This window comes from Aulonocara stuartgranti (genome assembly GCF_965226115.1).
Source record: "Aulonocara stuartgranti genome assembly, chromosome: 7".
NCBI classification, from domain to species: Eukaryota; Metazoa; Chordata; class Actinopteri; order Cichliformes; family Cichlidae; genus Aulonocara; species Aulonocara stuartgranti.
Genome location: NC_138945.1, coordinates 25694933 through 25836192, shown reverse-complemented (window position 1 = coordinate 25836192; position 141260 = coordinate 25694933). Strand labels below are relative to the sequence as shown.

Here is a 141260-nt window from a genome sequence, read left to right as displayed (position 1 = left end):
AATGAATGAGTATCTGTTAATTTAGGGTTAAAAAAAACTCTTTGCCTTAACTATGATCATTCAAGTATGTAAGTTTGAGTTAAAGTTGCATGTCAAATGTAAGAAACTCTTGCATTTAAGTTGGCATAAAGTAAAAACTGTACAACATGAGAGAATGGGACCAGGTTTATAGTGTTGTTACTGTGTTGTTACTGCACTGACATTACAGTAAATCCAGATGGGCAAAATTAAACTTTGAATTGTAAAGGATAAGTCTATTCTGTTTTAAGTTTCACCATGACTGTACCTGAGTGCAGTCAGTAAAAACTGCTTACTTAATGTTTTTTAGAAAGTTCTCATGCAGACTGGTATTATTGTTCACTGTAGATGGCCAGGACGCAGAAGAACAAGGCCACAGCTCACCACTTGGGTCTGCTCAAAGCACGTCTTGCCAAACTCAGAAGGGAACTCATCACACCTAAAGGAGGCAGCGGTGGTGGGACAGGAGAAGGTGAGATCAGGATACTTGTGTCCTAATGATGTTACCAAAATTTTGTTTTAAATATTTCTTTATTTTTGCCCGGCAAAGAATGCTAATGCATATTTGATTTTTTTTCATGTGTTTCCTCCCACTTTTAGGTTTTGATGTAGCGAAAACCGGTGACGCTCGTGTCGGCTTTGTCGGCTTTCCTTCTGTAGGAAAGTCTACACTGCTAAGTAACCTTGCAGGTGTATACTCTGAGGTTGCTGCCTACGAGTTCACCACTCTAACAACAGTACCTGGAGTCATTCGGTATAAAGGTGCTAAAATTCAGGTACAAGAGTTTCTGCTTTCTTCAAAATCTGGAATATTGTTCATGCTGTGATAAGGTTTAAGTTATTTGCTTATATTTTTCTTTTTCTGACTTCGTCCTTTTTAGCTCCTGGATCTCCCAGGAATCATTGAGGGCGCCAAAGATGGAAAGGGCAGAGGCCGACAGGTCATCGCAGGTAATGATTTGATTACAGTGGAATCTGCTTGGAGGGAAATACAATGGCAGTTAGAGCAGGGCAATATGACCAAAAATATTTATCACGATATACATTTGAAAATTTGCGATAATGATATAACTGACGATATAATTGACACTAGACAAAATACTTTACAACTCCACAACTTTATTAGTGCAAAAAAACCCATCAATGTATTTTCACTTAAACAAGCAGCTGTTTTTTATGTGCATTAAAGTTCTATAAAAATTTAACAGTGCAAATGCAAATTCCTTGCTGACAGTTAAACCAAAAGGCATTTCCAGTGGAAATTGGCCGACATATCCTCAGCATAACCATGTATAATATCCACTAAACTTAAGAGGTTATACACACACAATACCGTAATATTATGCTGAAGCACAGTACGTATCACTCAGCGAGGCGCCTGCCTACGATAGCCGTAATGCTCCGACAATCCATCAAGCGCTGTGGGTTTGTAGCTTAGCAAAGTCATACTAAAACATTTGACAGATTTTCAAGCGCCGTGTACGACATAAAATCGTTTCGAGGTCAGTAAACACAACCATTGGCTTCATCGGGTGAGGGCCTCCAGCTCGCACTGGAACGGTTCGCAGCCGAGTGTGAAGCAGCGGGAATGAGGATCAGCACCTCCAGATCTGAGGCCATGGTTCTCAGCCGGAAAAGGGTGGAGTGCCCACTCCGGGTCGGGGATGAGTTCCTGCCCCAAGTGGAGGAGTTCAAGTATCTCGGGGTCTTGTTCGCGAGTGATGGGAGAAGGGAGCCGGAGATCGACAGACGGATTGGGGCTGCAGCTGCAGTAATGCGGACGCTGCACCGGTCCGTCGTGGTGAAGAGGGAGCTGAGTGTAAAAGCGAAGCTCTCAATTTACCGGTCGGTCTACGTCCCTACCCTCACCTATGGCCATGAGCTGTGGGTAGTGACCGAAAGAACGAGATCACGGATACAAGCGGCAGAAATGAGCTTCCTCCGAAGGGTGGCTGGCCTCTCCCTTAGAGATAGGGTGAGAAGTTCGGCCATCCGGGAGGGGCTCAGAGTAGAGCAGCTGCTGCTCCACATCGAAAGGAGCCAGCTGAGGTGGTTCGGGCATCTGACAAGGATGCCCCCTGGGCGCCTCCTGGGTGAGGTGTTCCAGGCATGTCCCACCGGGAGGAGGCCCCGGGGCAGACCCAGGACACGCTGGAGAGATTATATCTCTCGGCTGGCCTGGGAACGCCTTGGTATTCCCCCGGATAAGCTGGAGGAGGTGGCTGGGGAGAGGGAGGTCTGGGCCTCTTTGCTTAGGCTGCTGCCCCCGCGACCCGGCCCCGGACAAAGCGGATGAGAATGGATGGGTCAGTAAACACAACCAGAATTCATACATAAGGCACACAGGATTATAAGGGGCACTGTCGATTTTCAGAAAAATCAAAGGATTGATTTTAGGGGTGCCGCATTTTCCAAAAAACATGGTAATAACGACGGCCCACTAGCATGCTCTACCAAAAATAGTGCTTTGTTGTGTATCTGACAGATGAAAGCTAAACCAGTTCCACACCACTGAAGTTGCAGCATTTTTACAAACCAATTCTGGTTCATCCGTTTCATTCAACGATCCGCTTTCGCCCTTCTCATTCTCCGTCGCCGCCATGCTTTTTCCGCCATGTGCGTATGAAAACAAAGGCACTGCACATGCGCGTTTTACCCATATTCTATCGCGAGATTTCATTTTCTTATCGTTGCCCAACATTATACCGGTATTACTGTGAACGGTATGATATGGCCCAGCCCTAATGGCAGCACTACTAATAGTGCTACTAGAATTTAGCTTTCTCCTGTATATATTTATAGACAAATTAAATCATAAGATGTTGTATTTGTAGATGCGAGAACACTAAAATCAATGATTTTCAGTGAGACAATGTTTCACGTCTTTATCTAAAGTTTGCTTAAAACACAACTGCTGATGCTCTACAGATTGACTGTGGCCTTTGGCCTGGAGCTGATGTCATGCCCAGGCTTAACCTGGCGTTTCAACCCTTAACTGCAACACCCTCCATCTGGCGTGTCAGCAGCGATGGCCAAAAACTCCTTTGTCCCACACGCCATCAGACTGTTTAACTCCTCTCTGGAGGGGAGAGGGAGGGGAAACAGGAGGACAAAGGAGGGGGGAACAACTAAGCTGTAGTGCCTCTGCACCTCACTGTACAATACCTTGTGCAATACTTTTTGTAAATAGTCAACAGTGCAATAGACTCAATACTTGAAATGTGCAATTCACTTGTATTTTTATTTTTTATTCCTATTTATTCTATTTATCCCCTTTGTATATTTTATTTATATTTGTCTCTGTATTTATATATGTGTGTGTGTGTGTGTGTGTGTGTGTATATATATATATATATATATATAACAGTTCTGTAACTGTAACTTTGGTCGTTGCTGTGCTTTTTTTGGAAGTCGAATTTCCCAGAGGAACCCACCTGAGGGATTAATAAAGTTCTATCTTATCTTATCTTATCTTATCTTAAATCACTGCCCACCACCTCCACACTTCCAACCCTACACCTCCCTTTTACACCAGAGCCCATAAGAGGCTCTTTCTGCTGCTTCCACCATCCTGCATACAGCTGTCTTCCGCTCATTTTCTGAAACTCTGAGTGTAGTGAGTGCCATCTACAGTGACTGTACTGGGAACCTTCCACACCCCACTTCTAGAGGAAACAGACATACTTGCCACCCTTTCACTCTACACTCTTGAATAAAGTCTTGGTGTTTTAAGCTCTTCCTTTCATGAGCCTCTTCATTACTGTTACATTTTTCTCTGGCATCAAAAAGTGCAAGCCTGCTCAAAGATTTCTTTTGACCATTATGGCCAGGCAGTGAACCTCAGCTTTATCCACTCACTGGACAATTTATTAGTTACGCTTTCATTGTACCAGGTTGTGGTACTTCCATTAGAACTGCTTTCATTCTATGTGGCACAGATTCAACAAGGTGCTGGAAACATTCCTCAGATATTTACATGATAACGTGACACAGTTGCTGCAGATTTATCAGCTGCTGACAACTTAATGTCATGTTTACAAAATCTGTTTTAAGATGCTTTGTGACATGGTGTGCTATCCTGCTGCAACAATACCTAGGTAGGCTGTGACATTTTAAATAGTGCTCAGTGGTCTATGTAGATTTTACAGGTCATGGTAGTCTTAAGTGCTTGAAAAGAAGGTAACCAGATTTCTTTAGGTTTGTGAAAACATTTCTTGCACCTCATATGAGCTATCGAGGTCACCTGAGGCAAGGTGAGAGTGGGTGTGGAAATGCTCGGGAAAGTTTCTCAAATTTGCATTGTAGGTGGCTGATAACTCGTGTCACACCCACCACCTCTGTTTAGTGACAGACATTCACAGTGGATGTCGTCTCTCAAACCGTCTGTGTTCGTGGTCCAAAATGTGAACATTGGCATCCTCAAAAAATGTGCTTTCTCCTTTAAGTTCATTTGTTTTGTTCTGTTGAGCTTTCCCTCCTGTATTGTGCCATGTGTTTATGGAGTGGTCATTTGGTTTCCATAAAAAGCACTCCTCACAGCACTCTCTGGATATTTTCCCTTTTTCAGACAATTCTGTTGATCCTGAAAGCTTTTTCCGAAATGCAGACCAGCTCGTCCTGCATCAAAAACCAAAGTCACTTAAATCCCCATTCTGAAGCTCAAGTTAGAACTTCAGCAAGTCGTCTTGACCCATATGACCTACCTGGCTATATGTCTAAATATTGCCTTGTGATTGGTTGATTTCATATTTGCATTAACGAGCAGCTGAACAGGTGTACTTCAACTGGGATTTCTTTTTACACATTTCTGACTGATGTTATTGTTTCTTTTTCCGCTCTCTCACAGTGGCTCGAACCTGCAATCTGATTCTGATAGTGCTCGATGTGTTGAAGCCTCTTCTTCATAAGAAGCTAATAGAACATGAGCTGGAAGGCTTTGGCATTCGGCTTAACAAGCAACCACCAAACATTGGTTTCAAGAAAAAGGACAAAGGAGGCATCAACTTTACCGCTACGGTACGTCTCATATAATAAACACACTAAATGAAACTTCGCACTTACAGTTTTCACTTTAGAATTAAAAACTCAAGTGAACAATTACACTGATACTTAAAACATCATTTACTTGTCATTAAAGTTAAAGCCTCTACATTCAAGTGTAATGTGTTCTCCAAGCTAAGTTTTTAAAATCTCACAGTCCCAGACATTTTGATGTTTTGTCCTTTATTTGTGTTTATCCTCCTGTCCGGCATTTGTGTCTATCTGTACTTTCGAGAACAGTTTAACCCTCTTGCTACAGCTTACCTGCGCTAATGTTAGCCTAACAGTAGTTCTGTAGCTCATCATGAGGTAGCAGAATGTCAGCTATCCCATTTTCTCTAATCAAACAAACATGGGTGGTATTTAATTTTCCCTTTTTCGTTTATGTCCAGAGCTGAATGTTTTTCATATTTTGCAGTTTATTGTAACACCTTGGAGAGCAGCCACTTTTATTAATTCAGCAGAGCATTTAGATGCAGAAATGGGTAGTGATGCCACATGGATTAGAACATATGGATTTTTATTGTATTGCTGACTCTAATATGTAATAATTGATTAATACAGATCTTTAAATTGTGACTTTTTTAATGACTATTTTCTTGCTTTTTTGTGTTACTTTAAGTCATCCATCCACATGCACTCTCTCTTTCTCTCTCCAGTGTGCACAGAGTGAGCTTGACGCTGAAACAGTTAAGAGTATCTTGGCAGAGTACAAGATCCACAACGCCGACATCACTCTGCGCAGTGACTCCACAGCTGATGACCTCATCGATGTGGTGGAGGGAAATCGGTGAGCTGCTGAAGTGTCACAATGGGCCTTTCTTAGTCATTCTCAGTGGGTGTGGCCTGCCGGTCTGAAATCCTATTTAACACTCCCATCATTCCCACTACAGATGGATTTAAATATGCTGTTTATGTGCTAGGCAGCATCTGGGAGAACTCCTGTTTTAATCTTACTTAGATGACTCAAAGGTTTTTATCTTAATATAAGAAGTCAACAAATATGGGATCAGAGATATGTGGAGTTGAGCATGGTCCCTCCTCTGAAAAAAGCAACTAGGAGAAAGACCACAATACAATAAAATAAAAACTACAATTTCTGCACGGAAACAAATTTATCAAACACTATGTCTATAGAATATTTTTTAAATAATGTCTAAATCCTGTACACCCCCATGTGGATCTTAAGACTGGCCAATCAAAGTCTGAAGTCCGGACTTATTGTCAGCTTTATTGTAAGGGATTTGGCCAAAAAATGCATTACATGTTTAGGATTTACAGCATTTCTTAATGCTGTAAATCCTAAACAATCCTGAAAAGTAATTGGAAAAACATAATTTTAAATACAAGGACTTTTTTTTGTAATTCTTGCAGTGAGTGCTTGAAGTCACCCTTGGACATCACAAGATGTTGTTTCCTCCCATGAGATGCTCCACTAGGCTTTTACCACAGCTGCCTTCAGCTGCTGCTTGTTTGTGGGTCTCTCTGCCCTCACTTTTGTATTTAATAACTGAAAAGCTGCTCTACTGATTTGAGATCAGGTGACTTGGCCACTGAAGAATGTCTCATTTCTTTCCCTTGAGAAACTCGTCATTGCTTTTGCAGTATGCTTTGGGTCATCATCCATTTGCACTGCAAAGCTCTGTCTGATCAGTTTTGCAGCATTTGGCTGAACCTGAGCAGAGAAGGGTTTTTTGTGAAAATCCCTTGAATTAATGATGAAATTCTGGCTTTCATTCACATTTAATTGAGTTAAAATCCACTGTGATGTTTCATAAGGGCAAAATATTTTTAAAAATTCTCATAATTCAGAAGCCTATGGGCCTATTAACTGTAATTGCATAAAGCACTAGGTGGGGCCCCCTCCTTGCCTGTATACTTACAGTATTTATTTGAAGAGAGGTGTCTTAACAAAAGGAAATGTAGCACTACATATTTTAAACATGATTAAAATTACTTAATATACATCTAAAAAAAATAAAGTCAAACGTTCCTGTGAAAAGTAAACACTTTTTCCTTCAAAAAATTACTGAACTTTGGGAGGAAAATGGACACAGTGGAAACTGTAACCACCTGTTATACAATTGAATGAAATATACATTATTTATTCCATCCATCCAGCCATTCTCTTCCATTTATCCAATTCAGGGTAGCAGAGGGTTCGAGGCTATCACAGCTACCATAGAGAGGTGGGGTACACCCTGGATAAAACACCAGTCTGTGGCAGGACTAACGCGGAGAAACAGACAACGATTCACACCGACACAGACAGCCAATTTGCAATCACCAATTAACTTAAACCCACTAACTGCATGTCTTTGGACTGGAAGGAAGTACAGCGAGAACCCAGGCGTGTAAACTCCACATCAGGCAGTAGTGCTTAAACAGTATATAGATCGATAAAATAAGATATGTCAAAAGAAATAAGGCAGAAAGTAATTTGAAGTTAAAAAATAAATACAATAAATTAAGATAAGTTTACATTTAAATGAAAATATTAAGCTTTATATGAAAAACAAAATATCTCAAAATCAACAAGCAGAATAAAGGAATTAAATGTCTTACTAAATGTAGTAGAAACAGTAGAGCATGTCAGTGACTCAGAGTATACTAGAGTGTATAGTTGACAATGCAGTTCAGTTTTATTTATGTAGCACCAAATCATCACAATGGTCTCAAGACACTTAATATTTTAAGCTAAAGACAACATTATAGACGAACCCCAGTGATTCAGCGATTTCCTTATGAACACAAACTTGGCATCAGTGGGAAGAAAAACTCATTTTCAACAGGAAGAGGCTTCTGGCAGAACGCGGCTCAGGGTGGAGCAGCCATCTGCTGTGAGGGGAAAGGGAAAAGCACAGAGATGGCAAAGCACAAACTGTGACAGAGTGCAAAAAAAGGACTTACTCTAGTCGCATGTAAGTGCAAGAGGAGTGAAAGAGGCAAATGCAGTATGGGAGGTCGTGCATTATTCTGAGCCAACAGCAGCAACACCGAGGGATAGTTCAAGGTCACCTGATCTTACTTTTACTGCAAGCTCTATGAATTTATAATGATATTCATTAGGAGTTATTCTGCCAAAAGTAATTGATTTGTAAATCTTCTGTTTGAGACCGCGTGCACCCTGTGCTAGGCAAATGGCATTAGTTGTAATATCTAACATTTGCGTATCAGCTGACATGTTAGTTAACAAGTAAATGTAGTAGAAGGCTTCATGCTGCACCAAAATATAGACTCATTTATTCACCATTTTATTTCTTGGATTATTTAGTATAACTGAGTATGTAGTGGTTTCACTTACAGACTCTGTCCCTGTCCCAACAGCGTCTACATCCCATGCATTTATGTGCTCAACAAAATCGACCAGATCTCCATTGAAGAGCTCGACATCATCTACAAAGTGCCCCACACTGTGCCCATCTCAGCCCACCACCGCTGGAACTTTGATGACCTGCTGGAGAGGATGTGGGACTACTTAAGGCTTGTGCGCATGTAAGAATTTCCATCAATACAACCTGCAAAAGATTCTGTGAATGCGGCGAAAGTCAGTTATAGATTTAAAGCAAGTCTTTGGAAAATTGAAGTGTTTGTGTGTTCAAACTGGAAAAAGTTACTGAGATGATACGTTTACTTACAGCTACACCAAACCCAAAGGCCAGCTTCCTGATTACACGTCTCCTGTTGTGCTCCCCAATGACCGAACTTCAGTGGAGGATTTCTGCATGAAGATTCACAAAAACCTCATCAAAGAATTTAAGTAGTGAGTATAGTTGCCTTAGCTAAAATGCTAATATTTTAAAAATATTTTTGTCATCTGAGGTTATATGTAAGTGATTTTAGAGTGTGGTGTTGATCAGATTATTCTTAATGTGTTTTTATGCGTCAAAACCTTAAAACTAAAACTGGGTGGACATTCTTTTTCTCATGACTCTATCACCTCCCTTAATGGCAACATTTACCAGACTAAATGTTGCCATCACTGGAACGTTTGATTTTTAGACATGTGACCGCGTGTTGCACCACCATCTCTAAATGGCCCTGGCAAGATAACATCGTCAATCATTCATTATGTTAGTGCTGCTGAGCATTAGCCATCCTCAAGGGAAAGGACGGGTAAAACTGTGACACATGGAAGCTTTTGCTCCTTAAGGATGTCACATACCCAGTAGGTTCCTTTATAATAGAGCTGTAGCAAAGAATGATTTGTCGGGCTACTTTATAATGGCCTGATATCTTTTCTTTTCACACTCTTGAACGAATCATCAGTCAACCAGGATCAAACTCTTTTTTTTTTTTTCTTTTCTTAACTCTTTCTTTCAGTGCACTTGTTTGGGGCTCCTCTGTAAAGCACAACCCTCAAAAGGTGGGCAAGGACCATGTGATGGAGGATGAAGATGTTATCCAGCTGGTGAAGAAGTAAAAAAAAAAAAAGGATTCTTAATGCTCACTGCATGACCCATGTTATCACAAAGTGTTCTGTACAGCTGCTCAATAAACTACCGGACATGTCTGTCATTACAGCATCTGTTGTTTTTGCTTTCATTGATTTAAAACAATGGCAGGTTAAAGTGTCATATTTAAAGTAACACACAGTACTTAACACCATGAATAGTTCATATTGAATATTGGTTAAGGCTTCCATTGACTCCTAAAAGAACTGTACAATAAAATCACAGTGGAATCTCAATGTGTCTGTTATTTTATGCTTTTTATTATTCTGTGCTTTTATTCAGATAATAGATTTATTACTTTATCAAAAAGTGTAACCAGGAGTGTTCTGTGTTGTGCTAAATTTGGTTTTTTAGGAAAAATCCGACAGAAATGTTGCAGATGCGTACCCGCAGCCAGCATTATGGCTAACATTTAACTGTGGCTTAGAGGGGGGAGGGGGGGGAAAGAGATTTATATGACATTGATGATGGGGATAGTTATTCAAACTGGTGGCCCACCCACTCCCCCGCTCTCTGGTGGGGACGGCCACTCAGGTTAATAAGTTCATTCACTCAGATGCAGTCTGAGGGTTGTTGGGATGTTCACAAGTAGCCAAACTCCACAGAGCAAAATAAAGCTGCTTTTTATTGGCACTGGGTGCACTCTTGGAAGTTGGTGTTATTTAATGTCCGTATGTTACAACAAGACCACTCGGAGTGCGAGTACCAGAAGCTAATGAATGAATGCGATGGATGACACCAAGCATGTAAACTGTGGTATAATATGGCTGGATTAGAAATTTGAAGAGTGAAATCAAGCAGTCCAAACATGAAAGATACTCATGTTTTGTTTTTTAATTATCAAGCGTGTGTGCAAAACCCATGCAAAGATGTTGCCAAGCTAAATAGGAGACCCTTACAGTATATTTAATATGTATACATCAAATGCAGGCATTTTATCATATATTGGATATAGTATTGCAAAAAAATGCATGCTTTTATCTTCATTTACTAAATTAATATGATATGGAACCGCAAAGAAAAATGATTCCAGTTTGCCAGCGAGAGAAATCCACTGCATGTTTCCACAAAATCTTTCTCTGCTCATAGGTAAAAAGCCACTTATTTGTTAGAAGTGTCATCAACATTGTGCTTTTTTCTAAAATAAATTGGTTACAGTGTCTAATTCGGGATCATCCTTAACACTTTAGATTTGCAAAGATGTGTTTAGGAAAAAAAACAGATGTGAAAGTGAGACAGCATGACCGACAGTATAACGGTTCATGGAGTGTATTTGATATCTTTTGACTCCAGTTCTTTTAGCCCAAAAGCCACTTTTTAGTAAAAGCTGCAGTGGTTGAAGGTGAAGCCTGCCTGTCCAGCAGAAGCAGCAGCAGCAGGATCAACCCTTCCCAGACACCGCCTCTTCCCCACCCCCTTTTACCCTGTAAATTATAGCAGCACTTTAGCTAATGAAAGAGTTGAACACTGGGCACTAATAAAAGCCATTAAGTGAATAAAGCACTTCCCCCTCTAACAAAATTAAAGAATCTACCCATTTGGAGAGAGAGGACTCTGTATTAATATTTATGAAATGCGGAACCGGCGCCCCCCCATTCAGACTCCCCAACCTACATCCAATCCCAGCCTGACCAAGTCCTCCTTGCCAGTGCACCTATCCCAAGAGAACATCCCCAACCCCTCCTAGCTTGAAGGAGGGGCAGGAGTTGGGGACTTGAAGGGTGCTGAGGACGCAGTCAGGACAGTCTGTCTCCAGTAGAGCAAGCTGGAAGACCCCAAGACACAGCTCAGAGCACCCAGCGGTCTTCACCACCCCTCAACCACCTGCGCCTTACGCTTGCTTTGAGGCTAGCGAATGGAAAGGTGAGTTTCTTGGAAAGACAATGTGTAGAGGAGACTTTCCAACGAAAGCAGCTGGAAAGTTGTCCGTTAAACACAGAGTAGGTTGAGACCAACTGTTTTCAGTGATACTGTGCTGGTCAGGTTTGAAGAACAGTTGCTTTAGGTTTTGTTGCTTTAGCTCAGAAAGCACTTTTTTCAAATACTTCTCTTAGTATTTTAAGCCGTGTTGGTTTCCAGAAGAAGACAGGAAAATAGAAGGTAAGTAAGCGTAATCATGTATCACAATCATCATCTGTGCATAAAACCCATTAAACCATCCCATCAGCTGCGCTGCATCCCTTTCAAACATCCTCATTGTTCTGAAAAACAAAAGTCTGTTTCATCACCGCCGCCCACCATCTTCACCCAAAGTACTCCAATTTTCGTGCCATTTGGTCACTTCCAAAGGCAGCTTTTTTCCTGTTTGGTGCATTAATATGCATTATGGTGTAATTTCATCACACAAAGTGGTTTCACTTGCTGAGCCCTGTAAGTTGATTATTGTGCCGTGCCTTTTCATTGTAGTAAAATGTCCTCAGGGAGCTAGAAAGAGACACAAGGGAAGGTAACAAGATTGTCAAACCTTTTGGAAAAGAAGCTCTCTTAGCCTGATGGTATCACAACACAGGAACACTTAACATAGTTAAGACTAAAATGTTAGGAGTGGTTTTTCTTTGCTCTTAGTAGATGGCAGATGCACCCCAGATGGACTACAGAGAAGTAGCTATACCTCTAATTCTTAATTCAATAGTGTCCAGGGAGCATGGTTTGTTTTTAGTCAATAACTACTAAAATTTCAGGGACTTGGACTCTATGAGATCTTGCGACTCTAATAAGATCACAGATGAATTACCCAAACTCTGTTTCCATTGATCACTTTGGGAATGCCCAATGAGGAAACAAATTTAATCAAGCCAACATTTTTCAGGCCTGCTGCAGGTCCTTTCTTAAAAATGTTTGAGATTTGAGTTTTAAAAGAGTGAAAAGTGATCAAATGGTGACTTTTTTCCTCTGTTAGAGTTGGGCGTGAAGGGCGAGAGGGTGGGGTTTGACGCAGTTCGTGCGCAGGAAGGGTGTAGCCCTTTTTTCCCGCAGTGACCATGACCTGTGAGTAATCTTTCGCTTTTTTTAATTCTGCAGCTCTTCCTAGCTACAAGTCTCTTCATCTTTTTTTGATCGTAGACCAACCAGTAGCATTTCTTTTCTTTCTTTCTTTCTTTCTTTCTTTTTTTAAACATCCCCATGAGATCAGATCACTTCTCTCACACTTTTTGGATTTTTCTGAAATTTTGCATTGCCGACAGCTCCGACTGCAGGACCGTCCTTCAGCAAAACCCATAAAATATTCTAACAATGCTGTGTCTTTTTTCAGGAAAAAAATAAAACCTGCTACTTAACATTTGCACAAAAACCTGGTCGATACGGCACGTTGCTTGGTCAATTTGTGCAGAGTTGCATCTGTGAAATATCTGTTGGACTTTTTTTTTGTCGTTGCTCATGACTCCATTGTGCTTGATCTAACCATGCAGTGCATCTTCTGTCCATGGTTGTGCCAAGCACCTTGGAGTCTTGTGTGCACTGTCTGCCTCAGCTATCTGGATATCTATTTCAATGTCTCTGCATTTTTCCAAATATTCATGTATAAATGAAATGATCACAAAAAATAGGGCAGTAAATAAGACTGGACGACAGCGGTGGTGTGTGGTAGAAAAACACAAAGAAGATCAATAACCACAGGGTCAATTTTAATAATATTACAAGTGTTTAGTTTATATTTTAATAAAATCTCATGATGCAGTAAGATGTGGGGCTATGGCTCATTAATACCATCTAAATATTCTGTGTATTTTTACTGGTTATGTTGAATAAAGTGGAAAACTTAACAGTGAAAGCAAGCAATCGGGTTCATAGCATTCATATAAAAAAAAGTGTTTTGTTTTTTTTATCTATAAGTTGGATAGCAAAAAATATGGGAGGTTTGTGGAAATGATCAATTACAATAAGTGCTCAGTGATTTTGAGCATGTCCAGTGATTTCAGCCTGGTAGAGGTCATATATTAAAACAATGTGTCGTTTGTAAGGACTGCAGACTCATCACAGATCTGTAAATCAAATGACGAGACTCTTAGAAACGCCTGAAACTTACAAGCCAATATGTCTCAGCCCGAGTTTATGTTCTTGAAATGATCATCAAATATATTACTCCATTTTCTCCGCAGAGGTCGGCTATTTCTTTTAAAATTCAGTCTGTGTCGTCCAATCCCAACTAATGCATCAAACCAATAAATCTGAAATATGAAAACCAGACTCCTCCTTTCTTTACGACTCTTATTTTAATCAATCAACTCATTATGGATGTGGTGCCATGCCATTTGTTATTCCTCAGCTGTAGCTGCTATTTTAAATACAGTAATTGTGTAAGTGTTACTAATACATTCTACTCAAATGTCTCACAGAGAAAGTTTGCAGTGACAGAATCATCCATCCATCCACTTTGTTAACCACTTACCCAATGCGAGGGGGCTCAAGCCATTAAGAGAGAGGTCGGGTAAATTCTGGGTACGTGGTCAGTCTATAATAGAGTTAACAAATGCACAGGGACACAGAAACATACGCACTCACAGTCACGACAACTTCAGAATAAAGAATGAACATGCTCTGAGAAAACTGATGGAGGCAGCAGAAGAACATGAAATATCGACACAAAGACAGCCACAGTCAACAAGCAGCTTTGGACGTCTGTCAGGCGACCTCCTAAACACTACAGTCTGCAGTCAGCATGGCAGTGCAAAGTGAAAAATAATAAGACCTCACCATCTGCCGTTCAAAACAATGATTACGTAGCCCTAAATTCTGCTGTGAAGCATAAAAAACACTTTAAGGTATAATATTCGATAAACCTCTCAAACTAAAACTAGTTAGGACTGGATAAGCAGGTTCAGTAAGGTTAATTCACTAGATACACACATCACAGCAGACAGTTTTTATTTTTCAAACTAGACTTGACAAGAATATTGTTAAATGAGAACAACTATTCCCATTCCCATGTGAAACTACTCTTAGCTTGAGCTATTCAATCTTCAGATCTCTATCTATGAATTTAAACGGGCAGATTTGTGTTTGCAGGTCCTCAGTCTTCAGTGCTTGTGTTGAAGGCGGCTAGGCTTCTTTCTGGTCTGCGAGGATGTTTCACGTTTCTTTCAAGTGGCGGGTTCAGCTAATCGCATGTACCTGGTATTTAACCCTGGGAAGCTGTCATCTTGGAGGTAGTCCTGAGGGTTGTTTGCCAACTTAAAGTAAAGACTACACAATGTCCGGTGTGCAATACAATGAGGAGTTCTTGTACATATAAAAGACCAAACATCCACCCCAGAGATGCAAAGAAGAAACACCTCATCAGAATAAGAGCCAGTGGTACGTCTGCACTTAAAGGAGAGGGGACGCTCTTGTGAGAATCCGAATGTTCCCAAAGACAGATGGTTTGAGAAAGGAGTAAAGGACATCAACAGCCAAAGTGAAAGATCATCACTGAAGAGAACTGGTGTCCTGCAACGCCAGCAATCAGCCACCTATAATGCAATCCAGAGATCCCAAGTGTTTCAACCTCTGTAATCCTTCTTTGTGTGTCCCTCTTTCGCCTCTTTTCCCTCCCCTCATTGCATTCATAAGTGGTCACGGCAGACGGCTGCCCCTCCACGATTCTGGCGCTACTGGAGATTACTTCCTGTTGAAAAAAGGAGGTTATTTTTCCTTTCCACTGTTGCAAAGTCTTTATTCATAAGGGGTCCTCTGATTGTTGGAGTGTTCTCCCTATTATTGTAGGGTCTTTAATCTAAACTATAAAGGACATTGAGGCAACTGTTGTTGGGATCTGCCCCTACAAAGGGTTAAAGATTGTTTGACCTCTACCTGTCAAATCAGACTGCTATAGTGCAATGTGGGGAGCAGAATTACTTAATAAGTGACATAATAGCTTATTTGGAGTGCCAGTAGATCTTTCTCTGAGTAGACTGATCAGTCACCTATAAAAGCAGCAGCTGACCTGTGCTGCTGCTTTCTGTGGATTAAGTCAGTCGAATTAAAGGTTGCAAGATGTTTTGCAAAAACATCTGTTGTGCCCACTAAGGTCTCTCTCCCTGAGAAATACAGCAACTGGACATTAGCTAGCAGAGAACTTTTTTGCGACAAACTGTGCAGAAACTATGTTTGCTGTTATTTAGTAAGCAACTTTGAAAAGTTGCATTTCAAATTTCCTGCCACTTGAAAAAAAGACTACTCTGTTTAAGTTGACTCCTCTCTTCTTCCGTACAGCGACTGCACCTTTTATTTACATCTGCACCATGAACACATCACAAATATATATTTGGAAAAAAAAAGCATCCCAAATGCAGCTATGGTTTAAATTTGGAAATCATTGGTAATTTTCAGAAATTATCTAAGAAACCACTGACTTTTAGGTTAAGGTCACTGGGACTTTTAACGGATGGACCCAAGATATCAATTGGAAAATGCTACGTCACATTGTCCAATTATCACCTTCAAACTTCAGCCACATGAACTCATTCAATACTATTATACATAAACCTATCAGATTTAAGTGCTCATTAATTGCACCTGGGACTCATCAGTTTTAGTACTGAAGAAGCTTCTTGGATGAGAGGTAAAAGGTCTTCATGAATGGTAAATGGTAAATGGCCTGTATTTATATAGCGCCTTACTAGTCCCTAAGGACCCCAAAGCGCTTTACATATCCAGTCATCCACCCATTCACACACACACATTCACACACTGGTGATGGCAAGCTACATTGTAGCCACAGCCACCCTGGGGCGCACTGACAGAGGCGATGAACCTAAATGAACCTTCATGAACCTAAAAAGATGTGGAGGTAACTTCAAGTCAAGCACTTAAGACAAAACTGGCAGATATCTTTTATAAACGACATGCAGCTATTTTAACACGTATAAATATTTGATGGTAAAGTAGTACACTGTGCTGATTATCTGCAAAGAATCAATAGTCAGCATAGATATAGCAGTGAGTGTTATCCAGAGCAGACAAATTAAACAGTGTGTGTGCAGTAAAGCTTATATGTGCAGAGTGTCACAGACCGTCTGACCAGACAGCCTATTGGATTTACAGATTATCCCATTAGACTGGACGATGGTGGCCCTTCAGTACAAACACTATGCTAATCAATCATGGCCCCGAGCAGCACAAGTCAAAGCCAAATGCTTTCTGCATCAAAAGTTGAACCCACAATGATACACATAAAGGACTGTTTATTTCATCAGATTAATGTTTCTTCCATTTCAGAAATTAATTTTAAATCACGTGGATTACAAGTGCACCTGTTCATAAGCCACACTTTCCCCCTCTTTCTTTTCCTAAAAGTTTAACAATGGAGAGAGAGAAAAAAAGTTACCTGCAAAACAAAAATAAGATGTGAAAACTGGTTTTAAATACTGCAGGTGGCACAGAGGTGTCTTCAGTTATCAGATCATTCAAATGTCACACACACACACACACACACACACTAAACATTAGCAAGTATGACATACTGTTTAATTGGGTTATAATGAGAGTCAATTTGCACAGTCAACCCATGAAGAGTATCTCATCTTACACTGCCATTGTTAAAAACACAAACAGCAGGAAAACACTTCACAACAGAATATAATTACACACACTTTTGATACACTGGGAGCATACGCGTATCCACACATGGGACCTCCCTCACACAAGTGGAAACCACCATATAGAATTAGCCAATTCACTCAAATGTACCATTTGAGTGAATCACATCTCGCAGCACAAGCTTGCGCTACAAGATGTTAGGGTTTTTTTACAACATTATTTCACGATTCTTGTGCCAGTCTGTAAACAGTGAACTGTGTTAGGCGATGTTATATATTCTGTGGCATGTGCTGCTATTTGTACATTCATAGCACCCCCTGCATGCAAGGGTGACATGGAAAGATGAATTCAAAGGAGTTTCAGTAGGACACACGAGAACAAAACGGTAGCATCAAAATTTAGGAGAAAGACGTGAATCTCATTGCACCCATTGACAAAAAAACAAAAACAAAATAAAAATCCAGTCCTCCAGATGTGACTTTTTGAGTATACAAGATCTACAGCAACACAGAAATATCCAGACCTCCAGGAGTGCAAACTGTGTTGATGAACCCAACAGTAACAAAATAAATTCTGAACTGAAATTGGACCACCTCTTAAAAACACAAAAAACACCAAAAAAAAAAAAACTATCACATTAAATGCAAATGGCTTGGGATGTGGCACAAATACCTAAAACTTTACACCACTGTATCTGAGGATTTATATGGTTGTTATAAGACACTATGCCCCTAATGCTGAAGGACTGGTTCATCTTCAGAAGGCTGGATGCTTTAAACACTTGCAGGAACACAGTGAGACGGACCGTCTGATACCTCAACAGGGTGGATAGTAAACTAATGTCGATAGCAAACAAAAAGCTTTATTTTTTATTTTTAAATTCAGTAATTGTATCATTTTTTGGCCAAACTCATCTGTCATGCTTCAAACAAATCAAAATCACTTGCTTTAAATTCCCAGCAGGGGGCCTCAGTTCTTCTCTTAATCTATAATTTGACCAAGCGTTAACTTCTTAGTAAAAACAAGGCAGGTGTAGTTGCAGTTCTATGTCATACTCATTTCCGCCACAACTTGTTGAAATCACACTAAAGACGCTAATACAGTAGTGAGCAAGCTGGCGGTTTGAATAGAGTTTAAAGTCAAGCTTTGTCTAAAAACATAAGACAAGCCATTAAATACTAAAATGAGTAAAACTGTGTGTTTGGCAAAAACATGTCTATGGTTAGGAAATTTGGCTCAATTGTATAATTGCAGGAAAACATCAGGTGGCATTGACTGGCTGAAGAAGAAAAATGCCAAAACCAGCAGTCTGAACGACAACTTGCATTGCAACACTTTCTCCAGTGACAACAATGCCGTCACTAATGTAGTCCATCGTTCTTGTGACATCTCCTCTATAAACAGCATAAACATGTCTATGGATGGACACGTGCCGCTATTTTAGATCGCACCTTTCATTTTCAGTTCTTCTAATCTACCCCTAAGTTTGGGGTTGGAGGGTTATTGTTCCTGACTTGAGTGCAAGTGAAAACACACCAAGAAAACCTCTGCTCTCTACGAAATCTCCATCTCAAGCGTAGATCTGTCCAGAACCACCTGTATGGGCATTTTCTCCAGTGAGGCGCTCCTGGCTTGACGGCCTGTTTGTGTCACTGGATTTAATGACACTCGTGTAGTCTTGAATTCCCACTTCTAAGTTTTTGGCCCGCAGGGCAGCAGTGTGCAGTTTATCCAGAAATTCGGGCATACCTAGACAGGTTTTAAGAGGGAGAACATTCTCAAAATCAGGCTGGAAAAGGCATAACATGATGGAACACTCTCTCTGAAAACTAAATTTTACATTTTAGATTGCTACATTTCTGTCCAGACTTCTACAAAATGTAGTATTATTCATATATATTATTCAATTAAATATGAATACATGTGGTTAAATATGATGTAAAATATGGTCAAAATCTTGCCTTATGTCCGTTAGTTATGGTGTTGATTAACAACATCATGACAAATTGCACTGCCACAGTGTAGTCAACTTTTTAAATATTGTTTTAAACCGTGTTTGCCTCCAAACTTGTTAGAGCATCCCCCACCCCGTCTGCTCCTTCCACTGAGACTTTTAAAACTAGACTGAAAACTTATATTTATTCACTGGAATTTGAGTCAGTTTCCTTTATTCCATTCCTTTATCCTCTTTCTGTTTTGTGCTTTGTACAGCTCTTTGATCAACATTAGTCATTTTGAAATATTCTTTTTTGAATAAATTTCAGTTAATCCTTACGTGATTAGCGTATGACTTTTTCAGTACTCACCGCTCGACACCATCCAGCTCACACAATAGCGGGGGAAGACGGTCTGAGGGTCATCACTGTAGGTCAGCAGATAATCAAATCCATTCTGTGAGGAGATAAGAAAAACTATGCTGAGCAACTTCAAAAAAAGGACACAGTTGTTTAAAATTAAATAATCTGTGCAGCATGACATTCATCACTAACCTCATCAAAGGACTTGTGTGGGCGAATGACCATCTTTGACTGGTATGAATGAACTCTCACATATTCCTGTGTCTCTGGTACTCTGGGATGCTGTACGGCTCTGCACAGCCAGATTATCAATGCACAAGATAAGATACAGCATTTAGTCTGATTATATAAATACACCCCAAAATAAACAAATTAACAAACATCTCTTTAAGTCTGACCTGGAGACCAAGATCATCAGGTTGTTGTTGAAATCAACATCATAGCGGCGCACATATACATAGTCCCTCGAATACATGGGATACTGTGAAGGACATCAAACAAGATCAAATAACAACTGAGTGTGCGAAATGCAACCTAACCTTACTTGGTTGGCAGTTGCTCTTGATCAAAAGGTAAATTAAGGTTATTCATACTTTGACTGATAACAAAAAAAGTGTCACGGGTGAATGCAGGGTAGGCTGAACAAATAGCAATCTACAAACTCACAGGAAAGTGTGTAGCCCAATGCACAACTTCAGAGCCAGTATTGGCATGTCGGTCCACCACTTCAAGCTTGATAACGAGAGAATCCCACTTCTTCCTGTACTCTATGTCCAACTGGGGGGAAGGGAAAGGCAGAGTGTTATTGCTGTTAAAGCATTCCTGTGATGTGTAATGCGATTCCAAAAAAAATAAAATCCCATAACCCCGAAAAACCCACTCCAATTAATATTAATCTATAACCCAACTTGATGTGTCGATTTTAAAAGGTTGTCTGAGTAAACAGTGGTTCAGAAGGTCAGACTTCAAGAGTAAAGAGATTGCTGCACACCTAAATCCCCAATAATGGATTAGGAGTGTAGCCTAATCGTACGTCCTAATCATTTCCTCATGTATGTCAGCACTGAAATAGAATAGGTGATCAGCTTCACGCAGTTTCCTCAACGACTTAAACTTTTGAGGTAGTCAAAATTGCACATAATTAGACTGAACTTAAATATACCTGTACATTGAAGAATTGTCTTGGTGTGACATCATCATAAGAGCCCAATACTGCAAATAAAAGATAACAAATCAGACCAGCTCAAAGTACCTTCAATTAACTGCTTAAAATGCAAGAAAAATCTGCAGAATCCTTTAGAGCTACAAATATTTCTCCCTCTATGACAAAACTGGACAAATATGTGAGACCCTGTTAAACATGTGTGTGACTAGCTGACCTCGATATTCGTAGAGGTGACTGTTGGGAATAGGTCGCTTCCACACTCTGAAGTCCTTCTTTTCCACCACAATTTCCCAGCCAGATTCCTGTTGCCCAGTTGCAGTCTCCGAAGACACACTTAGTCGTTTTGCTGCCTCCAGCGCCTGCAGCTCCAGTCCACACCTTCACAAAGATGCAAATAACAAGCTTCGATTACTTACAGGTTATATTCAGGTCATAATGAAATGCTTAACTGTACATACAAATGTAAGAACAAATTTAACTGCACTGTTTACTCAAATTTTGAATCAAGACAGGAATATCAATGCTGCTTTGTTGAGAGTGTCAACAGAGTAAGAGGCATGTTTACATCTATTCCTTTTTTTTTTGCAAAAATATATGCCTTTATAAAATGTTGTCCCACCTCTGAATTTCCTCATCTTGGATTTTCTCATTCTCCCACATGAAGACACCAGCCAGGGCAGCCACAAATTTCCCAGTAGGGGCGTGCTTGCTCTGTAATCTGCGCCATATGTTGCCAACCAGGGTCCACTTGGTGCGCTCCGAGTACAGGTTGGAGTAAAGCTCTCCAACCTGGCATGCACGCCGGAGTCTCTGGCCGGTCACAAAGCCGCAATGGTCCGCAAATATGGACAGCAAACCCTTCCTCTTGGGACCAGAGGCCGCGGAGTCGCTAGCACCCACACCTGCCCTCTGCAGCCAGGACAGCAGCAGGCCCACGTTCCTGCCTAGCAACGGGAGCCTCTCAAGCTTTCCCCTTCCCTCCTCGACAGTGCGTCGAAATGACCAGCTGCTCTGAAGCCTCACTGTATTTATACCGATCTCACAGATCGGACGGCGGGGCACCGAGTGAAACATGACAGCTGTGTCCGTGACACAAGTTCACAAAGACAACGTGAATTCCAGAAGTAGCAGAGTGCAGCAGCAAGGGTTAGCTAGCAAACTTTGTTTCCAAAGCTAATGCGCTGCGAGCTACCACCGCGCATTCCCTCTCTACCTACGCAGATAATGATGCACAACTATAGAAAGAAAAATTCATAACTTACTCTAGTAGTGCCACTAGCTGCGGAGTTGTCTGCAAACACGCGACATGTAACGTTAGCCTTAGCTAACCTTATCTCTCTTCACTAGCTTCTAAATTAGCGGAAGTTACCAGCACAAACTAAAATGCACAGAAACCCCCCCCGCTCCTGCCTCTGAATATAATATCTAATAACTCCACTGTAAACTGAACTGTTATATTGTAGCTATCTGTCCTGAAACAGCCTCACGTTTTCACTCAATACATTTGACCTCCTCTTCCTACTCTCTACCTTATGCACGCGCTTTTTAAGCCCGCCCACAATTCGCTATACGCCCTGTGATTGGATGTTTCTTGCTTAATGTCACTTCTTATTGGACAGGGCCACACTCCGTTTGATTTTGAGTCGTTTAATCACCAGCATGTCTGGTTGTCCAGCTTCGTGTGTCTTACTAAAGCCCATCCACCTCAGTTGCAGCGCTTAAGCGATGATCTGGGTTAAAGGTGAAGAGAAGGTAAACTGCAGCTGGAGTCCAGGATAAGTGTTTACGGAAAGTAAAAATCATGCATAATAGAAAGGGGAATGCTGGTACTTCGTGCCATGGAGCGTCTGAAGAAGAGGAAGTCAAGTCGCCCTCCAGCGGCACAAAAGTCGTAGTAAGAGTGGTGACTCTAACCATGACCATAAATTACGCGCAAAACGCTATCGGAGCGGTGATACTTGATTGCTAAAATATGGTCCGTGGCCACATGGAGGTCCTGGAGATGCTTCAAGTGAGGAGTAAAGTCATTTTAACTTCAAACAGGGGAGTCAGATAAATCGAGGAACGTACTCCTCGTCATTAACTTTTAATAAATGTACACATTAATTTGCAAAAGTCTTAAGACACCCATCATTTCTTTATATTATGCTAGGAAAAAAATTGAATAGGTGAAAGAAATTAAAAATAATGTGCAGTCATACATGAAAATACAATATAGAAAGGGAAAAAAGTTTAATTCTAACGAGCTTGAAAGTCAATATTTGATACAACCACTTTTATTCTTTCTTTGCTTTTGTTTGCTATGTTGTCTGTTATCTACAGACACAGAAATGGTTCATCCTTTCAGTTAGATATTTTGAATGATTTCTAAGTGGCCTAAAATACAAACAAACTGTTAAGTATGGAAGCCCGTTTCCGCCACTAAAAAAAAAAAAAGTATCCATAACTCGAAATTTCGAGCTGTCTTTCTCGAAATTTTGACTTATTAGTAGTTCTAAAATGTTGACTTACTTTTCTCAAAATTTTGAGTTAATAACTCGAAATTTCGAGTTAGCGCTGCCAATCAGTAATCTAAGTGAATGATGTAATTTCCTTGTTATGTAGTTCTAAAAAGCTTGATAATATATTAAGTAATTCAAAGTATTCAGAATACGTTACTCTCATTGCGTAATGTAATGGAAAACATTACAAAATACATTTTGGGGCATGTATTATGTAATCTGTAGTGGAATACATTTTGAAAGTAACCTTCCCAACACTGCACAAAGCAGAAGATGAAGCATTGCCAAATATGTTTCCAAACAACTTCCTTCCAAGCCAAATACTAGAAAATGTGATGGAGCATAGCTTCCCTTTGGCTTCACCTGCACAAGTGCCAAGGTAGGTCTCCCTGACAGAATTTATCTTGTAAGGCAAAGGGGGGCCTAGCAAAAAAAGTTTAGGAACCCCTGTGCTAATGCATCCTGTTGTGTTCAATGTGTTCTACACATGTTCAACAGCCACCAAAATCTAACACTACTGCAAGGCATTTTAACATTTTCTGCATTCAATGCTCTGTCTAAAGGGTTGAAGTTCAAATGTAAAGTTCAAATTCAAAGATACGCTGCAGATACTCACCAAACATTGAGCTGAAATATCAAGCCATCAGTGCTCAGAGCCGTTGTACATGTCCACTCAATCGCTCACTTTGGCCCCAAGAAGCACAGACCCCAGGGTCTCAAACACCGTTGCTAGAATACATGCCTGACGCAAAGTGAGTCCACGGCTGTGCCAAATGAGTTAGTAACATCATTGGCAAAGAGGGAAAAGGCTAAGATGAAGGCAATGATGAAGCCAACAAGGAATAAATGTCTGACAAAATAGGTTTTTATATAAATTGTTTCAAAACAGCAGCTAGTAAAATAAAGAGGTACAGAGATGTAAATAAATAATTAGCTTTATTTTTAGGCCCATTTGTCTTTTTGTGGGATTCAGCAGTGCAAACTTCTGGAAGTTAGTTGCTGATTGTTAGTTGTTGTAGGTGAAACCTGCTGGGGGTAATAGGCTGGCCAAAGGAGGAGATAGAAGCCACTGACATAGGTAAGCTCCTTACCATGCATGGAGGGTTTCACCCCAAGTCCAGCACCCTGAGGCTGTACGCTAAGCGGAAGGAAGGGGGCCGGGGACTGGTGAGTGTCGGCACCACAGTCCAGGATGAGACAAGGAACATCCAAGAATACATTGGGAAGATGGCCCCAACTGACCGAGTGCTCAGTGAATACCTCAGGCAGCAGAAACCCAAGAAAGAGGAGGGAGACGAGGAACCATCATGGAAGGACAGGGCCCTGCACGGTATGTACCACCGGCAGATAGAGGAGGTGGCTGATATCCAGAAATCCTACCAGTGGCTGGACAAAGCTGGACTGAAAGACAGCACAGAGGCACTAATCATGGCAGCACAAGAACAAGCTCTGAGTACAAGATCCATAGAGGCTGGGGTCTATCACACCAGGCAAGACCCCAGGTGCAGGCTGTGTAAAGATGCCCCAGAGACAATCCAGCACATAACAGCAGGGTGCAAGATGCTAGCAGGCAAGGCATACATGGAACGCCATAACCAAGTGGCCGGCATAGTGTACAGGAACATCTGTGCCGAGTACAACCTGGAAGTCCCGAGGTCAAAATGGGAGATGCCCCCAAGGGTGGTGGAGAATGACCGAGCTAAGATCCTGTGGGACTTCCAGATACAGACGGACAAAATGGTGGTGGCTAACCAACCGGACATAGTGGTGGTAGACAAACAGAAGAAGACGGCCGTAGTGATCGATGTAGCGGTTCTGAATGACAGCAATATCAGGAAGAAGGAACACGAGAAGCTGGAGAAATACCAAGGGCTCAGAGAAGAGCTCGAGAGGATGTGGAGGGTGAAGGTAACAGTGGTCCCCGTGGTAATCGGAGCACTAGGTGCGGTGACTCCCAAGCTAGGCGAGTGGCTCCAGCAGATCCCGGGAACAACATCGGAGATCTCTGTCCAGAAGAGCGCAGTCCTGGGAACAGCTAAGATACTGCGCAGGACCCTCAAGCTCCCAGGCCTCTGGTAGAGGACCCGAGCTTGAAGGATAAACCGCCCGCAGGGGTGTGCTGGGTGTTTTATATATATGACAGTTGTTTATTGCAGGTACCGTCAACTTAAGTTCACGTTATTTTTCTGGACGAACTATTTCTCAGGCAAACTGCAAAAGAAATTTCCCTCGTAACTTCCCGGTACTGGTAATTTTTCTTATACGGATGAGGCCTTGTTTCTGTACCATTATTTAATTCCAGAGGTTTTTAAGATTGTTTGTTTTTTTTCACTTTTTGACTAAAAGCCTATATGACATTTTTTTATTTCACCATTCATTAACTGCAAGGTTTAAATATGTTAAAATTTTCTTCAAACAAACAGTATTTTTAAAGTTGTTGATGTCTGAGCCAATTGTCCTCTTTTTTGGAAATCAAAATATGATCACCCTAGGAGACGCACAAAGAGAAGGTTGGTTGTTGACTAGGGGTGGGTTTTTATAATCGATTCATGGATTAAAATCGATTCATTAAAATCCTGAATCGATTTTTTAATATAAATTTATTTTGCCCAAAATGCCAGAATCTCAGGTGACATCTCACAAAATTTCAAGAACCACCAAACAGTTAAGACAGTAAATGAGAGCAGGAACACGGATTCTGCACATATACTTAAACACACAGCGCGACCCGCGGATCAGAATCAGTTAGATGTCACCTTTCTCACGGTCGGGGCTGAAAGCCGACAGCTCGCTGATTCTGATCTGTCGGCGGGTCCGCGCTTTGTGTTCACGCCCTTTATGAGCCGATTCTAAAGCTGTTAGTTTGATCTCTCTCCAAACAATATTGACCGAACCAGCAGCAAAAGAAGATCCAAACGCCTCACATAAACATCGTCATGAATTCACTCTGACTTTTACTGTTTTGCTTCCACCGCGATGCACAGCTCTCTCTCTCTCTCTCTCTGTACTTCAAGAACAGTTTCCCTTTCTTCATTATTTGCTTGCTTGTTACGCACAAGTCTACTGTTGCTTACAGCGCTGTTGGCCGCTGTTTTTTTCCCTTTTACATTCTTCCGAAAAGAAAACCTCATTTCTGCTGTTCAATACTGAACAAATTTAAACTTTTTAAAATTATTCAAAATGCAAAACGCTTAGCCGTGTCTCTAATAAAACCGCTGTAACGTCAGAGGTGATGTTCATATGTTGATTAATGGTTTTCTTTCGTTTTTGATGTACTGCAGAATATTTTTACAAAATCCCAGGCCAGGAAAATCACCTTCATGTTTTTCTGTGTTTTATCTTCAGCTACTTTGACACAAAAGCATCTGCTGACTGTCAAAATTTCCCAGATTTAAATTGAATCGAATCGAATTAAATCGAATCGTGGATCGAATCGATTCGGGACCTTGTGAATCGGAATTGAATCGATTCTAGAAATCAGTGACGATACCCAGCCCTATTGTTGACATAGGACATTTTGTGTTGCAGTACCAGTGATGCCAGCAGAGGGAGTATTGAGGCTGTGCTAGAAGGGAACATCACGTAACATCATGTAAGACTGTAGAAGAAGAGTAGATGGTTTGTTGTTTTTGTTTTTTTTTTCAAACATTTTTTTTTCCAAACTTTATTTGAAATTATAAAACGAACAGTCAGTCATTCCAGTTCAGTTTGTACAGTAGACATACAGGGCAAATAAGAGTAACAATATACAGTACAATGAAATAAGAAGGATAAATAAATAAAGGGGGAAAAAAAGGGGGAATGTGACAGACTTCATAACAACTTTGTACTTGAAAGTTGTGACAGCTCATTCGTTAAACATTTCTGAATGAATTTCAATCAATGATAAACTTTTTTTATTGGAAGTTAATTTAAGAGAGTTTAAGTAATATTCAATTTCAATCAAAAACAAATTAAATGATGGGGTTGAGTTTTGAAATTTACATTTATGTATATGGAATTTCCCTAATAAGATATAAAGATTGACAATGGCACTTTTTTTTCCTTTAGTTTCAAAATAAGTGATAATGTTCTTCCCTTCAATTTTGATTTCGTATGTTGTTTTGCACAGTATATAATTTTCAAGCTCTCTCCAAAATGTAGCACTATGTGAACAGCCATAAAACAAATGAGTAACACTTTCAAGTTGAGTTTTACAGAAGAAGAGTAGCTGTACAAAGCTGTGCCTGTAACGTGTGACACAAGGTTCAATAAAAAGGAAGTGACTATATTCCTCATGTGTGAAGCTACAAAAATAACTATAATTAGGATATGTTTCAATGAACAGGTAAAAAAACAAAACTTGTATATGTGGATGGAGTTTTCGATAGTTTTCCCAATTTGTCTTCTCGTTATAATCTCGCTATTACCCATTTGTTTCGCTATTTTCAAATTCGACATTTTGTTGCCAAGTGTTTCCCAAATTTACCCTCTTTACCTCCAGAACAGCAGTGGGAAACTACGTTATCATTTATTCCTCATCACAGAGGAACCATTTCGAAACTCTATGATGCTATTCTATCTTTTAGTAACCACTCTAATGTTAAGCTTAAGTGTACATGGGAAAGGGAACTAGGAATTCGAATACATGAGGAGTCTTGGGAACAGGCTATAGCGAGGATACGATCTTCCACCTCCTGTGCTCGTCTTGGACTTATTCAATTTAAGGTCATACACAGGGTGCATTTCTCTAAGTCTAGACTTCCTGAATTGTATCCAGAAGTGGAAAATAAATGTGATAAATGCCATCGTTCTCCTTGTCACCTTAGCCACATGTTTTTTCTGTGTCCTGAGCTACAAGGTTTCTGGACAGGGTATTTTGCTATTATGTCAACTGTTCTTGGGGTAACTCTTCATCCTTGTCCTCTGATTGCTGTATTTGGGATTCCTGTTCGCTCACTTACACTTGATTCCACACAAAAGGATATTATAGCCTTCACATCCCTATTAGCGAGACGTCTAATATTGTTGCATTGGAAGTCTGTTAAGTATCCTACTATTTCCCGGTGGCTTAAAGATGTCATGTTTTTTTTTTTTAACTTGAAAAAAGTAAATATATGTTGAGAGGTTGCACAGCCAAATTTTTTCACAAGTGGCAACCCTTTATCTCTTATTTTGGTAGTCTAGAGGAATTGCCTGTTTAAATGTACTTCTGTTACTGTTATATTCCTCTAACATGTTTGATGGTTGTGTTGATCTGGGGGGGGGGTCTTTGTTTTAGAATGCGTTTTTTGTTCTTTTTTAGTTGGTTTTTATATACTTTATATATATATATATATATATATATAAGTATATTTACTTAGGAAAATGAAGAAAGGTTAATTGTATTTCGGTAGCTGCAAGTACTGTTGTTTTCTTTTTTCAATAAAAATATTTTCAAAAAAAGAAAAAAAAACATGTATCACTCCAAATATAAATGGACCTAACGGTATGTAAAATACGAATTGGTAGAACAGTAATGGCCATTACGGCCACTGTATTCAGGATGCTAGGGTAACATGGCAACTTCTACAAACCTCTGCCTCATGGTATATACCATGGCGGGCCCATTTCTCAAGCTCTTTTTAAATAACCATAACTCCATTGTGCTAAAGACAAAATTAGAAGGGTTTCAGAAAAAAGCCAAGACAAGCTTTACAGAAATATTCAATATATTATGGTTGCACAAGACATTCACAAGGTACTGCAGAAACTGCGCCATCAAGTGGACACAGAGCAGAGCACAAATTAGTCAAATTACAAAACAGCAGATTTTAAAGTAAACATACATCTTTGTATCACTGGAAAAAAATCATATGACTTCATTTGTGATGCAACTGCTTTGAATTGTTTTATTGATATGATTTAATTTAGTGTCTAGGCAGAAGTGAGGCAGTCGATCAGAGAGCTGAATTTCCCCTTATTTATATCAAATAGATAAAATATACCAATAAAAATATCACAATGGTAAATAAATGCAAGGCATACTATCAGCATGGAAATGAGAAACTACCTGTGCACGTCTGTGTTTTTAAACATTTTGTGAGCTAAAGTATGTTTCCAGTTTAGTTAGACATCTATAACTTCACCATGTCTAAACAGTACATTTATCAGGTCTGCTATCATCTGCTTCTGGATCTTTTAGGACCACAGATCATTCATTCTTCTCCTAAAACTGCTAAAATGATTGTTTACAAATTGACCAACTTAACTGGACCTAGGGTTTTTTGATTCACCTAACTGTGGTGAGACAAGTTAAATCTATAATGGAACCTCTTTATGCACTGATAATAAAAAATCTCTTATAAAAAATGATACCAGTCACAGTAAATTCTGGCCCATTAAAGGATACAGTAAGCATTGCTTTGTGTTTCCACACACCACTAAAATCATATTTTATCAGTACCTGTGCACAAGTAAGACAAAAAAAACCCATACCAGAGTCAAAGTTTTTGGTATATGTGTACCAAGAAGGGGAAACTCTCCTATTCCAATTTCACAGATTTACTGAAGTGAATAAGCAAATGAGCACATGGATACCAGTATCATCAGGCAGTGCATGACAGCGCTGGTATGCACTTTCCAGTTTTTCACCTTAGAAATATTTTGGGGTTTTTTGTTTTTGTCTTTGTTTGGTTTTTTTGCCAGGATTTACTCCCAACTTTCAGGGGATTTTTTTTTTTTTTTTTTTTTTTTTAGAAAATCTCATTTCCACGAGGAGCTACTCTTCATACTGGTACTGAATACCAGAATGGGATTTTATTTAAAATAATGGTAATAATAATGTGCAGCAGGTGGCACTGTTAGTTTTCACTTATAATAATAATAATAATAACAACAAGTATACATTTTATTTATAGGCACCTTTTAAGGCACTTACAAGCAATTAAAAGCCAAAATCACAGTGTGCATAAAATAACAGAATTAAACTTGAACAATGCATAATCAAATAAAAGGTATTAATAACGTTTCTATGGAAGGATTTAGACTGTTTTCATGAGTTACTCTTAGCACTAGGGAGCTGTGCAAATTCGTGCAGAACAAATAGAATAATAATAATATACATCAGGTGGCGCTGTTGCACCACGCATATCTGTTCGTGCAGACATGGTTTATGTGAATTATTTTTTTATAGTTAAAGATCAAGCTGTAAATTGGGTGCACCACACAATTCTGGTAGTCTGAATTTTACAGACTCTGTAGTATCTCAGTATCCCAGAGAAAGGTTAATATCGTGTCTCCCTTCGTGGAGCCCACCATCAGTGACAGCAAAACAGGTCAGGGTACTAAAATAAAAGACTTTACCACAGCATGTCTTTTTCCTCAAAAAATGCTGATGAAGAGGGTGAGGCAGATTAAATATACCGCATGCTCAGTTCATCACATTCTTTAAAATCTTGTGTGTTTGTGTTTGTTGCTCATTAAAGCTGTGAAGGACTTTTGTGTCTTAACCCTTATGGCAGTGGTTACCATACCTTTTTTTGCTAGGCCCCCCTTTGTTCTACAAGAAAATCCCCCCCCCCCCCCCCCCCCACACACACACACAAAGACATTCTCCAACCACACACCCATATTTTGTTTTCAAACTCCATTGCTGTTTATTTCACACACATTTAATAAACAATTACACAATTAAAAGTAAACTGCAATAAATTACAGGCAGCAGTAAAATAAACTACGGTAGCAATTTTTTTATGCCTTGTCCACACCTATTTTAGAAAATGCAGGTTCCACACCTACGTCCACACCTTCACACCTTTCGTCCACACATAAACGGCGTTTCCAATCACAGAAAATGGAGATTTTTTAAAACTCCTGTCAGGTTGGAGATTTTCGAAAACTCCATTTTTATGTTTACTTGTGGACGAGGAATACGGAGTTCGTCACGCAACGTCAAAGGTATGCGCCTTTCATGTCACGCTGTGTGCCTATTTGTTGTTTACATGGGATGAATTTCTACAATGGCGGATAGAGACAAAATAATGGTACTGTTAGTCTTGCTAGCTTCAGGTTTTACACGCTTACATACACACACAGTTACTGTTCCTCCATTTAGAAAGGCAGAGGCGTCATGGTGTAATTATTTTACGTGTAGTTGTTTTTTTCCTGTGTAATAATCAGTGTTGGTCAAGTTACTTGAAAAAAGTAATCAGTAACTAATTATTGATTACTTCCCCAAAAAAGTAATCCGGTTACTTTACTGATTACCTATTTTCAAAAGTAATTAATTACTTAGTTACTTAGTTAGTTTTTAAAAACACGATTTACAACCTGAGTAGGTGATAAAGCGATAGATCTTTCAGCCCAATTCTACTTTTTCTGCATAATCCATCATACAAAATGTAATCAAATGGAAAAGTATTTTTTTTAACTTGTTTTATCAGTTTTAATCTTTTAACTTTATGCATCAAGCAAACATTTAATTATATGCACCAGTCTCTGACTTGAAGAAATTAGTTTAACATTTAAACCTATTTTCTGCACATTCCAGCACATAAAATAAAATATTTTTTGTGTTTACACTCAGTCTTTCAAATAGATGCAAGTAAAACACAGCAGAAAATAAATAAAGTCAAAGACTAGCAGTCCTGTTGCTCTATTTTCACCTGTAAAGCAGGAGTGGGGTAGGCGGAGGTTTACCCTGGTGCAGGTGTGCCGCAGCGGTCAGTGGAAGAATCCGTCGTTGCGCACTCGGTGCTTGTTTAGGGGTTTTTTTCGCTGTAAAAAGAAGTTTTCTTCCCACGCACAACGGACACTAATGTTTTTGTCACTTTTTATGGAATCAAACTCAAAGGTCAGTACTTCCACGCTTTAAACGCTGCACGCTCATACTCTTTCCGCACTCGCACATATCCATTGTTGATCTGCACACAGCTGTTGTCACGAACGTCGCACTGGCTTACGTCACTGTCATGAGACATTCTCGCAAAAAAAAATCACGGTTTTAGTAACGCAGTAACGCAGCGTTCCTACGGGAAAGTAACGGTAATCTAATTACGGTTTTTGCAATAGTAATCCCTTACTTTACTCGTTACTTGAAAAAAGTAATCAGATTACAGTAACGCGTTACTGCCCATCTCTGGTAATAATATTCAATATTGCTATCAATCCATTTTTCAAAAAATGCCTCTCTGTGCAAAATGGGCTAAAAAACATAAACAACTGTGGGATACTGTTTGTCCGTGATTTGGACAGGGGGAACAAATTGTGGCAGGATCAGCCTGATGTTATTTGTATCCCACTGTAACTTTACTGTATAAAGAGCTAACATCTTCAAAATGTCAGGAGTATTTAGTCATTAGAAGAAGTGTTTGTAAACTAAAATCAAGAAAGTTGGATACTGTTGGTTTGTGATTTGGACAGGCCAGGGGAAGCTAATTCTGCCGGGAATACCTACCTTGCCACTTTTGCAGGTGAAGCCAAAGGGAAGATTTGCTTCATCATATTTTCTAGTATTTGGCTTGGAGGGAAGTCGGTTTGGAAACATAGTTGACGGTGCTTCAGCTTCTGCTTTGCGTTTGTGTGGAAGCACAGTCATAAACCTTTCAATTATGCAAGCAGTGTCCAAGCATTTTTTTTTTGTTTTTTTTTAATTCATACAAATGAAATATGTACTCCCAAGTATTGCTAATCGTAATGGGTTAGGGTTACTTATCATTACTGATGGTGATTTAGACCTCACAAATTAACTGTAACCAGAAACAGTCATTCTGAACTCATTCTGACTCCCTTGAGTCAAAGCAATAAACAAACTCTAAATATTCTGACACTGACAGTTCTGACATTTTTGTGTCTGCAGCCTTTGGCTAATGGAGGAAACGATGAACATTTTCTGAGTTTTGAAATTATTTCTCCCATATTGCTGCAATGATGCCGTCAGGTGCACTAACAAAACAAAGATCCAACAACAGAAGACTTTTATTTTGGAATGTCCAAGTTTGGATGTGCTGACCAGGAGCACAGTGGTGTTAGTGGTGCCATAAAATAATCACATTTAAAAAGAAAACAGAACTAATAAAGGAAGAAAGACAGGATGAGTTGCACACTTCATTCTTCACTCCAACCAATTTAATGATCCAAAGTTCATTTACTTCTTATGTTTATTGCTAATTTTGTCATATACTGGCTGTTTTATGTGTTCATTCAGCTCTTAACATTAACACTACCAAACAATGAAATTGTGAAAGTGAAACTTTTGAACCACATGGTCTGAACAGATTGTGAAAACAAGAATCTAAAGGAGGTTATGCAAGCATGGTCCCTTTATTATTTACATGCTGACTGATGATGCTGGTATTCATTTGTAGTTTATCACCTCCTTTCATCTGTGACACTAAACACAGAAGAATTCCTGTTACTAGCTTTAAGTATGAAACCTCCACAATCCCTGATATGAATTATGTTCAGGTTTTTATGATCGATTTGGGTACTGAGACAAAAGGTGACTGCACTGGTGCATGAAAGAACAAAGCAAGGCCTTCTCTATCCCGTAAAAGATCAGAGTTTACTACAAGTACAAGTGCATAAAGAGATTCCTGTGCTGAATTTAACTTTTTGGGTTTGTTTTTTTTACACAGTTAAATATCACATTTATCAGTGCATCAACAGCCTTAGCCCTAAAAAACTGGATCAACTTGAAAACAACCCTTTCAGTGCATTTTTAGCCCAGGGAAAAGGCATGCCTGGTCCTAAAATATTCAAGCAAGGCAATAGAAGAAGATAACAGTAGACTCTATCAATTTTGAGTTTATATATGCTGCATTTTTGAATAACATCTTAATAAACTCGAAAACATCCTTTAGCTTATAAAATGACAGATCTAAATCATCACTGCTAAACTGTTCAAATACATTATTAAGGCCCTGCATGCTCTTTTCATCACAATCATGAAAGCTGCCCAGAGGCTTTAGTATCATAAGACCAGCCAAGATGTTTTTGAAGAACCTCGTGCTCCACAAAATAAAAATTAAAAAAATCTCATAATCACACAATTATTTTTCTTACTGCTTTATGTAGAAGACTAATATTTAAATTCATAACACAAAACATGTGGAAGTGGTTATGTTGTTCCTACATCATCATAATAGTGTTGGTCCAGGATCCCTATTCCATTAGCATTATCCAAGCTAAAGCTTTTAAAAACTAGCAAACCAATATGAGCAACCTAAAGTCTAATAGCAAAATCCTAACTTGGAAATGTATTTAATGTGTAATGTATAAATTAATAAAGAAAACACTGAAAATCCTTCAAGGCCATCCGCATTGATCGAAGATTGTTGACTTTTGCTTAACCGGGTGAAGAGACACTTTCTCTCAGTTGAACATGGAACACACGCACACATACGCATGTACACTGACACAGACCTGCACTCACACCCCCACCCCCTCCAAACACTTTCGAAGCTATGTCTTCTATGTTGTGAGATGTGATGATTCATGTGCTATGTGCTGAAGTGGTTTTTTTTCTGTTCTCAAACTGATCTCCCTGTTGGAGCTCAGTCTTTTAAATTGGCTCTTTGCTAGGTTGTCTGGTATGTGTAGAAACAGCACTGGCTTATCCCTTGATTTAGGTGCTTTTTTAAATCCTTGAATGGTTCATAGATTATTGTTAATTTGCTTAAAAAACACAACAGTCATGCCAAACCATATGCAAAGAAGAAAGGTTGAAAGACCTTCAGAAAACCTGGTGACCCAAGACCACTTTAAAAACTCTATGAATGTCTTGTGAGGTAAATGTGGGGTAAAGTTAAACTTTTGCACAGTACTGCATACCTATTAAAATTTGCAACACATCAGTAGCACTTTCAGGATGACTGGGCATAGAAAGAGGTGATGTTGAGTCTTTCTCCAGATCCAAAGAGTTATCCACTCTGTGAAAGACTGGCAAATAGATCAACATTTTATGCAAACACTTTGTTAACATCCTCATCTTTGGCACATTGTTGTTATAAGTTTCAGCAAATCAAAAGCCACTGCCTGTGTGGTTATCTGAATAGCATTACTCGTAAGTAGTTGTGAAATCTTTTCTGAGTACAAAGGTTAGGAAACCAAAGGACACACGCAGGCAATACAGACAGCTTGTCCCTGTTTTAAGGTGTGGCTCACTGCACAATGGTGCTAGTTTCCATGTTTTGTTTTATCACTCCAGTACATCTTTGATTCTGGGAAAGACAGAAGTATGCTTCAAAGCTCCACTATCATGTCTCTAAAGATCTGTATTACATACTTGGGTACAGGTGGTAATGCTGGTTGAATTTCTCTCTTTATAACAGGGGTGAAAGCACCCTTTATTGAATTTAAAATTGGCCCTTCTTTCCTTGTGAACGTGCGCATTATCTTCCCCGGTATCCTATTGTTACTATTCTTATATTCATTTCCCTTCAAAGAGAGCCAAATACACGACAATGAAACCCAGGATCAAAACGCTCAAGCAAGGATAAAGAAACAAGCAAAAACAATAACAAGGAGTGTGGTGATTTATGTTGTGAGCACACCCCCACTCCCATCGGTCACCTGAATCACCAGAATCCAAATTCACAACCCAGGGAGGTATTAGGAATCCACATGAGCCTAGAAAACCCAAGTGACTACAACTGACAGTGAAGACCAAGCCACAGTGGGCACCAGCACCACCACTCCACAACAGACCACCCCATCCCAGAGGGCTGGGTGCGGGGACCAGGCACCCGTCCTGCAGAAGGACTCCAAGTTTGCATCACGCGGCCCAACATCTAGGACCACACCCACCAAGAGAAGACAACATAGCAGACGTAAATATGCAGCTCCTACATAAATTCCACAGCAGCAACCCCACCACAGCAAGCCTCCGCCCTGCCAGGTGCAGCATGCTGAGATATGCAACATTTTCAGCAAATAGGTCTTTGGTAATAAAATAAGATATAATATTGTGTTTGTAAACTGTGTTATGTTCCTTTTTATCTTTTCTTTTTATCGCTCCCCAAGTGGTGGTGATCTAGATCGCATTAACCTACTTAAAAGCATATATTTTTTAGAAATGTTATTACAAAACAAAGAGACACACAGGTAGTACAGACAGGTTGTCCCTGTTTTAAGGTGTGGTTCACGGCGAAATGATAGTGGTTTCCATGTTTAGTTTGTTTTATCACTTCATTGCATCTGCAATTCTTGGGAAGATAGAAGTATTGCCACTACAAGCTTCAAATCCCGACAGTTCTAGGCACGTGTCATGTCTCTAAGGTTATATATGATTTGCATGGGTACAGGTAGTGATAAAAACAACATGTGAGACTTTATCCCCTAAAGGGTCAGAATTTACTAATGCTGGTTGGTTCTTTCTTTACATCAGAGCCTGAAGAATTTCCTCTATTGAATTTGACCTGTCTATTGATGCTTTCACAAACACAAACCATAAATATTAATAGATTAGTTTTGAAATACAGATTTGACCATAGTTTTAGGGCAGGAACAATAAGTCTTTGGTTCTGAAACAACCAGAAGCCGATAATAGTAGATTTCATTAATTTACGGTTTAGATATGGTATTGTTATAAATAATGTGTAAATTATTTTAAAAACATCCGCAGGCTGATGAAATGTTTGGAAAAACAGGCCTAAATGTGCTGTTTCTTGTTTGATTTAATTTGTCGATAGTTATATTTACTGCTAATATTTGTGTCTTTGAAATTAACAGAGAAAATATTCAGCTTTTATCAGTAACACTAAGCGCACTGTTAATTAGCTCACTGTTATTCATCCTTTGTTTCTCCCTCCTCTTTGTAGGTTACTGAAGCCCACAGATGACTCTTCTGCATGATCAAAATGTGTGATGCTTCAGTAAATGCAGAAATTCCTCCAGTTGCCATAAGACACTGTATAAATGGTGAGGCCTGCCTTCTATCTTTACAGCAGACTCTTTCTTGCAAGCTTGTAGCATGTCCATTCAGATTGTTTGGTTTTTTGTTTGGCTTTTTTGTGCATCACACTGATGGTGTTCCCTGTCAAACTTAAAATAATTAATTAACCTGCATGTCAATGGGTTTTACGACTGTATTTTTTCTAAAGGTTTTAATACTCTTAAAGGTCTTCTTCCCCTCGCCTAACAAGTTTTCTGCTGAGGAGCTATGGGCTCATGTGCTTTGTGAACAGTTCTAACTTAAAGGTGAAAACATTTCTAAGAATTTGATCACTGGGAGCTACTCTTGCTACAAGGAAGCCTTGTAAATATACGGGCCCGGGGTTATTTATATATAATAATGTACTCCAGATGGCGCTGTTTAACCAAGCAGAGTGTAAGGTTTCAGTACAGGTTAATCTGAATTACCTGCCATTCATTAGATTTTCATTCAGTTATTCTATGTAGCCTAAGACCTTTGCAAGCAATAAACAAGGGTGATAAACGACTGTACTAATACAGCAGGTCTCTTTTTTTAGGCTCAGCTCGCTCACTTCTTTAAGGTCATGTGCTTGTTGCTCATGAAAGCAGTGGAGTTCAGTGTTATCAAAAGGCCAGGCTAAGTGTTTTTTTTTTTCAGAACCTGTTGTTTAGCTTAACTTATCTCTAAGACAAAAAAAGAAGAATTCAACACAACCATTTGTTTCTATGCTGCTTTAGATATCAGACTTGCTACAATTTGCATATGTAGTCAAATAAAAGTGGTTATTTTATCCCATCGGGTGCTCCTCTGTGACTCTGAGTTTTGAGCAGTGAACAGAAAGTAGCCTGAAAATCTAACCCTAACCCTGTGTTATCATAATAATTTTTGAAAATTGTTCTCCCCAAGTCCTGCCAAAGAGGGTGGGGTTATAATTACTTGTCAGTACTAATAGTGGTTTAGACCACAGAAGTTTAACTATAACCTCAGGATGAGCAATTTTTAATCTGGTTTGTATACCATATTGATTTCCTTGAGTTGAAGCAATTAAACAAACTCTAAATATTCTGACATTGGCAGTTCCTCTATACGGCCACGGTCAGGTCACATTTCTGTGTCTGCAGCCTCTGGGAGTAAACAAGGCTTTCTGGGCTGATGTGGGAGTTAGAGAAGGCGCAAATTATGTCGTTAGAGGTTATGGTAGGAATTCTTGAAACTTGTGTTTTGACGTCGCCTCTCCTATACCTTGCAGTAATGCTGCCTTCAAGCTCACCGACAGCAATCATAATTACTGGAGTCGTCGAAAATTTCCATGCGCCTCAAAGAAGTGACGTCACAGAGCCAGAGACAATAACGACGTTAACAAGGCCATCGTTTAATAAAATAATGCAATAATGTATATTTTATAAAATTACGCTATTTACTACATTGTTTACTGTAACGTGTGTAATCCAATCCCTACTCGTTGTCATACTAGTAGGCTATAGATTATTTGCCTATATTACTATAAACCTATCGCATCTCAGCGCACAATGTGTTTTGTCATGCTTTTTGAAAACAACTTCTGTCCAGGATATCACGTCTCTCTTGATAAACATAATAAAAGAAGAGCGACCAGAGAAAACTACTTTTGTTGACTGTGAATGTTGTTATTTCCGGACAATGCACTTCAATGAGCGGCAGGTCTTCTGTTATGCGGTTAACGTAAACACTGACTGTTTTCATGCACTGTTTCCAGGTGACAGCTTCTCTGAAATAGACGATTATGGTTTGTGTCTATGTATGCTATATGTGAGCATCTAAATGTGCAACATTTTTTGTGACGGAATCTAACAGTTTTTTTTTTATGTGTTTGTCGGTAGTCAGCTCACCAGACAGTAAGACAATGGCGCGAACTGCAAATTTATTAAATAAGATTTTACAATGAGGGGAGACGCTCCCAGTGGGCACACTCGAGCAAGCACGACCACGCACCCTTCACGTGAAAACAGGAAGTTACTCCCGCCCAGTTGGCGGGTGGGGCTTGTACAACAGATGCCACCCCCAGCTCTGTTCGCCGGTATAAGCGAGTTCCTCTGGAGTCTGTCAGGCATTCATTTAAACTGAGAAGTTTCTCGATTCCATAAGGCGGTTTTCTTCTCTCCATATTGACTCACTTTGTCGCAATTATCATTTTTCTTTAGTCGCGTTATTTAAAAAAATTTTTAAGGGCAGATTTTTTGAACGGGTTACATTTCATAATCCGTTTAAGTTTTTCTTTATCCCGCCCGCGCTGTCTTAACGTCTGTGTGCGCGCGCTAATTAGCTTAACGGCTAGTGAGCACTACTCTACGGGACTGATAACTGCAGTGTGTGGTAAGTTTTATATTTAACATTTTATACCTTTTTAATGAAAAGCTCAGTCGTTCATTTTACGAATTTTGTAATTAAGGCGTACGTCAAAGTGCGCGCTGATGCTAACCCCAGCCTTTGTATTATACATTCGATCCAGATGGTGGCTAGCGTATTTACTCGTTAGAAAAAAATACATTTAATATGGATTAAATACTTTACTTGACTTTGAATTGATTAAGACTGTTATGTGTGGGAGTCAGTTAGCCCATACAATGTTAAATTTGTATCAGTGTATAACGCCGATGTAATTGCTATTCTTAATGTTAATCCTAAGCGAATATAGGCAGCAAGAATTATATCTGGTTTGCACTTTTTATAAACCTTTAAACCGGGTCGACACACGCGACACAACGAACCGGTGCCGCATTGAGTTGTGTTCCCTAAACTGAGTCATATCCGGTTGCGTCCCCCTGTTACGGAAAATAAACACGTCAGACACTAGTAAAACGCTGTTTATGGACGCAGCCACTATTATGGTGGATTAAAACGCCAAATTTGAGATCGGTCCAAATGTTTTTTGTTTTTTAAGATTGGGCCAGCCACTTCTGTAGCGCAGAGCGTGAAGCTGTAGGAACAGACGGCGCTCGTGTTGCGTGAATGAATGACGACACGTGTGCGAGTAGGGAAAGTTAAAATGTCTCCCACATAAAACGGCTCGATGTATCTCGAGCTTCCCATCATGATCGCTTAATCATCCACCGTACAGCAATTAACATTTTAAATGCGACTATCCTGACTCAAAATAAAGGACATTGGTGTAATATAGTTGCGGTCTTTCATGCGCCATTTACTAAAAATGGCCTCCGTTTTAAGGAAGGGCAGCAACCAGAGGTCCTTCTTCCGGTCCACAGTTACTGCCGGTTTTCTACTCGTATATCTTATTCGTGATGTAAAGGTTTATTCCTTATGTAAAAGCTTTGTTGCCTGTGTTTTCACGTTAGTGAAGGATGTCTTGTTTTTTTTTTTTGTGTGTGTGTTGTCTTTTCAGGATGTACCCTTGCTCATCTGCAGTCACAGTGGCACAATGGCTGTCTTTTCTTTCTGCTTAATCTCTCGGCACCCAAAGGACAATAACAGATCCACCAAAATTTTAGGATAGCAATAGTTTTTCACTGTACCTCTAGTTTACTTTAATTGTTTTCTGGTTAGATCCAGATAAACCCATTACAAGTTTGCACTGCTGAATCCCACAAATTCTGTTAAGACAGGTGGGCCTAAAAATAAAGCTAATTATTTATTTACCTCTGTTTACCTCTTTATTTTACTAGCTGCTGTTTAGAAACAGATTTATATAAAACCCTATTTTGTCTGGAATTTATTCCTTTAAGATTGTGAATCAGTTCCTTTAAAACTTACAAAAAATGTTTTCAACAACTGCAACTGCAATAGTGCTGACCACTGCCATGGTAACCTATACACCTCTGACTGAGTATGTGTGGTTGCTGGTTGTTGGCTTTATCATTGCCTTCGTCTTAGCCTTTTCTGTCGGTGCCAATGATGTTGCTAACTCATTTGGTACAGCCGTGGGCTCTGGAGTGGTCACTTTGCGTCAGGCATGTATTCTAGCAACAGTGTTTGAGACTCTGGGGTCTGTGCTTCTTGGGGCCAAAGTGAGTGAAACTATTCGCAAGGGAATCATTGATGTGGGCATGTACAACGGCTCTGAACATGTCTTGATGGCTGGATCTATCAGCGCAATGGTTGGTGAGTATCTGCAGCTTATCTTTCATGTAATTTGAACTGTCGGTCAATGTGGACAGAGCATTGCTTGTAGAAATTAAAGATGTGAAAATGCATTGGAGTAGTGGTGAATCTGGTTGTAGAATATTTTTGGTACCTGTCTTGACTGTATAAAAGCTGAAATTATGACACCATGCAACTGATGTCATGAATGTATTCTGGTTAGGTTCTGCTGTGTGGCAGCTGGCTGCTTCCTTCCTTAAGCTCCCCATCTCTGGAACACATTGCATTGTTGGTGCTACTATCGGCTTCTCGCTGGTTGCCAAAGGGCAGCAGGGCGTCAGGTGGCTTGAACTCCTACGTATTGGTATGTAACCAGTCAACTGACATAGAAATTCCCTTTAATGGTTAGCTGAATTTCATCACAGGCATTTAAAGTATATTTTATTAATGGCGGTGTGTGAAGACTCTTACAGTGTGATAATACCATCCCAAATCCAGGTCAGTAATCAAGTATGTTCATGAATGGCAGGTCCAGCATTTCAGCTAAATCCACATTCAGACATGGGAAGCATTCATTGTACAAATCAATAGTGATTTCCACCACTTTGTGTTGGACTTTGGGAGGAGGCAGTACAAATAAGGAGTGTTATTTGATAAGGTCGTATGATGACTTTGAGAACAATAGGCAGTTTTAAAGGGTTGTTCTAGAGTTCAGTTTGTTGCCTGTGGGGTGGGTGTCTTTCTTTCTTTCTTCTCCCTTTAGTTTTTAGTTTCTATGAATCATGCTCATGTAACTCTATTTAAATAAACACATTCTTTATTAAAAATAAGCTGTATAGTAGGAGTTAAATGAATTTAGTTTTTTTTTTTTTTTTTACTGTTCTTTGACAAATTCTCTCATTACTTTTCCACTGCTTTGTAATGCTCCCATTTGTGTTTGGATTTATTTATTTATCTATTTATTTATTTGTGCAGTTGCTTCCTGGTTCCTGAGTCCCCTGTTGTCTGGAATAATGTCAGCCGTTGTCTTCTATTTTGTGCGCAGGTTCATTTTACAGAAAGTAAGTCTCCTTTTATCAAAATTGTGGATATGCTCGGTTAATGTAACATTAGAAGAGTGAAGTTGTGGTTTAAGGCTGTTTCAACACTGTACTGGTCCACCCCCAAAATGCAATTGGGAAAATGTTTATTACATGGCAGGAAATAAGCTACCGTGCTTTGAAGCAGTTCCTTATAGGAACACATGGTTCAGATTTCCACTGTGCTTGTTGTGCCTTGAAATGTAACCTGACAGCAAGATGAGGCAACTTGGATTTCTGAACATTCTATTTTCTTCCTGTAGGAAGACCCAGTACCCAATGGCTTGAAGGCCCTGCCTGTCTTCTATGCGATAACAATGGCAATCAACTTGTTCTCCATCATGTTCACTGGTGCTCCGGGTGAGTATCATTGTTTCATTTTGCTCTGCATGCCTGCCCACAGCCACAGCTTAAAATAAGCTGCTCCCTCAGACAGCCGGATGCCCACACATATTCCAGCCTGAACCAGACTGTTTACCATTTTCACAGAAGCCGTGTTTATTTTAACATGTTTTTTTGAAGCTCTCTTGCTTTGTGGTTCTATGTGGGTCATAGCTGGCATGAAGTTTTAGAGTGGAGCACAACAGGGAGATGGAAATAAGATTTCATTTAACTCCTGACATCACTTCAGGCATGCAGGAGGAAAAGAGAAGTAAAGAGTGTGCTGTCAAAGTTGTCTGCTGCTAGTAGTTGTATTATTGCTCTGAATCTGTGTGGCAATGCTCTTAATATTTGCTGGTTTTTGGTTTACCAGAAACTCTTTATTAAATGAGCCATTTTCGCTCCTTTTGTTTTCTTCTCTCTGCAGGGCCTAACAGTTCCAGATCTTAGCTGGCCTGGGCCATTTAAATGACGGCTACAGGCCAGAGTTTGACCAGATCTGGTGAGCTGATGTGTGAATGCACATCAGCACACTAAGAAGAGAGCACTTGCACTTCCCACATAGACAGTAAATCCCTGGTTAGTCAGGCACAACAGTACAGTCATATCAAGTTCACCACACGTGAAATTGCCATCTGCAATTTTATTTTTAAATATATTCACAAGACAAACTAGCATTCATATACTCACATGTTGTACACAAAGACAGAGGTCATAATACAAACTTTGGCTCATTGTAAAAGTAAAGTAGACTAGGTTTTACTCTACTCTCCTCAGTTGTTTGTCATTGGCCCAGTAACACAAATTCATCACTGCATTTATAATTAAAAAAACAAACAAAGAAAAACATTTAGGTTTTCAGACCTATAGTCTAGGCTTGGCTTTGGTTACTATACTGCTCTGGCACCCAGGACGACAGCAGTGCATTATTGCTGATGAATGCACCTTAATGCAGCAACAGTATCTCAGCTAACTGAGTCCAGTGTGTTTGGTTTCCTGTGACATTCCCTGATCTTTATGCTAGCTTAGTGGTGAAGTTGGATGCCAGACACCCCACAGCACATTCCTATGCTCAATATAAACACCAGTGCCAGAGACCTCAAGTCCGCATTTGGGCCAGAGAATTTAAGGGTCAGCTGACTGTCCTGTACAGATGAGGCTCAGTGTGACTTCATTCCTTCATAAATCATTCAGCTGCTGTCACTGCATTGCAGCCCTATACATTGTAAAAGGGAGACGCACCCTAAAAGCCAACTTCATGCCATTCAGTCATGAAGACAAATGAAGTTCAGGTAAAGTACTGTTAAGCCTTCAGAGCACAGATGCTGAACGCAATTCCCTGTTTATGACGTTTGCTGAATCTGCCCTAAATTTTGTCCTCGTTGCTGCACATCACTCAATTGTTCGCACCTGCTCTATACACAAGTCTAAACAGGACCGTGGCTTTTTTTTTATTATGTATTTAAAGTGTCAGAGTGACAGGATATCTGGACCCCTCATACCAGCCTCAATTGATAAACTTCCATTTTTTTGTAGCAGGGCACAAATTTTCTGCCTCGATAACCCACTGAAAAACAGTCACTGGATTTAGTTACCATGGGGGCACTAAACAATTGGCATCACAGCACGGATGACTTGTTTCAACCTGAGCCATGATCCTGAAACAACTTTTAAGCGATTGCTATAGTCAACTCTTGTGTAACAGATTTTAATTCATTATGAGGAGTTACAAATGTCATTAGTCCTTAGTGCCCTAAGGACAGATAACCAAAAGGGTTCTTGCCAAGTGACTCAAACTCCACCTTTAACTGTCATTGTAATTGAGGTTGGTGGTGTACTACATGTACAGTACTGGGAGGGGGGGGGAAACAAACCTTGTTGTTGTGTAATGCAGGCCATGGAATATAGGTTTCTGCAAGTGTTTTGGAACACAGCTGTGGTTAAATTTCATTTATTGTCCAGTTTCAGTCATCCCACTGCATGCTTGTGGTATAAAGTCACTTCTTTCTGTAAGAGTGTTAATCAGACTACAAAATGCAGCCCAGCTTTTTAATCTATACTACTTTTTTCCTTCACAAAAAATAAATAATAATTACCATCCGGGTGGATAATTTCCCTCTTTATTCTGTAGTTTTAAAATCCTGTTTGATATCAGATGAGTTCCTGTTTAATAATGCATGGCAGTACCACGTGTGTTTGGATGTCTCTAGTAGTGAGTCAGTGTACTCAGTCGTAGACAAGACTTAACTGTTAAGAGTCACCGTCCACTTTTTCCTTATGCCTCTCCTGTCCCAAAGGGAGTGAGCTTCCATTGCGTAACTAAATAAACATGAGTTAGGTGCTCCGCAGTCTCATGCTGCAGCGTGACTCAGTGCACTGTGTGGACTGTGCCCTCAAACAAACACAGTAACTGAGACACTTATCACCTCCCCATGGCCCTCATTTCCTTTTCTTCTCTTACACTTCCTAAACAATCCATATCTTAGTGGAAGTGTGGCGTTTATGGCCAAGGTCATGTCCAGACATTCAAACAAGGTGGTAGATTTTTATTTTTTATTTATTTTTATCCACAATTTGTTTTTGTCCCCATGAAACTGCTGACTTTGTGTATGACATGGATAACTGCTTCTCCAGGGAAATGTAAATGGTAACTTTCTGCCAGCATGCATTGCGCTACATCTTTGTGCTGTACCAGGTTTGCTGCAGTGTTGGCAAGAGGGTGCCTTCATTTTTTTACAGTAAAGTGCCCTAGTACAAGCCCCCCCCCCCCCCCCCCCCCCCCCTTCTTTTTGCTTTTCTTTTATGCTACCCAAGTTATGTCTCCTTTTGAGGAACTCATTGTTTCTGTGTAATTGTTAGCTGGGCACTTTGGGGTCTTGGTGACATTGGTGTTGCATAACTGTTCATGTCTGGGGGTACACATGCTTTCCATTTTTAACTATGTGGCACAATGAAGCTATGCAGTCACTGAAGTTGTTGCAGAGTACTTTCAAACATAAGTGCCATTAATGAATGAAAATGAAACTTCATTGCCCTCATAGGACCTTTTCTAGAGGGGCTTATATTTTTACATATTTATAAAACTGCTGTCCTATATTATATTTTAATGTTGGTGTATTACTTTGTATGGTCTGCTAGAAAAGGTAGCTCCTGCTGCCTAGTTGTTTTGTTTTTGTTTTTTTTAAATATGCCTTTCTCTTATTTGCTTTTGTTTATATCTGCGTGGCACTTGGCGATCCTCCAGTGCTGGGATTTGACATGATACCTTGGTGGGGCATCCTGCTCATCTCATTGGCCTGTGGTCTGCTGACCTCCATTGTGGTTTGGTTTATTGTCTGCCCTCGCCTAAAGAAGAAGATTGAACGTAAGTCCCATTTTTGCCAATCTGACTCACTGTTCAACTCCATGTGACTCAGTTTCCTTACTTAAGCCATTGGACAAATCATGACTGGAGCGTTGCACTGCAACTCCGCCTATCGAGTGTGGGATTATATTAATCCAGCAAATGAAGTTCAGGGATATATTTTTCACAATGGATTCGCTCTAATGAAAATGATGTGAAAATATTGTCTTTGCTTTAATCCAGGATTATAGAATTAAAAACCAGAGTAAACTCTGATGCATTTGCATCCGAATAGTGTGATTTGGTGTTAAGACATAACCATTCGTTTTAACCTCCATGAATGTATTTTTGGCTCACTCTGTTATCTACAATGCAGTTCTTCTCTTTAATGACTCATAGGTTTAGTCTCTCCTGGCATAAGTTATCTTTTCGGGTTGATTACAGAAAAGCTGTGTCTGATGCAACCTATGACTTAGGTTCACAAATATTGCCTTTTATTACTTAATAGAGCTCTAAATGGTTCGTTAATGACATATTTGGGGAAAAATGTGTCTCCTAAAATGAGTAATAACTTTTTTTGAAGAGAGGGTTTGCTCTCTTTAAAAAAAAAAAAAAAAAGTGTTTGACAGATCCTTTATTCGTCACTTCTCTCTTGGAGCAGCAGGTTTATCTGACAAGGCATAAACTGCCTTGATTCAGTAGACAGGCTGACTAATTGGGTCATAAGGATTCACTAATTGGTCTTTACCACCTCAACTAAAAATAAGCCCGCACTGACTTTGTGTTGACGTGGCATTGGCAGTGCATTGGGAGGTGTGTTTGAGGGGGACCTATTGCTTCAGATCCAGCCATGACCAGTTTGGATGATGCAATCTCACCAGGACACACTTAGATTTATTGAACAAAAAATAATGGCACTGAGTATCTAGTTCACTTTAAAGCTACAAAAAATGTCATGTGAGCCTCGGACATTTAGTTTATTGTCTCTCTTAAAACAAGATAATAGTGGTAATATGAATATGTCCTTTGTAATCCTGTTAATCTGATCCTGTGAACACCGGAGTCCACCCTTGGACACAGATCTTTATATTTACAGTACAAAGGGTTTTCTGACTTTAAGGTTATGCAACACTTGGACTCCCTACAGCTGAAGTTGAAGGAAAAACAGATGCTGGGTTAGGATGTCTCTGCTATGCTAAGTATATGTTTGGATGCGATCCAAATAATTCTCAATCCAACTCTTGCCCTAATAGGAGATATCAAGTCCAGTCCCACTGAAAGCCCTCTGATGGAAAAGAAGGAGCTTAAAGAAGCCCACTGTCCAATCCTGAAGCAGGCATCTACCACACCAGCTGCCAGTTACAACTCTGCTGACCCTCTTCCTGGCCCTGAGGAGCGCAGGGTGGCCTTTGACATCGGAGATTCAGATGAAGCCGACAGTAATAAGGAACACAGGGTGGCCTTTGACATCGGAGATTCTGATGACACAGACTACAGCAATTCAAACGATGGTAAATATGCCAAAATACAATATGTTTTAAAAATCTTTGTCATCTTAAAATGACAGTTGCTATAGATATTTCATAATAATTTTATGATTAACTTGCAGATGATTTTATGACATTTCTTTTTTTCTGCAGCCCCTGCACAGGTTCAATCAAACAGTCAGGTCCATTTTAGTAACCAAGCCCAAAGCAACGGTGCCTCCACAAATGCTCAAAATCAGGTTCAATTCAAAAATCATGTTCAGTTCAACAACAGACCTCCACAGCCACCAAGTAACGGTTATAGCCAGTACCACACAGTCCACACAGACTCAGCCCTCTACAAAGACCTACTGCACAAGCTCCACCTGGCCAAAATGAGCGACTGCATGGGAGAAGGAGGCGACAGACCTATCCGGCGCAACAATAGCTACACCGCCTACACCATGACCATCATTGGCATGCATGACAAGCATAAAGAAGGGGACTTCCGTGCTTGTGAGGATGGCAACAAGGCTCCAGGATCAGGCAGTCAGGAGAGAAAGCGACTGCGTATGGATAGCTACACCAGCTACTGCAATGCTGTGGCAGAGCACACAACTCCTGAAGGTCTGGTAGAGGGTGATGTGAGGCTAGACATGGAGATCAAGGATACAGGTAGCAGCCAGAGTTCCCTGGATGATGAAAGGCCTGAAAAAGACAAACCAGAAGTCTCAGTCTTGTTCCAGTTCCTTCAAATTCTTACTGCTTGCTTTGGATCCTTTGCCCATGGAGGAAATGATGTTAGGTATGGTTAATGATATCATATCAGACAAGTGTGTGGTGACCTGTTTCTTTGCCAGATTGTTAATAACAACAAAAAAAATTTCTCCACTCTGCAGTAATGCCATTGGACCTTTGGTAGCTCTGTGGTTGGTTTACGAAACAAGCAGCGTGTTCTCAAATGCACATACACCCATTTGGTTACTGCTGTATGGTGGCGTGGGTATCTGCGCTGGACTCTGGGTATGGGGTCGCCGGGTGATTCAGACAATGGGGAAAGACCTCACCCCCATCACCCCCTCAAGGTAAAGACTCAGACAGTTCATAAGTTGTTTCCACCCAGAACCACATCCTCCCCAGACATTACTGCTCCTTACATTAGAGCTGCTCAGACACATCCACATGAGTTTTTTTTCTTTCTCCTCCTGCAGTGGTTTTAGCATCGAACTGGCCTCAGCCTTGACTGTCGTGGTTGCTTCTAACATTGGCCTGCCTGTCTCCACCACCCACTGCAAGGTAAGCTGGTCAAACACTGTGGTCTGGGAACTCAAACGAGAGATGACGGAAGAGACTGTTTCATAAGAGGGAGGCTTGAGTAAACAGTCTAGTAGAAGTTCCACATGTGGAGCAAGTTTCTCCTCAATAAAATGTCAGGCATATGCATGCACAACGATCATTTGACTGTTATTTATCTGAAATAGGTGGGCTCTGTGGTGGCAGTAGGTTGGCTGCGCTCAAAGAAGGCAGTAGACTGGCGTCTGTTCAGGAACATCTTCATGGCGTGGTTTGTGACGGTTCCCATCTCTGGTCTGATCAGTGCTGCTATCATGGCTATCTTCGTCCACGTCATCCTGTGAGCATTCAGCTGCACCCCAAGCAGGGGGAGGAGAAAAAAAACGCTCCGACGTGCACCCGGAGAGAAAGGAGTGAAGTTTGAAGGCCAAAATATATCGCTTACCTCTGGCCAACAACTTTATAAGAAAAAGGAAAAAAAAAAGTTAGAAAGGGTTCGGTGACATGTGCCTGTGGTTCTTGGCTGCATCATTTTCAGACTATAAATTGCTATCTGTTCCATTTGGGTCACATAACTTGTAGTTACGACCTTTTTCATTTCTTTTGGCTTTCTTTTTCATATCTCATCATTCTGTAAAGAGTTAATCTTAAATCAACTGTTTGTAATAATTCATGTTCTTTTTACTTTGCGGTTATGTATGATTATTATGTACAGCCATTTTATTTTATACATTAGGCAGGAATGAACAACTGAAAATACAGTATTAGCCTATTACAGATGTAACACTCGAGTCTTCACACATGCTGGAGACTGATTCAAGAAAAATAAGAAGGCAGTATTTGGGTGAAAGTGTTTCGCTGTTTTAGAGTAGAGTTTACAGCCGGTTTTCTTTCAGCTGACAAATTAGGACCCTTTTTGTTGTTAAGAGATAAATGTTTTTCACCTGTTTGAGCATGTTTTTCTACCGTGCTGGATGACTACAGCTGAACATTATGAGGAATACTACGTAATTGTCATAAGCCATCACACTAGTAAGAAATGGCACAACCCAAATTGGTAGTTGGTGACTTATTGCTCTGCGTCTCCAGGTTGGGACTTTCTGTTCTTGATCAGTGTGGAAATAACAGATCTGTTGAGAAATGTCATTTCTGAACATCAGCTAGTGCAACAACGTGTTCCCAAACATTACCTTAAGTCTGTTAAAACTTGATTGAATCGTCCCTAATGGTTTAAGCGCTCTAGGTCGGCTTCAGCCTTGTTTTTGTAGTCCACATTAAGATACATATTATTACACATATTCAGTTTGCCTGGGCAACTAGGTTTTCCTGCCCTTCCTCTGGATGATACATGATGAGGATCAGGAACCTGAAAACTGGAAGTTTATTGTGTGCCCAGTGTGTGATTGACTGCAGTAATGAATGCATTTCACAACCTAGATGCTGTAGCTGCCTTAATTGTTTTATTTTCCATTAGGTACCAAAGAGTTTTTGTTTTTAAGGCATATCAAGGTGTACTACTCCACATTTGTGGAAGGAAAAATGGAAATAAAAATTGAAAAACAGAATACTTGTTGAACTTGTCTTTGTTGATGATCTACAATGAAGGGGACATTACTGCAATGTGTATCAATACAAACACAGTATATAGCTACTGATATCTGTACAGATTATTTTATTTTTAATAAATTTCCCCTCTTGTGAACATCTCTGGAAGGCCTTCAACACCTTAAAATATACCCCCCTCCAACTGATTTTTAACAGTATTTTGACAATTGGTAACAAAACAAATATCTGCTCCCTATTTTCTGAGATTAGGTGCTTCCGGTGCATGCAGCAAGATGTCAGAGATATACCAGACTGTGGTAATGGCAGTCATTTACTTTGCTGCCAGAGATGCTAGTAGGATCAACAAACTAATCGAAAAGTTGGCCAGAATCCGGGGGCGTTTGAGTCGCTGAGGGACAGAAGGTTTGAACAAACTGCAGTCTGTCATAGACAACCCATTGCACCTGCTCCATTCTGCACTACAGAGGCAGCAGGGTTCATTCTTCTTATCCAACCCCACTTCTGTAGATAATGCTTGAGGAAATCATTCCTGCCAGTCTCTGCACAAAATAAACAGAAACCTGTCCAACAGCTGTCCTGTGACAGGTGAGCACACCTCTTAAATTGATAGTGTGCATGTTGTTTATTAATGCCGTTGGCATTCTAGAATTCTCTTTTGCACATACTTTTTTTTTTTTAAACTAATTTTTCTACTCGTTGTGTCACTTTATATCACATTTTGCACTTCCTCACATCATAAGGCCTTCAGTATGGGCCTGTAGTACCTTTAACTCTATCAATCACCTGTTTCATGTCTTGTTTTCAAACACATTTCGAACAACATTAACAGCATTTCTAATTCCAGATGTTCTCTTTTACCTTGATAAGCTGTTGGGAGGCCTACAGTAAAATGACCATGTTCAACCCCAAAAATGTAAGGGCCTGGGCCCGTATCCCTAAAGAATCTTTGTGCAAAAAGTGGCTCCTAGCGGCCAAATTCTCATGACGTTTTCTTAGAATTTCCCCTAAAAGTGACACGACAATCCCAGTTAATATAAAAGCTATTCCTCAAGATTCCTAGCGCTTAAAAGGGCTCCTAAGGCGAGATCTGCTAAGAGCAGGGAAGAGGACTTTTAGTGGCTTAGGAGTTCCCCTAAGCAGCTGCACAAAATGGCCAACAGAAGAGGCAGGAGAGATGTCCTGCAAACACTGGATGACAGGGAATTATTGAGATGCTACAGATTGGATCGTGCAGGAATCATGTTTGTGGTGGATCTCCTTAGAGATGCAATTACTTCACCAACTCGACGCCACAACGCTATTACACCGGAGACGAAAGTAATCACAACCCTGAGGTATTTGGCAACCGGGAAAATGCAACAATGCAGCAGTGATGACTTGGGTCTGCAATCACAGACATTGCTAAAAGCTGAGCCATGTTACCCTCGTTAAGACCACACTGGACTTGTAACGTTGTGATTTCTACTTCATTAAGGACAGCCTCTTGAGATAGGCCATCTCGTTTTCAACGGGGTCCATATGGGAGTGAAAGTACAAAATATGCCAGCTAGGATATTTATATGAGCAAATAAGACACGAATCATTATTTGAACAGGGTGTAATGAGTTTAAGTTTTCACATATTTTAGATTCTAATGGCTATAACCCCTACAGCTTACTATTCATTTTCCAGATATTTTCTTGAATGTGAAATATTATTTACAATTACAGTCAGCATAAGATTAGAGTGTATAATATGTTTATTGATTTGAGGGTACATCCTTTGCTCATTATCACCAAAAGCTCATTTCCATCAAACTTGTAGGATCAACCAATCACGGCTTTTGAAATGATGACTCATACCTAGCAACGGGGTCAACCACACCTCCTCACTAAGATAGGATTTTCCATCCATTCCTTGCTCAGAGTTCACTGAAAATGTTCTGGAATCACTTCTAAGCTAAAACTCCTGGCAAGGAATTTTTAGGTTAAGTTAGGAGCTATCTGAGAGGATTCTCAGAATCTTTAGGGATACGGGCCCTGGACCATCTGGATGATCCAGTCCTCCTTCGCCTCAGTGATGATCAGATTGCTGCATGTATTCTTAATTTTATCACTCACACATCAAGTCACAGGACATTTTGGCGTGAGCTGTAGTCCTTATTCTCACTGAACTTGGAAAAAACAAAAACTGAATCTAAATACTGAAAAGCTACAAGGCAACACCCATTTCATTTTAAAAGGTTATATTTATTTATCCGCAGCTACTCTTGTACATTGTTCTTTATTTATGATCACATACAATGTGTCCTTTTATTATGTGCTTGGCTCTCTGAATTCTGACACATGTTAAGTACACTGTGTTGATTAAGGAGTCAAATTTCAGCCTGAAGGTAAAATGACGCAGCATCTTCTGAGCTGCAATCTTGAAAGGCACTTTGTGTTGCAAAACAGGAAACAAGGAGACGGACAGGTTATACAGACAGGTAGGATGGGTCCCTTTTTCTTTTTTTTTTTAAATTTACTGTAAGCTCGGGGTAGTTTGCACACTGCATGATGAGCCAGTGCTGGTATCCACGTGCTGCTGTGCCCTCTCACTCCAGTGCATCTGCGACACAGGAACAGACAGAAGAGATTCCTTTACGCCAGCTTTACACTGCAAACACTGCAATTTAGTAGTTTTCCAGGCCTCTCGACATGAGGATACCAATCATGAGGCCTGCTCTCCCCTCTACTACACTCAGTCTTTTCAGACCAGTGGCTGGAGAGATCACCCTTATTAGAGAACCTTACACCTAAATAACTGGATCAATTTTAAAACAGTCCTTTTAGCACACTTTCAGGACAGGGACAATGCATCCTTGGTCCTAAAATATCCACAAGTATAAATCAAGCACAATAAGCAGATGTCTGGGGACAGACGTCTCCGAGTGGCCCGGATTCTTGTCCCAGATTTATCACATACAAGGAGGACTCTGTTCAAACAAACAATCCTAGCATCTTATTTTTGAGGTCGAGCAGTAAACCCGTCTCTGTTGTGACTCACATACCTCTTCAGACACTTTGTAAACTGTTAAAAAAAGAGTTTCCCCAAACTGCCAGGCTGTAAACTTGTAATTGCACTTGAGGCATTTTTAACTGTTGTTACACAAACATCTATGGAGGGTTGGGGTTTTTTTTTTTTATGTGACACTGTTTAAATCCAGCTGAGACTGGCTCTGTCTGGCTTTGTTTTTGCACTCGCCACTCTATTGCACAACCTGCAATTTAAATTTAAAGTTGCACACAGGCAGTTTACCACATCTTGCCTCAGCAGGTACTTTTGAATCAAAAGAAGAAAGAAAAAGTTGATCATAGTCTTTGAGTCAGGCTCAATTTACTGCATGATAAACATTAAACAGCTCAGGATACTTTCACTGTTTTGTGTGATTCATTAATGCATCTGTGGAACATTTTACACACTGTTACCTTGCTCCTTGGTTGAATCCTGAGTGTTTTCATCTACAGAGGAGAAAAAGCAGGATTGGAGGTTGACTGAAGGTAGTCGGGGTGTTTAATTCAAACAAATTTTCAGTCTTTTGATTTTGATCTTACCCAAACTGGTCACAGCCTCAGTTACAACCTCATGGTGTTCTAGGAAAATATTCAAATAAAAACACTTCCTGTTTTTATTTACCTCTAAACAAGCTTTAAATACATTTTAAAAAGACACTAAAAGCACACAAATTGTCTTGGCTTTGTGGAAAAGTCACAAGCTACTCATTAGCTCCAGGCTCAAAGTGTATTTGTGCAAACTGTTGTGGTGTAATAAAGATTTACAACACTTACCCTGCCTTTGTGGCCCTGTCAACATTAATAAAAGCAGACTTTAACACTAGTGTAAGGACAGGAGCTTAAATTACACTGCCTAAAAAAAAATATGTCACAGACTCACCATCTGCGTCCTCAGAGGACTCAGACTCTGCCTCTGTGTGAAAGGGGACAGGGATTGAATTATGTGTTGCATGTCAGTGTGCTTTGAGCTGGAGGTCTGCCCTCTGCTTTGCTGCCACCCGCAGGCTCACGATTGAACTGTAAATCCTCTCTTACCTCCTTGACCTGCAGCATCAGAATTTCCACCACCTTCTGCTGGAGGAGGATTTCACAGTTAAGTACTGCTTGTTGACCCTTCAGGTAAAGAAGAATCACCTGCTTGATGTGCTTTTTGTTGTTTTTTTGGGGTTTTTTTTTTTTTACACACCTGCGTTGGCATCCTGAGAGTCCACGCGCTCCTCCACTGATGGAAACATGTTAACAGTTGATGAAGGCGTTTAACTTAGCGGTCAGTTCAGGTGTTCGTCGTGTAATTAACTGGAGCTTACCAGAGTGATCCTGAGCGGCCTCTGAGAATGAAAGACAGCATTACCACCTGGAACTGGATCACTCATTAAAAGGTTTAAGTTAAATATTTTTAGTCTGCCCTCACCGAGGTAGCGGGAATCTCCACTCTGATCTTCAGTAGCTTGATGGAAAAAGGCGAAAAATGAGTAATCACAGTGGGAATAAATCTTTCCTCATTTATTCATCAACGCCAACTTTTTGTATTAAACTTACCATTCATGTGAGCTTCCTGGTTTTTCTGAGCAGCCTCAAACTCCATCTGATCTTAAGACATGAAGTGATCAAAATTACAAAAGTAAGAGCCGAGAAACATCACACAGAAACGTATTAACAGTTAACTAAGACAAGGGCAAGCCAGTCTGGGTTATTTTGTGGAACATACTACATGATCTTAATTACTTTTAAGCCACTTTTAATGACCAAGTGTCAACTGTGAACACAGAGGTGCTCTATGGATACTGTACCTATTTTCTGCAGCTCAGCTAGCCCATCTGCATGAAAAGACAAGAAAGGTTTGCAGCAATGCATCTGCTACCAACATCATCTTTACTGGTTATCATTATCATTATTCTTATTCTTATTATGAATCCCTCACCATACTTTGCAGCTTTTTCTTCTTTCTCTGCAGACTCCAGAGATGCTGAGAGCACTAGAAGCCATCACAACATTTCATATATCTGCTCTCTTAATAAACATCAGCAACTTAAGGTTTCTGAAGAGCCACACTCACACATACAAGTATGAAATCTAAGAAAAACATGATAACACAAAACTGCATCTTAACGCTTTATTCCTCTTACCCGTGTGAAATGCTGCCACAGCAAGGAAAACAAACAGCGGCACTGGAAATCTCATCTTGTTTTTTGCTCTGGTTGTGAAAGATTTTTAGGGGGGCTTGTCACTCCAAATATCGTATATGGGGTTGTTGCCACTTTGCAGTCTTTTATATCTTCAGTGCCATCACATGTTGCGCTTGGACAGGCGGCTCTGGTACCATTGTCCCTCCCTACCTGAGGGGACAGCTGGGTGGCACATCTTAGCACAGACGTATCCTTATTCCGTCCGTCAATGCCACCCATTGTTGGCCCTTCAGTCACACGGACCTTTATTTGGGATGTTCGAGGGGGAAAAATATAGGGACTCCGTGTATCCGAACTGACAACAATGTTCGTTTCCCTTTTCACAAATGGAAATGATTTCATCGAGAATACTTGGCTTACAAATGATGGGTCACAATGTAGCCCGGCAAGACAATCCCTCAATTAATCTCACACAGATCAAAGCGATCCCAATCGAGATCAGAGGAAAAGCTGAATTTTAAATGATGAATTTTAAAGATTTCTAAGAGCAAAAATAAGTTGGAAGATATACACAATTATAATTACTTATTTAAACCCTGCATTTAACTGAAAATAGCAAATAAGACAAAGCCAATTTTAAAATATACTATTAATATTAGCTAAGATGTGCAAATGGGATTGGGTGTGAAAAAACTAATCTGAATCTTTGTAAGTAAAGATGGGAAGGGGTTGCTTCTTTAAGTGGATCAAAAAGCAACAATAATTATATTTATAAATAATAACGGGAGAAAAGATTAAGCAAATACAGAGAATGATGCTTATCATATCAGAGGAAATCAAGGGAGACACAGTTTATGCTGACAGGTGGGATGGCGCTCTTTTTGTTTACCCGTTGTAGCTCGCACTCTGCATGTGCTGCTGTGCTCACTCACTGCAGTTAATGAAACGGGGACAGGCAGGAGAGATCGCTTTACACGAGCGTCACGTTGGAAATGCACCACACCTCTAATAGTTTTTATATGACTCACTTGTTTACGGGCGGTTAGGACATATGATTGTAGTGGCGGATGAAAGCAAAGTGCAGCCTAATCTATTCCCTGAAAAAGGGGAAGAATTTACTGCTCCTTTTACACCAGCAACCCAACAAAGTTCCTTTATTTACTCTGAGTTTCTAATAACAGATAAAGATGACCTTTATTAGTGCATGAACAGTGTTTGACCTAAATAAGCTAGTCATTTTTAAAATGAAATAAACACTTGCTGGTGCCAGATGAGCTTGTCTGAGTATTTTAGAAACAGCTGATCTGCTGGGAATTTCCCGCGTAACCATCTCTAGGGTTTACGGAGAATGGTCCGAAAAAGAGAAAATACCCAGTGAGGGTCAGAGCTCTGAGTGAAAATGCCTTGTTTATGGCAGAGATCAGAGGAGAAAGACTGCTTCAAGATGATAGGAAGGAAACACCAATTCAAATAACGACTTGTTAAAACCAAGGTGTGCAGAAGAGCATTTTTGAATGCAGCTCACATTATACCTTAGCAATAGTAAAGTTCTGCCTGGTCTGATGAGTCTCGATTTCTACTCTGACATTCAGATAGCAGGGTCAGAATTTAACAAGAAAGCATGGATCCATCTCGTATTAATAGGTCAGGCTGCTGCTGGTAACATGGAAGATATTTTGTTCACACTTTTAAGGTCACTTAGGAAAATCTGAGGAAAGTTTCTGAATCTGAATTAAAGCAGTTCTGAATATAAAAGGGAGTCCAACTCAGTACAAGCAAGATCTAGCTAATAAAGTGGCATGACATGTTGACTTTGTACTTTTTTCAACTTAAATTGAAATGATAGCCAACTCATTGCCACATGTTTTTATCATCAATATTCAGAGCACCCCAACTTTCTATTTACAAACAGATTTATTGAGAAATACTACAAACATAATTTAATTAGACTTTTATTTTGAAGCTGAAGGCAAACACACACACAAAAACAGTACCACTGATCACTTTACCATCATTGGAAACACTTTAGAGAAGTACAGTTTCAGTTTGAGAGTTTTCAGCACTGTTGAAATAAAGGTAGAAAATTCTTTTAATCAGTTAAAGTGCATAATACTAATAATATTTCAACTACTTTAAAAAAATATAGAGAAAATGCCTCTAAAGGTTCTTAGGAAACAATTAGCAAACTACATTTTCTTTGTACCAAAGTAGTTAAAGAACATGAAAGCGCCGTAGGCAGATACAGTATTTCTAAACAACATGACATCCTACAAATCACAGGTACAAAATCATTAAAAACACACAGGAAGAACCAAATCATCTCTTAAACTGCAACTAAAATTTAATAAACACATACGCCAATTACCCTGCTTAAGGCACAATCATAGTTTAGATTAATTCTTACACACGTTATCTAGTGTGTAATGGGTTTAAGACTTTTCGATTGTAGTCACTGTGGGACTAACAATGAGTCACAACTGACATCAATGCGATTTACTACAAAGAAAGTGTCTTGGTGGCACATTTGTTGCTGACAGCTGCCAGTACCCAATAAAAAACATACAGTAGTCTGCTGAGGAGGTAGAAACACTGGAAATCCATCCGGGGACATACAAACAGATCAGCAAAGGGACATCAGCATGTTAGTAAACACCACGTGCAAGAATTTGGCTAAAGGGAAATGACAAGCTGACTTCTTTCTCTGTACAGTACACAGAACAGGAGCAACACACTAAAGAAAATGACAGAGAAACACTTGTGTGTCTGGCCTGCAGTGCAGCATGGTTCACAGTGATTGCACAATTCAGCACAGTGCAGTTTTGTTTTAACATTTAATGTGATTTGTGTTGTGTTGCTGGTGATGCCTGTGGCTTGTGATGCAGTTGATCTTTCTCCCTTTCTCTGCCCACCCCCCCATCAGTGATGAGAACAGTGTACTGCCCAAGTTAACTTCTGTGATCTGGGAAAGCATCGCATTAAAAAACAAGAACAAGAAAGAAAAAAGAAAGAAAGTAGTCAAAGCAGCCAGAAAGCATCTGAAGAAGTATTTTTAAAAGGAAAATTAAACAATTTAGAGATTTTTTTATTTCATATTTTGTTTACGGAAGTTATTTTCTATAATTTTGTTCTGCTTTTCTTTTCTTTGAGTATTTTCCTTTTAGTAATTTTAGCATGTGTGGAGTTTGTATTTTCAGTTTTAGCATCCCCTGTGGGTTAGAGATCACACTGCAGGTAGTAGTAGTATAGTAGCTTACACCTACTTCTGTGTAATAGTGTGTTTGTATGTTAGGTTAACCTCCTAGGACCTGGCGTCCACATATGTGGACATCACATTTTGGGTTATTTAGACCAAAATACTCAATTTTGCTCTACAAGGGTCTGATATCCACTCACGAGGACATTATACTGCTACTGTTCTATCAAAACGTTTAAACAAATATCCTCATATGTGGCTCTGACTTTTCTTAGAAACAATAATTAGGTTAAAAAAAACCCTGGTAATTCTTTGTTTTTACATTCATCAGGTCCCAATCAGCCCAAATATCAAAGAGAAATTAAAAATGCATGCCATGGAAGAGTTCGGGTCTTAGGAGGTTAAGTGGCAATTCTAAATTGGTCATAGGTTTGTATATAAGCTGGCTCCCTGCATCCCTGAACTGGATATAAGTGATTAAGACCATGAATTTATTCACATTACCTAATGACAGAGTGCTTCACTTGTTTTCTGTGGCTATGCTAGCACCATATAGGGACAGGGATAGTTAAGTAGGAGGTCGGGGGTTCGAATCCATTGAACGGATACCCTGAGGTACCCCTGAGCAAGGTACCATCCCTACACACTGCTCCCCACACACACTGCTTCACTGAGTGAATGGGTTAAATGCAGGGAGGAATTTCAATAAAGTATACATAACATAATTGTAACAGTTTCCTGGATTTTGCATTTCAAGGGCCACGGGTCAAACTCGAACCTGGACCGCTGCTCTCCAGCCATGTTGCATGTAGTTACCAGTCTGTGGTTGCTGAGCAGTTCAGTGGAGCACACTGAACTAAAGAGGCAAACCCCTAGATTTTGCTTTTTTTGTCCTTCTACCTGCCCCACAGAGCTACCGTTCTTCCTTTTTTGTAAACTAATTTGAAAACCAAATGAGAACTCTATGACCGCCTGTAAATAGAACATCTTTGTTATATCATACCAACCAACAATTATCTGAAGTAGTTACATCATCCATGTGCAATAAGTGATTAAAATAATGATAGAATTGTGATGTAGGTAAACTGCTGGCTTCTTTAACTCCATGTTTATTGTCAGATTTTGTTAGACAATGTTACCTGCAACTAAAGATTATATTCAATATTTTAGAAAATTATTTCAAAATTACTTAAGAAATTGGTCTGTGGGTTCATAACAAGCATGTTAGACTGTAACACCACATTTGCAGGATTATCCAAATCATAAGCAGGAAAATGTTACTTTCCAGAGTCTGGAACCGCCAGTGTCCTTAGATGCATGTGGAATTTTAAACATATTAGTCCAGTACTGAAATAACTTTTTTTCTTCAATAGATCATAATGCTTTCAGTGGTTTGGTCTCCCAGTACGTGTCTGACTTCTTCAGTGTGTATAACCCAGTCAGAACTCTCAGGTCACCAGTGGTGGATCTTTTAACTGAATTAGATCCAAGAGTGCTGGGGGTGCTTCCAACCTCAACACACCATTCACAGCTGCCTGCTGACCTGAGGTCAACTACAACTGTGTCTATACTCAAAACCTTTTTACTCTCACAGACTTACACTTAATGACTGTGTGTCAACTTGTATTTTATTTCTTTGTAAAGTTTGTTTTGTTGGGTTTTTTTGCCTTAAGGCACTGTAGACTTGCACTGCTTTTTATTTTTTATCTTAAAACGCATTGAATTGTGTAATAAAATGACCTTTATAAATGAAATTGCCATTGCCAATATTAATCAATTGCTACTGGTATCTCGCTATAAATGAAGGACTCTCTGTATGTATGTGTGCTTCATCTATCTTGTCCACTGTTTATCCATTGGTAGGTGTATGTCTGGGGTTTGGAGCAACTGCAGTGCCAAACTTTACTGTGTCTGAATCTTTTTTGGGGATCCCATGCATAAAATATAGCCAAAATATAAACATTAATTTAAAAAAAGACTGGCATAATCAAATGCCCCATTTGTCCACACACACAGGTATAAAAGTTTTCAATAACGTAAGACAAATATTTCCCAAACTAGAAAAGCTGAAACCACTGATCAACTAAAGTTGTGGCTCTAGTGTCACCATGCTCCCACAGATCAGCATTTCCTCTGGCGACTACGATGTTATCCAACATATAAAATTGGGCTCGATTGATCTTATTTTATTGCTTCTGATTCTACTCTCAAGTAGTTCTCACTTTTCAGAGTTCTCCTCTCAGGCGCGTGTGCAGGTCTTCCTGGTCGATCTTGCTTTTTTGTTCGTGCCAGTGGTGGTGTGCCAGCAGGGCCACGTTCCTGGCAGCGATGGCGCTCATCTCCATGGCACTTGCTGCCCACTCCACAGCATTGAGGTAGTACAGCCGGTTGTGCAGGATAAAAGGAGGGGTCTTGCGATGCGGTGGATGGTACGCGGGGTATGCCAGCCATTTGGTCTCAGACACCGAATCATAGGAGAGGAACATGTTCTCCAGCTGCTCCTGGGACAGCGGCTTTTTGGAGAACACCTTCCAGACATTAGCTTGGCTAGCAGGGGGGCGCTTGTAACCTTTGGGGATGTGCACAGGATCCAGAGAGCTCAGGCTGTTGATGATGGAACCGTTTGAGTCTGTGGTGAGGACATCAGACACGGTGAACTCTGAGGCAGCTTCTGTGGTCCCCAGGTAAGACACGTTGAGCAAGCCGTGGACAAGAGTGGCGACCGTCTGGTGGTAGTGCCCGGGGTAGTGAGAAGGGATTGGAGGGGAAAAGCCTGAAAATGTGATGTCAGATTTCCCCCGGTGAAGAGGCGTTGCTACTATCACAATATCATAAAGGGAATGTGCAGCTCCTGATTGGTCAACATAGCTAATCTCGTATAAACTGACAGGGGTGCCTGAAAGTGGGACATGAAGGGATATCAGGATGAAATATGAAGAATCAAGAAAGAGAAAAAGGCCGGATCTATATGACAGGAAGGAATGTTAATAGTACCTCTCTTGGATGGTCGAACTTTCACTGAAATGGAAGTGACTCTAGCAGGGATGAGCTCACTTTTGCCGTTGTAAAGAAGTCCAGAGCAAACTTTCTTATTGCCTCCATCCACTGCCCACAGGCCTGAATCTGCCCCTGCTAACGACACCGCTCCTAAAAACAAGACATGCCCACTCCATTTCATCAACCAACAACCAAAAAAAACGGTGAGATCTGTGCTAAATCACACGTTTTGTAACATACCCACAAAGCCATTGATGCGGACACTCTGCCCATAGTTGACACGAGTGATCGGTGCAACAATGTCATTGATGAAGACCTGAGAAAATCCTTCTCCCATCATGGCTTCCTCCAGGGTCTGATTCATCAGAGTGAGGAAACTATCACCTCCCATGGCATGCAACAGCCTCTCTACGGTGGAGAATGAGTAGCCAAACTGCTGGTACTGGTAGATTCTGTTCAGAAAAGGATTTAAAGATAATTAGGGCAACCTAACAGCAGTGAAATTTAGAAGCCACCAAGAAGAAAACAGCATCCTCACCTCATAAATTTATCCAGAACAGTCTCCACCCACATCTGCATTCGAAGAAAGTTCAACCCGTATCGCCAGAGCATGCGGAAGAAATTTACTATGAACCAGTCGCTCTCTTCGAACAGGATGTGCTTTCCATCAAAGATCGCCATCTTTGAGGGGACGTCTTTTCTCTGAGGAATACCTGTGAAAACATAAAACATTAAGCTACAATTTACGCACTTCTTATCTTTAATCCAGGCAGTTTAGGGGATGTTAAATTTACCTAATTTATCAACAAAGTGCTTCATATGTAGGTTCAGAGGATGGATCACTGAGCCTCCCGTTTCGTATTCATAATCTCCGATCTTCACCGTCGCAAGTCGCCCGCCAACACTGCCGTCTTCGAACACGTCGATCTTGACCCCAGGTCCAAACTCTTGCCTCAGGTAATATGCTGTCGCTGCGCCGCCAATTCCTGCTCCAACCACAGCTTTAAAAGAGAAGTGACAGGAACGTGAGCTAACATGAATTAACCTGCACATCTTTCAGATTGAGGGCTCGAGCACAATCAGAAAGTTTATTCTTCCTCCCGTTCTACCAGCGATGGAAGAGATGAGAAGTACAACAGCTAAAAAGAGTGGAGATAATCCACGTTCTGACTGTCTGTAGTGGAAAAAGTGTCATAACAAATGTAGGCTGAGTATACAATGTAAGTAATAATAACTTTAAGTAAGTATAACAGCATAACTAAGTCATACTTCAGGGTCACCTGATTCAGGCCTAACTACAAGCTTTACCAAAAAAAAAAAGAAAAAAAAAAAAAGAGAAGTTTGAAGCCTCGTCTCAAATATAGACAAGGAGAGAGTGACAGATAAGGGTGCAATGTATTTAACAAGAAAGTGCACGTAGACTAACACTAGTGCAGTGAATCATTATGCTGTCATCATTAAGAGTCACCTTTCAGTCTCACTCTGTTCTTCCCAAAACTGGAAGATATAAAAAAAATAAATAAAAAAAAAAGATCTTTGCAATATTTATTTTGTTCCATCAATGTATAGTAAAACATATAATGATTAGTCTTCTGTTGATTAGAATGCAATGTTAAAAAACAAAAACAAGTCAACAAGTTTAAAATACAGGGAGAGCAGAATTATTAGGCAAATGAGTATTTTGTCCACATCATCCTCTTCATGCATGTTGTCTTACTCCAAGCTGTATAGGCTCGAAAGCCTACTAACAATTAAGCATATTAGGTGATGTGCATCTCTGTAATGAGAAGGGGTGTGGTCTAATGACATCAACACCCTATATCAGGTGTGCATAATTATTAGGCAACGTCCTTTCCTTTGACAAAATGGGTCAAAAGAAGGACTTGACAGGCTCAGAAAAGTCAAAAATAGTGAGATATCTTGCAGAGGGATGCAGCAGTCTCAAAATTGCAAAGCTTCTGAAGCGTGATCATCGAACAATCAAGCGTTTCATTCAAAATAGTCAACAGGGTCGCAAGAAGCGTGTGGAAAAACCAAGGCGCAAAATAACTGCCCATGAACTGAGAAAAGTCAAGCGTGCAGCTGCCAAGATGCCACTTGCCACCAGTTTGGCCATATTTCAGAGCTGCAACATCACTGGAGTGCCCAAAAGCACAAGGTGTGCAATACTCAGAGACATGGCCAAGGTAAGAAAGGCTGAAAGACGACCACCACTGAACAAGACACACAAGCTGAAACGTCAAGACTGGGCCAAGAAATATCTCAAGACTGATTTTTCTAAGGTTTTATGGACTGATGAAATGAGAGTGAGTCTTGATGGGCCAGATGGATGGGCCCGTGGCTGGATTGGTAAAGGGCAGAGAGCTCCAGTCCGACTCAGACGCGAGCAAGGTGGAGGTGGAGTACTGGTTTGGGCTGGTATCATCAAAGATGAGCTTGTGGGGCCTTTTCGGGTTGAGGATGGAGTCAAGCTCAACTCCCAGTCCTACTGCCAGTTTCTGGAAGACACCTTCTTCAAGCAGTGGTACAGGAAGAAGTCTGCATCCTTCAAGAAAAACATGATTTTCATGCAGGACAATGCTCCATCACACACGTCCAAGTACTCCACAGCGTGGCTGGCAAGAAAGGGTATAAAAGAAGAAAAACTAATGACATGGCCTCCTTGTTCACCTGATCTGAACCCCATTGAGAACCTGTGGTCCATCATCAAATGTGAGATTTACAAGGAGGGAAAACAGTACACCTCTCTGAACAGTGTCTGGGAGGCTGTGGTTGCTGCTGCACGCAATGTTGATGGTGAACAGATCAAAACACTGACAGAATCCATGGATGGCAGGATTTTGAGTGTCCTTGCAAAGAAAGGTGGCTATATTGGTCGCTGATTTGTTTTTGTTTTGTTTTTGAATGTCAGAAATGTATATTTGTGAATGTGGAGATGTTATATTGGTTTCACTGGTAAAAATAAATAATTGAAATGGGTATATATTTGTTTTTTGTTGAGTTGCCTAATAATTATGCACAGTAATAGTCCCCTGCACACACAGATATCCCCCTAAAATAGCTCAAACTAAAAACTACTTCCAAAAACATTCAGCTTTGATATTAATGAGTTTTTTGGGTTCAGTGAGAACATGGTTGTTGTTGTTCAATAATAAAATTATTCCTCAAAAATACAACTTGCCTAATAATTCTGCACTCCCTGTATATGGAGGAGCCTTGTAGTTAAATCTAATCCTTGAATATTTGACTTATAAATAAATATAACCTCACTGTGGCATACAGTGTATTGTAGATCAATGCATTTTTTGATTAGTAATTACAGAGAAAAAGGCAGTTTTATTATAGCTTTTTATTAACACATTCACATCCTGCTATGAACTTCTGGGAACTCTCAAGTCGTTCTGATCCACCAATGACACGACTCTCCATTCAACAACTCTGAACAAAAGCACAAATACCCTTTATTTTCATGAAAAGGTCATTTTCAGCCTGAAAATATTAACAGATTTTCGCACATATCATCATCACTCATCAGGGAGTGAAACATGACCATGCCATGAAATTAAATTTACTTTAGATTTAGATTAGATTTACTTTTTAAAATTTTATTCGAAAACAGAGTGCACTGGTTTTCTTTGGTGGTTTAGCCTGTTAAAAGCAATCCTCATTATTTAAAACCCAAGTTAGTTTGTCCAGTTTCTTTAGAGAAATTGGAAGTGGGGGACTATGCATTAAGCTGGCTGTTGTTTGTGAAATATGTTTGTTAAGCCCCTTAAATCAAAGATCATATCCTGACTGTTTGATAAAAAAAAACCAAAAAAACAAAAACGAAACATTGTGCTGGTATACAGGGGCAAAATTATTGTTCAGTTAGTCGTGGAACTAACTGATGATGAAACAACCAACAAACCTGCCACAAAGATAAGTTTAAGAGGGCTGACAGAATGAAAGTACTTCTCTGTCCTCTAAAGAAGCTGAAGAGTGACAGACAGCACGAGTCCATGTTTTATTTTTATTTATTTTTGCCTTACCTATCTTCTTAGGCTGTTCCTGCAGCTCTGGGGCTGAGGCTAGACTTCTCCTTCCTGTGTGCCAAAGCCCCAGGAATAGCAGCGCTCTCAGTGACAGGGTTTGTAGTCTCATTGTGGGTATCTACAGCTCTGCACTAAGAAGCATCTGCAAAAGGAGGGCGAAAACGTGAGATACTTAAAGTGCCTATCAGCCTTGGTCAAAGGTTGCATTCAGGGCCTCAAAAATAGAACAGCGAAGGAAATAATGGCACAGCTTTTTACACAAGTGAAACTAGCATTAACACACTCACCCGACTTAACGTTTTAAACCTAAAAGACAAATTACTAAGGGGTATAGGGCGCTTTCGAGGACTTACAATTTCAGAAGTCAATGGTGGGGAACTACTGTTGGTCCAAAAATAGCCTTCAGGGTGTCAAGCTTCAAAGCAAGTGTAAAACCTCGTTTTAAAGCTCACTTAAACTTTTGTCAGACTGCTTAAATACAAGACTGAGCTATTCACAGAGGCCCCTGTAAAACCCACGAGAAAACTAACTAAGCTAGTTTAACAGTTGAATCACGTCTGCCCACCCTGAACGTCGCTAATTATTGAGACACACTTCTGGGCACGGTTGCTTTGAATGTCACAATAAAAGCATAGGAAATTCGTAAAAGCGATTAATGAGAAATGTGTGCGCAGAAATTTCGAAACATTTTAAAGCTGCCTATTGTAGGATTTATCTTGTCTGTAATAATGACTAATAGCTAACATAATTGTTATCTATATAGTTTTCTCTGTTTTTTAGCGTCCTTGCGCTACACTTATTTTGTTTTATTTTGAAAGATATATGAACAGGAAATGGGCTCAATGTCCTTTTTAAGGAGCTCAGCGGAAGTAGTAATTTACTTAATCACGGCAAAATAAATATAGATAAAGACGAGTTAGTTAAAAAGAATTGTTTTGTTTATTTAAACGTGTTGACACTTTTCAACCCCGTTCCCTAATTCTGAAGTAACAAAACGTATTTTTTCAAGTACGGAAGAAAATCGGAAGTGACGCAATTACTTCTCCTCTTGAACCATGCTTGAAATGGAGGTGACCTTACTTATTACCAAATTGTAAAGTAAAGAAAGTTGGGGACCCCGCGGGCAGGTGAGTCCGGTCTGGGTTTAATAAACTTGTGGTGAATATCTAAGCGGACCTTGAAGGTGTCTCCAGAGTGAGCAGAAATGGCAGAGGCTCATCAGGCACGCGTGCAGAATGTGATCGAAGACATGGTCCAAAGCCTGGAGAAGGACCACATCCGTAAAATGCAGGTAGGGTATCTGCGGGTTCTCGGTGGTGTATGCAGGTTCGAGTCCGGGTGGTAACAGGTTGTTTGTTCTCGCTGCAGGGGCGCATGTTCAGGTGCAGCGCAGAGTGCTGCGATCGCTCCACAGACAGCATGGCTCAGGTGCATCAGTGCATCGAGACGTGTCACACTCCCCTGGCCAAAGCTCAGGGCCTGGTCACTTCAGAGCTGGAGAAGTTTCAGGTAAATCACCGTGCAAACACCTGTCATCACTTTGTCTGTGCCAGATAACTAAGATTGAAAAAGTTAGAAAGGCAAGGCTGAGATGGCTTGGACATGTGCAAAGGCGGGATAGTGGGCTTACTGGACCAAGGATGTTAAAGATGGAGCTGGCAGGCGGGGAGGGACATGGATGTAATGAGGGAGGACATCCAGAGAGTTGTGAAAGGGAGGATGCAAGGGATAAGGAGAGATGGAAGCATGTGATCCAACATGTAACCTATATTCTGACATATGGTATAAACATAAAATTAATATAAGTGAATATTTAACTTAAAGAATAGATGTAGTAAATGATATCCTAGGCAAAAATAAGTGGGCATGTTTTTTATATTTTTGCAGTTTCCCTATTTATTCTCCAAGTGTTACAAATCAAATGCCTGTTACAGGGTACTTGGTTGTTAACTGAGCATAAATAATGTATAGACTTGTGGTTAGTGGGTTTTGGAGTCTAGGCAAAAAAAAAACTACACCTTTACATTGGTGGTAAAGAAGATGGCTTACTATTTTGATATTCCTAACTGAAACTGTGGTGCCGTTTGTCTTTTCATTTGAGTCTTTTTGATATTGGTCTTTAGGTAATAGGAAATAAAGCAAACCATGTTGGATCTCCAGTTTGGAACCCTTAATTGACCCCTTTGCTTAGACTTAAGCATCATTACAAGTAAATGTAACTGATTTTAAAATAAAGTACAGCAGTTTAAAATGTCATGTCTCAAGCTATACTTGCACACCCTTTCAAAGCACTAGTCAGATAAGCTGTTAAAGTCCGGTGGGTTTAGGGCTCGCCTGAATCCAATATTACTTTTTGCTCTCCTTTAAGTCTCTCAGTTGCCAACTCTTCATTTTTAGTGTGGCTGAAGTTCTTCATGACTCTGGTTGTTGTAATGTTTGGATCATGTGACCCATCACTAGTAATATTGAACTAGATAAGAATATACCTAATATTTAACAAGTACATCTACAGCTGGTTAGATTTGCAGTAGACATCTGTAAAATAAATAAATGAATAACATTTTGAAAAATCTAAAGTCCAATCCTTCCTGGCCCACCTTCAGGACCGTCTAACTAGATGTACGATGACCTGCAACGATAAAGCAAAGGATCTCTTTGACTCCGGCGCGAAGGAGCCAGCTGTTCGATCGCTGATGGACCGCTGCGTGGGCAGTTGTGTGGATGACCACGTTAACCTGATCCCCAGCATGACCCGACGACTAAAAGAGAACTTGGACTCTATACGGCAGTGAGGGGCGGGATAAATGACTGCAGTCCATCCTGGGGAAAGCTCTGGTGCATTGAGTTTATTCATCTAAGGAGTGAAGGGCTGGAGGTGCAGAGGGAGAGTTCAAAGACTGTGATTATTAATGCTGATGTGTAGAGATTTCAACTTTGAAATGAAAGTTTCTGGCCTGTTAGATCCAACTTTACCTGCAGCGAGAAAGAAATCCAGTAATGCACAAGGAGTCTTAAGGTGTGCATTTGTTAAACACGGTTAATGTATTTAATGCCCATCTGTGTGTTGCATTTCAACATGTAAAGAAAACCAACCTGTGTAATCCACGTGAAGGATTTTTTGTATTCTCGATGAAACTCCTTAAAATCATGATCCCTTTTTTTTTTTTCTCGTTTCACATTTAATTGTGAATTTATATATCTGAATAAACAGAACCCAAACCTTCTTTGGATGCATTACCCCAGCAACACTGAAAAAAGTGATAGCAAATAACACTTTTGCATATGTTTTAATGACAACAGTGGAGTATACTCTTATATACACACATGGTGGTACAACAAAGGCAACCCTGTCAGCTTTTCAGCCTGAGTAAATGATATAAAAGGAGCAATAAACACACTGCAGACCTGATGTAAACCACACAGATAATTTTACTACTTGAAATCTAATATGTTTAAATTGCACACGTCTAATTATGCAGCCTATCTGGTAGAATGGAAATGAACTCATTTTTGTACAAATGACCGGAAAATGCACAGCCAGTCAAACCCGAGAAGTAGTCAGCAGGTAGGAGACGACGAGTAACTGTGTGTTTGTGACCTCACAACTTACAAGACTCTTACTTTTGGTCCTTACGTCATATAAATGTACAGCTGGGAAACGAGTGTTCTCTAAACTCTTTCTTTCAGTGATGTGGTGCTGGCTCTACCTCGGTACCTCATGAGAACCCGCCCATATTTCTACAGGGCTGAGAACCGACCATTAGTTAGCAGAAGTTGGGGGTAATTTCTCCTTATGTGGCCTGCCTCTGAGAATTTCATTTTTTTCCCCATTACAATGACTGTGTTCAGCACTAGATTAGGCACGCTGACAACAGAGAGATAAAAGAGAAGCCAGATTAGATAAAAATCTCTTTGGTGAGCCAGGCTCTTATTAGCCATTAAACTTCTGAGCCTTAAATTCATTTATTACTGCAGAGACCAGAACAGACTCTGAAGATGAGCCAACAAAAACAAAAGATATGCCAACAGCACACTGACCTTTGAACCTTTTGACTAAAGAGTGAAACAAACAGCAACTGATCAGGCTTCAAGTTTCTTACGTTAATGAATTGGCCATATTAAACTGATAACATGCCTAACTATCTATCATCTGTAGTTAAAACATAACCTTGCAGCTGCAATAAAGACCTTCACTAGATGCAGAGATTATGTGATAGCACCACAGCCCGTGTCAGAGGGCAATTTTATTGGCAGTGGAGAAATTGTTTTCAAAAGCACATCGATACGAATAAAAATGAAGTACAAAATAATAAATAATGGCCAAATAAAAGCTTTCACCTCCATTAGATATCAAAACGACATGAGGTAACAACAGATTAAGAAAACCGCCAAACAAATATTTCCCAAATTAATATGATAAGTATTCAAAAACAGAACTTAAATGGTACTTAGAGTATAGATGGTAGAGTGCCAAACAAGAAGCAGCTGCACTGTAAAAGAAGAGTGAGCAGGTGACTGTCTTAATACCAGCAAACACACAGTGGGGAGTGTAGCTGATAAATACTGTAGAAAGGAAATCTGGAATTTTTTTTATTTTGTGAGCCAAAAAAATAAGATTATGCTGAGAGCACCAGATAGCACAAGTATTTACTGCAACCTCAGCTTTAACTGGGGAGGATTACTGAGTCTTAAACTTGTGATGCTGGTGGACATCGTGGATTATGAATTTTATACAAGGTGGTGGAAATGACCAACTCGGAGTGACCCTTGGAAGCTACAGGCTGATAAAATCATGCTCTTTTTGTGCCTCTGCATTTGTCGCTTCATCTTTTTGTCTACTGTTATGACCAGCAGCCGTACATTGCACTGAGCAGGTGTGTGGCTTCTTATGCAGCAGCAACGCAAAGGTGAGTTTACTCTTGTCCTTACTTAATGCACAATTTCTCCTTCTAAGAACAGATGTGTGTTTCCTCTTAGGAAATTGTAAGAAGCTCTGAAATGTGATGGAACTACTCAGTTTCACTGTGTTTGTTTGTGCTCCCGATGACGATGTCCTGTACACAGTGAAAAAACAAAGTGTAAAGTCAAGCCCTACAAAGTCTGCTTAATGACCAAACACCTGGAGGTTTCCCATCTTTAAGAATGGTCCAGCATCCCAGTGCAGATGGTTAACAGCAGAGGTACAAGGTGGAGAGAAGCTTCTCTGAGAGCAAAAGGTGGTCCGATCCCTCTTGACCACTAGCATAGGGCTTCATTATACTGTAAACCCCATGTAGACATATATACAAAACGTTTTTTCCCCAAGAACATCTCGCTGAGTTTAGAGAGCATGCAGACGGTATGTCCAGTGTCAAAATGTGTTAAATGAGGCCATAGATTGTACATACAAGCTTGTGTCAAGTGTCTCTGCGGTAACAGAAGAATGGCAGCAGCTAATGGCTGGTGAGCAGGTATCAAGACACACTGTGAGCAGACCTGTCTTTGTCTGAGGAGTCTGGACGGTGATCTGACTGAGGTGATGTATACAGGAAGTTACAGCACACGTAGAGGGGGAATGATAACAACCGGCTGTCCAGATTCATCACCACATACTCCTGTAGGATTGAAGGAATTGAAGCATGTTACCAAGTTTACAATTTCCTTTTAGAAATGGTGACTAGTGAGTATTCACTGACCTGGTCTTTCTCTAAAGTGAGCAGCTGGTAACCTGTTGAGCGACTGCAGACCAGCTTTCCACGACTGTCAAAGGAGGCAAGACGTAACCTGGAGACAAAGATGTTTGAAGATAGGTAAAGCTTTCAAACATTTCAACAGCTTGTCACCAGGTTAGTTCAATTTGTTGCAAAGAGGTGACATGAAGTTTAACAGCATTCACATGCCTCTAATTTAAACATGAGGGCACCACTAGCACACAGCTAAGCCTAAACATTGATGGAAACAAAGGTAACCTGTAGCTGTCACAGGGTCAATACATTATCAGCTGAACACTATAAACTATACATCAGTTTCTATTGTAAATTTGTATACATACACAATTTAGGTATAATATGTTAAATTATATATAACAAAAACATGCATAGAAGTAGACATGAGACATTCATGTCAAAGAGTAGAGTATACACCCTATAATAAAAATGATCCAGTCATTACCAAGTTTAAAGTAGGTTAACACAACACAACAAATGCAGACAAAGTCACGTGAAAAGCAAAGTAGTTGGTAGAAGCAACTTTAGCAGCAATAACCAAGTAATCCTTTTCTGTGTGACTTTATTAGTGTCTCACATGGTTGTGGAGAAATTTTGACCCACTCGTCGTTGTAACTTTGCTTCAGTTCATTGAGGTGTGCAGACATTTATTTCTACACAGCTTTCATTTCTTCAGGTTGAGGTCTGGACTTTGTCTGGACTATTGCGACACATCGATTCTGCTCCGTTGTAAATTTGCTGCTGTGCTCCGGATCGTCCTGTGACTGAGATCATGATTAAAGCTACTTTTGAACTATATCCTAAAATCAGCTGGGCTCTTCCTTATTTTTGTTCAACTTTTAAGTCCAGCATTTGAAATGTTGGTGTAATATTTGATTATTTTCTGGGCTTCGACCTGCAAGTAAAATCTTTGTCCCCGTTTCATTAATTTAAGGAACAATTTGATAAATTGCGACATACAGTCCCCCTCAGCTAAGCTGGAAATGATCATTCATGCACTTGTGTCATCGTGTTTATTCATATTGTGATTACTGCAATGCCCCGTTTACCGGCATGGACAAATCATCTCTTTGTCCGTCTATAAACTTTAAAAAATGCTGAAGTCCAGACTATTAACAAATTCTAGAACGCAAACTCATGACACTCCCTTTAAAAACACACATACACTCATTCTTTTTATTTATTACGTTAAGTTACTGTGTTGTCTCGTTTGTATTGTACAGCTCTCAACAGATTTTAGGTTTACTTTCCTTTTTACATTACTGTATAAAATTAAACAGTCAAAAGGATAAATGCCAGCCTATTGCCAAATATGATAACACCTACCAATTACAGTGATCAGTGTTGATCAGTCACATGTTCACAGTCAGTGCTGGCCCACAACTTCATCACTGTGTCCTAATAAAATAACTATAGCCAACTGAGAAGTATAGCAACTAATCATTTTAAATGCTGAACTTCACTCTGTATATAAATCAACTTTAGCAAATGCTTCATGAGCAAATATTTCTTAGCTCAAGAATGTGTTTGCACATTTATCTCAATATAATGATTTTAGTTTCTCTATTTAAATTTTTTTCTATTCAATGAAATTTTATTTATATAGCACCAAATCACAACAACTGTCACCTTGAGGCATTTTTTAAGGTAAAGATCCTACAATTAAAGCGGGATTATACAGTCTGGTTGCCTGCACCACTGACCTGTATGCCAAGTGTCTTCGTGCTTGTAGACTGACAGCGCCCCCACATGGCTGACTCAGAGTATTCCTCTTGAAGACGATGAAGCGATTTGTGTAGGTCACCAGCAGGTCGAAACCAAAGTTAAAGCCCGTCCACCTCCAGCAGTACTGAGAAAAGGGGAAAATCACAGTGTTTTCCCTTTGGAGAAATGAATCCATAAACAATAATTGTATGGAAACAAACTCACATCTCCATCTTTAATGAGCTTCCTGCCACACCTCATGCTGCTCTGCTCAAACTCGTCTTTGTTGGGCTCCTGAGGACTAATAAACAGAAGTGTTTGTCATCACAACAGCATTAAAAGCAATGCATGTGATCCATGTGCAGCATAAAGCACCACTAAATCAGTCCAAATTCAATCTACTAACTCGTTTGAAGTTTCAGGTTCTTACCCGTTATCATTCTCAAACTCTGTCCGGAGCATGGCGAACCACTGGTTTTTATACACGGACGTCAACCAGTCTGGAACATAAAGTACATAAACACAAGAAACAGATGTTAAAATAACCACACACGAAAAAAAAGATGCACTTTTATGACGAAATGGCATCAGCCGGAGCCATAAATTACCAAGAGGCAAAATGTTGTCCCTCTCCAAGATGCGTGCAGACGCGAGGTCATTGATGATGTACTGCAGGCGCACAAAGTTGAACACTGACCGAAAAGGAACGCCCTCATCTGTGTTCAAGAAGGGTTCCTTCTCACAAAGGTCTGTTGATAAAGGTTAATTAGAAAGACAGACTGTGATTAACACAGCTAATCTAACTAGCTTTAATTTCCATTCGTTTAATTGTTCATTTTAGCCTTTTATTATGATATAGGGTTTATTTATAGGAGCAAGATATAAAAAGCTAAAAATTAGCATTACTGTGAAAACACTTTGTGACAGTGGCCTCAACAAACAAGCCTCATCAAGTGGGCAAATACTTAAATAACTAAAATGTTTCTTTTGGTTTGTAATTTAATTTTAGCAATAATAACCTTGGTGATTTCACCCAATGTGCATTACAGTACCTGTCCTGCGCTTGCAAAGCCAGGCGTCGGCATCAGCCAGAAGCTGCTTGATGGGGCCGTCCCACAGCGGATTGAGCTGCAGAAACATCCACTGCAGAAAGAGGCAGGAACGCTTAAAATATGCATCAGAGTGCAGTGACTGTGACAGGAAAAATGTCTACGACTGTGCTTTTTCTACCTTTTTCAGAGCAGTGTAAACATCCATCTCCACCTGCATGACAAACAAGTCAGAGGACTGGATGAGTTGCTCCATGACCTCCACCCTGTAAACAGATAGCGACAAGTTTATGTATTGCAAATACTGACGCTTCAAGTTGATAATAGACTAAGATCAGCTTGGACAAAACTAGCTTTTGACTTTAGACTGCGACATTTAAATTGCTAGTATACCCTCTATACTGGTCACTTAACACACCACTGCAACATCAACATCAAAGTCACTTTTCTTTATGCTCGCCATTAAGGTGCAGGTATTCATTGGAGCAGGCCAGTTCTCCTGAATGATAGGTGTCGTCACTCAGACAATACTGCCACATCAGCACTGATGTAGGAAGAGAAGAAGTCGAAACCGGAAGCCAAGACATTGTCAAGTGGGTCGTCCCCCCCCATATAGTCTCATGTTTTCAAATTGTTGCAAATCTCCGTCTTTATAATCTCTTTTGTCTGTGACTTTAAAGTTCTGTCCCGAAATATAATTAAAATGGCAGTAAAAACACGTCCAATTACAAAAATCAAGAGATGCCCGGCTGGCAAGCGCCAGCAGATGCAACATCATTTCAGGCATGCGCCACCTGTGACGAGGTGCACGGTGACCATAAAAGCGGCCTTAGAGCTGGTGTGAAATTGATGGGTTTCCAGTTTTCAAACAAAGCTTAAATGTGTTTTTCATGTGGATATCACCTGTTCTTGGTAATGAGGGCTAAAAAATGCCAGAAAAAAAAGAATGTAAAACCTGGTACTTAGATTAAGTAATTTATATTTAAGTAATCAAAGAGTCTGAAACGGGGACAAATTGTATAGTATGAAGGTAAATTTACAAGTATTCATTAAATACTCTGAATATAGTTTCCATAAACAAATCTAACTCTAAAATCTAACTCTGTTATTTCATGAACAGAGAAGCTACTCTGACAGTCAAACACACCCAAGTTCTTTCATCAGGTCGATATTTTGGTGGGTCATCAGGTTGTTTAGAAGCCACTCGAGACATCTGCAGAAAGAGACACACAAATACACAGATATATATGTAAGCATTTCCAAACATGTACATACTTTCTTATGTGGCATAAACAACCCAATCATGTCAACATTCTCACTTTTTAATGACTGAATCCAGGCCATAGATGCTAGCACACGCATAGTAGCCACACACAGTCTTTGCACTGATGTTTTCCTTCATGGTTTCGCCACACTGCTGGATCAAATCATCCTGTGAACACAGACCATAAAACTTATTAAGATTTGGTATCATTCAAAATACAGATATCTGTCTCACCTTTCAGTGACTTGTTTTTACACGTACTTACCAGCTGTAGCATACAAGCAGCGGCAAGAATACTGACGACTCTGCTGGGTTTGATCAGAACATCATCACGGTACAGGGACCCAAACACAACTTGTAGAGCTACACAGGGATGTACAAAGCCATCAGCCAATGAGTACAAGTACAAAGGAGGCCAGTTAGCATCCGTTTTCTGTGACTCTCACCTTCAGTATCAATGTTCTGATCTGGGATCTCCAGGTTGATTTCCATCATGCTGGACTCCTTCCAGGATCCGCTGAACATGCTGGAGAAATACCCCGACTGTAAAGTGCAGGAATATGATAACTCATACAAGAGAATGTAACACTGGCTGCTTTGAAGATGCCTCGGCGTGTGTGTTTGTTTTACCTGGCAGAGGTACACTTTGTGGAGGTTCCACTCCTGTCCCAGAGCGCAGATACGAATGTCACTGTTTTCCCCATTCAGAAACAAGGTCTGATAAATGTACTTTGATGTGCTTTTTAATTTCTTCCTGCTCGAGGAAAACATAAAAACAAAACCAGACAACAGAAAAAAACGAGAGTAAGACAAAACACAGACAACTTAAAGATATCTGATTCTGAACTGGCTGGACTTGCCTGCGAGGTGTATCGAGTATGCCATCATCCTCCTCTTGATCACTGTCACAGTCACACTGAGCATTTCGTTTCCTCTTCTTACACTCGCAGTTATGTTTGCGGTTGGTACTTGTGCCCTCTGTGGCCTCTTCTGGTCCCTGAGAGGACAGCTGAAACCTGCTGCCCAGAATTCCCATTTCTGTGCTTTCAAAGAGACATAAAGCGATCAAAAATATCAAGTCAGTTATGTATACTGTAGTTTCACAGTTCATCAGAATCAATACTTTTGGAGTGGTACTTTAGCTACTGCATTAAGTAAATGTTTAATTGTCGTGCAAGCACATTAAATTTCAAGACACCACAGGTTGCATCCAGACAAACTGCCTGTTTTGCTCAACAGTCAAAGAAATCCACAGATATGGTACTGTGCAAAAGTCTTGAGCTGCCATCATTTCTTTATGCTTTGCTTTCAGTGAGCCAGACGACCTCGGCATTGTTAAAGTGGTCCTGAGCAATAGTTCTCCAGGCTTTACAAATGTCTTTCTAAGTTCTGTTTTTCTGAAAATTAAATGCCAGCACAGAAAAGTACCATCAGATTTTGATCCACCGTGCAATACCATCTCAAAAGCTTCTGACTGGTAACAGCTTCATTTTTCAGCATGACAATGAAACACACTGCCAATGCAGTAAAAGCATACCTGGGTAGAAAATCACACAGTCATGGATCAGCCCCCCCAGAGCCCAGACATCAACATCACTGAAGTAAGCAGCCAACATCCAAAGAGCTTTGAATGTCCTTCAAGAAGCCTGGAGAACTATTCCTGAAGACTAGGAGCTCAATTAAACAGAAAAACGTGAATAAAATAAAGATTCCCAACAAATAAAATTATAAATAATAATATCACCGTTTGAAAAGATGAGTGTAACTCAATAAGGAGCTTAAATAAAAGTAGAAACTAAAACAGGTTTTGTGGCAGATAAGGAAGAAACGCTTTCCTGCATAACTTGTATAACTTGATTTTGACTGTGAAGTGAAATGAATACACATGCTTGAACATCATTATTTATTATGATAGCAACAGACTGATGCACCACACCACTTTTCCTTATCCTTGTGCTACACGTGCCTTTGTAGCTTTCACCAACATTGCCCTCATGTAACTAGTTAGATATCCAGAAAAAAGCAAGTGGCACACTCCTTGGTTAACAGTAAGCCACTATCACATCTCGACTTAATTTTAAATAAGCCCAAAACGTGGCCTTGTTGTTTTATATTTTAAAATACAGGCACAAAATATTTTACATAACGAAGCCTTGAATGAAGTTTGCGAAGAGTGTCCACAACAGAGTCTGATGCGAGTTTGTTTATCACCCAAACAACGACTCGGCTGACTCACCTGCTGATTATGACAGGGAGAAGGCTGAGAGGGAGACGTGTGACGTGTTAATGTGGACGGTAAACACCGGCTGATTATCTCAGCGCAAACGTTGACGAGCTAGATGAGAGGCGATCCAGCCTCAGAGCTAGCTTAGCTGCCACATTCACAAACCAGAATCGTGTATAAAAACAGTAACAGCGCTTATTCTGACTGGCTGCTGCTCCGTACAGGTCTCCAGACAGCACATCTGCCTCTGCTTCAAGTTACATTTTTCTAAATTATAGCGAAAGTAAAGTCAAAGATAGCAGATGATGTGTAACTAAAAATTTCTGAGGCTGTTTTTTTTTGTTCTTCTTCTTCTTCGTCGTCGTCGTCGTCTTCTTCTTCTAAATTTTATTGGCGGTTTGCAAACAACTGAATGGTGCATTACCGCCACCAACTGGTGTGGAGTGTGACGGGGGCGTCGCTCAAAAAACAAATAAACAAAAAATTCAAATCCTCCCAAGCAATTTACTCTCTTTTAAAACTGGAATAAGGCCCGATAACTGTTACTTCGAGTCCTTTTGCAGTAAATCAATAAGATCTAGTTTCATTTTTCTCCTACTTCTTCCTGTGGTTCTCATTTCTCCTGCTCTCCTTTGAATTTTATACAACCACCATCCCCTCCTTTCCTCCTCCCACTGTTTTTGCCATCTTTTCTTCATTTCTTGCTTTACAATACTCTTTATCTTTGTCTGACTGAAGCTAATAGCCAGGTCAAATTCCCCATGTTTTGTGGCTTCCTTCGCAACTCTATCTGCCATTTCATTTGCTTATACTCCATAGTAAGATAAGTTAAGATAAAGGTAACCTTTATTAGTCCCACACGTGGGAAATTTGTAATGAGCTGAAATCCATAAAAACACAACTGTAAGCCCCATCATGTGTATTCTGTAAAGTGTTTGCTGAACCTCTGTTAGGATATCTGCTCTATTTTCTGAGTGGCGACACTGTGCTGTATGGGAGTTTAAATTAACCGCCCTATCCCCTTCTTCTTTTCCAATAATCAGGAAGTATCCATGGCGGTGTTGCTGGTAACGGCACTCTTTGACTGATGTTGAACTGATCCAGTTTAAGTTCTATTGCTCTTCTACCCACAATCCACCCAAAGCTCTTTGTTTCCTGCCTTTCTTTCTCCCAACAAGGTTTCAGTACCTCTTGTGTTGGGTGATCCTGTCCACAGCCCTGCAGATTTGCCCAATAATTAAGTGTTAGCTGCTCTCTTCTGATTCCTAGTGGCATCTCACCCATCTCTACCTGTAAAGTTGCTGTTGGGGTTGCTTTAAATGCACCTGTGCTGAGTCTTAGTGCCTGATACTGAATGAAGTCTAACTTCAAAAGAGTTGTGTCTGCTGCTGAATTATATGCTACACATCCATAATCTAACACCGATCTGACCAATCCAGTGTATATGGCCCTCAAAGACTTTCTATCCGCTCCCCAATCCATCCCCCCCCCCACACACACCTCATTATATTTACATTCATCCACCATTTTCTGAATGTGTACAGCCTATGTTACCCTTTCATCCAACTACAATCCAAGAAACTTAAATTTACTCACTCTTTCTTGACCATATAACCTAAGCTTGACGTCCTCACCAATTCTTTTCCTTGTAAAAAAAACATGGTCTTGGTCTTATCAACTGAAAATTTAAAACCCCACATAAATGACCACTCTTCAACTTTTCCAGTTGCTCCCTGCAATTTTTTTTTTTTACAATACAATACAATAAATAATACAATAAACTCTACATTATTTCCTCTCTTCATCTGCAAAAAGCGAAAACCCTATCCCAACCTCTATGGCATTAAACACAACATTTATCATTAAAGAAAATAACAAAGGGCTCACAATGCTCCCTTGAGGTGTAACGTTTTCTACAGGATACCTCTCCGAGTAAATCCTTCCAATTCTCACTTGCATCTGTCTTCCCCTTAAAAAAAAAATTCTTTATCCATCTGAACATCTTCCCACTGATACCCAATTTCCTGACTTTAACTAGAAGGCCTTCTCTCCACATCATATTGTAGGCTTTTTCTATGTCAAAAACAGCACCACTACACTCTGTTTATTTGTGCTTTCCTGACTTCATGTTCCAAACACAATACTCGATCCACTGTATTCCTCCCTCTTCTGAAACCACTTTGATGTTTAGATATGTATCCTTTACTTTCTATATAGTACATTAGTCTTTCATTTACCATTCACTCCATTATTTTACAGATATTAGATGTTAAAGCTATAGGTCTGTAACTTTCTGGATTTGTATCATCCTTTCCTGGTTTACGTATGGGCACATCCACTGCCTCCTCCCAGCTTTGCAGCAGTTTCCCACCCTCCCAAACTCTGTTATATAATTCTAATAAAAGATCTTTAGCTGACTCACTGAGATAGTTTATCAAGATATAGCAAACCTGATTTTTTCACGGTGCTGATAATTTGGATTTCTGAAGCACTCAATTCAATTCTGTCTTTGTAAAAGGAATATTTAATAAATCATCTGTATCTTCTTCCTGTTTCAGTAATTCCCTATTCGCTATGTTTCTCTTCCTCTTCGCCCTTCTTCACTAACATTGCCTGATGGATTTTAACAAACGTTTTGCGAACAGATTTGCCTTTTCCTCATCTTTTACAGCTGTTGCTTCTCCACCCCTCAATATTGGATATCCATACTCCCTTTTTATACCATTCATCCTTCTAATCATTGACCAACCACTCTGTATTTTTGTCTCCCTCCCTACTGAATTACAAAAACCCCTCCAGAAGTCACTCTTTGCATTTTGAATGGATCTTCTCAGCTCAGCTTGCAATCTTTTATATTCAATGAAATTCTGAAAACTGTGTTTCCTCTTTAATATCTTAAAAGCTTTATTTTGATGCTTAATCACTTTATCACACTCCTTTGTCCACCACGGCACGGCGTTCTTTTCCTTACACCTTCTGTCTTCTTTATTTCCCAGTTTGCTGCGTCTAAACTGCCTTACAAATAGAATAATTGAAATCATCCACCCCAGCATTCATATCCATCTTTTGCATTTCCTGATCACTAACTATTCTAATACTAGTCAATAATCATATGACTGTTCGCACCACTAACACGTGACCCTACACTGTGTTCACTGCATCATTCCATCTTTGCACTGATCAGTGATCACCACCTGCATTCATGTATATATCTATCTACTTAGCACTTTTAATTTTAATTTTTATGTTTATTTAAGCGTTGTCTGACAGGATGTGTTGCACTAAGCACCGTAGCAATTTTCTAATGTTGTAAACCTGCTCTACATTTGGCAATAAAACCCTTTCTGATTCTGATTCTAAATGTATCCCAATCAGCATTACTGAAGCACCACTTCTACACACCTATATCCTGGTTCTCTACACTCAGCTCTATCTCAGTCATCATAGGATAATGGTCACTGCCTACAGTTGTCTCTTTTTTTAGACTGCCATGAACAAATACCTGCCAACGAGTCTGACACTATGTGAGATAATTGCTGATTCTGCACCTGTTCTAATATTAACTCTTGTACCACTTCCATCATACTTTTTTAGCTCTATCAATTCCTCAATCACTGCTCCATTCCGATCATTATAATTACCCCATAATGATCTGTGTGCATTAAAGTCCCCACACCAAATTACGTTTCCCTTTAAATATGTGCCAAGTTCCTCTACTGACAACAGTTTGTTAGCCGGATTGTAAAAATTGATCACTCTGATGCTGCCATTTCTTGATCAGATTTCAAGTACAATATAACTGTGTTCCTATAGCTACAACTCTATATTGGATCTCTTGTTTCACAAATGTTGCACATCCTCTTCCATTACCCTCCTTTCTATCTCTGCGGACACTATCATAACCTGAATACAGATTATTTCTGGTTTCTTTTTGCATTTTTTGATGAATCCTTTAAACTCTTGTCCATTTGCAATCAAACTTCTGGTGTTCCCCTGTAAGATAATCATATTGTCCCCTCCCCTGGTCCTCCTCCTTTCCCCTCCCCTTCAAGTCTTTTATTGGATATGTTCCCAAGATATTCTTTAATACCAAAAAACCTCTCTGCTCCTTTCAGTTATTTTAATTTTCTCTGTTTTGTGTTTCACTTGATCTGTACAATTTATAACATAGGCAATAAACAAAATAATCTTCTCCACTGTCAGTCCTGTATGAGTTCCATGTGTCTGTACTAAATCTGCTGTCGACATTGGTTAAACCGGTCCTGTTCCATCCTTTGCCTTCTGTACCCTCTTGACAGCCTCTGCGTAACTTATGTTGTGAGCTGCTTTGACTTGCTCGACCTCCATGGCCTTCTTTCTGACTTCACAGCCCCCATAACTTACCCTGTGCTGCCACCCACAATTACTGGATTTATCCTGTACATCATCCACATTCCCCAAATCTGTTTTCACCTCCACACTTGGGGCACCTCTGTTTCCCCTTGAAAACTGCAGTGATGTGCCCATCTTTGGCATTTATAGCACGTGAGGGGCGGTGATACATATGCTCTAACCAGAAAGCTTATGCATCCTATTTTAACTTTATCTGGCAGGACAACCTCCTGAAATTCCAGGGGTACCTTTTGTTATTCTTCTTCGTCTATCGGTGGTATCTATTAACGGTTTTACGGTAACGGTTCAATGTAGCACATTGATGTAGCAGCTGAGCTCAACGGCGCCATCTACTGTAAGACGGCGGAATTACACACGTAAATGAAATAGTGACGCGTTGTGATTTAATAATTTCAAATGCAGTTATTATTATGTGTAGCAGAGTACAGTTTCCTGGAAGATGTGCAATGTGTTATTACGTGTAATTTACATGTTCTAAATTACGTGTTAAATATACTGAGATAAATTTACATACACAGGTATATCTTAACAGTACTTTTAAATAAAAACTTTGTCTAAGGTTTTATGGAATTGATTATGATGAACGGCCTTCCTAATTTAAATAGATGAACTTGAATTTAAAGCGATCCAGTGCACAAAATGCAAGCACAATTACAGGGGTGTCTTCCCTTGTATTAGCTTTCCACTTTGATGAGATGCCTCTCCCTCCCCAAGCTTGGGTCTGCCAGAGATATCTTCCTTCTCCCCACCATCACCAGCTGCTTGCCTGTGGGCCCCTCTTTCTACTTAGCTCTACAATATAAAGCCACGGGCCTCTTCAGTCAATGGCTGGACCCCCTTTTGCTTTAAGAACTGTCTTAATGCTTCACGGCACAGATTCAATAAGGTGCTGGAAACATTCCCAAGATAATTTAGTCTATATCGGTATGATAGCATCAAACAGTTGGTGCAGAAATGTTGACTGCACATCCATGATGAGAATTTCTTGTTCCACCACAACCCAAAGTCAGTCCATCTGTCTGTCTGTCCATCACAGGGGACAGACATCTATTTACTCTGCTGAAGAGTAAATAGATGGTTTTGCTTTCATGTTCAGCTTTCGCTTCACCACAATGCCCACATCGCTGGAGACGTGGCCCAAGTCCAGACTCTGGGATGTGGATTGGTGCCACATCCCAAAATGAAAATATCCACATGCACACATATTTTTGAGTAATCTGACCAAGCAATGTCTTCCCAATCCACTCTTGTTCATTTTTGACAAGCCCATTTGAATTTTAGCTTCAGCTAAGAATGAGCTTCAGCCTCATTCTTACCCATTTTTACCCAGTGAACTGCAGCTCGTGGAATATTTTCTCATTTTCAGACCATCCTCTGTAAACCGTAGAGTTGTGTGGGAAAAGCCCAGTAATTTAGCAGTCTCTGAAACTTGAATCACCTTTCGTCCCCATTCTTATGCTCAATTTTAACTTCAGCAGGTCTTGACCATGTCTGCCTGGATAAATACATTTAGTTGCTGCAATGTGATTGGATGATTACATTATATGGAGAAACCGGTGAGTAGACTCTTGTTTGACACTTTATAAAAATTATAACCTACTATATAAATAACATTAGACCATATTGAACTGTCCCCCTCTTCCATTAACATTTAAAATTAAGTAACTAATTAAGTACCTTGCCAAGATTAGAACATGAAAATGTTATAATTTGTAACTTCATTAACACACGTAACCGCCGAGTTTTCTCATTTTCAGGTAGCTCAGCTCGGTCACGTACTACAGCAAGATTTGACCTAATTCAAGGGCGACGAAATTCTTGAGTCTCAACCAGGATGTGACGTCTAAGAAACGCCCTCTGGTGGGTGGGGCCAGAGTGGGAATCAGCCAATAGACGAAAAGCACCTCTTTCACAACATTCCAATCGCTCCTGTCCCATCCTCCCTCCTCCTCTCCTCCTGCCCGCCTGACACACTACTGTGTGTGGAGCTGTGACACGTAAACTTTGTCCGTGACCGCACAGAACTCCCGCATCTGGGTCAGGGAGAGCAGAGAGACCCTTCTCCCCCTGTCCCGAACCAGAACCCGGCATTTTTCTAACATGGAGGCGAGAGACGCTACGGCAGGTGAGGTTATTGTGGCAGTGGCATATCGTGCGGGGTTGTTGTTTATGTAATAACGTAATAACCAGTTAGACCAACATGTAGCAAACAACGTCTAAGCCTGAGTCGTGTTCCGTGTTTAAATGAGAGCTGGAAGGTTTGTAACTCACACAGGGACTCTGCGTGAGTGAGTTAATTCATTTTGTGTTTAGTACATAAAAACATAAAAACCAATTTGTGCCCTGCAGGCGCTTTTGTGCGCCGTGAGGGAGATGATCAAACTGCAAAGGACCAGCACAAAGCTCCCAAACGTGAACAAACGCCCACCAGAAGCAAGATGGAGCAAATATTTGGCTTCAAGAAGGAGGACCTGACTTCCTGGCACAGCTTTGTGGCTCTCCTGAACCGCCCCACGGATCCTGCATCTCTGGGCATCTTCCGCTGCTTGTTTGGTAAACTAATCACACCTGTACAGTCTGCCTGCTGGGTATTCTGACTGTCTCAGACCTGCTGTGATGCTTTTGATACTTTGTGCAGGTTTGCTGATGGTCATAGACATCACACAGGAACGTGGCCTCAGTAACCTGGACTACAAGTACCTGGATGGGGCCCCCGTGTGTCGCTTTCCTCTCTTCAACTTCTTACAGCCCTTGCCGCTGGACTGGATGTACCTGGTGTACGTGGTGATGTTCCTCGGTGGGTCAGGCTCAGTGTTTCCAGGTTTATTCCCGACTTGAGAGAACACCTGTTTTTGAGTCTGAGTGGATGCAGTCTCTCTCTCTCTCTCTGTTTTTTTAATAGGAAGTGCTCTCTGTGGGAAACACATGCCTGCATTTTTCCACTTACATTTTTACTCCCCAAGCCAGCCGACTCTTGCAAGTTTTAAATCAATGAAAAGGTAGAGCTCACTAAAGATTGAGCAAGAAAGCAAACAGACAGCAGATACAAAGCTGGGACACATCAGCCTTATTAAAGTTATACATGGTTTTCACTATAACCAACAAGTTTAAAAGTGTTTACTAGTTATTAGATTAAATGAGCGGAAGAGCAATTTTGCATAGATTTCTATAAAATTGGACCTCTTTCCCCCCCAGAGTAGTCGCTCAATGTTGGCTGTTTCTTTTGGACCCAGGAGTTTGGATACAAGCTGCAGAGAGAGAGAGAGAGAGACAGTAAAGGAATGAAACTAGAGGCCAGATTTGCACATACGTAGCATGCACCCTGACCACTCACTCAGAGTTGAGCATTTTTTGGGTTTTTGCTGTTATGAGATCCTGAAAATCAGAAAACATCAGCCATTGCTGCTTTTAACCATTTAATAACTTAGAAGTAAGTTTAAGTAACTAAGTTACTAAATACAACATAATATTTTCTTTTAGTGATGAGTGATCCCATTAGAGTCAAAGAAAGATAAAGCGGGGTATGCATGTGGTATTGACAACTTTTTACTTTTATAAAATTACTTTTCATTAATTCACTTTTGTGCTTACGACTGTTTTATTAATGATTAGTGTCTTGATAAAGTCACGACACTGTGACATCAACAAGTTGCCTCTTGCAGTGTCCTTCGGTTATTCAGTCCGATCCACTGTTTGCTTGTGATGTCACTGAGCGGTGGGTCAGTCTGGTAAAAAGCCAAAAGTTACCGTTTAAAAAAAAGAAGCTGGGCCCTACATTTCCCATAATGCAACACTAGCATCTTTATAGCCTTGATGACTAGTTAAACTAATCATTTCCATTTAAAATGTCGCTTTACAACAAAGTTAATTGCAATGGCTTCACTGTGAATTCAAAAGTTCCCTTTTAAAAAAAAAGTCTTCACAAGCTGAGTTGTTTTAAAGTTTGTTTCCACCACTGGAAAAATAAAGTGTTTTGCCATCCATGAGTCAACATTTTAGCTTATTATCTCAGAAATCTTGACTTACTGACTCAGACTTTGAGTAAATAACCTGATATGAAAAGTGTTTTTGTTTTCAGTGGTGGAAACAAGCTTCCATAGAGTCAGGATAGTTAGGAGATACTCTTCATGTGTAAAAACAGACTCATTAACGATAAGAATCTGTTTATTTTTGTGGTTGTTGTTTTTGACTTAAGGTGCTTCGGGCATCATGCTCGGCTGCTTCTACCGCCTCTCCTGCCTCATGTTCCTCTCCACGTACTGGTACATCTTCTTCCTGGACAAAACCGCCTGGAACAATCACTCCTACCTCTACGGCCTCATTGGATTTCAGCTCACACTCATGGATGGCAACAGATACTGGTACGGTGATGTTTAGTAATCTACTTGAGTGTATGTTTGTTTCTTTCATTGATGTCCGTGTGTGTGTTTTTGTAGGTCCATCGATGGACTGCGGAGACCCTCTATAAGAAATGCTCATGTGCCTCTATGGAATTACACACTGCTGCGAGCTCAGGTTTGTTTATTTAGCTCATTCATGGGGCGATCGTGGCTCAAGAGTTGGGAGTTCGCCTTGTAATCGGAAGGTTGCCGGTTTGAGCCCCGGCTTGGACAGTCTCGGTCGTTGTGTCCTTGGGCAAGACACTTCACCCGTTGCCGCCTGGTGGTGGTCAGAGGGCCCGGTGGCACCAGTGTCCGGCAGCCTCGCCTCTGTCAGTGTGCCCCAGGGTGGCTGTGGCTACATTGTAGCTTGCCACCACCAGTGTGTGAATGTGTGTGTGAATGGGTGGATGACAGGTTGTGTAAAGCGCTTTGGGGTCCTTAGGGACTAGAAAAGCGCTATATAAATACAGGCCATTTACCATTCATATGATACGCGTTTTTCAGCTTATGGATTCATCTAATGACATCTCTGCTGTTCCTCAAAGATATTTATAGTATACTTCATTGCCGGAGTGAAGAAGTTGGATGCTGATTGGGTGGAGGGATACTCAATGTCATACCTGGCTCACCATTGGCTGTTTGACCCCTTCAAGTAGGTATTTTTTGAAGCCTTTAACTGTGATTATCCCAGTAATTTGCTTCTGATCATGCCTTCCCCTCCTTTATCAGACTGATTCTTCCTGTGGAGTTAGTAAGCCTGTTGGTGGTGCACGGAGGCGGTCTCATTTTGGATCTGACCGCTGGCTATCTGCTGTTTTTTGACGTTACTCGGCCTTACGCATTTTTCTTTGTCAGCTACTTCCACTGTATGAACTCGCAGCTCTTCAGCATTGGTGAGTTATTCTTTTTTTAAAGGAATACTTTTAATTCTGTGCTGTCATTTTACCTTCGTCTTAATCCTCCACAGGGATGTTTCCCTACGCAATGCTGGCCACCAGTCCTCTCTTCTGCTACCCTGACTGGCCAAGAAATTTTTTTGCCCATTTCCCATCATTCCTCAGGCCAGTCCTGCCCCTCACTTCACCGGGGTCCCAGCCCAGCCCTTCCTGTGTTTACGAAGAAATCCAAGGCAGTGGCACTCAGCAAAGACAGACCCCAGCTGCTGCCAAATCATCCAAATTGAGACTAAAACACAAGCTGGGAGCCATTTTTACTGTTCTTTACTTAATGGAACAGTTCTTCTTGCCCTACTCTCACTTCATCACACAGGTACTAAGATCTTTGTTTTGAAATGCTTGTACAGATAACACATTCATCCATGAAGCCCTCGTTGAGTTATCTGCTGAGACCAATGGTTGCTCAATCAGAGTCAACAGCAAAGAGCAGCTCTGACGTCTGTTGTCAACAGAGAGCTGAAAGCTTACTCATCAACAAGTCCCCACTACACTCAGTGGTGAATTGAAAGTGTGAAAATGGTGATGTGATTTATGACTTTACTTAAACTTCTTTTTTTTGTCAAGGGTTATAACAACTGGACTAATGGCCTGTACGGATATTCATGGGACATGATGGTTCACTCTCGCAGCCATCAGCACGTTAAAATCACCTACAAAGACAGGAAAACGGGTGAAACTGGATATCTGAACCCAGGGGTGAGTTACAGGGGAAACACTGTCAGACTCGATAACGTTTGCTATCTGAGCTAAAAAAACCCAAAACAAAACAAAAATTAGTGCTTACAGAAGTGCTTTGACTATATTGTTATTATTAATATGCATTAGTTATAACTGTAATCTGTGATGTTTGGAATTCCTTTAATTTCACCCGACAGTGTCTCCATCTGTATATGGATGTTTCTTTAATAAACAAAACTGCTTTTCCTTGACCTTTTTAGATTGTAGTCTTTCCTAAAGTCTTGCTCTTCCAATTCACAATCTGCCTGCTGTAGGTGTTCACACAGAGCCGTCGCTGGAAGGACCACGGAGACATGCTGAAGCAGTATGCTACATGCCTCCATCAGTACCTGCCTCGTTATAACATCTCCGATCCTGAAATCTACTTTGACATCTGGGTGTCCATCAATGAACGCTTCCAGCAAAGGTACGAGAGCTTTTTGTTTTTAGCCTTGTCTCAGAATTGTAAAAGGGTGAGGTTTAAATCTGCTCTGGATGCTTTTCTAAGGATCTTTGATCCTCGTGTGGACATTGTGAGTGCTGAATGGTCACCTTTCAAACCAAACAAATGGCTCATGCCTCTGCTGGTGGACCTCTCGCCTTGGAGGCCCAAGTTCCAGGAGATCGAGGGAAGTTTGGACAATCAGACTGAAATCGTCTTTATTGCGGATTTCCCAGGTTACAAACCTCACTTTTACAATTTTTCTTTTGGATGAAAAAGCCATGCATGGTGTGTTGTTTTATTGTTATCTTCCCTTTTTAGGTCTCCACTTGGAAAACTTTGTGAGTGAAGATTTGGGCAACACCAGCATCCAGGTGTTGCAGGGCCAGGTGAATGTAGAGATAGTGGAGGAGAAGAAGAACTACACTCTGCAGCCCGGTGAGCAGATAAAGGTACAGCTGCTCACCATTGTCACTGTTCATGCTTTGCTCTTTATCTTGTTTTAGTACTTAACTTACTGTGGCTTTGTGTAGGTAGCTGCCGGGGCTTATCATAAGGTGTACACAGTGTCCGAGGGCCCCTCTTGCTACATGTACGTCTATGTAAACACCACAGAGGCGGCACTACAGAAGAACTTCACCAAGCTGTATGAAATCCAGGAGCGTGTTCGCAATGGAACAGGTGAAGATGCTTTCAAAAATAACACATTGCATAGCTTTTAGTGGATTATTTTAAGGGGTTACAGAATAGTGGTAAGGTTCCTGAAAAAGATCTGAAAACCTACGTGCTCAGTGCTGTGCAGGTTACCCATGTACCCACAAAACAGGGCAGAGGATTCTTCAGGTTGTGGCTTGCTTTTGTTCTCCCCTTTCTTTCCATGGATGCTCAATTGGGTTTGAATCTTTGGAATTTGGAGGCACAAGTTAAAGTTGTTCCCTTAGCTCCCTGAGCCGTTTCAGAGTAGTTTTTGCATTGTGGCGAGGCACAACTTCCTGCTGGAATACTTTCAAAAGTTGTTACTCCAGTTACAACCGCAGATGTCTGTACGTGCTGCAGGCCTTCTTTTTTTCTTTCAGCTGCTCCCTGTAGAGGTCGCTATAGCAGATCATCTGCCTCCTCCTCTGCATGTCCTCCTTCACTTCACATTCCTCTGTTCCTTGTGCCTGACAGCTTCTCGTGTCCAAACTATCTCAAACTGGCCTCTCTAGCTCATTAAGGATGTAGCAATACATAAATAAAAAAAATGCAGTAAAAAATCAGTAAAGAAGGCCAACACTGTAAACAATACAGTAGATATATAAAAGTTTATGATGCTACTCGTGGGGTGGGGGTGTGTGCTTAGCCTGGTGGTGTATAACAAAGTCGAGGTGACTTTACATTTTAATGAAACAATCAATCTATTTCCATTCAGCTGTCGATGGCTGATCTGCATGTCACTAAAAATCCCATTCAGCTCTCTCCTGGTGTGCCTGCTTTACTTGAGTCCGTCTCACCCCACAGAAACCGAGCCACTTCCTCCCGAGCTGCAGCCTCTCATGGCTGCAGATGATGACGAGGGTTCGGAGGTCAACGCCACTGACCCGATTGTGCGGCTGTTCCTGAAGAGGCAGCGACGGATGAAGGAAGTTAAGAAACGCAGGGAGGCCGGCATGCTGGAGCGACTGCAGCGCTTTGCCGTGAAGAAGTATTACACAATACGCAGAGGGTGAGTGCTGAGCTCTCTGAGAACGCACAGATGCAGACAAAGTGTAGAAAAACCAGTTAAACAAACACGCGAACTCTGCACATTTGTCTTCCAGAATCTTGATGACAGCCATTGCAATGAGAAACCTGGCGGTGGGTCTGCCTCCGCTCGAGCAGCTGACGAGGGAAGTTGCCTACGCCAACATGAAGGAACCTCAAGCAGAAGCCAGTCAAGACGAACGGCTCAAAGATGAAGTCGGTCATGCAGAACTTTAATGCCACTGAGGCCAAAAAAAATACTCGGTGAATTGCCTGTAGGTGCTGAATCACACATTCCCATCAATGTGAGTGTGTGTGTCCGCGCTATTACTACTGGACTGTTACTACACTGGGACATCACTGCCCGGAGATCACAGCGCTTTTATTTTCCGTTTTCACTTCTGAAACATTTCAGATTATGTCACTACGTGGTTAGAGCTTTTGTTAATGACCGTTTAAAAAAAAAAAAAGGGTTGTTCTTAAAAATAAGTGCGCTTAAAAAGACAGCAGGCATTATTTGCTAGAGGAGCATATGTGTGTGTGCAAAAATGCTAATGCTGTTTTGAATGACAGAAGTGAAGCAGGTGGAAGCATGTGACTGAAGGAGGAAGGGTTTTATGTTTCAAAGGGACAGATCTCAGTGACCAGGATCCTTTTCTGTTCATCTGCCAGCTCCAACGAGATTAGAACAATTTGAGATAAATTATGTTTACAAATATTCATGATACTTCAGTCAGTTTAACGTTCTAACCAGTTATGGTACGATGCAAGGGAAAAAAGTATTTTCTGTCTTTTTTCTTATGGAGATCTATTGATGAAAATAAATTTTGATATTGAAATGAGTCTGACGACAAGCTTGCGGAAAATAGAGAATTCTTTTTCCTTTTATTGGTGTCAGTATTGTACACATTACCCTTCATAAAGTGCTACAGCAGACGTCCAGTGTTCACTGTAGGCTGGCATTATGGCACAGAATGACACACAGCACACAATATAAATACATATAAATCTACAACATGGATTTCCAGGCAATGATTTGCTAAGACACACAATCACAATCTCTTCATTATTCATTGTTTGGCTATAAATGTGTAGTGGAGGTCCAGTCACGTTAAAAAAAAAAAAATTATTAGGTTATTAATTGCTGTCCGAAGAGTGTCCAGTGACAAAGTTTCATCAAAAGCTACCAGTCATCGAAGGGTGTTAGATTTTAAAGTTTTACATGAAATAAATTCCAGGCAGCAAGATAAAGACAAAGTTTTGTGTTTCATATCATATTGCACTGTTATTTTACTGGCTGTAAGTCTGCTAAATCACCATCTGTCTGTAAAATGAAACACTCTGCATCCCTTTTACACGGCGGCGCCAACTATGCTTCCAGTTACCACAACTTAACTGACCCTCGATTATATTTGTGATTTAAACATTAATACGAGTGCGTTAGTGTTAGAGACGGGTCACAAATTGTTCCCATAAAACAAATGAACACGATCTGCAAAGTCATGCACAAACAGTGAGAAATCTACGTGTACCTACAGCTTTTACACACATTTCTTATTTTTTTCTCTGCTGGGTTGAGAACTGGAGGCTCTCTTATCATCTAAGTCGGTGGTGTGCGTTTAAGATGACGACAGAGCAAACCCTTAATTTCAAAAGGCTGAGATTCCCTGTTTTTTTTTGTTGTTTTTTTTAATGTGGGAAAATCTGCTGAGGGAACGGAAAACGCAAGTGAAGCCAAAGTAATTGCACCGTTCCCATCTGCATCTACTAGTCAGCTGTGGCACATATTTCAGTCTTTGTCACTTCATCATAGCGAGCTCACTAGCACAAATATCAACACTACAGTACTTCTCACAGACTTCGTGAAAGACGTCAATATCACAGCCAGAGCGTCTTTAAAAAGTCAGTCATTTCCACCCTAACGTCTCGCTGTCGGCTCCACCAAAACGCAAAAACACCCTCTTCAGTCCCTAAAAAAAAAGAATTCACCCACAGCACTCCCACAGCAGGCTCCTTTTGGCAGCTCGAAATAAACAGAAACACCACATCACTGGAGATAAAATAGAGAAGGGCACCTCCCTGTTTGCAGGCCATGATCCATCAAGCTCAGTCTAACCCTGTGCTTTAGATGCCAGAAATGCTCCTGTGCGTCTGGCACACTAACCCTTTTTCAGTTCATGAGAGTGCAAGAGTCATTCAGAATACACTGTAGGGTGACTAAAACAAACCAAAAAAAGAATATAATCAGGTCCGTTGCTCTTATGAGCCTCACATTTCTAATTCCAGTTGATCCTCCCTGTGAATTTTGCTGGTTGTGTTTTTTACAAAATAAAGTTAAGTTACAATGTATCGAGCTCTATTTTTTCGGAAAATGCGCCTCTGTGCTTGAACACATCCTAGTAACCAGTCAAACAGTTTCACTTCATTTTTACAGTGGAGAGTTTGTTAGTGGAAAACGTGTTTATGCTTTAAAATGTGCTGAGTCCTGGCGTCCTTTCTTACAAAAATAAAAGAATGGATTCTTGTTATTTGCTTTGGAAGATGTGAAGGGCTCAGTGTGTCCTAACGTGTTATGTTCTTCATGAAGCACACCTGAAATGGTGCAGGAAAAAAAAAAAGAAGCATCCCGTTTGTAGTGACGTCCCCTCAGATTCGGCTTGGAGGCTCTACCTTGACTGAAGATCTGGGTAGTAAACTCCGTGCACCACGCCTTCGATCACAACGTTAGAAAATTCATCTGAAAAGGTGAAGAAGAAAGAAAAATAGGTCAAATAAAGAATGAGTACATTTTGTTTTAAATGGAGAAGAAAGGAAAGCCTTTTAAGATGTTATGTGCACACACCGTGTCCAGCTGGCAGCAGGTAGGGGTCTCTCAGAAACAGCATGACCGGCTGATGTGAAAGTTTACTAAAAGAGAGGAAGAAGGAGAAATCAGGAGGTCTGTGCCAATCAATCTGAGTGAAGTTCAAGTGTAGAGCAAATAGTTACTTATGTTTTAACTGGTTAAAGTGCAGATTAAGAACATGACCTATGGGAGGGAAAAACGACTCACCTCGACTCCAGTGATTCTGTATCAAACGACCTTAAAGAAGAAAAATAAAAGTTATGCCACATAACCCTCCACGACCCTGGGAACAAGCGCAAATGCCACAAACTGGTCTTTTATTCTAAAGTAAACCAGCAGTTTACACTCACCCACAACTTTCTGTTTTTGGCACTGAAGGAAAATGGCGGATGTTCAGGAAATCCAGGAATATCTTTGGAAGGACCTCGTTTTCCATAATTATAGTCTAACAGAACAAAAGCAAATTTCAGTGTGTACGAAGCACCAAAACGAAGCATCCTAGAGGCGAGTTTGAATCCATTTAACTTCTTTATATCTGAGACAAACAGCCCTGACAGTTGGAGGGAATGTGAGTCCAAATACCTGCAGGTAGAGCTCTAAGCCATGTCTCCTCTGCTCCAGGACCTTGGGAACCCAGTTTCTCACATGCTTCGAGGGGATCTCGGGTGGCTTTATGGTCTTCTTCAGCTGGAGGGATTTAAAAGTGTTACACAAATGTGTACAGTTGCTTCAAAGTTATGTGCACAGTTAAACTATTTTGCCCAGAAGAAAACCAACCGGACATGTCCGACCTCATTCTCAGAGTTCCTGTCTGACACAGTGTCAACTCTCTCATTCAATGAAATAAAAATAAGAAGACCTTCTACATACCCTCTCTCACCTAACAAATTTACCTTTGCAGAGGATTTTGCTCAACAAAAGTGCTAGTATAACATTTCTTTATGCAAAAGCACTTAAGCTGGATGTTTAGACATTTATTTAATTGATTTCACATATTTTAAATTACTCAAAATGCCAAACTATTTTTGGGGTCACCGAACAAACCACACCGAAAACAGAAGAACAAACGTTTAGCTCTGAGAAGCTGTTCATAGTTAATTGATTTGGAACATTTCAGCTAATAAACTTTTGTATGTTATGCCCTCTCTGCAACTCCTTACTCTCCTTGCAGCAGCAAATGCAACCGTTTTTGGGTGTTTCCTGGGCTTATTGCGGTTTATCAGCCTCTGATCGTTTGTAGATAAAGGCAGAGCTGAAGTCAACTTGTTAAGGGAAAACTTGTGGCTAGACGTTTTCATGTTATTTTAAAACTGAAAATATTTAGTAATTTAAAATAAAATCCTTGAAAATGTCTTTTTTGGATTACTGATATTATAGAACAATCACCAACAAAACAATGGGACCATAGTGTGGTTATTACTATGATAAAGTAATTATTAGTCATTTAAAAATAGCCTATGTCTATCTGAATTGTGTATTTTAGCAAAGATTCTTTAAATGTTTATAAATTAATAAGTAAAAAACAATTTGAAAAAGTGTCTGTTCTTTCCAAACATCAGTCAGGTTTGGAAAACAACACAGCACAATAACTGTTGCTATTAATGTAGGGAATGACATTGCTGAGACAATGGACTGTGTGTTTGTGCCACCTTAGTCAGTAAACAGATTACACAATGTGAACTTTTCTGTGGATGCTCTAAGCTGCTTTTCAAGTTATCAGCTAGAACACAGTCTGTCCATTTTGCTTGATCTTCCTACCTAATATATATATATATATATATATATATATATATATATATATATATATATATATATATATATGCAACGATACTCGTATCGATATTGAACCGTTCGATACAATGTTTTCGGTTCGGTACGCATATGTATCGAACAATACAAAATTTGTAATTTATTTTATCAACTTTCCTTCTGACGATGCTGTCTGTGTTGAGCGCTCAGTGAATCAGCGTTCGACTACTCCGCCTAGGCTGCACTGTCGAGCGCAGATCCACTGAGCGCTCAACACAGACAGCATCATCAGAAGGAAGAGCGCAGGGCAAGCTAGCAGACAGAAGTTAAGCTCTCCTTGCAACATGGCAAATTGAACCTTCCCCACCCTCATTCAGATGTGGCGTTTGGAATTATTTTGGTTTTCATGTGACGTATGACCCTGAAGGTAAGCGCGTCATGGACTAAAGTAAAACAGTATGTTGGATGTGCCACGCAATGCTCAATTACATGGGTGGGAAGTAGTGTGTTAGTGCAGTTAGCTCATTAACGTGTTAGCCGTCCAGCCCCACGCACGGGGCGATCAGGGGTAGCTCGTTAACGGAGATTTGCCGTGTTGTGGCGTTAACGTCATTTCAACGAGATTAACCTGACAGCACTAGTGGGAACACAACGAATATGACTGCACATTTACGCCGACATCATCCTAGTGCAAAGACAAGTGGAAGCAGACAAAAACAACAAGCATGCATGCTACAAACTTTACCCGAGTCATTTAGACAGCCGTTAGCACATGATTCTCCTTATGGGGACCTGATATGTTTAATATTGTGGCGAGCTCAGACAAGGAGGAGACGGAGGTGTCGTTTGGTCTTGCTTACCGTGAGCTAGCCAGGGAGCACAGCCGTTTATTGACATCTGCAGAAGAACACTGCCGCTAGCTAACTGCTCAGCGCGGCAACCGCACAGCCACAACAACAACACACAGGGCGCCCTCTGACCCCGGAAGGACACACCGTCGCAGCGAGAGGGCGTCACCCGTCACTATGGCAACATAAACAAAACATAACTGTACAAACAGAACCCCGAACAGCCCTGACCCGCTACAATATGCTGCTGAGAATATAGCCCAGAAGAAGCGTATAGTATAGCTTTTATTTTGGAAAGAGACATTTCTCTGTAATAAACTCTCTTTTCCAAAGATGAGTGATTCCTCAATCAGATACAGGGCTACCAAAATCTATCTCTGCCCTGCCCGTCAGGCTATTGTAGGAAGGAAAAATATATGTCAATGCTTTTGCATTCTTTCGGAAATGTAGCTGGGTAATTATGTCATTGGCATCGGTGAGCCACTGTCAATATGTGACATATTGAAATCGCGTTTGAATTTGCGCTTGTTTTTTGCTTTCACTTTGCAATCACGCGAACTGTGTATAGAGAGCGACAGCACTGATTGGTGAGTGATGATAATTTGCGCACCAATTCCTCTGACATTGTCTTATCAATCGTTAGCTTACTATGCAAACATGACAAGTGAAATCTCCCGCAGCAAGCTTAAACATGTGAGAGGTTGATCGCGCAGAGAATCGCTGACCGTTATGTGTGTGTAAAAGCAGCAGGATATATATTTCAGTTCTGCTGAGCCAAATAAGACAGGTCAGGGTGAAGAAGTGACAGCCAAAGAAAAGCTTACCACAAAACGGAAAGTTATGACAAATCAGACTATAAGGCAAAAAGAAAGTGCAGCTTTATGGTTTCATGGACAAAAGAATTTCTGTGGCTGCAATATGACGAGCTATATAACCGGGGCTGCACATAAGTGGTCCGCAGGTGCGCATTCGCAGTCAAAATATAAAAAAAACAAAAAAAACACGCACAAGATATGAAGTTGCAACGCGTGTTTGCATACGTAAGATTTTCTGGAGAAGGACAGACATTTGTTTAGAACTCTCAAAGATGTCGAAGAAGCTCCTTTAAGCAATTACTTTGGTGTTCCTTCACCTCCAAACAAATGTCAGAAGGAGTCCGAACCACAAAAGAAGCGCGTATTCTCGGAAAAGTGGTTGCAGGAGGTGAGCTGGCTTCAAACAGATGATGAACGCACAGAGATGTGGTGCAGAATGTGCCGTGAAAATCCCACTCTAGCGGACAAAAACAGTGCTTTTTATATGGACACAAACGCGCGTTGCAACTTCTTATCTGGTGCGCGTCTTTTATTTTGACAGCAAATGCGCACATGCGGACCACTTATGTGCACCCGTGTAAATAACATAATGTTCTGCCGGGTGTGTTGTTGGTTTTCTCTCGATTTCTGAGTCGACAAGCGCCTTTGTTACTGGGACCAGTCATTTTAAGAAAGGCCCCCCATTAGAACCTATGAGAAATGCAAGAAATGCATTATTGCTCGGTCTGCAATATCTTTCCCAGAACAAACACCAATTGCAAATAACATACTAAAAATAAACCTGAAAAATCTGTTTAGAACAGCGTACTATGTTGCAAGGAGTGAACTACCACTGGCAAAATTTAGCAGTCTTTGCAAACTTCAAAAAGCAAATGGCCTAGATCTTAGTTCCACTTGTCTCTTACCCGTGACTTCAGTGGAAATTTCAAATTCAGGATCTGACACAGACTGATTGATGTCCTACACAGTTCTTACAAGTTCATAGAAATTTCTGTTCAATTAGAACCAAGTATTTGAGTTGATGATTGTAATTTTTATACAATGTTGTAATTTGTTTTTCAACAATTTTTTGATTGTTTTGTTTCCTTTACAATATTATACTTTAATATTATACTTTTACAATATTATTACAATATTTACAATATTATACTTTAATGTATAATATTGTAAAGGATATTATACATTATACATTATTATACAATATTATACATTAAAGTATAATATTGTAAAGGAAACAAAACAGGAAACAAAACGTCAATCAAAAAATTGCTCTCTTTTTTTATTCGGGCTACTTAAATTTATTTTGGGCTACCAAAAACTGAAGAGTCCCTGCCTGAAGGGCTACCAGGGATTTTGAAATTTTGAGAGCCCTGAGATATATTTATTTTTTTAATTACTTTTGTTTCAGCAACATTAAATTTAAAAACTGTACTTTTGAGTTAAAATATATATTTATAATTTTAATAAATGACAAATTAAAAAGGCATGAACATTTTTTTTGTATCGAAAAAATATCGAACCGTGACACCAAAGTATCGAACCGAACCGTGAATTTTGTGTATCGTTGCACCCCTAATATATATATATACACACACATTAGAGATGGCACGATACCACTTTTTTATGTCCGATACCGATATCATAAATTTGGATATCTGCCGATACTGATATGAATCCGATATAGTGTTTTTTAATCAATAAAACTGTTTTTTAATATCTTGCTGCATTTTGTATAAGTTCATACTCAAGTTTAAATAAACAAACACTAAAGCTATTCTGTTATACCTGTATGTAAAAAATACACTGCACCCAAAATATTTCATAGTTCATAGTTCTATGTTGTGAGATGTGATGATTCATGTGCTATGTGCTGAAGTGTTTTTTTTTTCTGTTCTCAAACTGATCTCCCTGTTGGAGCTCAGTCTTTTAAATTGGCTCTTTGCTAGGTTGTCTGGTATGTGTAGAAACAGCACTGGCTTATCCCTTGATTTAGGTGCTTTTTTAAATCCTTGAATGGTTCATAGATTATTGTTAATTTGCTTAAAAAACACAACAGTCATGCCAAACCATATGCAAAGAAGAAAGGTTGAAAGACCTTCAGAAAAGCTAGACATTTTAAATGAGAATAAGAAAGAAAAGTATTTCTCTGTGCCCCCCCTTTCCCTGTTAATGCCCCACCTGGCCCCCTGGCAAAGCTTTGCTACACCGGCCCCTGCACAGTTACCAGCCGTCAGCTACGTAAAAAGCTGCGTAAAAAAGGATCCTGGTGTAGAAAGTAATATTAAATAAATTCTAACAATAGCTTATCAAGCTTAAACATGCTGCTGTTGTTCAGCCGCTGGTTTCCTCTTTCTGGCGTGAAGTGGGCGATAAACAAAGAAGAGAGACGGACTCGCGACAGAAAAGCCGATCAACTGATCATTAAGCAGTTTCACGATTGAAGTAGCAGCAGGAGAGAGAGAGAGGCAGTCGCTCCATATATCTGTTGTTAAGCTTAATGTGGGAATGCTTTACAAACATTCAGAGATGAACTTACACACGTGCTTTACTTCTCTCTGGGATAACTTCCTCGGAGATGAAATGCTGGTTTGGTAGTGAGGCTACAAATACACACAGCCGCTCTATCACGTGAGCACACTGCTCCGACGTGCTGCGGTTATGAGCCGAGTTACACCGTGTCACAAGTTTTGTGAGGTGCTTTTTTGATATTTAATGGATCATTACATTTTTTATTTCGCTCCGATATGCGATACAGTAATTTACGTCAGTATCAGACCGATACCGATACGTAATATCGGATTGGTTCATCTCTAATATATATATGGATTTTTTTAGTTGCTGTTTTTGTAACGTTATAAAATAATGAAAGGTAGTAGATTGGCCAGATGCTGGCACATGTGTACAAATAACTCTGGTGTTTGGTGGCTGCTATGGCAGAGCTTCCACAGAGGCCAGCACGTGGATGAGAGAAAGGGGAGGCAGGAGGAGGAGAGACCCGTTTCTGACACAAGTCCCGTCTCTCTTGTTTGTTTATCGCCCACTTTGCGCCAGAAAGAGGAAATCAGTGAATGTTGCTCTAAACAACAGCAGCACATTTAAGCTTGATCAGCTGTTGTTAGAATTTATTTAATATTAATTTCAAGTATCAGCTGATGTTTGCTGGAGCCACAGCTGTAAAGCTGCTGGTCATGATGTCGGTTTGGATATGTGGTGAGAGGGAAACATGAAGATGAAACCAGGAGATGTCCTGATGTTACTGAATCATCAGAGCTGAACAGGTGATGGAGAAACAGGTTTACCTTTTAGGTGACATGAATGAGTTGAAGTTATGAACTGTTTCTGAGAGACAAATAACACCAGGATCCTTTTTTTTTTACGTAGCTGACAGCTGGTAACTGTGCAGGGGCCAGTGTAGCAAAGCTTTGCCAGGGGGGCAGGCAGGGCATTAACAGGGAAAGGGGGGGCACAAAGATATACTTTTCTTTCTTATTCTCATTTAAAATGTCTAGCTTTAAATAAATAATTATCTGAATCTTACAACCAAAGTTTTAATCTGATGTAAAATGTATAGAAATCATACATATACCAACAAGACTGTACATCACTGTCACAACAGCGTTTGTTTTCATTCAAAGGTTTTATGGCTTTTCCTGTAACACCTGGTGGGCCAGTCTTTAGTCAAAATGCCCGGCCCGATTTTTTGTCCCAGTCCAGTCCTGCTGTCCTATGAATAATCTTTATGGGTTTTCCTCCCTTAAGCATGGCTTCTTGTCAGCTGCCATTCCACTGAGACCATTCCTGATGAGGCTTCAGTGAACAGTAGATGGATCAGCTGAAGGCCCAGATGCATCTCTCACCTCCTGTGTCAGTTCTTTGCTGTATTTTTTCATTATTTCTTAAGGACAACTTTGTCTGTGCAAGATAGTTTTTTTTAAGGCCTGACACTTATTAGTGTGTCCTTATCTGTCCAGTTTCCTCAATCTCTTAAGGACACACTGCACCAGCACTCTCTGGTAATATATATGGCACGTTTTCAGCTAATAGCTCTTTGGGAATCACCAAGTTGGTGCAAAAATCTATCACATACCTGTCAAACTGTGGTATCATTGGCATTTTTTGTAGATTCAACTAAAGAATGTGTTTTTGGAGAATATGTTTTTGCAACAGGCTCCCAAAGAGCGCCTAAAGATTTAAAACTGGTTGCTTTGCTAAGTTGTTATGTGTAAACACAACACTAGTTCAGGCAGGTGTGTTCTTATGTTTGAGTGATTCATAAACCAGTGTTAAGTTAAATTAGAATATCATAATATCATAACACTTGAACGCTTTAGTAAATTTTTAGCTCACAGGAAAGAATGATTGTGCGAAAAAAAAAAAGAATCAGAACTGAAAGTTGAATCTCACCATTTTATGCAAAGCGTGGAATTCGCTGTAGCGTTTCTCAACAGCATGCTGTCTGCCGTTCATCAACACGTCAATTTTAAAGACCTGAAAGAAAAAAGATAAGTCAGCTTAGTGACTCATTCAACTGAAAATTTCTCTGCTCTACCCATACACTCAGCAGTGACAGTAACGTCGATGTCAGCATTAATTCCACAACAAGAGGAAACATCTGGCTGTTGTGACAGAAAAAACAAATTGATCTGTCAGAGTTACTGTTAACATCCCTAAACAGGCTGCCTTCCACTTCCCTTCCTTCAGTAAGAGATTCACAGCACGCACGCTGCCGTTCTGGACAGCATTTTGCAAAGGAGGAAATTCACAATAAATGACGGCAGCGCTGTGAACACACACACCGCGGAAAAGCCAACAAGTAATCATTATTAACAAATGCTGGAAGAATCCAAACAGGTGTTGAATCTTATTTAAAAATATATTTTAAATAAAATATATAATCATCTCATAAACCTGAACACAGTGTCCATACGTGAATACTGAGAAATAAATTCAGAAAACTTTCTTTTTATGGGTATTACACAATATCTTGGAGGTCAGGAAGTCAAACTCAAAAGCACTGCTCTAAGGTCCTCATGACTTCCAGCAATAAAACATCATGCCATTAAAACAGGGAAAAAAAGCCTTCCTCAAAATGATGCCACAAAACTGGGAACTGTTGCCTAATTGAACAGTGGTTCCCAATAAAGGGGATAGGACTCCTTAGAGCAGGGGTGTCAAACACAAGGCACGCGTTTGACACGGCCCACAAAGACCCGCACGGCTGTGGAAAATGTAAAGGAGGGCACAGATTTTGTACTTTTAACTGTATTTTCATCGATTTTACAGCGTTTCCTGCTGATGAAGTCCACCACTGCCATTCATTCTACACCAAAGTAATAAATAAACAATAACAATTAAACCACAGAAAAGTTTTTTCTTACCATCTACTATAAAAATTTATATATATTTATATTTTCTTTTACAGTGGGTCCAAAGCAGGGGAAAAAAATTTATTTTTTGGGCCACCAGAACACATTTGTTTATCTGCGCTGACAGATTTCTTTTTTTTTTTACAGCAGCATTTCTTTATTGTCTAGAAAAACTGAGATATATTGTTGAAACTGGTCTTCTTTTAGTATTAATTGGTATTAAATGCGCAGTCCAACTTCTTTACACTGACAGTGGTTTGGCCCACTTATGGTCAAGGTGGGCTGTAACAGTGGCAAAATGAGTTTGACGTGCTTAGATAAAATGTTGTAGTCACAAGATGAGTAAAAGACAGATATATATCTTACTGATTCTGATGTTAGAAGACTGCAGTACAATTAGTTTGATCTCTAAATGAGTAAATGACTGATTTTAAAAAGCTGAAACCACCCTTATGTGTTTGCAGTGACAGCAGCCTTTACTGGAAGTGATTTTAAACAATATTTTACAAAAGAAAACATTTAAGGGTGAAGCAGTGGTGCCTGGATTAAATCCTTACCTGTGTTTATTCCCAATCAAGGACTCCCTACACTATATATCTTTAAACTGAGCATATCTCAGCTACTTATAACCTCATTAAAGTATTTATCTTCATCTTATTTATTCCTTACTCTAGATTATTATTGTTATTATTATTTATTTATTTATTTACAGATGTCAAGATGTCAGCTGGGTGTGGAGGGCTGGTTTAAAACTCTGGAGCCTCTCTGATTAGACACAGATTCTAAAGTCAGAGTAACTTTTGCCTCTTTTCGTGCCTCATTTGCACCATAAAGTGCGAATTCGGTGCTGATTTGAAGCGAGCAGAGTGCAGTTTATGATCTAACAGAGAGAGACAGCGGCACAGTTGACATTAAATCTGATGACAGCGGCAGGACAGGCGACACACAGACACACAGGGTTTATTAGGGAGCAGCTCACCGTGTATCCTTTCTCCACCGAGCTGTTTTCTGAGCGAAAAGACGGGATCGACACTCGCACCGGATGCATCTTCACTCGAACTGAGGCGTGATTTTCAGGTAGGTGATGTTTGATCTTGATCCTCTGGCGCACACAAACACATTGACACACACACACACACACTCACTCACTCAGTGCTGGTGGATTACTCCAGTTTGACTGATAAAAATCACAGAATTCAAATGTGACGAAAGACATCTCAGTGGTGCCCCCTGCTGGACCGGAGGGCACACCGTTGTAAGGATTATCTTGAAGAAAGCGCCACAGAGGACAGTTTAACATTCAGGTGGCCCAGTGGGGTCATTTTTAATCGTGAATGTCTTTCCTTTTAATTATAAAAGAATTAATTAATTTATTAACTTCGACAGGCAGTGGCATTGTGTCAAATTTTGTATTTTTTAATGTCATGGGCTTCGGTTTTATTGTTTTTTCGATAATTTAGCATCTGTGGTGGCTGTGGAGACAGAGAAGGCTGTCTGCTAGTTGGATGGTGGTTTGAGCCCTGGCTTCTTTAATCTACATGAGAAAGGATCCTTGGGCAAGATACTGAATTCTGAGTTGCCTCCGATCCATATATGTAAGTGTGTGAATGTTGGGTTAGAATATTTTCTTCTTCTTCTTTCAACTGCTCAGTTCATGGGTTGCCACAGCCCGTCATCTGCATTCATTTCACCCTATCTCTACCATCCTCTGCTGACACCCCAGTAATCTGCATGTCCTCCTTCACTACATGTGCAAATCTTTTCTGTGGTCTTCCTCTTTTCCAGCTCCAACCTCATCCTTTTCGAGACTTTGAAATGCTTGGAAGAACAGCAAAAACACAACTCTACTTTACAAGCCTCAGTTAGGATGTTAAGTGTTAAAGCTCACAATATTACAATTAGAAAAAGATTGAACAAGTATGGCTTGTTTGAAGGGTTGACATCATGGCTAAACCTTGCAAAGTTGCACCTGAACCTTGGGACTTCGGGAACAATGTCCTTTGGACAGATGACACCAAAGTGTAGATGTTTGGCAATAATGCACAACGCCATGCAGGAGGGGAAAAAAACAGCATATCAGCACATAATACCTCATACAAACTGAAGCGTGGTAGAGGGGTGATGATTTTAGCTTGTTTTACAGCCGCAGGACCTGGGAACCTTGCAAACATTGAGTCGACCATGAACTCCGCTCTATACCAAAGGTTCAATGTGAAGCCATTTCTCTGACAGCTAAAGTTTGGCTGAAATTGGATCATGCAGCATGACAACGATCACAAGCACAGCAGCAAATCAGCAAACAGAATTGCTGAAAAAGAAAAGAATCAATGTGTCGTTTGAATGAGTGAATCAGTGCTGTGGTGGGACCTTAAGAGAGCTGAGTATAAAGGAATGCCTGCAAACCTCAATGAACTAATAATAAATAATACTGAGTGATATTATCAGTGAAATACACAATACTTTTAACCAGTTCAAACATCTATGAAGACGTATTTCATTGTGTGTCATTGAATATGTACTTTTAAACCAGCCTTTAGTTATGGTGTTGACAACAGAGTCACCCAGGAAACGTTATAGCAAGTGCATGAAACTCATGAAAACATACATGCTCGTAGAAATGTATATACCATTGTGTAAAGAGTGACTTCACTGACATCAGGCACTAATACCAGTTATACGTGATGTGTAGCATGTGGAAAGTTTCCCTCGCACTGAAGGAAATTTGCCAACTCAGGAAACAACTTTAATGACATCACGGGGTTTTCAGTAGTGATATTGCAGATTGACATTACAAATTTATTATGCAAAGCCTGTGTTACAAACAGTCAAGAGTGTATTTGATGGGTGCTCATCACTCTAGGAAGGTAATAGAAATCTATCTTTCCAGTAATTTTCAATAAGAGGGACTAAATGTGAGGAAATGAGAGTCTCTGTTTTGCTGCAGTGGTTCTGTGCTGCTTTTCTCTGCTTTATATTAGCGTGACACATTAAAACAATCAGCTTTTTCTTTGCTATTTTCAGAAATTTTATCCAGTTTTAAAAAAAGAATCAGTGGCTTAATCAAAGACAATAACATATACATACATGTTGGAAACAAAGTCACCACGATCACAATAATCAGCCTAAAACTTCGATACAATATTACAGTTTTATTCAAGTAAGTTTCAACAAAAGCTCTTGCGTAAAGAGAGTTTCATCTGCTGCATATAAATATATTTTCCTTTAAACAACTGGGTTCAATATAACATTGTGATACACATGATTTATGCTGCGATTTTTCTCTTTTAGGCTCATGTTTTTCTGGATTTTATTTCTTCTAACAAGTGGCAGTAAAAGGCAAGCATACAGTACAATCCAACAGAAATGAGCTATGAAAAATACCCCCCCCCCCCAAAAGAAAAGCAAAAAAACAAAGCTGAGGTTATATGATTTTCATTAAGGAGAAAAAACAAAGATTTCTTTTCCCACACAAGCAAAGAAAAATTCAACTTTATCTGCTGCTATAATAATCAGATGATTCCTACTTGTTCTTTCCTAAATTGGGAGTGATTACATTTTAAAGTGAATGCATGTCTTAAGAAAACAAAAAACCCTGTTTTTTTCTTTTATCTATGTTGCTTTATATGCTTTCATGTGCAGTCCTCTTCTTTGTCATTTACACAGTGTGTCCGCTGAGCCGCTGTGGATGACTGTCGTTCTTTAATATCTAAAAAAGTGAACACGTAAATAGTTTCTGTGTGAAAATCTTAATAAAAACAAATTAACCGATGGAGACAGTGAGAAATATTAGGACTAAAAGTGTCACCTCAGACATCGTACTTACGTTGACATGTGACAACCTGACACGTAGGCATAGTTGCCCGTGTAGCGAACATCACAGCGCACAATATTGTTGCTGTAGTCCGATTCTGGAACCTGGTAGTAAGGATTTACACTGATCTGTGGACAATATGGTTAAAGATCTGTTAGTAAAAGAAGAAATATTGATAAATGAAACTCTTTTAAAGGTGCTTTGGGAGGAAGTCGTGGTATTTCTAACAAACCTTCAGGACATAGTTGCCAGGTTTCACATCTGTGATGTCAATCCACTGGCAGTCGATGTCTGCGTTGTAGGTATCATAACATCCTGGGCTCAGGCCCTGCGCGTTGGACAGCATCCATATAAAACAAAGTATAAGCAAACTTTTACATGCAAAAAAACAAAACAGTATTTGATTTCAACTTGTTTTTCCCGTCATTATATAAAAAGAACGTTTTTGGTTTAATCCTGGAGGTGATTTTGGATCCAATGTCAACAAGAAGAGAGACCAAAATACAAGTTAAAATTACGAAAAAAAAACTGATGGAAAATTAGTCAACGTGCTGAAAAACTGACCACAGACGGTCATGCAGGTGAATCATCAGGAGAGACAGGAAATCATTAAATCACCATAAGAACTGGCTCATGCAGAAAGGAAATTCTAAAGCTGTTCTCTCAAACGCAGGAGCCTCGGGAAAACAGCAGAGCTTGTTTATGAAGCCCAACTCTCCTTTTTAGACACTTAAGAAACCAAATCATACGTCAGATTCTTCAGAATCTAAATGAATCAGAGGTACTGAAGTCTGGGAGCTCACATACAGGGAGTGCAGAATTATGAGGCAAGTTGTATTTTTGAGGAATAATTTTATTATTGAACAACAACCATGTTCTCAATGAACCCAAAAAACTCATTAATATCAAAGCTGAATGTTTTTGGAAGTAGTTTTTAGTTTTAGCTATTTTAGGGGGATATCTGTGTGTGCAGGGGACTATTACTGTGCATAATTATTAGGCAACTCAACAAAAAACAAATATATACCCATTTCAATTATTTATTTTTACCAGTGAAACCAATATAACATCTCCACATTCACAAATATACATTTCTGACATTCAAAAACAAAACAAAAACAAATCAGCGACCAATATAGCCACCTTTCTTTGCAAGGACACTCAAAAGCCTGCCATCCATGGATTCTGTCAGTGTCTTGATCTGTTCACCATCAACATTGCGTGCAGCAGCAACCACAGCCTCCCAGACACTGTTCAGAGAGGTGTACTGTTTTCCCTCCTTGTAAATCTCACATTTGATGATGGACCACAGGTTCTCAATGGGGTTCAGATCAGGTGAACAAGGAGGCCATGTCATTAGTTTTTCTTCTTTTATACCCTTTCTTGCCAGCCACGCTGTGGAGTACTTGGACGCGTGTGATGGAGCATTGTCCTGCATGGAAATCATGTTTTTCTTGAAGGATGCAGACTTCTTCCTGTACCACTGCTTGAAGAAGGTGTCTTCCAGAAACTGGCAGTAGGACTGGGAGTTGAGCTTGTCTCCATCCTCAACCCGAAAAGGCCCCACAAGCTCATCTTTGATGATACCAGCCCAAACCAGTACTCCACCTCCACCTTGCTGGCGTCTGAGTCGGACTGGAGCTCTCTGCCCTTTACCAATCCAGCCACCGGCCCATCCATCTGGCCCATCAAGACTCACTCTCATTTCATCAGTCCATAAAACCTTAGAAAAACCAGTCTTGAGATATTTCTTGGCCCAGTCTTGACATTTCAGCTTGTGTGTCTTGTTCAGTGGTGGTCGTCTTTCAGCCTTTCTTACCTTGGCCATGTCTCTGAGTATTGCACACCTTGTGCTTTTGGGCACTCCAGTGATGTTGCAGCTCTGAAATATGGCCAAACTGGTGGCAAGTGGCATCTTGGCAGCTGCACGCTTGACTTTTCTCAGTTCATGGGCAGTTATTTTGCGCCTTGGTTTTTCCACACGCTTCTTGCGACCCTGTTGACTATTTTGAATGAAACGCTTGATTGTTGGATGATCACGCTTCAGAAGCTTTGCAATTTTGAGACTGCTGCATCCCTCTGCAAGATATCTCACTATTTTTGACTTTTCTGAGCCTGTCAAGTCCTTCTTTTGACCCATTTTGCCAAAGGAAAGGAAGTTGCCTAATAATTATGCACACCTGATATAGGGTGTTGATGTCATTAGACCACACCCCTTCTCATTACAGAGATGCACATCACCTAATATGCTTAATTGTTAGTAGGCTTTCGAGCCTATACAGCTTGGAGTAAGACAACATGCATGAAGAGGATGATGTGGACAAAATACTCATTTGCCTAATAATTCTGCACTCCCTGTATATGTCTCTTATAAATGCAATCTGCCAAGGACTTACAAAAAAACCTTTTCAAACTGAATTGTGCTGTACTGGGATACTTGAGTATAACAGATCTATTGTTAGTGTGATTTCCTATAAAAATGAAGCTCCCACCAAAAATTCAAGTCAAAAATAAAAACTATGGTTTCTACAGAGGTATTTAGTAAGTGAGCTTGTAAAGCAGTAGCTAGTTGCAAAATTCAAACTTTTTCCAACTTTGTTCTAACAGGAGCTAACTGGATAAATTTAGTACACTGTGGCAAAAAGAGGCAGCCAAAACAAGTTGTTTACACAGTGAACTTGTTAGGAAACAGCTGTACATCTGGCAGATAAAGCATGAACGTTTGAGCTGTGTTTCTACTAAATGCTAACCAACGCTTTCTGAGCAGCTTACCTGGATTCATCTTTAAAAGGCGGCAGCAGACGACTTCTCTGTCTACAGAACGATCTCTTTACAGAAGACAGCTAAACAGCTGATATGTGTGTTTGTATCCTGAGTGAACTCAGTGAGGAGTTTATGGACTCAGCCGCTAGTTTCAGATACACACACAGTTACACACTTCTCTAAAAGATGTTGCCACAGCAGATGGCAGCGCATCAGCGATCTGCCAAATTTTTACACCAGATGCACTTTCTCATGCAACCCCTAAGGGATTTGTGTCTATTAATGGTCTCAAATAGGGGATTTTTTACATGTTAGGCGAACATGTAAACCACTGCACATGAAAGTAGCTTCCCCTCACTCATCACACAGTTTTCAGAAAACTAAGAAGGCAACACCCAATACGCTCAAACTAAGGCTTCAGAATGAGGCTTCCTAAATCGTAATGTTGGTTGTCATGGTAGCTAGTACATATTTTACATGTAGTTTATGAACCTGAAAGACTCTGAAGTGCTTAAATGTGCTGATGGTCACCTTTCTCCTTCCTCTGTGGATGTATCACCACGTATAACACCTTTCACGTATGCGCAATCTTGTCATGTGACCCTTTTCAAAGTAAGGCACAACCTTTACAGTTACATTTACAGCACTTATCTCTGAGACCTGAGTATGTGAGGTGCAGGCATATCGCCTGTAGTATCCATAGTCACAGGAAGTGTCCTCCAAGCAGAAGCTGGCCTTGTGGCCTTCTGCCACTGACCGCTGAGTGGTGGCATCCAGCAGATCGTAGTGGCTGAACTCATCCATGCTGTGGTAGTGCCTGTGGATCAGCAGCACAGTGACAGCAACTGAAGAAACAAGTCATTAAACTCAGTGAACTTCGCATCAGTGTGAAGTTTTCAAAGGTTTTCATTCATGAGCCAATAAACGCAGACTAATGTGTCAAATACATTTGGATCAAAAGGCTTCAAGTCACAGTGACTAAAACTATATTTTATTCGTCATGTAGACGGTTATAGGAATAAGCATCTGGTTCACCTCCAGTATCAGGAAGAAAGAGTTCGTTCAATGAAACAAAAGCAATCTGGTTTTTAACATCAGCTGACTTTCAAAACACGGAAAAATATCTATAGAGTCTACATAAATGGTTTCCTGGCTCTCTGTCAAAAGTGCTCCATCTTGGGGAGTCGCTCAGAGGACCGCTTGCTTCACAGCATAACTATGGACTGAGGTAGTTTTTCTGGAAACACCAGTCACATTTCTGTAAGTTCAAACATGGGACAAAAATACTAGCAGGTTTTCTTTTGGGCATAATATCCTCGTCATACAGCTTTAATGACTTTGCAGATGTAAATGAATGAAATGTTTAATTAGGCTACTCTAGATTTAGATTGAAAAGACAGGCTCTTTGTGTCTTAATGTTGAGCTTGAAAAAACAGAAGATTTCCTCTTCAAATGCCTAAAGATACAGCTAAAACTTGTGTTGAGATGTTGTTCCAGATATCAAATCTCTGCAAAAATATAAAAACAGCCAAAAGTAACACAGCTGTGGTTCAACAGGGGGTGCCATACCACAACTGCAGACTGCAACAGACAACCAGTAATTCTGGTAGCATCTCCTGAAAAACACTTTTAATGTCCAAACACCGCCCCTGTTCTTTAAATCATAGTCTTGATAAACATCAGCCTGGAAGTAGAAGAAGAAATGTCGATGGAATGATGGATGGACTGAGACGTGACTTTCCAAAGCTTCTCACTTCACACTCAGGGCAGAATTCCCAGACTGAGTTTAGAGCTGGTTTTTGTTCATTTAAATGTCTTTTTAAAAGTCCCTCCTAAGTTCATGTATTTATATATTAATACACTCAGTATGTTTGATATTTCAGCTGCAGAGATATTTTAGCATGCAGAGTCAAGCTGAGATGTACTGTAAATGCATCCAAACAGCCATTTTTTTCTGAGAATTTCATTAATATTTGAATATTTTCTGGATCAAACCACTTTTAATCTCCCCCCCCCCCCCGCAGTATCTGGAGAAACAATCATCTCAAGCTCTCAAGCTTTTCTATACATGTGTGTCTTTTTCTCTTTTTTGGTTCTTTGGGTTTATGGAAACCTCATATACCTGGAAAAACTGCAGTGCAGACACCTTAACAATTGTCTCATGGAGACAAAAAGGAGCACATAAAGTCAGTTTGGGGTGTCAGTTTAATGCAACGACATGTCACAGAGACTCTTTGTCTGAGTGACGATGAGGTGGACAGCACTGGCATGACATTATACTCACTGGTGACAGCTGTGCCACTCCCAGGAGTAACGTGGCCTGCTGGGGAGGAAGTCTGCGGTGCCCTGGTTCTTGACTTTCTGAGGAAACCTCAGCAGCATGCGGCTATCGTAGTCTCGTGCTCTATAGGCGGAACTGTAGACAGGATACAAAGATAAAAAGATTTTAACCCCCCCAAAAACACTATTATAGGTGGACACAGTGATGTCACTAAGATTTGTTTTCCCTGCTACATACCCTCTTCTGAGTTGAGCCAGTTCATGTGTAAATGGTGGGTGGAAATTTTTTTTTAAAAGGCAAAGTGGTTGTTTGGGTTAGTTTTCAATAATGTGTTTACCATTCAGGCTTTCTCTCCCAGAGGAGGCTATGATTAAACTTTTACAGAAATCCTCCACACCACCCCCTCTGCACCATCAGCGGCAGGATTTGGTTAATTTTACCTCATCTCATGCTCCCACTGGGCAGCTTTCACCCGCAAACACTTTAAAGTGGTTGTTATGGCTGAGAACTCTCTGAATCACACTCAAAAGCGGGTGCGCTTTTTTCTTTCACTTTTTTTTTTCTCCTCGTGGACCAGTCCTGACAGCAGTCTACCTTGACAAACAATTTTCTTCAGCCGCACATCTCAGGTTGTACATCGGGACTCTCTGGACGTAGGCCGAGGCTTGGATGTAGTATGGGTCAGGAACCAGATCAGGGAGACCTACAATACACCACATAATGATGACACATAATCTCCATTATAATGCAATAAAAACAGATCAACAAGTAGGAAATTTTTCACACATAAAAAGCAAAAAATGCTGAAATTTAGAGGCAAAAGAGGCACTAATTGACAAACTGGTTACTTGAGTGACTGTTTTTGATATGAAACATGCTTTCATCTTATGTTTTAATGTTAATATTTTGATATAGTAGCTATTCATATAGTTCCCTGCTCCACTCTGTGTTTAACAACTATCTTTCTGCTAATTTAAATGTCTTAAGGGCACTTTTCCCATCCTTACCGTACTGATGATACCTTGTGCCATATCCGGGTCTCGCTCTCTCCCTTGGTCTCTCGTAAACGTCATAGTAATTGTAATATGGATTATCGGTGTCAATGGACTTGTAGGGATCGTATGGATCGTCTCCCACCATCATGTCTTCTCTCCTGACATCGACCTGCTCTTGGGTATCATTTACTCTCCGGCTCCTCTGCGTCCCTGTGCGCTCACCGGGACGCGCTTGGTGATGCTGGCGGTGTTCCTGGCCTCTCACGAGCCTCTGGATCGGCAGCGGGAGGCTGCGCTGGCCCTGCGGGTTGGAGGCCGGCCGGGGAGGCTGCTGCTGGGCCGCCGGTTGTCTCTGGGTGTCCGCATCCCGGATGATTGTGACAGGTCGCTCCTGCACTCGCTCCTGCGTTGCGCCCCTGCGTCTGGCCGGCTGATACTCAGACCCTTGGCTTAGAATGCTAAATATCTTGCCGTTGTGTGACCACTGTAGCGTCTGCCGGAGGGCCCCTCTTTGGTCATTCCCTTGCTGTGTTCCCGGATTCCTTTGAGACTGAGCAGCCTGCAGGGTGAAAACAAATAAATAGACCCAGGAGTATGCGTAAAGCGGTGTGCCAAACACGCGCAATCCCATTGTGCACACGGTTAAAGGAAACGGTGACAAAGCGACTGTTATAACGAGGTTGTCTTTGACTCAGTTATCCTTCATTTATGTCTGAAGGATACTCCGTGAGCAGTGAGGAAAAGCTAAGTTTCAGTGTATCCGTGTAAACTCATAACGCTCTGCTGCAGATGCGCTCTGTGAGACGACGGCGATGATGATGACGAGGAGGAGGAGTTCAGCATTTAGAGTTGCTGGTTCTGTTGCACAATCTAGTGCTGCTGCTCATATAACAACTGGAAGTGCTATCGTGCCCAGCCAAGAGTGTTTGATAACTGCTCAGTCTGGCAAATTTAACAGCAGTAAAACCTTTTTTCTTCAGCACAAAGAGGAAACACGTATGTCTGTGCATCACACAGACACAGCAGCAGACGAAAGCTTTTTTTGTGAATCCATTTCGTTTTAGTCATGATGAATAATATGTCCCATTTCTTTGAAATGTCTCTATACTGTCTCCATTCCTTTCTTTTTCCAGCCAGATTTATAAAAAGTCATGATAAACTTTTGTCCTGACTGTTGGATGAACTCCCAAACATACACCCTGCAACACCCTGTGCCAAAACTTTATTCACTCATCCATTATTTTTCTTTCATAGGAGAATTTCAAACCTAAACATGACTCTTTGATGGCCATGCAACACTTTCTGGGAAACCATCTGCCACATATCCACCCTCCAACCTCAACCCTAGCTGCACTGGAGCTTTGCTGAAAACGTGAAACACACATCACATGCAATTTTTTTTTGCAAAAGTCACAATTAGTCTGTCCCGAGGAACCTCTAGTGATACTTGATATCTGCTTGACTGTCTGGCAGCTGACTGCTAAACTCTGTTCTTCTGCTGATAAATCCAAATCATTTGCTGCAGTCTAGTCAAATCACTGCCCTGGTGGTGACACCAGATGTATAATGCATATGTTGAGAAACTTAATCCACGGTTCTTTCTTTCTCTCTCTCTCTCGCAAACGAGGAAGTTTTTTCTAGCATCTACACAATTGACCGCAGGAAGCCTGCTGCTAAACCACAGTAAACGGTCACAAGGATTTTACAGCTTCTCAAATCGCAAAGTTTTATGAGAACAACCGACTTAAAGGGAAAGAATCTGGATTGTATTAGATTATATATGCTTCCAACATGTACGAATGCAATATATCTTTAAAAACACAAAATTCACAAGCAAGCAAAGTAGCTGCACGACACATCTTGATTCATTTTAGTCAAGTTGTGAGGAAAAAGGGAAAAAAAGAGCATTAAAAAAAGAATTAGACCTCATGTGACACACGGCTGTTTAATGAATACGGGAAAAAATAAAAACAAATTTTCTGTATCACAGATCATTTGGTGTCTTATTGCTAGCAGATGACTCCAAACAATACTGCATTTTATTTCTCTAAACAGTACCTGAAAAAGTTACCTGACAGGAAAATTCTACACCTGTACTTATTTTCTTTGATTTAGTTCTAGTTCTTGATGGGTTTTAAATCTGTGTCTGAAAATTAGGCAAAAAAAAAAAAATGTTGCTGAAACTGAAATCTGTGCCTGGGAGTTACCTTCAGCTGTGGAGTTAAGTGCCGGTCATTAGTGTCACAAAAAATGGTAATAACACTATTTAGAACATTTAACCTTTATTTCAGTTCACACACAGTTTGAAAGTGAGCACCAACACTGGAGCAGCTTATGGTTGTTATTTTGGGAGTTCTGGGTTTTCCTCAAGGTTGTGTCATTGATGATGATGATGATGATGATGATGGGGGGTAATTTAAATTTCTTGTTTTCTCTTTCTTTTTTCATCCCCAAATGACTTGTGTTACTTGTTGGAGGAGTTAAGCACTATGAAAATCTTCAACCTTTACAGTGTGTTTTACATATTCACCATAAAAGTAACAAAAAAAGCCCTTATACACACTTTTCCTCTGCCCATTTTAAGGCTGTGAAATTTCCAATTTTCCAATCACTTTTTGGATGACAACACCAGGTTGTTTTTAAACTTCACAACCCATCTCATTAGGATCTTTTGAGCAGTGACACATTTTCTTCTTCTTCTTTCAGCTGCTCCCTTTAAGAGACCCGGAGAGGGTCATCAGCCTCCATCTCTCCATGTTACTACCATGCTCCTCTGTCACACTAACTCTCTGCATTGTCCTCCCTCACTACATCAATGAATCTTTGCTGTGGTCTCCCTCTTTTCCTTCTTCTTGGCACCTCCATATTCACCGTTAAGGGGCGATCGTGGCTCAAGAGTTGGGAGGTCGCCTTGTAATTGGAAGGTTGCCGGTTTGAGCCCCGGCTTCGACAGCCTCGGTCGTTGTGTCCTTGGGCAAGACACTTCACCGTTTGCCTACTGGTGGTGGTCAGAGGGCCCAGTGGCGGGAGTGTCCGGCAGCCTCGCCTCTGTCACTGCGCCCCAGGGTGGCTGCGGCTACAATGTAGCTTGCCATCACCAGTGTGTGAATGTGTGTGTGAATGGGTGGATGACTGGATGTGTAAAGTGCTTTAGGGTCCTTAGGGACTAGTAAAGCGCTATACAAATACAGGCCATTTACCATTTCCAATATCTCCACTATCCTCTGCACATGTACAGGCCATCTCTCTGACTTTGTCTGCTCGAACCGAGCTGGGCATCTGATCTTGTCCATTCTCAATGGAAATGTTCACACCTTCAGCTCGGCCTCCTCTTTTTATGTCACTGCCACCATCTCCAAACCATACATCACAGCAGGTCTCACTGCCACCTTGTAAACCTTCCCTTTCACTCACCCTTTTCAACACTTGTCTCCACCCTGCCTGCACTCTCTTATTTACCTTTCTTGTGCTTTGTCTGTTGCTTTGGATTACCACTGGTATTTGAACTCGCCTGCCTTCACTACATCTACTCCTTGCAGCTTCACTTTTCCATCTGCTTCCCTCTCATTCACACACATGTATTCTGTCTTGTTGTACTGACTTTTATTCCTCTTCTCCCCCAACTTCTCCAGGCTCGTTACTACCTGGTCCCTATTTTCACTACAGATCACTATATCGTCTGTGAACATCATAGTCCACGGAGCCTCCTGCCTGACCTCAGCTGTTACCCTGTCCATCACACTAACTTAAAAGGAAACTCTAGCAGTTTTCTGTACCAAGGTTTGTAACCAGATTTGGTTATAACACTTTACAAAGTAACACATTACTGTAATTACATTACATTTTTCAATAACTCAGTCAGGGACTGTACTAAATTCAGCAATCACATTATAGCTACAATTATGTCGTTATTTGGGTTACAAAAGTTCTTCAGTTGTCTGCATCCCAGGTGGACAGAACGATAGAAACATCTAACATATATCTTCCTGTTCACTTGCTACAATTAGCTGATGTTAGTGCGTGTGCAGGAGGAGGGCAAATGGTGGCGGTCTTCAAGAGTGGAGACATGCACTTTACTTTTATTTTTATTGCACAAAAGACAAGAGGACGTTAATAAACTGAAAACTGCGTCCAGGAGAGAAACTACTGCATTAAACTGCTAACACAGCGTCAACTCTTTGCAACCATCTGCGCAGACAGCATGTTAGCTAACGCTAAGCTAGCAGAGAACCCAGAGTGATGATGAAGCAGAGTGTGGACCCCAGCCCTGCAGCCAGGCCCTGAACTTAAAAAGGTAACAAAGGCAGTGATGAACAGTTAAGCTTACAGCCGCCGTTTCTACCTTTTCAGGTGAAACACTGTACTAATAACAGTAAAGCTTATTTGTGCTGGTTTCCATCTTTGCTTGTTTACATACCTAAATTACATACCTAAATTCTAAAAGAAATATTGCATATGTGTCCTCATTAGGATTAGAGGGTTGTGTTGGTTTGTGGGACTGTAGACTTCTGTTTGCATTTTTAGTAATATTAACGAGTATTTACAGGACGTTATTTAACTTATCTAGTCGTTATAATGTATTGCACTGCATCAAGGTGTCACTATATCACAAAGCTGCTTTTTAAATCAAAACATTTAAAAAGATGAAACAATACTATGTAGGTACTCTTTTAAGCATTGCACTCGAATTAATACAAATAAATGCGTATGTGATTTACAACAATAATATTGCGGTTTCGGTGCATCCATGCTGCACTCTGTTTGGATTTATTAAAAACACTGATGTCAAGCTACACACTTTTTTACATTTTTATGCTGGTTATAAATCATCTAGCTCACATAAAAAACATTTTAGTAGGACTCGTTCTTCTGGAGAAGTGGCAGCTTTCCAGTTTCTTGATAGCAGTTTGCACATGTGCCTCCGATGGCTTGGTGAATTTAGTCAGCCATAGTTAGCAACGTAATAACCAGAATCATAGTACAGTGGTAATGATTCGAACTCAGATTCTTTATGAAAATGAAGACACGTAGAAAGGATTCGAACCGTGGTCACATTCTTTTCACAGCAAAAAGGCGCCGCTTGGGAAGGAAACAACTCCTCGTTGACACACATAGCATTGCAATGCGGCTACTAGCTTAACAGCTAATCCTCGTTAGTATAGTGGTGAGTATCCCCGCCTGTCACGCGGGAGACCGGGGTTCGATTCCCCGACGGGGAGGCTCTTTTTTTTTTCTTCTTCTTTTTTTAAACTATATATATGAGAAATTAACTTAGCACCATCAGTTTTATTTTAAAAACCAAATCAAAACAGGCTTTAGAGAAGATTAAACAAACACAAGTAAATAAAAAAAAACACAGTAAATGAAGATTAGATGTGTGACTAAATACGAAATAAAGCCAAATTATAACCAAACTATATAACGGTCCATGGCTGATCTAAACTACCATTAACCAGCCCCGTTGCTAGCCATCTTGTTCTTCCCTATATTAAGTTATTAATATTTGACCTAACATTTCAAGAGTGTTAAAAACAAATTTGACAAAAATTTCTGAATTAAATGTCAAATAAAATAAGTAAAGAGAAAAATAGATGCTAAAAATACTTTATAGGCTAAAAATGGGCTCGATTTAATGGTAGAGTAAACTGATTGAATCATACTGTAAATTACAGTTAAGCCAGCTGTATTGTTCTTGGATAATGACAGACACACATCATCTCGCTGTTGGAGGGAGGTTTAAGCTTGTGCAAACTGTGAGTCAGAGCCAGTTACAAGAGCTTGAAAAAGTATATTGACCTTGTAGTGAATCTGTTGATCTAAAGGTACATGTGGATACAGAAGAAGGTCCCAAAGTCTAATTTATCCAGTTGATACATGGAACCTGGCTTCGCAATAATCAGGATTAAAAAACGATGGCCTTAAATGATAGAAAAGCAAACTCTTATGAAAAAGCTGCAACAGCAATATAATCCACTGCTGTTGCGCAACTGTTTTCTGTCTTCAGTTTGTCTTCTAGATGCCGTCTAACCATTTGAATTTGAACTATTTGGGATCTTTTCCAGAATAAATCTGCTATTAAAGCCCGCCTTTTAGCCAAGACATGATTGTGCTGTTGCTTTTAGGATGACTAACATACATTCTGCATAACAACAGTTATTCCAAAGAGTGAAAACTTTGTACACGTGTTCCCGGGTTGCCTCCTCCTCCCTTCCTTGGAACACCGGAGAGACAGCCAGAACCAGCTGTACTAGGTCACTGATGTATTTCGTTCATATTTCATTGAAATTTCTTCTCTCTCCCTCCTTCGAGGGCAGCGCAGTATTCGCTCACACAGCTTGGAGACACATCTGCAAGGAATTAACCCAGTTCTTTTGTCCACGTCGCTGGAATTCACCCCGGTTCCTGACTTTTTGGGCACTCATTTGAGCTAAAAGAATTTGACAAAAAATCCGCGTCTGGGATGCAGAATATGGAGGAGGGGACAGACTCCTGCATAATAACACCACTGTGTAAAACACAAAAAAGACACTTTCATAATGCTAAATTTATCAAAAATCAGCACCAGTTTTCAGTGCCATCATTGACTCAACATCTGTACTTATGTCTGATTCTTTTTTATAAGAAGCTACTAGTATGATGTAATCCCCACAGAGGTACTTTGGGACTTAAAGAAGTCCTTAAAACATGTTTAAAATCCAGGTTCAGCTTTATAATGAATATAACTTTCTTAAATGTCTCCTGGATTTAGTTTCATGACATCCTGGTGATCTCATCGCAGTGAAAGAGGACCACACACACACACACACACACACACATTAAATTAAAGCCTACTTCCTCTCTTCTGCGTCCAGGATTCCAACCTTCAGTCCCACAACAGTTTGCTTCTCCTGATCACAGATTTGTACACTCTCAGATTTACACTCAGGCTTCCCCTCCTCCCTCATCGAATAAAGCTCAGCTCAGACCTCTATGACAGAAACAGACAATTCAAATATTTTCTCCTCTCTCATAAATGGTGGGTTTCCATTACTGTTGGAGCACCCAAGCTGGGGCTTGCACTACACACACACACAAACACACACAGTCTGGTGGACTACGTGGCAATCTGCACATACACTGACGTTTTTGTAACCGGGAGGAGGAGGAGGAAGAGGAGTGCTTTATCAAGACAGAACCAAGCAAACTTTACATTATGCAGTGACTCGTGCTGATTTATATTTCTCACTCCCAGTATCTGCTTTTATTTTATTTCTGAAGGGATCTGTTTGTTCAATCACACAACAAGAAACAGCTGTTTCTAATAATCCTGCAAGTTATCGTTTGGCGAATACACTGAAACTGCACTTTTATCAACATCCCTGATCTGACTTTAACCGGGACTCGGGCAAAGGTGGAGACTTTGCTATTGAAATAATGTGATTTAGCTTTTTTTTTTGTAAATTTTGCTTTGCCTTGTTTTTGTCAACTAACACCCAAAGAAAACAACTCTCTCATTAGCTGCTAATAGTTCACTATTTCCGCAAGGTAATTGCTAACCACACTGTTTGGTACTGAGCAGATGGGATATGGTTGGTTTTCAGACCCTTTAACTGAAAACTATGGGAGCAGTGAAAGTGAACCAGAACAGTAAAGTTGGGTTGTGAGGAGGATGCCAAGGCATCAGATGAAAAGCAGTAAAGTAAAGCTGGGTGCAGCCACAGTGGGGGTGAGATAACTGTCTGTGGAGAAAGCTTCCACTTTGCAATCATAGTCTAGTAAACCACTATTCATCCACCTTCGTACTGTTTACATGTCATTTATCAAGAAAGAGAAGGCTAAGTTCATTTAATGGACGTCTTTGCTTAATTTGGCTGAAGTTTGAGGGTTTCCTGAGCAATAAAGCATCAGAAAATCAGGAATAAATGCACTGCTGAACTTTGAACATGGTGCCACAAGTCAGAAAGTTGTGAGTGTAAATCTTGGTCCCTCGTCCCTGTACAGGTTTGCATGTTTCTTCCCACGCTCACCCCTCTTTCCTCTGTATACTCCATTTTCCTCCCGCAGTGAGAACACATGCCGCCCAGGTGGGCTGGAAAACATGCAGTAAGCTAAACACAGGTGTAAGTCTTACCAAGTAAGTGTTAGCCCGTCTGTCATTTCCATCACATCCAGCTCATGATGGCAGGTTAGACTTCTGTAATACCTTTACAATGACAAAACCAAATCAATAAATCGGCAAATAAACAAACACGTTATTTTTCTCATTCATACTTAAGTTTAAGCTTTTCACCTGTCAACATAAGCAACCAGCAGGAGATCATTTGCTATGCCGCGGATTTGCTTTGACTTTCATAAAGGGGTTTGTGCAAACCACCTAAAAGAGTGGTTTTTGAGAATTAAGTTAAAAACCAAAACAGAATCTGTACAATTCTAGTGAGTTTGAAGGTCAGTATTTGGTGTGACCACCTCTATTCTTCAGCACAGTCTGAACTCTCTTAGGCAGCTTTCTTAAAATTTCTTAAAGTAGTCTTTCAGGAATAGTTCGCCAGGCTTCTTAAAGGAAAATCAAAGTCCTTCTTTGTATATTGGCTGCCTTTCGTTCTGTTCTCTGTCAAATATGATCCCACTCTGCTACAATATTGTAGAGGTTTGGACTCTGGGGAGGCCAGTCCATGACTCATAGCATAGTTCCACTGTGTGTGTTTCTATCCAGGCATGCTTTTATTGCATCCATAGTGTGTTGGGGATTCTTGTCAGGCTGAAAATGAAGCTGTTAACAATCAGATGCCCAAACACCCCTTGCTGAAATGAAATGAAATCCAAACCATTACAGAGCCTCCACTCACACTCACTGTTGTACCTCTCTCCCAACTGCCTCCATACATACTGACAACAATATTGGAAAGAAGTTGTAAGTTTGGATTCATCCCTCTATAAGACTGTTTCCACTGACTTTCAGTCCAGTTCTTGTGTAATGTGGGATACCTCAGCCTTTTCTCCCCTCCTTAACCATGGCTTCTTGACAGACATCTTTCCACCGAGACCTTTTGTGATGAAGCATAAGTGAACAGTAGATGGATCAATTGACGAGCCAGATACATTTCTCAGGTCCTGTGTCTGATTTTTCTGTGGATTTCTTATGGATATTAGTTTTAGATACTATTCACCTGTTGTAGACAGTGTTTTTAGGACTGCTACTTCTTTTTTTGTCCTCCACTTGTCTACTTTCCTTAAAATTTTAAGGAAACACTCTACACCAGCGGTCCCCAACCCCCGGGCCTCGGACCGGTCCGTGAGTCGTTTGGTACCGGGCCACGAGAGTTGAGGCTCAGGTGTGAAATGTATGGTTTTCAGGGTTTTTATCGGTTTTCAGCGTTATTTTGTTATTGTTTTTATTGTTAACTCGGTTTTCCTGGGTCTTTTCATGTGTGTTATGAATAAATCTTCTTTTTTTCGGTACCGGTACTAGTTTTATTTTGTTGTATTTATCCGCGACACCTTAAAGGCCGGCCCGTGAAAATATTGTGGGGCGTAAACCGGTCCGTGGCGCAAAAAAGGTTGGAGACCGCTGCTCTACACTATATCGAGATATGTCAAGTTTTCAGCTAATAGCTCTTTGGGAATCAAAACTGTGTTATTAGATTCAGCTATAGAAATGGGAACAAATGATCTGTGTCTAAAGAAAATTTTCTAAAGATACAAATTAAAATTAGTTCTTTGCTATGTGTAGACAAAATATTGATTTATCCCTCGAGTTAGTGGCCTTTTTATGTTTAAACGATTCATAGGTCAGTATTAATTGACATAACAAACAAAAAGCATATTCCTCTGAAAAAGACCAAGTATGTGGACTGGACTGAAAATGAGTAAAAAAGCAGTAAAAAAAGAAGCAAAACAATGAAAAAAACTTTGGAAGAACTTCAAAAAGTCTGAACAACTATTGCTCAAGACCACTTTCCAATACAATCTGGCTCCTATGAAACAACAACAAAAACAAATGAGAGGTGTCTTATCAATTTGGCCATTTCTATAAATCGGCAGGTACAGATACATATAGATTCGTGCTTTGAAGGTCTGAATGTCACTTAAGGTGATGATTTTGTTTAGAAAGAAGGATGGCTCCACCTACAGGTCACAAACAGTAAAAGCACAATCACATCAATTAGATTGCTGAAATTAAACTTGACTACACTTTTTTTATTACAATCTGCAGAGGTGAGAAGTAACGAAGTACAAATATTTTGTGACTGTACTTAAGTAGAAAACCTGGGTATTTATTTTTCTGACAACTTTTTACTTTTACTCTCTGCATTTTTAAACAACTCTGTACTTTCTGCTCCTTACATTTTCAAAACAGGCTCATTACTTTAACACATTTGAGGGGAGGGGAGTTGTTATTCCTCGCCATTGCTGGCCTTCAAGCATCATAACGATTTGAGCCTAAACTGTCTGCCATAGTCAGACGTTAAAGTGGGCTGGGTTTTTTTTTTTAGCACACTTTTAGCACAGTTTGTTGCTAGCTAAAGCAGTGTTTCCCAACCACTGTGCCAGGTTGGAGGAAGGTTGGAGGTTCGATCCCTGGCTCCTCCAGTCTGCATGCCAAGTATCCTTGGGCAAGATACTAACCCCAAGTTGCTCTCCGATGCATCCATCGAAGTATGAATGTGTGTAAATGTGGTTAGACAGCACTCAGTTTAGAGTCAGTGCTTGTGAGGATTGGGTGAATGTGGCATGTTGTATACAGCGCTTTGAGTAATCTGGAGAGTAGAAAAGCGCTATATAAGAATCAGTCCATTTACCTGATTACAGTTTTTTCTGATTGCTTAAGCACATTTTTTGTAACTATTGGCTAATTTTGCAAAACTCTTCACACAAATAAGAAAACCTGTCACCCAATAATCAAAACATTGTAGTTCCCTTGCAAAAGCAAACACAGCCAGATTAACTCTTCACACCTTCGTAAAAATGGTGTTTCCGTATCAAACAGTACACACAAGCCATCATCTACTAAGCACACAATGCGCCAACTGCACACTGATGGTATGAATACAAAACACATCTGGCTTTTGCTTTCTCTGTGCACAAGGTAGGCTATGTCAGTTTGAGCTCATACTTCTGTCATAGATCCATAAGCATAGAGGGATCCAAACTTCAAGTACTGGTGTTTATTCAAACACATCAAAACAAACACAAGTGTTTATTTCCAAGTATAGGATTATTTGCAATCGCCATAATGACTATATGGGTTACTTGGTCTGCAGTGAACATGCTTCCTCTGCCCCGAGCATCTGGTCATCTAGCAATTCTGTAAAGTAACAATTTCAGTATTTTTACATCAATGGTATTGGTGTGTTTCTCATTGGCATATGGCAGTGCTACAAATCTTTGTGCGAAGTGACTGTACTCACCGATTCTCATTTCAAGATGTCCCTATGGTACTTGCTACAGTGTAGCGGCTCGAGTTAGGCTGGACCCGTTGGCCAGCTACCCTCAGGGTCATTCCACGGTTGATTACATGGTCCACTATTGTAGCTCTGATGTCATCAGCAATTCTATTTCTTACTCTTCCTACCCTTCCTCTCCCCCCCTCCTCATCTTCCTCTCCCCCCTCCTCGTCTTCCTCTTGCTCCTCCTTGTCCTTGTCGTCCTCTTCATCCTACTTCTTCACCTCCACGTCCTCTTCCTCGGCCTCCTCTACTTCTCACTCTTTCTGCTCCCTCCATTGTACTCCGCACACACAGTTTACCTGTATTATAGTGCTTAGGCTGATTGCAAAGTGAACTAATTATCTAAAAAAGTTTTCACATGTGAAAGTGTGCCAGACAGTTGGCAAGTTAGTGTTAATGATAGCCATACATGTGTATACTTTTGCTAGGAGTGTGTTGGAAATTTGGTAATTGAGTGTTGTGCAGTGAATTGTGCCTACAGTTTTGCAAAGTGTGTGTTACAAAATTGCAAACTGAGTGCAAAGCAGTTTTTGTGCTTTTAGTTTTGCAAACTCAGTGAGTGGTTTTGCTATAAGTCTGAATAGTTTTAGAGATTGTGCTACAGGAATCACAGTTAGGGTTTAAGCATTCAGAAAAAACTGTAGTACTCTAAATCAGGAGTCTCCAATCCCAGTCCACGAGGGCCGTGTCCCTGCAGGTTTTAGATCTCACCCTGGGTCAACACACCTGAATCACATGATTAGCTCATTACCAGGCCTCTGGAGAACTTCAAGACGGTTATTTATCCATTTAAATCAGCTGTGATGGCTCAAGGACACATCTAAAACCTGCAGGGACACCGGCTCTCGTGGACTGGGATTGGGGACCCCTGCTCTAAATGATCGGCCTGAGTAACGGACAGAACAATTGCATCTCTTCCACTAGAGGGCAGTACAACTACCTGCTCTAATTACAGTTTTTTCTGATTGCTTTATTAAACCCTAACTGTGATTCCTGTAGCACAATCTCTAAAACTATTCAGACTTATAGCAAAACCACTCACTGAGTTTGCAAAACTAAAAGCACAAAAACTGCTTTGCACTCAGTTTGCAATTTTGTAACACACACTTTGCAAAACTGTAGGCACAATTCACTGCACAACACTCAATTACCAAATTTCCAACACACTCCTAGCAAAAGTATACACATGTATGGCTATCATTAACACTAATTTGCCAACTGTCTGGCACACTTTCACATGTGAAAACTTTTTTAGATAATTCGTTCACTTTGCAATCAGCCTAAGCACTATAATACAGGTAAGCTGTGTGTGCGGAGTACAATGGAGGGAGCAGAAAGAGTGAGAAGTAGAGGAGGCCGAGGAAGAGGACGTGGAGGTGAAGAAGTAGGATGAAGAGGACGACAAGGACAAGGAGGAGCAAGAGGAAGACGAGGAGGGGGGAGAGGAAGATGAGGAGGGGGGAGAGGAAGGGTAGGAAGAGTAAGAAATAGAATTGCTGATGACATCAGAGCTACAATAGTGGACCATGTAATCAACCGTGGAATGACCCTGAGGGTAGCTGGCCAACAGGTCCAGCCTAACTCGAGCTGCTACACTGTAGCAAGCATCATAAGGACATCTTGAAATGAGAATCGGTTAGTACAGTCACTTCGCACAAAGATTTGTAGCACTGCCATATGCCAATGAGAAACACACCAATACCATTGATGTAAAAATACTGAAATTGTTACTTTACAGAATTGCTAGATGACCAGATGCTGGGGGCAGAGGAAGCATGTTCACTGCAGACCAAGTAACCCATATAGTCATTATGGCGATTGCAAATAATCCTATACTTGGAAATAAACACTTGTGTTTGTTTTGATGTGTTTGAATAAACACCAGTACTTGAAGTTTGGATCCCTCTATGCTTATGGATCTATGACAGAAGTATGAGCTCAAACTGACATAGCCTACCTTGTGCACAGAGAAAGCAAAAGCCAGATGTGTTTTGTATTCATACCATCAGTGTGCAGTTGGCGCATTGTGTGCTTAGTAGATGATGGCTTGTGTGTACTGTTTGATACGGAAACACCATTTTTACGAAGGTGTGAAGAGTTAATCTAGCTGTGTTTGCTTTTGCAAGGGAACTACAATGTTTTGATTATTGGGTGACAGGTTTTCTTATTTGTGTGAAGAGTTTTGCAAAATTAGCCAATAGTTACAAAAAATGTGCTTACGCAATCAGAAAAAACTGTAAATGGGTTGCCAACCGCCAGTAAAACAAGAAAACGAAGAAGAAATTACATAATATTCATGCTGTGAGACAACGCAGCAATAGATAAATATTTGAAAAAAAAAGTAGTCAATCTGACATGGGTCCTGAGCATGAGTAATGGTCAGTAGTGGTCAGAAAACAATAAAGGTATACTGGGGACAAACCGAGCCAACTCCGCTATGCGTGGTGGAGGGAAAAAATTATCAATATGCTTTTTGTGACATTTTTGTTTGGTGGTGGTGGCTTGACTTTATTTATTTGGCTCCGATTTAATAGTTTGCATTAAGATTTTGTGTTACTGTAATACTTCATCTTTACTTGTGAGCAGTAAACATGCTGAGTTGATTTAAAACACTGAGGAAAAAACATCGTGTGAAACCTGGAGGAATAATAATTAAGTAAACTGTCTTGAGAATTTATACTTCACACAATAAATAATTAGGCTCTTGCTGGAGCCAACAGTTGGAGACACAAAGAGCACACTGTTTATTGCAGCTCAGGTTTTTTTTTTTATTGAATGCAAAATGCAACATAAAATAGACAAGTCCATGAAAAGCAGATAAAGCAAAATATATAACATTTTCAAGGTATGCTTACATCTCATCTGTGCATAAAATCTTCGTAATAGCACTAGTAAATCCCATCATCAAATCTGATAAAATATTAATTTTGGTACGATAAACTGCATACTGTAACAGAGTTGGACATATCTGCTGAAATCACATATCACACTCATACAGCTGATTGCTAAAATTCAAATAATATGTTAATCTCGCACAATAATATAAAATGTAGTTGTACAATGTGCCCTAACCTAGCCATACAGAAAAAAAGCAGTATGTCCTCCACAATAATGCTCAATATTTACGACCTGATTAACGTAAAGCAAAGTGCAGAGTAATGATAACAGATCCAAAGACAGACAGACAGTGTGAAGTTCAGTGTGTCAGACAGTGAAGAGCAGACTTTTTAGTTAAGTGCCATGTCTCTCAATGACCAACGCTGAACACCCTGATAGACCTTCAAAATGTACAGCAGCAGCTTGGCCTACACTTTCTGCACTGATGAAGCTAAACCCATAGACACCAGGGATAATGCATGTAGAAAGGGCTGTCTGTGCACTCCAGTGGGTTTGTTTGTTGTACATGAGCTAATGGGAACAAGTGATTCTCTCTGGATATGGATGTACTCATTCAGGCAAGAATGATGGAGGTCAAGGTGGGTCTCTGGGGCCATTGTAGCTCTACTGGAACTAAAGAGAAACAAAAATGTAAATCACTTCAGAATATTGTAAACACATTAAATATTGCAGACTTTTAATTTTTCACAATTCCACCTCTCACATTATTTGGGAGACATTTTCACCCTCAAGGTCAAAACTAAGCACTTAGGTTAGAAATGGGAACAAATTTCTAACTTCATGTCTGCTACAGTAAACAGCTGTTTTGTCTTGGGTCTGTAGGATATTAGATTTTATATTATTTCAATATTTTGAGCTATTTAGAAAACATTTAGTATTGTTAATTGGATGGAAAATAATGATCTGACAGCAGCACAGTAAGATAAAGGGAGATATATACCTTATTGCCTTGCACGTCGTCTGTGACCCCATTGAGTCGCAGGTCGTCTGTGACCTCATTGGCCTCCAGGTCTTCAACGACCCCATCGTCCTGGAGGTCTTCGATGACCTCATTGCCCTGCAGGTCCTGACTTTGCACCCCGTTCAGAACCTATATAAAAAGAAATTTCCAAATTTTAATTAAAAAATGCACAAATTAGTAAACAATAAATGGTTTTTAAGTTTTTGTGTACCAGCTTTAGCAAGATGTGAAGCAAATAGATACTTTCATTACACTTTCTACTCAATTTGAGCACTAAAAATGCTTTCTCAAGCCTCATTCATTCAATCATACAAGGGCTTTTTTCTTTACCTAAGGACCTTTAACCTCACTGACACAGTATGGACACTGCATGGACGGATCGGGGTGTGAGTGTGTGGAGATAAAGCCAAAAGTGTGCTTAGGTGCACACTCAGTGTGAATGTGGACTTCAGTATCTTGCCTAAGCACACTTTGACATGCAGTTCAGTGGAAGAAGGGATTAAATGACCTTCCCATCTGAGCCACAAGATATGTAAATAGGTGTTGTGCTTTTATATTGTGACTAGCAATTAGTTAGTGATGAATACTCACGTCTGCTTCATTGAGTGGAAAACAGTTGCCTGAAAGATCAAACACCACATTTGTTATTTAAAATTTGACAGAAGATGTAAAATAGTTGCATTAAACTACCGTGGGTGAAAAATCAGTGTGATTTTGGTGCTGAGTGTTTGTTCTAGTGCTGTCTCACCTAAGCCGCAGCGTCTCTCCCGCCAAGCGTCCAGATTCAGACGAGGCGCCGCTGTGCATGCCATGAGCTGGTTGCGTGCTGATGTGACACTGAAGACATCACGGGTGACAGATTGAATCCCAGTGTTTTGACAGATAATAGAGGACAGTGTCACACGAGACAGAGCTGCTCTCTGTTGTGGGGTGAAGACACCTGGGTTCTCGTACCACAGCCTGAGAATTTTTCACCAAGTGGAGGAAGGAAGAGATTAGTGTCAACAGAATCTATATCTTAAATGATATACTGATGTCAATAAAAATAATATAAGTAAACATGCATTAGCAAAGTTTCAGATTTTCTGTTTTCAGACATGATGTATAAATTATAAACGCCATAACTCTAAACTCCACATCCAACACTGTTTTGCAAGCATCCATACCCATACAGACCTGTCACCCTGGCGAATCCTTTGGAACTGGGTTGCGATGAGGCAAGCAAACAGAGGCCCGACACGGCCACCCTCGGCAAATGGCTCTGCAACGCCTCCGAGCCAAACATCAATGTTGTCGGGGGTTCCATAGAGCTCCAGCAGCTTGCGGGCCAGGTTGTTGTTGTTCAGCACCCTACCCAGCTCTTCTTGATTCTTGGGCTGAGACAGACCACAGAACCTCCGCCAGGCGTTGTAGCCTTAAGGAGAAAAATACATAAAGTTAGCACAGATGAGAACAATTCTGAGATGATGAAATGCTAGAAAGAAAAACCTAAAAGTGAATAAGGGGTGTACCAGGGATGCCGTGGTCACGTCCCCGCTGCATGTTGAGAGAACCGAGGTCCAAGGATATATGCTGTACAAACTGGAACAGCTTGTCTCTCAGAGCGGTCACCATCATGTGATCCTGGGTGTTTAGTTTAGCGGGACTGCCAAACAAACCACGCAGCAGAGGGTCAATTCCACCTGGAAATAAAAGAGAAAAAGATTAGGCTGACAGTTTAAGACAGAGGATAAAAAGAAAATTCAACACAAGTTTTCTTCATGCAACTCACCCTCGAAAGCGATTCTCCAGGGTGTGAAGAAGGCTTTAAACAAGGGTACACTAGGGAACTGAGGGTGATCCCGGAAGTTTGTATCCAGGCGGAACATAATTGGCTGAATAGCTAAGTGGGCGAAGCGGTAAGCTGCGGTTGCAAAGACGTTGGAGATGCTGGGGTCAACGGCGGGATTATAGCCGGGGTAGCGGCCAAGCTGTCTGCGCATTGCATCGGTGCCAACGATGTGCGGCAGATAGTCTCTGAACACAAACAACTGAGAGAGACGGAGAGCTTTAATTTGAGTAAATATGAGCAAATGTTGGCGAATATAAAAGCTGATTCTGAAGTTTAGCTACCTGTGTGTAAGCACCCATGATCTTGCGGGCCTCTTGGTAGAGCGTCTCGCTGTCCCATTGGGGGTTTATCCTCTTCAGTGCACGAGCAAGGCGGTTATGCTCACGCAAAAACAATGTGTGAAGGGAGGTCAGACCGATGTTTTCATCCACACGGGCATCACCTTATGAACAGAAAGAAAACAAACATCAATACTGTTCATCTCCTGCTTAGACTGTACATTTAGAGCAGTTTAATGGATTAGTAATAACTGAGCAGCCACTTCTGGCATTAAAAAATAAAACCAAAGTGCCACTAAGTGCAGTTCCTTTAATGATTGCTTGAGAAATTACTAACCTGCAATGAAACAAGGAATCTCCCTGGCGTTTGTATCGTTGGTGACTCTTTTGCGAGTAGCGCACATTTGCACCTGGAGACTGTGGAAGGGCAGCAGCTCACGCCCGTTGTCTCTGAACTCTGTGTTTACTCGCAACAGGCCGCCATCGTCAGTGAGATTGCGAAGAGTTAGAGCGAGCTTATCTTCAGAGCCATACACCTGGCTGAGATCGAGGAAGGCTGTCAGCGCGTTGACCTGCTCTCTCCTGTTCGTCTCACCACCAAAATTTAAGGCACTGTATCCTGTGCCGCAAGCCGGGGCGGATCTGAACGCAGGGATGCACTGAGAGAAGGATAAGCGAGAGTCGCCGGGAGGAAGCTGTTCATAGACAAGAAAACATGGGTGAAAAAAACTGCTGGTCATGGATACCGAAAACAACATGCCACTGTTTGGTTTCGTGCGTCAGACACTAACCGGGATGGGAATGCATGGCTCGGTGTGCTCACAGCTCTCGTCACAGTTCACCCCGTTGCTAAAGGAACGGATGCTGGGTGAGAAGGGTGTGAAGGTGAGATCATGGTCGTTCCACTGGCCAAACAAGGTCACCATGTGAGAGTACACGGAATCATTGCTTATGCCTGCGTCTTCTGTGCTTAGGATGTTGTTGGACACCTGTCGCACCTGAGAGTAAAGAAAGTAAGAATGCACAATTCTGGTATAAAAACTAGTAAATACATCCATTAAATTTAAAATTAAAGTCTGATATGTGTGCGTCCTACCAGTGGGAGCAAGAAGTTGTTGAATTTCCGGGTCCTGTTCCATCCTTTGGGTTCGGAGATGCCGTCGTCATACTCAGCAGGCAGCCAACGGGTGAAGGGGGTGTTGGAAGCACCGAGACGTGGGTTCTTTCTAAAAGTAATCAAGAAACACCCATGTTTGGAAACACCACTTGAGAAACTCCAAGGGAAGTGTACACATCTTTTGCTATAGAAGGTCTCAAATTTTTAGGTGTATTGCGTAAGGATTTCCTTTGAATTTAGACTCTAGTTGGTCTCAAAATCAACTAATTCCACACAAAATCTTTTCATTTTTTCTAGGAATTATGACATAAATTACCCACCCACCCCCTATCCCCAGCAACACATTATTATCCATGAAATCAAAAAATTAAAATAGGCTACATGATGAATAATGCAGTATTTTTCTTGTCGAAAATGAGAATGGTTTTATATTTTATGTTTGAAATGCACAATGGTGTGTGTTGTTGCATATGCATAAAAGAAGTGCTACAGAGGTTAAAGTAGAAAGTTTCTCTTACAGGTTGTTGCACACGCTGGTGATTGTGCGGTACTTGATGAGGTTTGGTGTGGTGACGCACTGCGGAGCTTTGACTCGAGCGGCACATCCAGTTATTTCAGCAAGTTTTTGCAGATCTTCGGGTTTGAGCAAATCTGGAAAATGTGACAGAAACAGTTAAGTGAGTGCAACTTTGTCACCTTCACAAGTCTAATAGTTAATTATATTAAGAGAGAATTGAGTCTTGCATCATGAAACACTAAAGATTCTCAACTCCAGCCAGTAAAAGTTGCCGCAAAGATTGTGTGTGTTGCCTTTGTGTGGGCGCTGCATGTCTAACCTGTTGCATTGAGTGAGCGCTTGTGCACATGATGCACTTTCTCCTGCACAAGACGGATGGTTTGCGCCATGTAGTCCGCAGATCTCACCGCAGAGCGTGTGTCACCTCGGGGTTGCTTCAGGAGACGAAGAGCATCGTGAGGACTCACCACATCCCTGCGGACTCGTCTCAGACTCCTGGAGGGAAAAAAGTCACACAGTTGGAGAAAAAGGTGCATTTCTTCTTCTTCTTTTTTTTCCCGAACTGATAAATTATGGCATTACTACTGGCTTAAAAACCAGTTGAAAAGCATTTTACTGCGTAGGTATGTGGGTTACTTTAAAAGAAAGCCTATGAGATTAACTCACTCTTCTCTGGAGTACTTGTATGCATCATCCACAATTTTCCTTGCTTCTTCAAAAGATCGCTGAAGAAAAGGACTGCCAAGATATTCTTCTGCAGACAAAGAAAATTAACAATCTTATGACATGACTGGGGGAAAAAAATATCAGGTGAGGATGAATATTAGTGACAAAACAGCAGCGTGAAGACTTACTTGCTGGTTTAAGCTCAGCGGGCACCAGGCAGATGCCCAGCATAAGCAGGACAGAAAAATGCATTTCTGAAACAAACATTTAATCAGAATCCAGTTAAAAACACAACAACAAACAAACAAAGTAACAAAAAACTTTTTTTTTATTATTATTTTTTAAATTTGGTGTCACATAAAAATATCTAAGAAAGAAAAAACATTTTGTTACCTGTGAAGGTTTCAGATGCTCTCTCAGGGCTTCAGATGCTCTTTGAAAGCTGGTGGTAGTGATGCTGTCTCACATTTTCACCCTTTTTATACTCTGTGGGAGGCCAGAGGCCTCGCCCCCATAGATAGAGCAGGTACAGATACCGTCAGTAAAGAGCTCTTCCTTGTTCCTTCTATATGTGTTGAAAGAAATGCTTTGTTTTTATCTCATCAGTTACTGCTTCTGGTCAACTGATAGGACTGACAATAATTTTTGGGAAACAATATAAATATTTTGGCATGCGTACCACTTCGGGTGGTTGTCATCATGGCAACAGCAGAGAAAAAAAATATTAATATTTGTAATTTCATTTAGGGATTTAAATAAAATTATTTATCTTCTTTTTCAGTTTTATTTAAATGCTTTCTGTCATCAAACATAATGATGTTTTTTATTCACATTAATCTCCTGAGCTGACTTTGCAGTCTTATCTGAGCACGTTGCATTTGGCTTTTCTGCACTTTATATTTCATTCTGCTCAACACAGACCTGCTACATCCCAAACAATGGAAATAATTTAAATAAATTAAAGGAGATAGGAGAGGGAATGCTATGCAAAAAATGGCCTGTATGTAGATATGAACCTTGCACGTTTTGGTTTTCATTTATCACTTTCAGCTTTGGCCATCAAGCACACTAACTTTCTTTTTTCTTCTTATTTCTTTTCATAAATAAAAGTTAGACTGTGCTGGGTTGGCAGTGTTGCCTCATTCAGGCAGTTCTTATAAAAGGCTTTAAAGCATTTACGGGGTCTGTCTTTTTGTTTCATTTATTGATGTAGTTAGCGATGTGCAGCATTACAATACAAACTTCCTGTGAAACTTGGGGCAGATTTTTTTTTTATTGATAAAAAATGAAAATCTTCATTGAAAACTAAGCATAAAAATCAGTAATTGTGTTTTTTACCATTCTTTCCTTCTGGGCAGTTCGCATTAATGCTTTATTAACTGAAGGCGTTAGCCACAGACGAACAAGTAAATAAGTAATAGGTTGTATTTGTTAGACATGCTTGAGCAATGAGGAAATCCAGTGAACCATAATTTTACCTTGTACCATTTTATCTGTGGGTGGAGATTCCTGTAGCTTTTGTATATACACTGGCTTTGTGTTATTTGTCAAGGCAACCTGTGACCCAGGGGATAATAACACAAGGAACAAGTCTGAGAGAAGACCATCAACCTGGATAACAATAACTATGTGCACGTAGTCACAAGAAAACCATACTTGTTCTCGTTAAGCTCAAAGATTAGCTGAAAACACAAGTCGTGACAGTCGATGATGAAAAACACCTTTCATTTATTAATAGACTTCGTATTTCTGCTGATAGACTGCAGGATTACATTAGAAGCTGGCCTAGCTGGAACTAATCGCACATGTTTTTATACTTCATTTCTTCACAACATAGGCCGTCCTAAAAATGTCTGATTGAACAAGGAAATAAATCATTTGGTTTTTATTTTAGGTCAGCTACAAATATTCACTTGTTGAGACTGGATTCATTATGCGTGTGAAGAAAACCATCTTTTTTCCTTTCATTGTGTTTCAGGTCATCCTTTGCATGTTTACTGTGTTTATCCTGGAAGTGATTTGTGAACTGCAAGCAGACTGATCATCCATGCAACAAAATAATTTGACCTTTGTTTTTGAAATATTTTTTAAAAATTGAGGTGCAAAAATTAAACATCAGGTAAATTTTCAAGCTGCAAAACAACTTCACTTCTGCACCATTTTTGCCATCGTTGTCTTCAAGAAGGACATTTCACAGGGTGGGTATCTTTGCCACGCTGGGGTTTTATTTTTTTATTTCATTTTTTATCTAAAAAAGACGGCGGGACTTCACTTGAAAAGTTGGGAAATTGGGCTTGCAGTCATGTCAAAGAAGAAGTACATCCTCTTTTGAGTCTAAGGTTTTACATTTCAGGGCATAATATTAATAAAACAAAAACAAAAAAAACATCCTTACGAGATACTAAGTAAGGTACACACAACTTCAGATGAACAGCAACACATGCCTTGTTATATTGTGCCATTATTTTATTTATTTAACAGACATAAGTCAAAATGCAGAAGCAGAGGGTGGAAAAACTAATGACAACCTTACTGTTTCCATAGTAACTAAGAAGGTAAGTATTAGTCAGGTGATGCTAATTAAATGCAGTCATTTACCTAATCATCAACAACGATGAGCGTGTCTATAAAGTTTTAGCAGTTTGTTGATCTGGAGCATTCAGGTGTGTGTTAATGAAATACCAAGGAGGAAAGATATCAGCAATGATCAAGGACTACGCTTCAGACTCTCAGTTAACTTTTAAAGTTCATGGCAGGACAATTAGACTGAACATGTGTGATTTCTTTGGAAGGCTTTCAGGGAGAAAGCCTCTTCTCTCTACAAAGAACATGTCAGCACAGCTTAGGTTTGCAAAGTTGCATCTGAACCAACAACAAGACTTGTGAAACAATGTCGTTTAGACGGGTGAGACCAACGAGGAGACGTTTGGCCATAGTGCATGGTGCAATGTGAAGCACGGCGGTGGAGTGACCTGGACATCTTGCAGTTACTGAGTCAAGCATGAACTCTTTTTTTTCTCCCCCCTTTCCCCCCTCTCCCCCCTCTTTTTCCTTTCCTGGATCACCTGTTGAGAAAAAAAAGAAAACACGCAGAAGAAGACTAGAGCAATAGAATAAACAACATCATGATGATCTATGGGAATATAACAGTAAATACTAAATGTTAAACATTATTGTGCACAGTGTGCTTTAAGGTAGGAGCCAATAAGGGTGTAGTTTGTGTGTGTGAGCACCCGTGTGTACACCTGTGAGCATGAACGCGCTTGTTTTTCTACATGTAATGATCTGTTAGCGGGTGTGGGGAGCCACAGCCCCGTCCACCGGGGCATGAACTCTTGACTCTCTGTACTCTAGAGTCAAATGTGAGGCCATCTGTCTGACAGCTAAAGCAGCTAAAACACTCCTCAGAGATTTGGGTCCATACTGATGTGACAGATTTGTCGGCCGCACGTCCATGATGAGAATCTCCTGTTGCTTCAACTTGAAGCAGCCACATTCCAACTCACTTAAATCACCATTCTTACCCATTTCAATGGTCAGCAGGTGATCTTGACCATTTTTGCATACCTAAATGAGTTGCATCGATGAGCAGTTGATCAGGTGTACCTCACAAAGAGCCTGGTGACTCTATATTTTTGTTACGAGACAGTTTAATGCTTGCTTTAATGGATGTGTCTAAGACCTTAAACATTAAGAAATATGATTCATGTTTTCGTTCAGACTGTCTGCCGGTGATAAAAAAAAGTTTATTTTTCCTTCTTTCTGTGAGGAAACCTCTGTTTTTCGCAACATTAGCTGAAGGATTTCACTTGCAGCCGTGTCCAAATCAGACTTTGAAGGAAGTAAAAAAGCAGAAATAAAAAGCAACGACTGAGATGTTGTTAACTAACTTCAAGGTTTAGCAAGAAATCCGATTTCACCACAGGGTTGGGTAGTAAGTTTCGAGGTGTTTTGTATTAGACCTGATTCTGCTTTTAGATTTTAGCAACAAGGCTGCACAATCAGTGCAACATTAAAGGTGCAGCACTTTCATTTTTAATGATCCCTTTTATCTAAAATTATTTTGTGAGATTGAACAATGCCTCTTAGTTCAGTTAGTAATTCCGCTGGTGCTTTATACTCACCTTCATTATAAACATGATAAGGAAACTGGGAACTAGAGACAATAAATCGTCACGCTTGCTTTGGTAGTTCAGCATGCATGAAATCTTATCTTAACTCACCACCTTTATCAGATCGTCCTAATGGTTAAACCACATTAACCCTTTTTACGTTTGTCTTTCTGAATCTGGTTCACCCCCCCTTGTTTTTCTTTCCACCAAAGCAGTTTAGGGTCATCAGGGCTATAATAAAACATCTTTGTAACCATTTTTTAAAGCAAGGTTAAAGGAAGGCTGTGTCATAAAATACATTTTACCCATTTTTGACTTTTCTTCTTGGAATTGAAAACTTAGCTGCTTGACCTGATTTCAGCCTGAACAAAATCCTAATATTCAGGGAACATTTCAGGAACTCCGTTATTGAAGTTTCGACGCGTCTTGTGAAACGAAAAGACAAATGGCATGTCTGTTGTCTCACGTGTGTTTCCTGTTTTTAAACAAAGACAAATGTTATAGTGTAACGAGTCTGCATTCAAAGAGTGTGTGTTCATTATTATTTACCATTTCAAATGCTTGATTTAAAAATAAAAAATCTATAAATTACAGCAGAAAAGGATTTCTGTCAGCCCCGGCATCACTTCACCTCTTTGAACTGCAGTTCTGTGTTGCTCCAGTTAATAACTGACCCAAACACAAATGCAGGTACTTTACAGTCAGTATTTACATTTGTAGCACAGCGGTTTAATATGCAATTCAAATGGTTGTGACTGTACTTGTTTATATTGTGTTTATATCAGTGAGTAATTCTGAAACTTTCTATCTCATATAGATAAGAGTTCTGAAGTAGGTCATAATAAACACACTGGCCACTTCATTACACACGCCTGCTGACGTTCATACAGAGCGTCACGACGAGGAAAGAAGTTAATTTAATTGACTTTGAGTGTGCCGTTACTGTTGACAGGCTCCCTTCATCTCAAGAGTCGATTTCTGCTGAAACATTTGAATTGCAGGGTCAGAATTGGATTCAATTTCAATTTCAATTTTATTTCTATAGCACATTTAAAAGTCACAGGTACAACAAAGTGCTTCACAAACGAGCATATAGCTTAATATATAACTACATTAAGCTAAGTAGTTATATATAAGTTATATAAACAAGATGAAAGCACAGGCTGCTGGCAGTGGTGTAATCATGTAGGGGGTATTTTAATAGCACACTCTGAACCCTTCAGTACCAATTTAGCAATGCCAGAGCCTATATATTGTTGCTAGCCGTGTCCATCCCCATATGACCACAGTGTAGCTTTTGATGGCTTCATTCAGCAGAAAAAAAAACAAACCTCAAATCATCTCAAATTGATTTTCTGAGCATGACAATGAGTTCACTTTACTCAAACTGACTCCACCGTCATTAGATCTCAATCCAGTAAAGCACCTTTGATGTAGTAGAACAGGTGATTTAATTCACAACCATCAAATCTACAGTAACTGTGTGATGCTATCATGTCCATATGGACCAAAATGTCTGAGCACCTTTTTGAATCTGTGTCATGAAGTATTCAGGCATCTCTGAAGACAAAAGGATTCTAGCAAGTGTGCACAGAAACACACAGAGTAATAGAGACAGACACAAAGGTAATATGTGTATTAAATCTATGTTTGTTTGTCAACTTCAATCCATATTCCTCAGAGAAGCAGCTTCCACGTATCCCACCCCTGAAATTAAAGTATATTTGCTACTGGCTTTATCTTCTGAGATTCAAATTTCAAATATCCATTCAAATTTCACGAGACTGTATTACAAGACTGTACTGTTTTCCAGCTTTTGTTTGGTGATTGGTTTGGTGATTGGTGTCCTCGCTTGCAAAGCTGCAAATACAAATATTTATTGTTTCTGGTTATACATGAACGACAAACGGAAAAAACCCCGTACTGTGATCTACAATGAAGAGATGAGCTTGATCGCGTCACAAATTGTGAGGTTGAAGGAAGAAGAAATGTGCAGAATGCCAAACTGATTTCACAAGCTGTGGAAGAAAAAGTACCTTGGAGAACAATGGGTTTAAATTAAACAATGAGTGATGCAATATTCAGTGGAATTCCAGCCTTTTTATTTACTGTATCTATTGTGACACTAGGAACACGATACTATAGCTTTCTGTTAATGTCTGTCATCTCCTCTGATTCAGATTACATGATACACATGATCACCAGGAAGTTTTATTTTTTATAGGGTTGAATAATGAAGCGGAAGAACAAAAAGAAAATATTTTTCATTTCAGTACACGCCTCTGCAACACAAATCCAACACTCTTTGTTAGTTTGCGTGAGATACTATTCAACCTTTAACAACCATCATAAAAGTACATTATTACTCACAGGGCAGTGCATTTCTTATTGTGCAAAGAGAAGTTATTAAGTGATGATGTGATAAACTAAATGACTGTGGGGTTTTGCAGAATAGCAACGATGAGGAAGGATCTTCCTGCAGTGTTGATGAGCCAGGTAATGAGGTGACGTTGGTATGGAACAGTGTTAAACCATGTGGTTGATACAATTCACAATGAGGATAGTGATGCCAAACTGCATTTCTTAGCAGCTTTTCAAGGCAGTTCTTGGAAAAATATTTAACAAGCAAATAAGCTGTCAAAAAAGAAATAGCTGCTCTGTTTCTTAATCTCTGGCTGGCAGTGGCCAGTTTAAAACATCTCATACCAGCTTTGCTCTGTATTTTTAGATATTGTGCAACATTTACTGGGTTTTCCTGCATGCACGCAAAAATAAAATGAAAAATAAATTGGCAACCCCTCCAAGAAAGCTTTGGGCTCACTGTTTATTTAATCAAAATAATATATATATATATATATATATATATATATATATATATATATATATATAAAAAACACCCAGCACGCCCCTGCGGGCGGTTTATCCTTCAAGCTCGGGTCCTCTACCAGAGGCCTGGGAGCTTGAGGGTCCTGCGCCGTATCTTAGCTGTTCCCAGGACTGCGCTCTTCTGGACAGAGATCTCCGATGTTGTTCCCGGGATCTGCTGGAGCCACTCGCCTAGCTTGGGAGTCACCGCACCTAGTGCTCCGATTACCACGGGGACCACCGTTACCTTCACCCTCCACATCCTCTCGAGCTCTTCTCTGAGCCCTTGGTATTTCTCCAGCTTCTCGTGTTCCTTCTTCCTGATATTGCTGTCATTCGGAACCGCTACATCGATCACTACGGCCGTCTTCTTCTGTTTGTCTACCACCACTATGTCCGGTTGGTTAGCCACCACCATTTTGTCCGTCTGTATCTGGAAGTCCCACAGGATCTTAGCTCGGTCATTCTCCACCACCCTTGGGGGCATCTCCCATTTTGACCTCGGGACTTCCAGGTTGTACTCAGCACAGATGTTCCTGTACACTATGCCGGCCACTTGGTTATGGCGTTCCATGTATGCCTTGCCTGCTAGCATCTTGCACCCTGCTGTTATGTGCTGGATTGTCTCTGGGGCATCTTTACACAGCCTGCACCTGGGGTCTTGCCTGGTGTGATAGACCCCAGCCTCTATGGATCTTGTGCTCAGAGCTTGTTCTTGTGCTGCCATGATTAGTGCCTCTGTGCTGTCTTTCAGTCCAGCTTTGTCCAGCCACTGGTAGGATTTCTGGATATCAGCCACCTCCTCTATCTGCCGGTGGTACATACCGTGCAGGGGCCTGTCCTTCCATGATGGTTCCTCGTCTCCATCCTCTTTCTTGGGTTTCTGCTGCCTGAGGTATTCACTGAGCACTCGGTCAGTTGGGGCCATCTTCCCAATGTATTCTTGGATGTTCCTTGTCTCATCCTGGACTGTGGTGCTGACACTCACCAGTCCCCGGCCCCCTTCCTTCCGCTTAGCGTACAGCCTCAGGGTGCTGGACTTGGGGTGAAACCCTCCATGCATGGTAAGGAGCTTTCTTGTCTTTATGTCAGTGGCTTCTATCTCCTCCTTTGGCCAGCTTATTACCCCAGCAGGGTACCTGATCACGGGCAGGGCGTATGTGTTGATGGCCCGGATCTTGTTCTTACCATTCAGCTGACTCCTCAGGACTTGCCTGACCCTCTGCAGGTACTTGGTGGTTGCAGCCTTTCTAGCGGCCTCTTCATGGTTCCCATTTGCCTGCGGGATGGTACAGGAACATCTGTGCTGAGTACAACCTGGAAGTCCCGAGGCGGAAGGGGCTACATGAATAGGATGAGGGACCTATGGATATATATATATATATATATATATATATATATATATATATATATATATATATATATATATATATATATATATATATATGTATATCTCATCCTGGACTGTGGTGCTGACACTCACCAGTCCCCGGCCCCCTTCCTTCCGCTTAGCGTACAGCCTCAGGGTGCTGGACTTGGGGTGAAACCCTCCATGCATGGTAAGGAGCTTTCTTGTCTTTATGTCAGTGGCTTCTATCTCCTCCTTTGGCCAGCCTATTACCCCAGCAGGGTACCTGATCACGGGCAGGGCGTACGTGTTGATGGCCCGGATCTCGTTCTTACCATTCAGCTGACTCCTCAGGACTTGCCTGACCCTCTGCAGGTACTTGGTGGTTGCAGCTTTTCTAGCGGCCTCTTCATGGTTCCCATTCGCCTGTGGGATCCCCAAGTACTTGTAACTGTCCTCTATGTCTGCAATGTTGCCTTCTGGTAGTTCAATCCCCTCAGTTCTGACTACCTTCCCTCTCTTTGTTACCATCCGACTACACTTCTCCAGTCCGAACGACATTCCAATGTCATTGCTGTATAGCCTGGTAGTAGCCCCAACTGACCGAGATGGCCCCAACTGACCGAGTGCTCAGTGAATACCTCAGGCAGCAGAAACCCAAGAAAGAGGAGGGAGACGAGGAACCATCATGGAAGGACAGGCCCCCGCACGGTATGTACCACCGGCAGATAGAGGAGGTGGCTGATATCCAGAAATCCTACCAGTGGCTGGACAAAGCTGGACTGAAAGACAGCACAGAGGCACTAATCATGGCAGCACAAGAACAAGCTCTGAGCACAAGATCCATAGAGGCTGGGGTCTATCACACCAGGCAAGACCCCAGGTGCAGGCTGTGTAAAGATGCCCCAGAGACAATCCAGCACATAACAGCAGGGTGCAAGATGCTAGCAGGCAAGGCATACATGGAACGCCATAACCAAGTGGCCGGCATAGTGTACAGGAACATCTGTGCCGAGTATAACCTGGAAGTCCCGAGGTCAAAATGGGAGATGCCCCCAAGGGTGGTGGAGAATGACCGAGCTAAGATCCTGTGGGACTTCCAGATACAGACGGACAAAATGGTGGTGGCTAACCAACCGGACATAGTGGTGGTAGACAAACAGAAGAAGACGGCCGTAGTGATCGATGTAGTGGTTCCGAATGACAGCAATATCAGGAAGAAGGAACACGAGAAGCTGGAGAAATACCAAGGGCTCAGAGAAGAGCTCGAGAGGATGTGGAGGGTGAAGGTAACGGTGGTCCCCGTGGTAATCGGAGCACTAGGTGCGGTGACTCCCAAGCTAGGCGAGTGGCTCCAGCAGATCCCGGGAACAACATCGGAGATCTCTGTCCAGAAGAGCGCAGTCCTGGGAACAGCTAAGATACGGCGCAGGACCCTCAAGCTCCCAGGCCTCTGGTAGAGGACCCGAGCTTGAAGGATAAACCGCCCGCAGGGGCGTGCTGGGTGTTTTTTTTATATATATATATATATATATATATATTTGTTCTTAACTTCTTTTAAGTAGAACAATACAGAATCACTATGCAGACCAGTTATGCTTACATAAAGAGTCAGCCCACAAAGGCCCATTTTGATCCAGGAACAAACTCTCCTTTCCCCGCTGTATGTCGACTTGTATCCTCAAACATAAAGCCTGAGGGGGGGCATAAATGTTGGACTTTTAACTGTATTTTCATAAATTTTACAGCCTGTCCTACTGA

At 40.5% G+C, this 141260-nt stretch overlaps 11 protein-coding genes across 13 annotated transcripts in view; 4 read left to right on the top strand and 7 right to left on the bottom strand.

Moving 5' to 3' along the window:
* drg1 (developmentally regulated GTP binding protein 1) overlaps positions 1-9748 on the top strand; it is an 11138-nt gene extending 1390 nt beyond the window's left edge. Inside the window, exons 2-9 of the mRNA XM_082540381.1 lie at positions 367-490; positions 619-794; positions 900-969; positions 4865-5034; positions 5718-5848; positions 8386-8553; positions 8699-8821; positions 9382-9748. Of these exons, the coding sequence (XP_082396507.1) occupies positions 367-490; positions 619-794; positions 900-969; positions 4865-5034; positions 5718-5848; positions 8386-8553; positions 8699-8821; positions 9382-9481 (1062 nt within the window). The 3' untranslated portion in view covers positions 9482-9748. The remainder of the gene's footprint in view (positions 1-366; positions 491-618; positions 795-899; positions 970-4864; positions 5035-5717; positions 5849-8385; positions 8554-8698; positions 8822-9381) is intronic.
* A 6912-nt stretch (positions 9749-16660) lies between these two features.
* On the bottom strand, positions 16661-22066 carry stard7 (StAR related lipid transfer domain containing 7). 2 transcript variants are annotated; one of them, XM_082538264.1, is made up of 9 exons: positions 21755-22066; positions 21112-21571; positions 20707-20870; positions 20490-20539; positions 19994-20104; positions 19726-19808; positions 19520-19619; positions 19337-19421; positions 16661-18779 (listed from the first exon to the last, which is right to left on the bottom strand). In XM_082538264.1, exons 2-9 carry the CDS (start codon positions 21564-21566, stop codon positions 18601-18603), a joined length of 1227 nt encoding a protein of 408 aa, XP_082394390.1. In that variant the 5' UTR covers positions 21567-21571; positions 21755-22066; the 3' UTR covers positions 16661-18600. The 2 variants fall into 2 exon arrangements, with proteins under 2 accessions (XP_082394390.1, XP_082394389.1); XM_082538263.1 differs by having other exon boundaries at positions 21112-22066.
* Positions 22067-38880: 16814 nt separating this feature from the next.
* Positions 38881-50067, top strand: slc20a1b (solute carrier family 20 member 1b). Its single transcript, XM_082538775.1, has 11 exons — positions 38881-39218; positions 40246-40961; positions 41164-41304; positions 41916-42001; positions 42283-42379; positions 45645-45764; positions 46997-47254; positions 47384-48014; positions 48109-48294; positions 48421-48505; positions 48691-50067. Exons 2-11 carry the CDS (start codon positions 40619-40621, stop codon positions 48844-48846), a joined length of 2103 nt encoding a protein of 700 aa, XP_082394901.1. The 5' UTR covers positions 38881-39218; positions 40246-40618; the 3' UTR covers positions 48847-50067.
* Positions 50068-52275: 2208 nt separating this feature from the next.
* Positions 52276-55355, bottom strand: LOC309709565 (uncharacterized protein). Of its 2 annotated transcripts, none has more exons than XM_082538261.1 (13): positions 55227-55355; positions 55022-55075; positions 54891-54917; positions 54640-54690; positions 54512-54547; positions 54408-54428; positions 54287-54322; positions 54136-54174; positions 53981-54013; positions 53875-53889; positions 53641-53679; positions 53515-53547; positions 52276-52654 (listed from the first exon to the last, which is right to left on the bottom strand). In XM_082538261.1, the coding sequence occupies exons 1-13, from the start codon at positions 55279-55281 to the stop codon at positions 52641-52643; spliced, it is 453 nt and encodes a 150-aa protein (XP_082394387.1). In that variant the 5' UTR covers positions 55282-55355; the 3' UTR covers positions 52276-52640. The 2 variants fall into 2 exon arrangements, with proteins under 2 accessions (XP_082394387.1, XP_082394388.1); XM_082538262.1 differs by having other exon boundaries at positions 54136-54171.
* A 1807-nt stretch (positions 55356-57162) lies between these two features.
* Positions 57163-66044, bottom strand: pcyox1 (prenylcysteine oxidase 1). The gene is made up of 7 exons (XM_082542055.1): positions 65804-66044; positions 65448-65592; positions 62211-62417; positions 61955-62129; positions 61657-61868; positions 61414-61566; positions 57163-61315 (listed from the first exon to the last, which is right to left on the bottom strand). Exons 2-7 carry the CDS (start codon positions 65557-65559, stop codon positions 60645-60647), a joined length of 1530 nt encoding a protein of 509 aa, XP_082398181.1. The 5' UTR covers positions 65560-65592; positions 65804-66044; the 3' UTR covers positions 57163-60644.
* Positions 66045-66315: 271 nt separating this feature from the next.
* fam136a (family with sequence similarity 136 member A) lies at positions 66316-68674 on the top strand. Its single transcript, XM_082542277.1, has 3 exons — positions 66316-66741; positions 66819-66959; positions 68054-68674. Exons 1-3 carry the CDS (start codon positions 66655-66657, stop codon positions 68240-68242), a joined length of 417 nt encoding a protein of 138 aa, XP_082398403.1. The 5' UTR covers positions 66316-66654; the 3' UTR covers positions 68243-68674.
* Positions 68675-68718: 44 nt separating this feature from the next.
* gmcl1 (germ cell-less, spermatogenesis associated) lies at positions 68719-77782 on the bottom strand. Its single transcript, XM_082542276.1, has 15 exons — positions 77409-77782; positions 76029-76210; positions 75803-75922; positions 75619-75715; positions 75438-75535; positions 75228-75340; positions 75056-75121; positions 74090-74174; positions 73912-74002; positions 73468-73608; positions 73290-73359; positions 73085-73160; positions 72859-73004; positions 71126-71213; positions 68719-71044 (listed from the first exon to the last, which is right to left on the bottom strand). The coding sequence occupies exons 2-15, from the start codon at positions 76206-76208 to the stop codon at positions 70904-70906; spliced, it is 1512 nt and encodes a 503-aa protein (XP_082398402.1). The 5' UTR covers positions 76209-76210; positions 77409-77782; the 3' UTR covers positions 68719-70903.
* A 5918-nt stretch (positions 77783-83700) lies between these two features.
* Positions 83701-90861, top strand: ggcx (gamma-glutamyl carboxylase). The gene is made up of 15 exons (XM_082542387.1): positions 83701-83913; positions 84138-84341; positions 84427-84585; positions 85984-86149; positions 86225-86303; positions 86716-86822; positions 86900-87063; positions 87138-87439; positions 87691-87822; positions 88119-88270; positions 88352-88521; positions 88607-88737; positions 88819-88966; positions 89786-89990; positions 90085-90861. Exons 1-15 carry the CDS (start codon positions 83889-83891, stop codon positions 90242-90244), a joined length of 2304 nt encoding a protein of 767 aa, XP_082398513.1. The 5' UTR covers positions 83701-83888; the 3' UTR covers positions 90245-90861.
* Positions 90862-90868: 7 nt separating this feature from the next.
* On the bottom strand, positions 90869-102836 carry snx24 (sorting nexin 24). Its single transcript, XM_082542388.1, has 7 exons — positions 102610-102836; positions 100669-100752; positions 93435-93539; positions 93203-93297; positions 93060-93089; positions 92850-92914; positions 90869-92744 (listed from the first exon to the last, which is right to left on the bottom strand). The coding sequence occupies exons 1-7, from the start codon at positions 102676-102678 to the stop codon at positions 92674-92676; spliced, it is 519 nt and encodes a 172-aa protein (XP_082398514.1). The 5' UTR covers positions 102679-102836; the 3' UTR covers positions 90869-92673.
* A 1923-nt stretch (positions 102837-104759) lies between these two features.
* loxa (lysyl oxidase a) lies at positions 104760-112443 on the bottom strand. The gene is made up of 7 exons (XM_082541225.1): positions 111493-112443; positions 111080-111188; positions 110489-110620; positions 108865-109021; positions 105674-105769; positions 105454-105569; positions 104760-105336 (listed from the first exon to the last, which is right to left on the bottom strand). Exons 1-7 carry the CDS (start codon positions 112109-112111, stop codon positions 105330-105332), a joined length of 1236 nt encoding a protein of 411 aa, XP_082397351.1. The 5' UTR covers positions 112112-112443; the 3' UTR covers positions 104760-105329.
* A 13217-nt stretch (positions 112444-125660) lies between these two features.
* Positions 125661-131665, bottom strand: mpx (myeloid-specific peroxidase). Its single transcript, XM_082540766.1, has 16 exons — positions 131568-131665; positions 131363-131428; positions 131175-131262; positions 130828-131003; positions 130510-130642; positions 129971-130100; positions 129666-129872; positions 129212-129569; positions 128878-129038; positions 128537-128795; positions 128277-128447; positions 127942-128179; positions 127514-127725; positions 127357-127385; positions 126745-126894; positions 125661-126416 (listed from the first exon to the last, which is right to left on the bottom strand). Exons 2-16 carry the CDS (start codon positions 131424-131426, stop codon positions 126408-126410), a joined length of 2385 nt encoding a protein of 794 aa, XP_082396892.1. The 5' UTR covers positions 131427-131428; positions 131568-131665; the 3' UTR covers positions 125661-126407.
* Between the last annotated feature and the right edge of the window lie 9595 nt (positions 131666-141260).

Coding starts and splice junctions, on each gene's coding strand:
- fam136a (XM_082542277.1), top strand. CDS start 66,655: ATGGCAGAGGCTCATCAGGCACGCGTGCAGAATGTGATCGAAGACATG. Junction 66,742..66,818: donor ACCACATCCGTAAAATGCAG/GTAGGGTATCTG, acceptor TTCTCGCTGCAG/GGGCGCATGTTCAGGTGCAG. Junction 66,960..68,053: donor CAGAGCTGGAGAAGTTTCAG/GTAAATCACCGT, acceptor GCCCACCTTCAG/GACCGTCTAACTAGATGTAC.
- stard7 (XM_082538263.1), bottom strand. CDS start 21,566: ATGTTTCACTCGGTGCCCCGCCGTCCGATCTGTGAGATCGGTATAAAT. Junction 20,871..21,111: donor CAAGATGAGGAAATTCAGAG/GTGGGACAACAT, acceptor ATCTTTGTGAAG/GTGTGGACTGGAGCTGCAGG. Junction 19,809..19,993: donor ATTGGGCTACACACTTTCCT/GTGAGTTTGTAG, acceptor TGTCCTTCACAG/TATCCCATGTATTCGAGGGA.
- slc20a1b (XM_082538775.1), top strand. CDS start 40,619: ATGTTTTCAACAACTGCAACTGCAATAGTGCTGACCACTGCCATGGTA. Junction 40,962..41,163: donor ATCTATCAGCGCAATGGTTG/GTGAGTATCTGC, acceptor TATTCTGGTTAG/GTTCTGCTGTGTGGCAGCTG. Junction 45,765..46,996: donor CCTAAAGAAGAAGATTGAAC/GTAAGTCCCATT, acceptor TTGCCCTAATAG/GAGATATCAAGTCCAGTCCC.
- loxa (XM_082541225.1), bottom strand. CDS start 112,111: ATGGGATTGCGCGTGTTTGGCACACCGCTTTACGCATACTCCTGGGTC. Junction 110,621..111,079: donor GAAGAAAATTGTTTGTCAAG/GTAGACTGCTGT, acceptor TCCTGTCTACAG/TTCCGCCTATAGAGCACGAG. Junction 109,022..110,488: donor GAGTGGCACAGCTGTCACCA/GTGAGTATAATG, acceptor GCTGATCCACAG/GCACTACCACAGCATGGATG.
- snx24 (XM_082542388.1), bottom strand. CDS start 102,678: ATGCATCCGGTGCGAGTGTCGATCCCGTCTTTTCGCTCAGAAAACAGC. Junction 100,753..102,609: donor CGGTGGAGAAAGGATACACG/GTGAGCTGCTCC, acceptor TTTTTCTTTCAG/GTCTTTAAAATTGACGTGTT. Junction 92,745..92,849: donor CCTGCTGCCAGCTGGACACG/GTGTGTGCACAT, acceptor TCACCTTTTCAG/ATGAATTTTCTAACGTTGTG.
- gmcl1 (XM_082542276.1), bottom strand. CDS start 76,208: ATGGGAATTCTGGGCAGCAGGTTTCAGCTGTCCTCTCAGGGACCAGAA. Junction 73,161..73,289: donor GAGTTTGAGAATGATAACGG/GTAAGAACCTGA, acceptor TCTGTTTATTAG/TCCTCAGGAGCCCAACAAAG. Junction 71,214..72,858: donor CGAAGACACTTGGCATACAG/GTCAGTGGTGCA, acceptor CTTTGTCTCCAG/GTTACGTCTTGCCTCCTTTG.
- LOC309709565 (XM_082538261.1), bottom strand. CDS start 55,281: ATGAGATTTCCAGTGCCGCTGTTTGTTTTCCTTGCTGTGGCAGCATTT. Junction 54,691..54,890: donor AGCTGAGCTGCAGAAAATAG/GTACAGTATCCA, acceptor TCATGTCTTAAG/ATCAGATGGAGTTTGAGGCT. Junction 54,429..54,511: donor TGGAGATTCCCGCTACCTCG/GTGAGGGCAGAC, acceptor TTTCATTCTCAG/AGGCCGCTCAGGATCACTCT.
- pcyox1 (XM_082542055.1), bottom strand. CDS start 65,559: ATGAGACTACAAACCCTGTCACTGAGAGCGCTGCTATTCCTGGGGCTT. Junction 62,418..65,447: donor GGAACAGCCTAAGAAGATAG/GTAAGGCAAAAA, acceptor TCTCTTTTAAAG/CTGTGGTTGGAGCAGGAATT. Junction 61,316..61,413: donor AGTTCGACCATCCAAGAGAG/GTACTATTAACA, acceptor TCCCACTTTCAG/GCACCCCTGTCAGTTTATAC.
- mpx (XM_082540766.1), bottom strand. CDS start 131,426: ATGCATTTTTCTGTCCTGCTTATGCTGGGCATCTGCCTGGTGCCCGCT. Junction 129,873..129,970: donor ACAACTTCTTGCTCCCACTG/GTAGGACGCACA, acceptor CTTTACTCTCAG/GTGCGACAGGTGTCCAACAA. Junction 127,386..127,513: donor GGAGAGACGCTGCGGCTTAG/GTGAGACAGCAC, acceptor TTGATCTTTCAG/GCAACTGTTTTCCACTCAAT.
- ggcx (XM_082542387.1), top strand. CDS start 83,889: ATGGAGGCGAGAGACGCTACGGCAG. Junction 84,342..84,426: donor CATCTTCCGCTGCTTGTTTG/GTAAACTAATCA, acceptor TACTTTGTGCAG/GTTTGCTGATGGTCATAGAC. Junction 86,823..86,899: donor TGGCTGTTTGACCCCTTCAA/GTAGGTATTTTT, acceptor CTCCTTTATCAG/ACTGATTCTTCCTGTGGAGT.